At 46.2% G+C, this 125206-nt stretch overlaps 2 protein-coding genes across 2 annotated transcripts in view; one reads left to right on the top strand and one right to left on the bottom strand.

Annotated features, from left to right (window-relative positions):
• ZDHHC13 (zDHHC palmitoyltransferase 13) overlaps positions 1-45739 on the top strand; it is a 265540-nt gene extending 219801 nt beyond the window's left edge. Inside the window, exons 16-17 of the mRNA XM_078684239.1 lie at positions 8597-8694; positions 44068-45739. Coding sequence (XP_078540365.1) covers positions 8597-8694; positions 44068-44206 — 237 coding nt within the window. The 3' untranslated portion in view covers positions 44207-45739. The remainder of the gene's footprint in view (positions 1-8596; positions 8695-44067) is intronic.
• Positions 45740-82241: 36502 nt separating this feature from the next.
• On the bottom strand, positions 82242-122551 carry CSRP3 (cysteine and glycine rich protein 3). Its single transcript, XM_078684238.1, has 6 exons — positions 122532-122551; positions 113581-113723; positions 100744-100909; positions 96954-97080; positions 84602-84695; positions 82242-82609 (listed from the first exon to the last, which is right to left on the bottom strand). The coding sequence occupies exons 2-6, from the start codon at positions 113690-113692 to the stop codon at positions 82533-82535; spliced, it is 576 nt and encodes a 191-aa protein (XP_078540364.1). The 5' UTR covers positions 113693-113723; positions 122532-122551; the 3' UTR covers positions 82242-82532.
• Between the last annotated feature and the right edge of the window lie 2655 nt (positions 122552-125206).

Below are 125206 nucleotides of genomic sequence, written 5' to 3'. Positions count from 1 at the left end.
TGATCGTGACTGAGCCATGTATTTTGTTCCACTTCTGTTATGTAGTAAATCAAGATGATCTGACTGGAATTTAGGGCCACAAGAAGATCCACTAATACCTATTGGATAGCAGTTGGAAGCATCTTAAAAAGCTTACTAATCTGTATCAGTGAGGTGCTACATGAATGGAGAATATAGTCCTGCTTCTCAGCCCTCCTGCTGCTGTCCTTTTCACTTCCGAAATTTTGGGCTTTGTACAGGTCCACTGAAATGTCTTCTAGGATCAAAGTCATATATTTAGCATTCTTGATGGAATGAGAACGAACATGCCAATGCAAATTGGCACCTTGCTGCTTGGCTTTTTCTAACTGACTACTGTTTGAGAAGCCAGGGTGGAGACCAGTTCATCTTTTCAAACTTTTGAAGCTTGCATCCCACTAGCGTCTTCACATAAAATGTTTTGCGTCTTTCGGTGACACCAAGGAATTAATGTTTATTGCGCTATTTTTGTATTCAGGAAGTCCTTCCTCCTGAATAGTTATTGGAAGTCTGGCAGGATATATATATTCAGTGGTGCAGATGCGGTTTGTGAGTTGTATAAGATTCAGTACCTCAGCAGCTTCTATCTCATCTTAGTCATGTTTGAAAATGAAGGTGAAGACTATTTTTATTGGTAAGTGCTAAAGACCTCCATAAACATTCATGCACGTTTTGGTGTCTTTCAGTTAATATGTGGGCTATAGCACAGTAAATTGTATGGCTATCATTAGTTTTCATGTGCCACCCCGTCCCCCAGAAATCCTCCTTGTTGATGAATGCAGCTACATCAGACCTTTGAATGTTTATGAAGTGTTATGGATGCATGTGTTTTCAGAGTGAAGTCCAATAAATAAATTTTGATTGACAGGCTTGTTATTTTTATTTTTTTTTAGAGTTATTGTCCCAATGGTTTCTCACTTCTCCTTCCTTACTTGCTTACTTAAACGGTAAAGCTGAAAACGGGTTCCCAAAGCTGCAATCAAAACTGCCTTCTTGCCTCCCAGGCTACTTGTAAACAATTACTGGCCTTTCTGATAGAGACCCATAACCGCAGGGTCCACACCTTTTGAATATTCCAAAGGTATCCGACTGGATCTGGAATCTTTTTCAGGAGCACTTCTGCGTACCAGTAGGTGTTACCGCATGACTCCACTCTTGTGCTTTTCCGGAAATTACGTGCAGGGCCTAAATACATAATACCCTTGCGCACTGCCTTTAATTCTTTCCACGCCACCAGATGCGGATCCGGAGCTCCCTCTTGTCTCTCTGCTATGTGTGCCTTGTATTTTCAAAACAAAATTCTAAGTGCAACTTAATGTCTCCCCCAAAAACGGCATGTTTTTAGCCTCATCGCAAACAAATGTCTGTGACGTACTCCAATCAGGTGTGCATGTGGTGCCCTAAGTTGAGTCACAACTCTAAAGACTGCACTTTGATGAATCCAAAAGCCATCCACAACCACAAGGCAATACCCTACATCACTTAGCATAAAAAACCCTCTCGATTAGTCCAGTCCAAGTTGTAGGTTCGATCCCCGTCCCTTCCTTCCTCAAGAAGTTGGCGGGGCTGCTCTAGAGGATGGCCTTTATCGAACTTCCACCACCTGATTTTCTCCACCGCAAGGGAAAGCACACAAACCAAGCTTCCTCCCCGTCATAGACGTTTTGCTGTCGATGTCGATCTTCTACCCCTTAGCAACAGTGCGACGGTGAGTCGATCTCCCTCAATGTCGACACCTGTCTGTAAACAGCTGACTTAGAGCAACCCAAAGCCTCCAGAGCACTGTGGAGCGCCAAGTGAGGCCACTCACACCAATCCTAGGGCGGCTCTCATGCTGGTGAAAGCAGCCCTAGAAGTTGCTGCATCCAGTTCCAGTTCCTGCCAAAGAAGAAGTCCAGACCGGAGGTTGTTGTGTTCATATAAAGTACGTTAAAAATAAAAATAAATATATTATTTATATATATATATATAATATTATTTGCACTTTTTAAAATATATAATTTGCACCCACTTCCCTGCCCCCTCCTAGAGTGCCATCCGCCACTGAGTGATTCTAGGACATAAACATTAGCACACCCCATTAAGCTATCCTTCTGTGGCCACACACTCTTTGTGCCCACCTTCTCCTCCCCCACCTTTTCCTGCCCACATAAAATAATTATCTGCTTTGTTATAACCAAACTGTTCTTTTAGGTTATGGTATGGCTTCCTTGCAACCTCTCTTCACTTACCTTACAGTGGCTGGATGAAACTCTGGTCTTTTTGCTATTGTCTGTTGTGAGGAAATGGGGTGTATTGTGTGGTGTGGTTGTATGACTTCACCCTGTAATACACTTATCAACCCCTCTAGGACCAGTACGTTTAGTTTATCAAATCTTCAGCTTAACCCTGGGTAGCTGTGGCTCTGAACAGCAAGGCTTGCGTAAAGGAACAATTGTAAAGCGGGTAATCAGCACCAAAACAATAAAAAAAGAATCCGCAAGATACTCAAGGGATCCGACAACAACTTATAAAAATGGACTCTATTTTTCTGTGTTTGTAGACACCACAACGAAAAAGATCCACGGGAGGGTTCTGAAGATATAGAATTTGCAAAAAAGAATCGAAGCATTTCACTCAAACACAGCAAGCATTGGCAACTTGAACGAATTTGACACTTAGAACAGATTTACCAAAACGCTTGACCAGCGTTGACCAACTTCAGTAAGAAGCCAGTCAGGGGAACCAACCAGGTCCACCAAAACCGTTACCACAAAAGTAGAAGCAATCCTCAGTCAGTTCCAGGCACATGTATCCGTTGCAGGGGTTTCCTTTGGAAGTGGTCTTGGTGCATGGGATTAAGGATGCTCTGGGATGCTATAGATCTGATGCAGTCGACAGGTCTTCCTGGTGCTACTCCATGGTCTACGAAGGTAGTGAGGCGGTCCTGATCAAAGTCTACATCTCTTGTAGTACTCTCAGGACTGGCAGTCCAGTCGCCCTTTGGACCTCTAGTTGCTAGGTATCACAGTCATGGCCAAATCCTTCCCTGGGTTTTACCTATGCTTTTGGGTGACTAAGCTGCACTCTGACGACTCTCCCAGGCTCAACATACTCGGTTCCTGATCTCTGGTGCTGGCAGTGATCTGGAGGTTCTGAGTGACTAACCTACCCCAGCAGGCTTCTCAGCTGTTGTGGCCCTGTGCTGAGAACTGGTCGGCCAAATAACTCATGGAGTCTCTTGACTTTAGCTGGGCTCTGGAGAGGACTTCTGCAGAAGAAAGTGGGCACAGTCCCTCTCATTTGCTCGCCACAAGGTTCAGCACGTGCTGTCCATGCCGTTGCACCCTCTCTTTGCCAGTTACATGGTGCAGCAGGGTCCTACTTTGGTCCTTCTTCCAGTCCAGACAAAATCAGAGTTCTGGGTGCCAGGCGTGCTCTATTTATGTTAAGAAAGGGCCATCGGATTCAACGTGGCCAGTAGCCAATCGGCTGCTAGGTCCCCTCTCTCCTGATGGACTGCTTCTTGGGGAGTGTGACATCTGGCTATCCCTAGATGCACCATTCTGCCCACTCCTAACATGGCAGAATCCCTCTATGTGTCCAGAGCTCCCTAGCCCAACCTAGACGTGCGGCTACCAAGGGGCTTACACACCCCTGAAAAACACGTTTGACAACAGGTTTCTCCTCCCCTTCCTGGGTGCCAGCTAGTCCCAAGTGTTCCCCATTTGGTCGTTATAAGCGCTTGAAGCTCACCATTAGGGTTGTCTGGCTTCATGAAAGAGATGCAATACAGGACCCTATTGTATTCCTTCCTGGGAGTTGTTAGCATGTCTTCTTAAGAGGGCAGATAGCTGTCTCACTCAAGCTCCATGTGCAACTGTTAAGAGCACAGGAGATGGAAGGCAACAAAGTGGCAACTTTTTAAAAGTTGCACACTGTAACTAGTTGCATTTATTTGCACGTGAGAATCAAGTTGGGCTTAACGCAGCGAGTTGTTTGTTACTTTTGACTTAAAACTTTGATCGCACCGTTCAGGAGTAAGCACAGCTGAAGGGTCAGCGACTAGCCCTTTACTCACCAACAGGGCTACCAAGTCTTTTCACAGTGATAACAAAAGTTTCAAGTTTTTACTGTCAGAACACGAAAAATACATGTTCTAGTCATGAAATACCCTGCATCCTGCCTAAGGACTCGGTAGATCTGCTATAGGAGTGACTTAAACGTGTTTGTTTCAAGGGGATAGTTGACTTTGCCATGGCTTTAAATGGCAAAGTTGGGCTAGCAGTTTGAAACTGCTCTTCCAATCTGCAGTGGCGGACCGGGAGATGTGTTTTTTCTTTGCCACACCCAGGATTTGGGGTGACTTTCTAAATTAGAGGCCCTGTGTACCCAGGGTCCCATATACCAGGGACTTACGGGTAAGTTAGCTTATGACAATGGGGTATAGCTAATGCAACATACAGGTTTTGGAGGTTAGGGCACTGGCACTGAGGTTGTTAGCCGGCCTCGGTGCACTCTGAACTGAAAAACGAGCAGCATCACTCCCCGTGGGGGTGACCATACGAAAAGAGGCATTTTCTTTCATCTATTGTCTGCTGATTGCTAATATTTTGAAAGTTGATTCATCTTTCTGCAAGTTAATCATGGGCACCTTAGAGTGGAGGCACCCTTTATCATGAGGGGTATTCCAAGCACAAGTCCCTCTTAAGCTTTGGCATCTATTAGGCACTACAGATGCCTTCTCTGTTTGCACAGCATGTGCTCTGAATAGCTCTGTGGATCTGCCAAGCAGGCTGAGAGTGAGTTGTCTTATGTTGGATGAACAGGCCTATATTACCACACTCTCCTCTCCTCTGGTGTGCTTGACTTTGCTAATATATGGACTGTTCACATGCTTAGCAGTTTGCAAGGGCATGAGTGGAATACATTTATTGCCCCTCTTCTTTATACTCTGTACTGATATCAGGGTTGCTTTTGAGCGTTGCTGATTTTTAGTCATCGTGGTCCCCTTTATTTGATAGTACCTGCTGAATACAATGGAGGAGCTTCTATTCAAAGGACAGTTAAACGGTTTTTGATTAGTTTCCCCTCCAAAAAAAGATGGCTCAGCAAGCATTTAACACATACAGACAGGCTTTTTCTCCTGTGCCAGGTTGTGTCCGGCTATTCTGTATTTGTACCATGAGTACCAGTTACCACTGCGTCAATTTACACCACTCTCTTGCATTAACGGCAATGACCTCCATGTTGCTCGAGAGTGAGCCGAGATGGACTCAGGGTCCCTGCATTCCTGATGGAGTGCCTACTTTTCCTGATGGAGCATCAGGGGAATTTCTTCTCCCCGCTGTTTTCACCTGTTCAGCTCTAAACCTTTGTTCGCAGTCCTTTCCGCTATCCAATCTTACTATCTTTTTTTAGCTGTACCACATAACATGTGAATTTACCATATTTCTGTTTCCATCACTGCCACGTTCCCTAGAATGTTGTTATGTTTACTTAGCTGATGATTCCCATGTTGTATTTTAGTTTGACCTTTGTTTTCTTTTATGTTGTAAATATATATTAGATAATGTTTGCACATCATTCATTTTGGTAGTTCCCCCCCCCCCCCACTGTTCTTGTAGTTTCTCTTGTGGTCCAGTTAACTACACACATCTCATATCTACACTTAGTTTACACGGCACGAAATGAGTCCGTCTTCACTCTTGCCAGCTCGCGGCATCATGACACTCCCAGGAATTTCCACAGCGCTATTTCTATGTTCATGCACTCGCCATTACTGCACACAGCCATTGCGGAACCGGGCGTTTACCACGGCGGTTCTGAGCGCACATAACTAGAAGCGGCAGACTTGTTCACTTTGGTAAGTTGAATTTTTATATCCCTCTTGACACACCACTAACACCGTCATTAGTAGTGATACACTAATGGCATTCATCCCGCACGCAGAGTTCAGCACTCACTTGTATTACACGTGCTGATTCGTTCACTACTTGATAATTAGTTTAGTCTGTTCACGTTAGCACCGTGCACCGTGCCCCGCACTTACTGACTAGCACCAGCGGTAAATATCTGAAAATCCAACATGATCCGCCACGCTTCCTGCACCTAATTTTCCCTCAGAATTATGGTTTTCACCACTGCAGTTCTTCTGGCATGTCCCCGTTTCTTCCGGTCCAGCATGCCTGATCCCCTCTTCAGTTTAAGTTACGTTAGGTCAGCCTTGGACTCCTGATATATTACAGCTATATATGGTCTGTTTTTCTTTAGACATTTGACCCCCTGAAGAAGAGCCAAGTGTGGCTTGAAATGCATCGGGGTGAATCAGCACTGTTATAAAAAGACGAGGTCAATGTTTGGACAATTCATGTCATGAGAAACATGTTTGCGACCAAGAATTACTTTGGAACAACGCATTTATGATTTGAAATGTGGACACTTTGAATACATTGATGACCACAAGAATCCATTAACACGTATGGACTACATTTGTTGATACCCTCATTTACGTTTTATTGGAGTGCTCAAGAGCCCCCACCTTACCTTTGTAAGGTTTTTCTGCTAGTTTACGCCAGCACCTCCCAGACAGAAGGTGAACCTCCTGAGCACCCCGACTGTTTGAACTTACATTACACCATAAAGTTTACCACCATCTACCAGTGAGTGCAGCGCTACTCCACTTGTGTTGATATCCTACAGCAAAGTACCTCAGTGCAGCTTACTCTTGTCTAAGCAACGGGCTGCAAGTAGGAAATGGAAGGATACCCTGTAAAATAGATGGAAGTGAGCAGGTGAGGGAAGGATGGAAAGGGATAGTGAAAAAGAGATGGGGCATAGAAGGAGAGAAGGAACAAGGTGGGTGCAGATGATGCATGTGCAGCAGAAGAAAGTGGGAACAAAGGGAAAAAGTGGGTATTACAGCAGAAGAAAGATCCATTTTACAATATGCTGGTTGTTGTATATAGTCTATCTTCATAGGAGCGCTAAAAGAAACTGACTAGACAGTATAAAAGATGAGACAATGACATGAAACTCTGAGGAGACCTGGGGTTAGAGAGTGAGGTTACAGCCACCATGCATTGGGGTAAGAGAGAAAAGGAAGCATAAGAAACTTTAGAAGGTATAATGGCAACAGTGGCAACTGGGAAATCAGTCCGTTCGCCACCACAATTCTGACAGTTCTAAGAGCGAAGCTCCTTCCAGCAATTAGCTACGGCCACCTTGCCTTCCCCGAGAAAATGGACGCCCTCCTCAATTCAGCCAACTCAAGGCATACAAGTCAGTGCTACACATACCGAGGACAGCAAGAAAAGCAAGGTTGAGACTAAAGCTAGGCCTGGCGAGGCCAGACCTGATCTGCAAGGGGGAGATCATAAAGCGACATCTAAGGATATTAAGGGCACCCGCTAACTCCCTAAAAAATCATCTGAAACCTTTTTTTGAGGGGCCAGGCTCGGCATGGCACACTAGGCTAGAAAACGCAATCAAATTAATGAAGAACGAAGAAGAAAGCATACCGTGGCTGGAGATCCCCCTGAATGCCTGGAAGAGAGCTGTTAACAAACAAGTGCGCAAAATCTCCTTCGACCTCGATCTTAAAACGCTCTGTCAAAGCCCTCATTAAGATCAGTTGAACAATTCCTACACTGCAGGAAGAGCACAACCCTACCTAAGCTAGGCTCTTACCACACAGGCCCATAGTAAAATCTTATTCATGAGGCTGACAACGCTTGGCATTGCGGATTTCAATCCTGCATGGGCCCGAAGAGGGGAATCCAAAACTTGCAGACTGTGCCCCACAGGAGGGAATCCTGGCTGCATCTCTTATGCTGCTGTCCCAACCTCAATAACCAACGCCGGTGACTTTGGCACAGGATTTGCATCAACAAGGGTATAAAGTCGCCAGCAGAGCATCAGCCTTGTGTTTTTCAGCCACTAACACAATGGCTCTAGCGAGATTGGCGAAATGTATCCATCAAATCAGAATAGCTTTAAAGCTGCCTACGAAAACAGCACAACCTATGGGAAATGCATGGTAAACTCTTTGGTCGAATGCTGATGGGACTACTCAACGATTCACGAAAAACTGTGCCCCTCTTGCACGCCCCCAAGAGAGCATTTCTACCAGAGAGACACTTATAGTGCCACAGAGGGCAGTTCAAGAGCTCTGTAATGTTGATCAACTTCAGGGTACAAAACGAAGGCTTCAGGATCATGTACACAAATGCTGGGGAAAGGTTGATTTAGCTGGACTCGGGGAGGGAGGTTAAATTTTACCCAGACATAAGTTTGAAATCACTGTTTTTAGCTTTATATACTGATTGTTTTTACTGTAAAGATTTTAATTAATTATACAGTCAATAAAGTTTACAGTTGCAGTTATAATGTAAGCTTGATGATTTAACGAAACAGCATAATACCAATGTTTAGAAATTGGAATCCTCGATTTTAATGATTTTTTTCTATTAGAACAGGGTTGTTTGCATTCGTAGAATAATACTAGTGAATTCTTATTTTGAAGTAAATGGTATTCTCCATGTTTTGGGTTTTCGTTTGCTAAATACAATATTTAACATCTGTTTCTTTCTTTTAAAAGATTGTTTTTCTGGGTTTAACAACACAAGAAAGAATAAATATACACATACAAAGTAGGCGTGCAAAATTTCCAGTTTCTCTACGAAAAACACCGTTTAAGTAAGTTTCTGCTTGTATGTTGGCCTTATTTGATATCTTTATTTTGTTTAAGTTTAACCTTTTATTCCATGAACACATCCTACAGTATGCCTCGCATTTGCATGAATATAGAATGTTAGCATTCTAGTTGTTTGTTAGAACTATGTACAATCAATTCCCAGACTGCTGCTACTGTTGGAATTTTATGTTCGAGGCATGTGGGCTGCTAAATTCATATCTTAGCATTAGATCGCCGCCTAGTGTTGGGCTCGGATGATTGCACATTGTTGTCCTGGAAGAGTCTTCGAAGTATCCTGAGATAGGTGGCTCCTCCCCTGGACTACAGTGCGCATGGGCATCGGCTCCATCCCCAGATTGTTTTTTTCCGCCATTGGGTTCGGATGTGGTTTCGACGTCTTACTGTCGGAACCAAGTAAAACTATCTTTTACCGGCCAAAAGGCCTCGATTTTCTTGCGTCGGTATTGTCTGCGCTCGGTCTCGAGTCTTCCGTCTCTTGAAGCCGGAATAAGCGGAGTTTTCTTCGCTTTCTAAACTTTGAGGCCTTCTCATCGCGACACGACAGCAAGCCTTTACGGACATGGAGCGGAGCCCGTTCAAGTACTGCCCGCTCTGTGGGTCTAAGTACCCACACATCGATCTACACCCTGTGTGTAACAAGTGCCTTTCACCGGACCACGACGACGGCAAGTGCAAGGCCTGTGCACAGTTCCGCTCCAAGAAAACTCTCAAGCTTCGGCGCGCGGTGCGCTTGGAAGCTAGGCAAGCGGCCCCGGATCCGGAGAACATCTTCGGCGACCCGGAAGAAGAGGTCCAGGGTCACCTTCTACAAATCTCCCCCTCACAGTCGGAGGTCGAGGCGGATCCGGGTGACGACGACGGAGTCGCGGGTCCGGTCCTCGAGTACGTCGAAGAGGTAGGAGACGACGATGAAATTTATGGGGCCGCGGCGGACAGCTCTGCGGACGAGCTCTGCCCCGAAAGTTTCGAGGACGACCGGGACACGGGATCGCCTGTCGGCCTTACCCTGGACCCGTTGCCGCAAGCCACAGCCCCGCCTTCAGGCCCGGCTTCGGACTCACTTGCTGGGCACGATGTTTCGAAACCGAAACTGAAACCGTCGGGGTCGTCAACACCTAAAATGGCCGACCCGAAATCGAAACTGAAACCAAAGGACTCGAGTGATCCTAAGATGGCTGCCGTGCCTGTGAAGAAGTCGGTGCCCGTCACCCCGTCGGCTCCGTCGACCTCCGGTCCGCAGAAGCCGAGGAAGTCGGTCGATTCCGACGCTCCGAAATCGAAGCCGACGCCCGATGGAGGGCCCCCCAAGAAAGATAGTCGGCTCGGATCAACGGCTCCGGCGCCGTCCAAGCCCGCCAAGGTCGGCTCCAAAGAGGCTACGCCCAAGAAGTCGGCGCCCCGGCCTCAAGATTCGGAGGACCCGAAGAAGGTTTCCGCGCCCAAACCGCACAAGGCCCGCGAGGGCGTCGGATCCGAGGGACCGCTCAAAGCATCCTTGTCGGCGACAAAACCAACTGGCAGTGTACCGTCCCCTATTGCGGAGTCACTGCAGAGAATCAGGGAGAAGGCCCTTGCTCCATCGGCTCCGATGCCATCACCGCAGCCGCAAAAGGACGCTCCGGCTAAGCCTTCGGGGAAACTCCTTTTTCTCTTGCCACCTAAGGAGGCGCCGAAAGCGTTTTCGACGAAATCGGCTCCGAAGCAGGTTTCCTCACTGCCAGACCCTCTTCCACGTCGTGTACTCGAATCGGTGGACGATTCAGAGCATTTCATCGATGCTGCCACCGGCAAGCTGACCCTCTATAAACGGAAGATCACTTCGGAGCCGGTGGACCCCTACGTCATCCCGTTGAAGAAGAAGAGGGTGCCCCTTGACGCCGTAGGCCTCACGGAGCCGATTCAGCCTCCTCCAAGACGGAGCCCTACTCCCTCCCCAGAACACTCTGTGGGTGAGGAAGATGATGAGGATGAACAGTACAATTTCCCCATCGATGACCCTGATGTACAACCAGATTCATACGACGACTCTGGTGACCAAAACACCCAGGGGGCGGGCCAAGACCCGCAGACCTTTAATGCACGTGCATCCCCGACTGAGGACTCAGCAGGATTTCATGCACTAATTGAACGGGCGGCGGCCAATCATGATGTGGACATGCATGCCGACCCGGTTGAGGAAGACTTCCTTTTTGACACCTTTGCCATATCTGAGAGGACAGTAAAAACACTTCCTATGCTGAAAGGTGTTCTCAAACATGCTGGAGACATTTTTAAGGAGCCTACGAGGGCTAGAGTGGTCAACCCTCGCATTGAAAAGAAGTACAGGCCTGCTCCTGCGGACCCCGTCTACATCCGGGGACAGTTGCCACTGGACTCTCTTGTGGTTGCCAATGCCAGGAAACGTGCCAACTCCCAGACAACGGGTGAAGCTCCTCCCCCGGACAAGGAGTCCAAAGTGCTTGAGGCAGGAGGCAAAAGAGTGGCTGCACAGGCGGCAAACTTTTGGCGCATCGCAAATACACAGGCGCTCCTGGCGCGTTATGATAGGGCGCACTACGACACCCTAGAACAAATTATACAACACCTGCCCCCACAGTTCCAAGAAGGCACCAAGATGCTTATTGAGGAAGGGAAGCTAATATCAAACGCAGCCATCAAGTGTGCACTTGACGCTGCGGACACAGCTGCTAGGGCTATCAACACTAGCGTTATGCTGAGAAGACAAGCCTGGCTCCGCATCTCAGGGTTCAAGCAGGATATTCAGACGACGATTCTGAATCAGCCGGTCAATCCTGATAGTCTGTTTGGTCCGGATGTTGACACCACCTTAGAGAAGATAAAGAAGGACACGGAAACTGCTAAATCTATGGGGGCTCTGCAGTCCCAACAGTTTCGTGGCGGCAATTTTCGTCGCTCAGGTGCACGTGGAGTCACCAGAGGACAGATGGGTCAACAATCCCAGTTCTCCAAGGGTGGGGCGCAGGCCTCGTTCACTAAGCAGACCAAGGGAGGTTATAGGAACAACAGCAACAGAGGTCGCGGCAGAGGAAACAACAGCTCCCGCACCTCTACTCCGAGCAAACAGTGACTCTCTGTCACTGCCCCCCGACCACCTAACACCTGTCGGGGGGAGACTGCAGCAGTTCCTGCCCGTCTGGAGAAACATCACCACAGACAGGTGGGTGCGACAATTAGTTCAGTATGGTTATTGCCTGGAGTTGAAGTCCACTCCACCCAACATCCCACCAAGGCAAAGGCCTATGTCCGCAGAGCACTTGCACTTATTGCAGCAGGAAGTAGTGGCGATGCTGCAAAAAGGCGCAATCGAGCTCGTGCCGGTGGGGGAGGAAGGCACAGGGGTATATTCCCTGTACTTCCTTATTCCAAAGAAGGACGGTTCTCTCAGGCCCATTCTCGATCTACGTCCCCTCAACCTGTACATACTATCGGAACATTTCCACATGCTTACACTGCAGCAGATTCTTCCCTTGCTAAACCAGGGAGACTTCTTAGCAACCTTAGATCTCAAGGATGCTTATTTCCATATTCCACTACACCCGTCACACAGGAAATACCTCAGGTTCACTATTCAAGGCAGGCACTACCAGTTCAAAGTCCTACCCTTCGGAGTCACAACAGCCCCGAGGGTGTTCACCAAGTGTCTAGCGACAGTGGCGGCGCACCTCAGGAGGCGGAATATCCATGTCTACCCCTACCTAGACGACTGGCTCGTACAAGCCAAGTCGGAGCAACAGTGCGCCGCAGACATGTCGACTACAATTCGCCTGCTTCACGATCTGGGTTTCTCCCTGAACTACCCAAAATCGCATCTCCAGCCGGCACATGTCCGGCAGTTCCTGGGTGCTACGATCAACACCCTGACAGCCATGGTTCAGCCAAACCAAGTCAGAATCGACAGCATTCAGTCGCTGATCCAACGATTCAGACCACAACACTCCCTGCCAGCGAGAGTGTTCATGCAGTTGATAGGCATGATGGCCTCCTGCATCTTCATAGTCCCTCACGCACGGTTGCATATGCGCCCGCTCCAGGAGTGCTTAGCGAATCAGTGGACACAGGCTCGTGGGCAATTGACAGACCTAGTGTTGGTTACCAGTCGGGCATACGACTCTCTGCATTGGTGGACTCCACACAACCTTTGCAAGGGCCGACTGTTCCAAGAGCCTGTGCCGCAGATTATCCTGACAACGGACGCATCTCTCCAGGGATGGGGAGCTCATGTGCTCACTTACACAGTGCAGGGACTATGGACGACGCAGCAACAGAAGATGCACATCAACTATCTGGAACTGATGGCAATCTTCATGGCGCTCAAGTCCTTCATTGTACATCTGAGCAACAAGGTCGTGCTAGTCCGGACGGACAACATGACCGCGATGTACTACATTCAAAAGCAGGGAGGCACCCACTCGCCACAGCTGTCTCATCTGGCTCAGAGCATGTGGAAGTGGGCCATTCAGAGGAACATCTTCCTCATGGCAGAACACCTCCCGGGCAAGGACAATCAGATGGCGGATCTGCTCAGCAGATACAGCCATCAGATGCACGAGTGGGAGATACACCCTTCTGTTCTCCACCCGTTCTTCCAAAAGTGGGGTCATCCGGAGATAGACCTGTTCGCAACAAAGGAGAACGCAAAATGCCGACTCTTTGCCGCCAGGTTCCCTCACCCACAGTCGCAGGGGAATGCGATATGGATGAACTGGTCAGGCAAATTTGCATACGCTTTTCCGCCAGCCCCTCTAATACCGCTGGTCGCAAGAAAGCTAAGGCAGCACTCCATGACTCTCGTCCTGGTTGCTCCAACGTGGGCGCGCCAAGCTTGGTACACCACGTTCCTCGAACTCTCGGTGGTGCCGCATCAAAGACTGCGCCTCACACCCAGTCTTTTGACGCAGAACCATGGAGACATTCAGCATCCAGATCCACGACAGCTCAACCTGGCGATCTGGCTCCTGAAGTCCTAGAGTTTGGATACCTTAACCTACCTCCAGAATGCATGAGTATCATCAAGGAGGCGAGGAAACCTACTACTAGAGCATGCTATGCTGCTAAGTGGAAGCGTTTTGTCATCTACTGTACGTCCAATGACATCAACCCGCTAGATGCATCTATTCCCAACATCATCTGTTATCTGTTACATCTCTACAAGTGCAATCTGGCGTACACTTCCATTAGGATACATCTCTCGGCCATAGCGGCTTATCTTCAGAACAGGCAGCACCTCTCTGTCTTCAGGGTGCCCGCCATTAAAGCCTTCCTTGAAGGTCTGAAGAGAGTCATTCCCCCAAGAACTCCACCAGCTCCGGTGTGGAACCTCAACGTCGTTCTCACCAGACTGATGGGGCCACCATTTGAGCCACTGCACTCGTGTGAGCTCCAATTCCTTACGTGGAAAGTGGCCTTTCTGATAGCTATTACGTCTCTGAGGCGTGTCAGTGAGCTGCAAGCGCTCACCATACAAGAGCCGTTCATTCAAATTCACCCAAATAGGGTGGTGCTACGCACTAACCCTAAATTCCTTCCTAAGGTGGTGTCACAGTTTCATCTTAATCAAACTATTGACTTGCCAGCATTCTTTCAAAACCCGCAAACGGTGGCGGAAAGAATGCTCCATACCTTAGATGTACGGAGGGCGTTGATGTACTACATAGACAGAACACAACCCTTTAGAAAGACAAAACAACTCTTTGTTGCCTTCGCACCACAACACAAAGGCAACCCAATTTCTAAAGCAGGGATAGCCAGGTGGATTGTTAAGTGCATCCAGATATGTTATCAGAAAGCCAAGCGCACTTTAACAATACCCCCCAGAGCGCACTCCACACGCAAACTGGGGGCATCCATGGCTTTCCTAGGGAACATTCCTTTAGAGGATATTTGCAGAGCAGCCACGTGGGTCACACCACATACCTTCACAAAACACTACTGTGTTGATGTGCATTCCAAGCAGCAAGCAGCTGTAGGACAGGCTGTTCTCAAGACACTTTTTCAGGTTTCTGCAGCTGGCACAGGCAACCGCCGCTGATGGAGGGACTGCTATGTATTCTATGCTAAGATATGAATTTAGCAGCCCACATGCCTCGAACTGAATATGCTACTTACCAGTATGCATCTGTTCTTGGCATGTAGGGCTGCTAACATTCATATCGCCCGCCCTCCTCCCCGGTGCCTGTCGCAGCTGCAGACATACTATTGTATTTATTCATTAGCATGGACATCCTTTACACTTTCACTCCATCTCCTGCCACAATGGCGAAAAACAATCTGGGGATGGAGCCGATGCCCATGCGCACTGTAGTCCAGGGGAGGAGCCACCTATCTCAGGATACTTCGAAGACTCTTCCAGGACAACAATGTGCAATCATCCGAGCCCAACACTAGGCGGCGATCTAATGCTAAGATATGAATGTTAGCAGCCCTACATGCCAAGAACAGATGCATACTGGTAAGTAGCATATTCATTTTACTCGGCCCAAACTACTTTTTTCCTCGCATATCTGAAGAAAATATTTTTGTGAACATATCTAAAATATGTTTTGCTTCTGGAGCATTTGCAATATGAGAAAATCAGGAAAGAAAACTTTCAAACATGGTTATTCAAATCCCTGCCCAAGATCCGCGTTTTTCACCAGTTAATATCACCTTAGACCTCCTACAAATCCTAAACTTAACATTGCGCCATCAAGGAACAGTTTTTATTTTGACTAAAATCTGTTGTACCCCTTTTTCTATGCTGCTTTTTATGAACCTCACAACGAGGCATTCACTACCATGCATTTCTATACTGCCTTATCACCAATCCAAATAAATCTCACAAGTAAGCCGCTAGCAAACTTGCATGTACGTAGTGACATGAAAAACACAACAGCTGGCTGAATGTTCTGTGAGTTTTATACCAAGTATTTAGGATCTGATTCATATTCAAATGTTTTCCAAGGAAGAGGGCACATGTAGTTATTAATTGGGGTGGAGTAAGGCCCTCTGCCACGCCTCAGGCACTGTAAACGTCGCACGGTCAGTAACTACCCCACAGTGCCCTCCCTTTTGAATAATATCTCCTAAATGTCAATTCAGTCTTACTTGTCATCTTGTCTCTTCACTAATTTGATATAACAAAAGGTGCATATTTCTTTAGGTTTCCTTATCTAGCATCAGCCAACGATATTATTTCCAGTGCAGGCCTTTCTTTACACAGAACTAAATTAAGTACCTGAGTAAATAACTCCCTGATAATGTTGCTTCTCAAGAAAAAATGGACCAATTTATCATATTAATCTGATTCCATGTTCCACTAATTAAAAACTAGATTATTTCTTCTACCAAGGCAGTTTCCCTTCCTATCATTCAGTGAAAACTGCTTCACCAAGCACTTCCATAGTGGCTGCTCAAAAACAGAAGCACATCAGACTTTTATATCTTGACTTTTTCAAAACAAAAAAGGTTCTCTAGCCACCCCTTCCAAAGGAATGTCTTGGGTACTCCTCAGAAAGATTTGAAGAGACATTAAAACCAAGCATTGGCAAAGCCAACAGGTCTCAGCAATCCAAGAGCTATAGATATTATCAACGTTAATGTCTTTTAGCTATGTGTTATGGAGTGGTTGTAGGTGGAGTGGGATTGTGTGTGTTGGAGTGAAATCTTTTGTTGTGGAATTGCGTGTCACGGAATTGTATGGTGTTAAGTAGAGTTATGTGTGGTGGAATTCTATGGTATGGTGCACATTGGAATTATAGGGCTAGTAATTATGTTGTATTGAGTGTAATGGTATTATGTGGAGTATGATTGTGTGTTGTTATGGACTGTAATTTTGTGGAGTTGTATTGTGTGGCGTGGAGTGGCATGTTGTGGAGGGAATTATGAGGTGTGGTGTTGAATTTTGTAGAAAGCACTTTCTGTAAGACTCAACGCTTCATAAAATTGTGATTACAAGACTGTAAGGCCTAATATCTGTTGTTTTAAAAGGACAAAAAGATTCAAGTAAATATTCAGACAGTTTGGATCTTGGAACATTTATATGCCTATCATGGAGCGTATGCAAAAATGGCCACACCACAAATGTCCAACGTTTACCCAATTGACGGCAGAAACTTTGCCTTTACCGTTGACCGCTCCGCCAATGGTTAAAAGACAAATCATGAGTAGTTCTGCCACGGGAATCACGGTTATCAACATTCACTAATTTTTGGTGCATGCAGCTGGGGTGCTTCCTAAAGAAATTGCTTTGAGAGAAATGAGACTTTGGAAGGAGGAGGTTTGCTTGTTGACACGCAATTTGATGGAGCGTTGAGGTTCCACACCCCTACTACTAGTGGTATGGATTGTTCGTCTGTACACCTGGGGAGTATAGCTGTTTCTACAAATCGCACTGATACTTCTTTATCCAACGAACCTCCTGTTGAAAAGAAGAAAGGGGCACTGTGAGAAGGAAGGACGGAAGGATTAACTCTAACCATTCTGACGAAATATGTATCCGGTTTGAGACAATAGTAAAAATACACCTTAAGCCCTTACAAGAGCGCCTTGACAGTATAGAAGTAAGTTTCGACAAACTGTCTCAGCCTAAAGGCACTAGCACCGCTATTGCTGTATTTGCTACTACTGCTCCCGCTCCAGCTTCTCTCAAGTTTCCAGTAATACAAGTAATGTAACTCTCTGATAGAGACTTCCAGCTGCAAATTCCTTACCTTTGAATTCCCCTGGTGTCAGGCTGGATCAAGAAATTTTGCATGAGCAGTACCCCTTGTGCATGCCGTCTGATGGCTCCATTCACCTCCGCGTGACATCGTTGACTTGGGTTATGATGTCACTTATGTAGCTGCCACCCAGGGACACGGATGTCAGTTCTTTTTTTCAGCACCCGTTAAGCACCGATCCGGGAAGAGCTAAACTGCTGTCTCTTTTTGACAGGGTTTTTTAACTTTTTGTCGACTAATCTTTTTCTAGTGTTTCTTCTAGAAAGATAGGGTTCAAACCGTGTGGTGCCTGTCACCGCGCCATGTTGGTAACCGACCCCCACCTCGTCTGCCTATGGTGTCTCGAGCGGAACCACGGCGCAAAGTTGTGCTTGGACTGTCAGGCCATGGCTCTGAAGGCCTTGCAGGAGCAAGCATTGAAGCTCCTTGCAGCCCGGCAGTCGACACCACCCACTGAGACTCCGTGGAGATTCCAGTTCCGATTGAAGAAGAGGAGGTCACGGGACTGCCCCCGGAGCCCCAAGTCCTCGTCCTCCCCCTCAAGGTATTTGAGACATTTGGGGAAGATGCACAACAAAAAGAAGTCTAAGAGGATGTGATCTTCGCCTCAACTGTCTGTCGATGAACAAGGTAAGGAGCACTGACGCTCTAGGCACGGTTCTGCGGCTACGCGCCTCCCTCCATTGCTAATGCCAGAGCAACCCCACTGAAATATTAGAATGCTGTGTATTAAAATTAACAGACCCCTCTGGCGAGCCTTCGGCCCCCACGGGTCGGTAGGGGCCCCATGAGACCTTTGACGCCGTGAGGGTCTCATGAATCTGGGACTATGCTGGTCGTGCCTATGAAACCTTCCCCGGCGTTGGACCCAAAGTTTGTGCCTTAGGCAGCTCCAGCACCCACTGGCTGTGCCAGCCCCATCCTTACTGCCGATGGCTCGGAGTCAGGACGACGTCGCTCAACGCCGGTAGAACCTAGAGGTTCTATGTTGTTGCCGGTTCATTTTTAGTACATTTCAGACTCAGGGCAGGAATGGGAGGGGTCTGTGGACCCTTTGGAACACCAGGATGGGTCTTTAGAACAGATGGACTGGTTTTAGTAACTTGGGGAGGCCAGTGGATTGGACACATCCCCACATACTGGCATGTTCTCTCCGCCAACTGTGACTTGGAGGAGGGGGCTTCTTATACCATGGTTGTAAGGATGGCAGCTGAGGTCGTTGGACTGGAGTTGCCCTCTTTGCAGGTCAGAACTAGTCTTCTGACAGAAGTGCTTCAGCCTAGGGCTTCCAACTCTGAACCCTTATGGCCCTTTAATGAGGCATTAACTGTTGTGTTCCTAGGCTTGTGGTCTGAGCCTAGCACAGGGACGTCTGTGAACAGGACCGTTGTGTCACCATCACCCTGCTCTCGGCGACCCAAAGTTCCTCAGCCAATACGCCACCCCTAAGACGGGGCCGGACTGGCTACCGGGCGTTTTGGCATGCTGCCAAGCTGGGGGCTGATGTCACTGCAGTGGGGGCTTATTTCGTTGATGGAGACCTGCGTGTGCTTAGAAATAAACAAAGCAAAACGAATTTCGTTCAGCACACTCGGGTCCCCATCAACAAAATCAGCCCCCAGCTCGGCAGGATGCCAAAACGTCCAGTAGCCAGTCCGGTCCTGCCCTTAGAGCTTGGTGGTGCAGGCTTCCACTTCCCATAGCACATTCCTTTCTGCCCCCAGGACAGGGAATCTAAGAGGCTGGAAACACTTAGGAAGAAGATGTTTTCTTCCACCAGTCTGGCATTGATGTTGGTGAATACTGCATGCCTATTGGGCCGTTGCTCCCACTCTCTTAGGGAGACGGTTGCACACGTGCTGCCACAGGTCACGGAGGAGGCCCAGGATGTACTCTCCCAGTCAGTGAAGGACGGCAGAGATGCTACAAAATTTACCATTGGTTATGGCCTTGACACGACTGACTCGCTAGGCAGATGGGTTTCGTCGGCAGTGGCCTTACAGCGCCACTCCGGGCTAAGAACATCTGGCTTCTCGGCCGATGTCCAGGCTAATTTGATGGATAGGCATTTTTCTGGATCTCGTCTCTACAGAGACAAAGCAGACCAGGCCTTGGAGCGCTTCAAGTACTCGTGCTACAGCCAGATCTTTGGGTCTCTCAGTAACACCCTGTGGCCAGTCTAGCTTTTGCCTCTTTTGTGGCAATGGTAGGGTTTTCAGCTGTGTCAACCGTATCCTAGCCACCATCCTGCGCAGACTTCCCAAGTTGTGCGAGGACGTGGGCACAGTTTATTCTGACCTTGGAAGAGAAGCCAGAAGTTGTCTGACTCTCATTCCTCAGCAGCCACAGCCTCCAAGCACTCCTAGTCTTACTTTGCAAGACCATGATACTCCAGTAGGAGAGAGAATTCATCATCAACTCCTCCGCTTGAGGTCCATAACATTGACCAACTGCGTCTTAAAGATAATTCAGGAGGACTGTGCCCTGCCTTGCCTTTCTGTCTGCCAAGCCAGGTCTTCCCTAGACTGGAAACACGCATCCTGGGACCGGTTTCAAGGTTTGCTTTGTTCACCCTAAGTTGGCAGGATATGCCCAGGCGTGGGTCCCTGCTCACTTTGCCACTGGATTCAAGTTAGCCTGGCGGATGAGGGGTGTTACCCCCAAACCGGTCCCAGGATGCTTGTTTCCGGTCAAGGGTAGACCTGTCTTGGCAGTTCTGGCTGGACTGTTTCCATGAGTAACTGGGTCAAGACTGATTTGCTTAAGGCTGGGTCTGAACTAGGGTGTTGAAGTTAGCTAAAGAACAATGATGGAATCAACCCAGATCTAATAGTGACGGGGGGGGGGTCTAAAAAGTTTCAGTGCTCAGTCCTTCATCTCATTGGGTTTGCTACGGACTTCTAAAGTATATCTCAATTTGTCCACAGCCCACCCTCAGGATGGTATGGCTTGGGTATCTAAGGAATCTGCACCTAGATGTCTCTATCAGATGAATAATTTACCTACCTTTGTTAATTCTTAATCTGGTAGAGACAATATCTAGCTGCAGATTCCTTACAGACCCACCCTTGCTGCTTGCCCCCCTGCTCTGCGACCTTTTGGTTAGGGAAATTGTTTCCTTTTTCAGGGCCCTAGTTATGACACACAATCAAGTCAGTCACTTCTTGGTTCTGCCCTTTTGGCGTGGAAAAGTGAAAAATGCTGGCGTCCACGCACCTAGGTGGCACCTATATAGCTGACCGACGACGTCCTGCTAAGCCAAATGGAACCACACGATGGCGCAAGCAAGCGTTACTGTTCACACAAAAGTTTCTGGATCCAGCCGGTCATTAAATGGGAGCAGTGGAAGAATAGTATTAATTAGTCCATGCTCTTGGGGAGGGCTAAACAGAGGAAGCGGCATGACGCATGCATGCCATGGACAAATGGGGAGAAAGAATTGGAGAGTGGCGAATGGGCCGGCAAATGGGACGTCTGGGTGCGGGCTGAAGCCCACAAAGTATATACAACATGTCGCTTCGAGACAGTGCATGCACTACCTAGAGCTGAGACCTAAAACTTAAAATCCAGCTGTTGTGAAGCCCTATCAGACTTACCTGTCTCACCACCTTGGACAAAAAAGTTTCCAGCACTGTTGACCGTTACCTCCCCTCTTAAGTCAACTGGTACTTTTTCAGCAAAGGTATGGTCTACAACCACTAGCACCTCCATTGCTGTATCTTCGACTACTCCTCCTGCTCCAGCAACCCCTTCAAGTTGCCTGTAATACTAGTAATGTTATTAACAATGTAACTTCTAATGTGTTTGCTGGTCCCCAAGTAAGGGGTAAGGGGAAACTCATTTCTGCAGCTCCGGTAGGTCAGCTGTTGTCTTCCTCTGTATGCACTTCTACCTTAACTTCCCCTCCTCCACTAAAGGTAACCATGTTTAATCAAAATCTGATTCTATCGCCCATGAGGAGCATGTTTTTTCTGCTCAGTTGGAACAACTGAATACGCCTTCCATGCGTTCTAGAGAGCGGGAGTCTGTACTGAACTAGCCCTCCCACGGTTTATCCTTATGTTTTCATTCTGGCTAATCTCCCAAGACTCATATTGGTATAGGCCAAGTCAACTGACTCATAAGGCTTTACATTGGCTAATTAAGCATATGGGATTTAATCCATTTCTGTCAGCCGAGATACTAATGGCCAGAAGGGTTGATTGATCGGGTAATCTCAAAGTATTATCCGGCCACTTTATAGTTGTGAACTTTAGAGATCCCAATATTCTTTTTGCTCGGCCCAATTTCTCCTTTTCTGGGCTTTCTCAGATACTTACCTTTCCCTGGGGTTAATTCTCCAAACCACCTCCATGTAGGCTGCCTTATGCTTCTGGCTCAGTTTTTGCCCCTGCCTCTAGACCAAACTGGGCATATCACAACCCCAGTATCTCCGGAGTACCTCTTACTAATAGATTTGCGCCCTTGGCCCATATGTATGGCAGTTATTGACTTATTGTTGTACTTGGTGCCAAATCTATGTATAGCAGGGATGGTCAGCTCTTTAGGAGAATAAAGGATGTTAATAACGAGGTCATTTATTGCATGTTCTCTGTGAAGGTTGTACAAAATCGTTCCCAAGAAAATATACTTCCTACCAGATTTGGAGTTGCCTCAGTTGACCAGAGACCATTACGTTTAGGGGATATTTAACAGAGTTCAGTTACAGATCCTGGAACATTGCAAGAATTTACAGCAAATTGGTCTTGAAAGACTGGTTGTCCTTGGTTGCACAGTTTGACTTTATTATTTTGCAAGAAACAAACCTGTGCTATTACTCTGTTGGATCACAAATACCCTATCCCTGCTATTCCCCCTCCTTCGGGACAACCAAAGGGAGTTTTATCGATATGGGTAAAAATAAGAGTTAAGACCAAAATCGTCTCTATGGATTTTAGCCGTTTCGAGGTCCTGGTGATAAAGTTGCCTGGTTCTCATCTTTTTAAAGTTATTTATTATTAATGTTTACAATAATGATTTTTATAGTTCTGTTAACAGGAATTTTCAGTCAAATTCAAATTCAAAAAGTCTTTATTTTGATATTTTTCAATCATAAAAGACAATACATAAAACATTTTAAAAAGGAAAAGAAAAAAAAAAGGAAAAATTTAACAATTCTAAAGAAAAAAGAAGGGAAGATGCATCATTTGTAACTAGAAGAATCCACAGTTCATCCCTTAGTAATTGATATTGGCCAGCTAGTAATCCTAAAATCCATACATTACAATCAATAAATAAGTTACAGTAAAAAGTTAAAAACATCAATGGTTATAAGATTTAATCAGAAATGAAAGGAATTCATACCAAGGAACATTAATCGCTAGATGCGTTATAACAATTAAAAAAAAAAATGTTTTTGTTTTGAGCAAAATTACTGTAGGCTCATTGTGCGGGCCCGAATTATCCACATCCAATGGAGAAATTTTGCTATGGCTATCACTACTGCTTGGGAATTGTCAGAACATAAAATCCTTACTGCCTCAGTACCCGTTTTAAGTCCTAGCTGAAGACAAATAGGTTTTAACCAGGATCTCCTGGGAACCTTGTACTCAGGACAGGCAAAGAGGACATGCCCAATACCTTCTCGTTGTTCCAGGCAAAAGGGACAGGCAGATCCCTGACCCCCTCGCCATTTAGTGGTAAAGGCATTTAAAGGCAATGTCCCCACCCTAAACTGATGGTACCTCTTCCTATCCCCTGGGATGGTAATCCAGTCCCAGTATGCCTCAAAGGCCGGAGAGTGCTTGGAAACTAGAAAATCTGCCGTAAGTGACGGACGGTACAACGGACAAATCTCGTTGATTCAAGCATACTCCAGTACAAATCTTGGAAAGTTTTTTTTGGTGGGAAAGGATTGCCTGCAGGGTCATCCCACAACGGTGATAACCCCATGGCCTTGTAGATGGCCTTAACCTCCCTCATCCATATTATTTTTCGGGCTTTGTCAAGGTCTCTTACCTCGATGAAGGCCCGCGCATACTGGGAGAGTTCTGGCGAATTTTGTCGCCGCAGGGAGAAGGAGTCTCGCCCCCCCTTTTTGTCATTGTGTCCGGACCATGCTTTGTCTTCCCGTCATCTAAGGCTTATCGCCCTTCATTTCTCTGAAGCTGTGACCCGAGTCCGTTCACTTCGGTGATGCTTCCTCGATCTCAGAGGAATGACGTCGTCTGTTTTCCAAAGGTTTTCCTAATTTTGTATCCTGGCCCCCCATCCGTTACTCTGGCCCTCTGGAGTTGTGTCATCAGGCATATCGGAACTTTCAAGAGGTACCTCAGCTCCCTCCCTGAGCTCTCTCCGGATCTTCGACAAACCTTCCAAACTTTGATGTCCCGGAACCTGACTGCCTAGCAAGTCTATTGATTTACTGGATTCCCACCTATGTCGATGCGGCTATTCTCTTGCATATTACCTGAAATCACACAGTGGTCCCGCTCTTTAGGGCTTTTTGAATACCCACACTTGCTGTTACTAGGACCGCTTCCCAGGACCTTGTGTCAGACGACATTCATTGTGTCTGTATGTCCTACTCCAAGTGCGCCCTGATGAAGGAAGCCTGTATTGGCACTTGTCCGAAACGCGCGTCGGCGCTTTTCTGTGTGTGGTGATTTGTATGTGAATGTTGGTGTATGTATCTGATGGTACAAAAGGTGTGTTTGAGTGGATAAATGAATGTACTTTGTGCCTTCTTGAATTATTTTTGTGTGTCCTAGTTTTTATACTGCAACTTTGTATATGATTACGAAATGTTTTTCAGATGTTACTACACTGTCTAAATGAAATTATTTTTCTATGAAAACGATTTATACGTATATATTTATAAAAATAAATTAAAAAAGTCGTTTGAACAAATTTATTCCTGTTGTGGTTGTGTGGGCTAGTTGAATGTGAAAATAGAAATGTGTCTTTCCTGGTACTTAGGGAACACCCCTCCCATGTTTTTCTCTCTAGTAGTCTCGCCCTGGCGGGTTGTTCCCCCTCCTTGTCATTTACTTTAGATTCAGGGCCCCTCTTCTGTTTTTCAATAGAGTTCTGGTGTGACCCATAATCTCCTCCAGTAGGCGACCGATCTATATCTGGCCATATCGTCGAGGCTGTGAGACCCTAAATCATAATGGAGAGGGATTAGTGGAGTGGAGGCCGGTAGGCCTGTGATATTACGAATAAATTTATTTTTTGCCCCCGTCAATTTTCTCAAATTGCTAAATCCCCAGAGTTCTGCCCCATAGAGAACTGATGCTCCTACTTTGGCGTTGTATATCTTTAGAACCGGGGTAATTGGCCTAGTATGAGATAAGTGAAATTCCTTGGCAAGAGCTCCTGTCAGTTGTGCATGCTTTGTGAGAAGCTGGTTGGTATGCTGCTTCCAGTCTAGTTTGGATGATAGGGTTATGCCCAGGTAATTGAATACCTGGGTCTGCTTCAATTGAACCCCATCCATAGCCATCTTCCCTCTGACAATTTTGCTTTTATGCAGGATCATGAACTTAGTCTTTGATGTATTGATGACAAGACCATGGTCCCTACAGAAAACCTCAAAGACACCAACAGCTTTTTGGAGTCCCTGCTGTGTTCTTGAGATCAATAGCGTATCGTCAGCAAACATCAGCAGGGGGATCGGCTTGCCATCCAGTTTAGGAGCATCAGTTGGTTGCCGCTCAACATAGCCGATCACCCTGTTGATGTATAGCGAAAAGAGGGTAGGTGCGAGTACGCACCCTTGGCGTACCCCCCTATCAATAGGGAATTTATCTGTTACGCTTCCCTGCTGGTTCCAGCGTACCCGGGCATAGTTATTTTCGTGCAGTCTAATCAGGAGTGACAAGATGTCAAGTGGTATGCCCTGCTCTTGAAGGGCTGCCCACAACTTGGTGCGAGGCACCAAGTCAAACGCTGATTTAAGATCAACAAAGACTGCAAAAAGCATGCCCCCCCCAGTAACACTACACACCAATATATTAAGACAAATCAAAAAACTTGATCAATGGTACTGGTATGGCTACGAAAACCTGCCTGTAGTGGCGACAGAATGTCCTTTTCCTCTATCCAGCCCTGAATACGGTGCAGTAAAAGCCTTGCGACTACCTTTTGTATACAGGCAATCAGACTAATTGGCCTGTAATTTCCTGGGTCCGTACATTCCCCCTTTTTAAAGATGGGAATGATCTCGGCTCCCTTCCAGGAGTCGGGTATTGGCGAACCCAATGCAATTCCGTTAGCAACCAAAGAGATATAGGTAGCCCAAAGATCCTTGTCATGCATCAAAAGGTCTGCTGGGACGGAGTCCATACCTGGTGCCCTAGCTTTAGGGATTCTATCCAAAATTTTGATAACATCCACTTTAGTAAAGGATAGATGATTGGTACCCTCTTTTATTTTTACTTTTAAGGGAACCTCACTCTCTACTCCCGCTGTGTCAAGAGGAGTAAACTGGGACGCAAAGTAAGCGACCCAAGCATTTGGTGAGACATGGTTAGTAGGATCGCCCCTTTTAACCCCCCCTGCCCCATTTGACCATATCCCAGAAGGAGCACGTAGATCTTTCTTTACTGGCACTCAGGAGCTCCTTCCAATATTCATTGTCCCAATCTCTCTTAGCTTTAAGTTGTACTTTTTTATACATGACTCGGGCAGTCTTGATCTTAGCTATCTCTTTGGTCTTTACTGCATCAGATAGGGCCCTATATGCAACCCTACAGGATTTTCCATACCATTGATCCTCCTTCCTAGCCGGCCTACTCCTGTTTTTTTTCTTCACTTTTTTGACAAAAAAGGATCCTAATTGAGTAAAGAGGGAATCATGGATCCGACTAGTATTTAGCATCATCGCCTCATCAGTGGTGTTATTCCTTAATTCTTCTATGGCCTGAGCTGTTAGGTCCCTCATGGCAGCTAAACCCTCTTCGTTTGTAACACAGTTTGCCCATCTGATCCGTCTCAGGTTATTTGAGAGGGCTATTTCCACACAGTCGCCAGGGCCCTCACATTTTATTAAATCAAATAACCTAAAGGTAAGGACTAGTGGGTTGTGATCGCTCTCTACCTGTTTTTCTATCCGCATATCCACCATAGTAGACCAATTTTCTTTGTTCGTTAGGATATAATCGATACGACTATGTGATATGCCATTATTAAAGGTAGAGGCGCCCTGCTTATCAGAGGCCATTCTTCCATTCGTGGCCCGTAAACCGTGCTCTACGTTGAGGACTTTAAGCTGTAATGCTGCCTCTGACCATTTCTTAATAGGTGTTATTGCCAGCTGAGGGATGTTCCAAATGAAATCCTCATCCATTGTGAGATCCACGTCATAATTATCTAGCGGTTCAAAACAGCAGTTGAAATCTCCTGAGACAATAATGTTATTATTATCTGTTGAACAATATTGCTCGAGGAGACTATCTAACTGATCAACTGCTTCTGTTGGTTTACCACCAGGAAGTCCCCTTGAATAAACATTAAAAATAAGTAAGTCCTTATGGTTTAAACATTTAAGTTTAACTAACAAAATATCAGGGCTGTTTGTATTCAGCTGAGTAACAGAATATCTGCTGTCCTGCTTAACGCATGTCAGCAACCCACCCTTAGATCTTCCCCTTAAACTTGGGATGGCAGAAGTATAAAAATTTAAATATCCTTGCTTATATTCCGGATCTACCTGCCATGTTTCTTGAAGGAGTATTATATCTTTGTTATCCATAAAGGCTTGCCAATCCAAAGATGTTATCCTACTCCTCAGCCCAGCCACATTCCATGACACCAATGTGGATAAGGCTGGTGACCCATCCCGTCAGCTCTGGAAACAGGGATATTGCCACCCCTAGATTGATAGGGTATTGCTAAGCCCCCATCTAAACTAGTGACCAGTGCCTCCTGTGTAAAAACGTTATTATTTTGGGCAATATTTGTTATCATACAGACATTAGGTAGTTTTAAACCCTTAATCCCTTCTGAGTCCTCTACGATATTACATATGCCCTCTTTGATGGTCCGGGGCAGACAAATGTCACTAGTGTGAGTGGAACCAAGAACTAGAATATCTTCCTTTGCACTGGCCTGAAATAATTTGTTACATACAGTGTTTGAATCCCCCTTGAGTCAGTCACAGTCATTTAGGCCTGACAAAATACCAAACCTATTTCCTAAACTAATCCCCCATTCGTTATTTTGTGCACCTACTCCCCACCTATTCCACAGGGTATCCCACCCAAACCCTGGAGTCTTGGGGTATTTTACATTTTGCCGCTCACCGTAGAAAAAGTTTAAGGTAAGAGGAACAATAGTGCCATTCCTACGTTGGGGGGGAAGAATATTTGACAGAACATTAGGGAGAACAGCCGAATGGGAAAAGTTCACCACCACACAATCCCCTTTAAACTTTTTCGGTCTGCTCCCTATCCAGGTTGTTCTTCTGGCCGACGTAATCTCCCCTGCTAAATTTTCAGTCTTTATTTTGTAATGTTGACAAACTTATGTCTAATTTCAATTCTGCTCAGTTTGAAAGTAATATTTTTATTTGTGTTCTTTTAATGCTAAACTTAGTTTTAGAACATCTGACACTAGCTCCTTACTTCATCATAATATGTGTTCTGTGACCGGCTCTCCTGATACAAGAGGTTTTGTGTTGGCTCATTATCTCTTGGTTCGTGATTTTTTAATCATACATGAATCGGTTTATGAGACTGTCTCCACATTTCATGGTAGAGGTTACGAATCCGTTAGTGATTTTTCTTTTTTTCTTTTTTTTAGATTTTATATAACTTGTGGTTTAACACTGTATTTACTTGAATGTGATATGCTGCGTTTAGCCTTTAGTGATCACAACGCATTGATAGTTTAACTGTTTCTCCCAATGGACATCATTAGAGGCCCAGAGAATTCAGTCACACAGCCAGTGCTACAGCCTAATGGTCTTGGGCATTTTTGGCATTTGTCAGATCCTTGAAAAAATTTGGATGATTTAGTTAATTTTAATCTGGATATTTTCTGGTTTGCTTGGCTGAGATTCCTGTGGGGAAAATATATGCAACCATTTTAGGGTATTAAGTAACATAATAAATAACCGGTTGCCAAATATCAGAACTGACTGTTAACCTACTTGTTGATTCAACATATCCTGTTTCCATGCAAACAGAGACCTAAGACTAGCTCTGTCAGCTATTCTCAGAATTTCTAGTGCAGTCGCCTTGGTTCAGGCATGTTACAAAGAGGTATTGGGGATGAGGAAGTGTGAAATCCAACAGGCGAATTGGGACAGCTTGTCCAATGCAGCTTGGCTTAAGAATCCATGTGAATTCTGGAGAGCAGTCAGTGAATTCCGAATGCACAAGTCAACACTTCCTTTATTGAGCAGCCAAATTAGAGGTGACTAGTGGTTGACTAACTTTAATAATATTTACTGCAGAACGTTTGACAATATTGATCCTTATGACTTATAATTTTCAGATAAGATCACTGGCTGAAGTACACTGTACTCCTCTAAAGCCCCTGATGAAATACAAACTGATATCTAGGCACCTCTACTAACTAATGTTTTTGTTAATTTAGACCTAAACGCTCTTCCTCCTTCATTGTCCAGTTCCATTATAGTTCCCTTTTTTTTTTTTTTTAAAGGAAGTCGCTCTGATCCTAAGTGCTATAGACCCATGTCCCTGATTGATTCCACCATCCATGAAAATATTGGGAAGAGTCATTTTCATCAGGTTAAGGGACTGATGTTATAACAGGGTTTTATCGCTCTGTCAATACGGGTTTAGGTAAAGTCTAGGAACTATAGCGCAGTGCTCAAACATTCATTTCTTCCTAGGGAAATTAAATATGTCACAATAATCGCCACTATACACTGCCTTTATAGACTTATCCTCCACCTTTGATAAGGTTAATTGTAATAAGCTATGGGCTATTATGTTGGAGATGGGGATCGACACCATGATTGTTCACTTTTTGCCCCACCTCCATCGAACTTTGACTGCTAGAGTAAGGTTTGTTCCAAATGGTGAATTATCAGAACCCAATAATCTACATCATGGAGTCAGGCAAGGTTTTGTTTTAGCACCACTTTTATTTGTTTTATATATTATTAAATGTAATACCTTTTTAAGCACGTCTACACAAGATGTCCCTTATGTTAATTCTGACCTTATACCTGTACTGTTGTACGGCGATGATGTGCCTGGTACAACTTTTTCCGAGTTTGTTTGACTTTGTTTGTCTACAAACTTTACTAATTTGCATGCTATGGCATGTGACCCCAAGCATTACTCTACATGACCTTTAGTTATAAGAATACTAAATACAAACAAGCTATAGGTTCTTTATTTAACATTTGCAAATCAGTAGAAGGGAAGCTGATAGCTTCACTTTTAGAAATATACTCTTAGCAATGTGTACCTCTTGCTAGCTAAGGATGTGGAATTTGGGGTTATGGAGAATTTTGTGCATTGCAGGTCGAGGAGAATCGCTTTCTTAAGCGTATCCTTTCTCTTCCTCTTTCAACGCCCCATTATTTCTGTCACAAAGAGTTGGCTCTATTGTATCTTGAGGATTCCATTAAGGTGGGCCCTCTTTTGTTTTGGTTCTTCATATGGAATAATCCTAGGGCCTCTTTCACTCAAAAAATAATCAATAATTGTATTCAGTGTGTCCGGGGTTTGGATATCCCTTGTCTTAATTACGTTAAATAAAATGTTACTATTTTAGGTAAATCTGTCTTATTTGAAAATCCTTTATCCATATGTAAGGCTGATGAGAGTTCTGTGAAGCGTTTGTTTTTGGAAAGACGCTGCACTTTTATTCCCTTCCAAAAACGAATCCTGGAACAGAACCTTACTTAATGTATATCACCAATAATTGGGAAAGACCCTCCTGTTAAAATTTGGAGCTGGCACTATATGTTTTATGGGTTTTTTTCTGCTGGACTATTATGGGAACTTTGCAGAGAAGAAGTGTGAATCTTCGTTGCATTTTATGATATTTTGCAAAATGTATGAATATTTTAGAGTTAGTTATCTATTATCTCTTTTTAAAACTCTCAATTACAATTGTTACCTAGCTCTGATGTAGTTTTGGAGTGGGTAGTTTCTCTAAGCCAACTCTGTCATATCGTATGATAATTTTGTATTGTTTTTATTGTTTGCCATGTGGGATTTTATATACAATATGTTTAACTTTTATGGTGGTCTATGACATTCGAATAAAGAGAGAATTTAATTGAATTGACATCTTCTGTTTCTATTTGTTGTTGGAGAGGGCAACTAAACATAATTCAACCTCCCCATGCATCAGTGGAGCAACAGTGCTACTTTTATGACTAGAAAACTGCCACAGAACACAACAAAGCAAATCCGAGTTATGCATTTTGTGTGATTGAAGGGCCCAAAGTTGATGCAAAGGCCGGCTAGAGTGTAAGCAGTGGTGCTCTGCATGCAGAATAAGTATGTGGCCCACGAGTCTGCACCAGCATGCTTAACAGGCCACCCCAAACCAGTTCACTTATGGTGGCAGTTGCTCAATGAAGCTCTAGAACTCCCGTCTTTATGGCTCAGCGCAATCGGACAAATGTGGTTGGAGAATAGATAGCCTAAGCTGCAAGGTCAGGACCGTGGCGGCCATCTCTGTCCAGATTACCAGCACAATGACCGTCCTGGGCTGTTGTGACCATCAAATTTACTATGACATCTCACCACTCTTTAATCTCATACATGAAGACAGCAGAGTAGAGGACAAGGCTGTAGTCCAGGAATGAACAAAAGCATCAGCCACTATTGTTGTCGTGGCCAGAGGCATCCTCAATGCAGACTTCCACAAGCTGGCAGTAACTGTAGTGCTATGGTGACAGGGATGACTGCTCTACGGCTTTCAGTGCAGAGGTTCAATTAAATATCTACTGTTATGCTCTTTTGTCGGCAGACCATATTTTACATGCACAAAGATGACACCTTACAAGATATGAGTATCAATAATAGGAACCTTTCAATATAGACATTCTGCTTTGATTCCTTTTTGTGGCTACAGACACTCCTAAGTGTTTGGAGTAGGAGGGTTCACATACTACAAAGACCGTATCATCCCTCTAGACAAGGAAGCTACAACCAAGGATAGTTGTCCTCCAGAGGTCAGCGACATAGCTACAGCAAGACATAAGGGGAAGAAAGGAGTGAACCAACAACGTTCTGTGGACAGACAAAAAAAGAGCCCGACTCTTCCAGGCTGCTACCCCTACTATGTGGATTCCATCTGGTTGGGGGAAGAATTACCCTTTTGGCCCCTGCTTGGGAATCCATACCTACAGACCGCTTGCTGCTTCTGTTGGTGCATACTGCTACATGCTTCAATTTTTAAGAAACCACCCTGTCATCTACCCAGAAAAGACCATAATTCACACCCATGGGAGCTACAGCAGGAAATTCTACTCCTCTTATTAAAAGGTACAAAAAGTTGTCCCAAAGGAATTGGGGATTTTACTCCAGGTTCATCCTACTCAAGATGAAGTTGGGACAATGGAGGTCAATATTGTACCTTAGGGAATTGAACAAATTCCTCTTAAAGTAATTCTTCCAGATGGCAACCATCAAAAAAGTCCTTCTGATGCTCCAGGAAGGGGAATACCATATCTACCTAGTCATTCAGGATACATACTTAGACATCCCAATACATCTAAATCACAGGCAATATCTCGGCTTTTGAGTTGTGAGGCAGCACTATCAATTTAAGGTGCTTCCCTATGCACTCAGTTCTGTACCTCATATCTTTAGAAAGTGCCTGGCACCAGTGTCTTCCTTCCTGAGATGCCAGTGCCACCAAGTTTAACTGTACTTGGATGATTGACTCATCAAAGCTCCGTCAAGGGAAGATGAAAAAGGCTACATCCACCAGCATAAGTCAATTTCACAGAATTGGTCTGTCGCTGAACGCAGATAAATCTTAAGTCAAACTAGTAACATGGCTGCAGTTAAGGGGGAGTCTGAATACATTCCTAGGAAGAGCCTATCACTCACTGGTAACGACACAAAACCTGCAGGCTATGAAGAACTGTAATCTTCAATCTCAGGGGTCTCACTAATACAAAGAACTTGGCACAGAAGCTGAAATATGAAAAGACCTCTTTATTAAACTTAATTAAGTGAGACTACGTCACACAGGAGCCTTCGGAACTGAAGGAGGCAGTCTAAAGAGTACAGAACACAGAGGCCTTTTATATGCTTATGGTTACAAACTCAGCACAAAAGTAAGGGGCAGTCCTAGCTTTTGCAAGCATGCAAAATGCCTAATATGGACATACAAGATCTGCAAAATATTAGCCAATAGGAAAACATTCAGAACAACGCATCATGTAACCAGAACGTCCCCCTTAAGTGCGTTTCTACCCAACCCATAAGTCAATTAATTCCAGCACCTATAGGTCAATCAGTAATGGCAGGACAGGTCTGCATGCAGTTAGGCCAGCTGGTGTCTGAAATTGCTTTTCAAAACAAGGACAGAGGGAGTTTTCAATACATTGCAGTCCAAAGGGCAGAGACACTTCATGAATCGAGCAGCCTGTGTAAAGGCAACACAAATTGACGACAAATGTAAGATGGAGTCAAAATTAAAGAACCCCAGCCATGGCAAAAATCTTTTGTTCCAAACATTTCTTTTGAAGCCGAATGTCATCCTGCATAGGCCTTATACCAGAGCTTTCCAAACTCTGTGGCGCGACACGGTACTGTGTCGCCTCCCAAGTGTGGGTGTGTCGCTCAACGATGAGGTCGCTGGCAGATTAGGATGAACGCCCTCTTGGAGTTTGCATTCAGTGGCGCAGTACGTGGAGGAAGGAGAGGTGTTAGGTGAGCGTGGCCTCATTTCCCTTTGCGACGCGCTTTGAACTTCGTATCTGCAGTCCACCGAGCCTTCTCTGCTGTTCCCTTCCCAGGCGCTTGGCAAGGCGAATTTCGAATTTTAAAAACTGTTGGCATTAAATTGTATCCTGGCCTGAACTAATATGGCCCCAATGTCGGAGGTGCAGTTTGTTTTCCTCTTGATTTATGCGCCTTTTAATGGCAGGCGTCTGAGCTGAAGGTAACCCCAAAGCTGTTTTTTCCCAATATTTGCTAGGCTTTGTCTTGGTGCCAGCAAGACAACTCAGAAGGTTGATGGCCCGCTGCAGAAATCTGCATGGACCGGTAAATCACAGGTTCAAATGATAGCAGGGCCGACTTAGCTCATCATCCTTTGAGGCACATTTAATACGAGTACCAATAAGATAAGTAATCATAATGGCTAGTATTCATGGCAATACAAAAGAGTACAACTGAGGGAACGAGTGACACATAGAACGGGTTATTAATGGTATTACTTATTAAATGTAAACACTAAACTGCCTCAAAACCACATTTCTGTACTTTAAAAGGGCCAGTGCGACCGGATCAATGGATCTGACTCCGAGCAAGAAAGGAGGTTTTCATTTCTGATAAACACGATCACAAACAAGGAATGCAGCCCCTTAAAGGAGGGTGACTCGTGTAAAAGTGAAGCAATTGGGAAATAGGATGCCAGCATGGGGCCCCAGAATGTGACACTGGGATTGTATAACCCAGTACAGGCACCTGTTCTGCTGAGTGTCCACTGGTGCAAGCAGTGCACCTTTGTTTGTATACTTAGCGAAATTGGGTTTTCTTCTGAAGCAGTTGCACAAACCGCACACAACAGCATCTCAAGCCTCTAAGACTCCGGCACAGACAAAAGGCCTGCAATGTATTAAAATAGATCTCCTGGTTGAGAGGTTATCAACATTCCCACATGTTTACCCATATTTATTTATGCTCATGTTATCGGTATTTATCAGACGCGTCTCTAGATGTAAATTGTAGGAGGGGGTTGCACATTAGAGCCACATATAAATCTGCAAAGGTAAATATATGTATAGGCTTCAAATGTTCACATCTTATTTTGCATGTATGTGTGCATATATACCTATAGCAAAAAATGTATTATTTTGGGTGAGTGACTAGCAACATCAAGGAATAATCATAACTCTTGTGAGGGCGAACCCTCTAAGTCAAAACATGAACCTGCCTCAATGGCGCAGAGCAGACAGGCTTAATTTAGGGCAGTGTACTTAAGCAGTACCAAAACAAGAATAAAGTCAAAATGCAACACAATAAAAATCCCAAAGAGAATGAGAAAAGTAGGGTAAAAAATTAATAAACAACATCACAACATGACAAAAGAGCAATTTGGAAAAGCAAAGTGAAAGAAGGAAATTTTGAAATTTGCACCCGCCCTTTTTGTGCCGTAAATTACTGGGGCATATGTCAATGTGTGCATCATTATTTTTTGATTCAGGCACAAACCTAACCTTGCTTACACCCAGTTTTGCTAGTCACTGTCTTTGTTAAAACAGATTCACAATTGCTTTATTAACCTTCCCGCTTTCTCAAATGTGCTTGAAAATGCACCATTTGCCCACTATTTTTGTCAAAATGTTCGCAAGCCCCCCGTAGGTGATTCGGGCGTCGCTCGCTCGCATTGCCGTGTCACAAGATGGAGATTGTCTAAAAGGTGTGTCACCAACATAAAAAGTTTGGAAAGCTGTGCCTTATACCCTTCTGCATGATTCAGAAAAGGGGGTGGTGATGAACAGAGTGCCTGAATTAAGCAGACCACTCTTACCCAGTCCAAAGATCAGGGCTTGATCCATCACCGTTTTTTAGCTCACTGCACCATCCCAGCTCAGAACTTGGCTATATGCAAATTAGTCTGTTCCTGTCCCAGTGCATGATGGGAACAGGGCAAACCAAACTACCAAGCCAATTCTTATACTGGGAAGGAAACAAGCTTCCGGGGACCGGTTTCTGCCATTTCAGGCGTCGTCGGCCCGGCTTGCTTGAATCCTGATGGTGCAATGAGCAAGGGACTCACATCTGAGTATACCCTTCCACGCTTATGGTGGACAAAATGATTCAGAAAAGGGGGTGGTGATGAACAGAGTGCCTGAATTAAGCAGACCACAAGATGAGACCAGTACTTCAGGAGCAACAATGGCAACAAATCACTGGTTTGTTGGTTGACATAGTGTAGGTGACAAGAAGGCATGAACAGGTGCTGCTATGGTGGAGGGTTCCACCAAACCTCAGAGCAACTTTCCTTATCAACCCTCAGTAGAGAGGACAGCGATAACCGGTGCATTGATGGGTGGTTGGGTAGTCCCCATGTAGGAGCTAAACACCAGAAGCCTTGGCTTGCTTCAAGAGAAGATGCTCCACATCAAAATCCTGAATCTGCGGGCCAGTAAGACTGGCCCTACTGTTTTTCCTCCTGAGGTTTTCTGAGCAGGCTGTTGTTAACAGGACAAACTCAGCCTTGATTTATTACATTGCAAAGCAATAAGAAACATGTTTTCTCTACAAAGAAGCATGAATGCAGTAGGACTGCACCATCTCCAACTAAGTAGAGGTTGCAGTCTAACATCTTCCAGGGTGTAAGAACGACAAAACAGATTCACTTAGTTTCTCTCTCTGACAGACATAAATGGAAGCTCCACCAAGGTCAAATGGATTGGTTTGCTGTATCTCAGAACAAGAACTATGCCAGAAGATACTGGCAAACAGAAACCAAGAGCAGTGCTTTTTAGATGAGACAGTTGTACATCTCTGCATATGCCTTTCCTATATTTACCCTAACTCCAAGGGTACTGATGAAGGTGAAGACTGATCAATGTTTCCTGATTCTTTTTGCCCCAACATGGCCCCACCCAGTACTGTTACAGTGATGGCCCAAAATTCATTGCAGGCTCCTCTGAAGATATATTGCACCATGATATAAGGTCTTGCAGCCTGACAGCTTGGTTCCTGATCACCTACAGTTTGGCCCCTTTGGACATTCCATCTAATTACCGAACCATTCTGATGCAGGCAGGTGCACAGTCAATCTCAGAGACCTACAAAGGCCAAGTGGAAGCATTTCAACATAAAATAAAGACAGAGGCCTCAACTCAGTCTCCATACAGCTCTATGAAATCCTTCCATACCTACTGAACTTATCGAAGTGTAGCCTTAATTACTCATCAGTAAGAGGCAATGTCTGTATTCAGAAGGGAAGGCTATTTATCATCATTGAACTCAAAAATGATTGTGAAAAGGGTTATGAAAGAGATATATATGTCTTTCCCTCCAATATGCCACCTTCCAATGCTACGGGAGTGGGAGACAGCATTAAGTCAATTCATGACTCATTCCTTTGCACCTAACTTTAAAGCTCATTGTAGGAAGGTAGATCCCTGACTATGGTTGCCCCCAACTTTTTGCCTGGTGTTTTGCTGGTTTTCTGACTTAGTTGACCTGGGGCCCTGCTATTCAGGACCCCAGGCCTACTGCTCTCTCTGTAAAATGAATTCCATGTACCTTAGGTACATATCTAATTGGATACTGAGTCACCTTATCAGTCCCTGTACAGTGTACCTTAGGTACCCAGGGCATAGGTGTACCCAGGGCCTACCAGGGGCTGCAGCATGTATTATGCCACCCCTGGCTGGCCATCCAAATCTGACACAACTGGCTGCACGACAGCTGGGGCAAGGTGGTGTAATCACCCTTTGCTTTAGATATAGTATACCTATATCTAACCCTAAAATGGACACACAGATCTCCTATCAGTCACTCCTATGGCAGGCCTTAACAATCCTGAAGGCAGAGTGCTTGGAATCGTGTGAGATGGTGCTCTGGCATGAGCTGAGCCTGTCTGCGGCTTTCGGGATCCATCCCTTAGCCGTTTCCATGATATCGCATACCATATACTCTTAAGTGCATTATAATCCTCGCGGTTATATGCCAACTCTGGTATCGCTTTATCAAAACATGTCGAGTAAGGTGTCATACGAATTGGAATACTAACCCCTCGCCAATTCTGGCGACGGGGTTAGCATTCACCCCCCTTCTAGAGGGACACGACATGTATGTAACCTCTAACCCCGGTTAAAGTCAAACAGAGCCTCAGCTCCACAAAATGGATGCTGCCACCGAGACACAAGTCTGCCCTCCCGCTGCTGGGAGTCCTCCCAGAGCAGGAGATAAGGACAAAGGGTTTCCTGTCAGGGGCGGTGCCAGCACCGTCCCAGACAGGATTTTGTGTATCCTAGGTAGGCAGGGCTTCAGAGGAAGGTGACTGCAAGTGGCACCCCGGTGCTCACTGTGCATAGGCCGGCTGAAACCAGTTCCAGGGGCACTCCAGCCCCTGGCCTGGGGAAAGCCCGCCAAAGGAGAGGGGTGTAACCACCCCCCTCCTGGTCCCACCCATAGGGCAGGACTTAGTTGCGTGCCAGCCCCCTTTTCCCAGATAAAGGTAGGAGCAGGCCCCCTTCCAAATTAGATCATCTTTGGAATCAAGACACAACTTTCTACGAAAGGACATCAAGATTTCTTCTTCAAGATTCTCCCTTGTGGCTAAGGAGTAGTCACCCTGCATCCGCAGGCACCATCTTAAGAACACTACGGTCTGCTGCAAGTCCTTCCTCCGGAATCCGACTGCCCAGCTCGACGAGAACCGGCTTCCCTGGCACCTCTGACCTCTACCCACCTCTACAGCCAAGCTGCGAACCGTGGGTGCGACGAGACCTCGAGGGACCGGCCATCTTCAAGACTGCACGACTTCTTTCCAGCACGACCGCCGAGGGATCCTCTGGTGAGTGCTTTGGGGACCGAGAAGCCCCGACCCTGAGCAGCTCCAGCACCGAAGTCCAGCCTCCCAGCATCTCCACGATCTGCGTGGGGCCCTTCTGCTTTTTGCTGCTCACCGCGTTGTTTGGCTACTAGCCCGCTGGCTTGTGGCCTTCCTGACGACGCCCGACGACATCACTGCTGCTGGTCTGGTTGCTCCAGACTGGCCCTTGCTCCCTTCCAAAAGAGGAGCACCCCGGACCCTCCTGGTCCACTCCAGACGCCATTTTAGGTCCACCGCGTGGGCTTGAATTTGCCAAGACTTGTTGCCCCAATCTTGGGTCCAGCGACGTCGAGAGCATCATCCATCGTGGGACAGCTCGTACCTCCATCCTGGTCGCCGACAACGCCTCCTGGTCCGTGAGACTACAGAGCCCAGCAGCGCCCACTCACCTGACTGCGGTGACTTCGCCCGGTGCCATCCTGGTGCCACTTAATCACTGGCTAGTGATTCAAGAACTTGGTCCCCTCTGCTTTCAGGTTTCTTCTTCCCTGATCCAGGCTTGGATCTCTTCGAACTTTTCTGCACTGGCCGCCTGCCAGCAACTTCTTCTTCAGGCTCCTGGTTCGTCAACGAGGAATCCCGACGTCTTTTCAGACCTATGCAGCCGCAGCCCCTGGGCTAGGTAACGTCGGCATTCGGTGCCCCAGCATAGCCTCACTATCCAAGGGTCCAGATCCACTGTCGTTTTCGACCTACCTAGTCGGGTTCGCCCGAGAACAGTAACTTTGTGAGTTCTAGCTTCCATAGGCTTTTTCCCGCCTTACGCGTGAGAGTTCCCACTCTGCACGTGGTGTCCCTAGGCCTCCTGCTCCTAACCTGAGTGTTCAGTATTGTAGGCCTAGCGTTTCTAAAGCCTCTGAGAATTGTTACTTACCTGCTAGTAATTCGCATTCCACTTTTAGAGTATATGGTTTTTCGTGCCCCTCGGGCATTTGTGTAAATTGTGCGACTTAAAGTATTTTTATAAGAGTTTTGTTGTGTGCTTAGCTCCCTGTCTCATAAAGAGCCAGGGTAGTCTTGTTATAAATAAATACACTGTTTATTTTCATAACAACTTGTGTGGTGTCCTTTCACTGGGTGTTCAAGGGGTAATGTGATGGTAAAACAGCTGGCTTAACACGCCCTCTAGAGTCTTAGCCTTAGACTGCTCGTATCCATGCTACTAGGATAGCTGGTCTATAAGGTTGACTTACAACCAATCATCAATAAGGGTTGTTTGGACTGATATATAGTGATCACTAGAACAGTGAGCACTGCACATCAGGCCAACTTCTCACACTCATTGAAAGTTCTTTTACTGGAAAACAACACTTTTGTTTGCCCTCACGTCAGCAAGAATAGTTGGGTAGTATCAAGCACTTACATTAAAGAGCTCTTTCTTTCACTTCCGAAAGTCATCCTTAAAACCAATAAATGCATGACTAAAAAGAGGAGTGAGAAGCTATGAAAGAGCAACCCTCAGCCTCCCAGATTACCACAAGTAACTACACAAAGTAGGGTTAACCTTTCCTATCATGGTGTCCTCATACTTACAAGATCAGTTGCAGGGTCCTAGCATATTTCAAGACAGTGAAGGATCCGAACCCGGGTAAATTAGTGCGATCCTGGCATCTCTTGGATATTTTAGTAGGATCCTCACTCACAGGTACCACCTGTGACATGCTTCATTATTGGATCCTCGCCCACTACACCTAGTGTGAGTGGGTTCCACACAGTTGTACGCGGAGCCCGTTCGCTAAGAATGAGGGATTTAGAATGTGAATTAAAATTGCCTACCAGAACCTAACTCCTAATTACTATTGAGGTCCTTTGACAGAGATAAAAACAGATGTTTTCTTGGTACAATGACCCATAACATCCATGTTTCACCCTTTTGTATGCCACCAAGGATCTTTCGGCATTCTTCAGGACCAAAAACGATATTGATTCCCTACGATTCGGTGTTGGTATTTCCAACTCTGGGCTAATTAAATGGAACAAACAACATGAATCATGCACGCAACATACAGACAAGAATGGACCTTTTCCTCTTTATGGTTTCTAGATTGGAAAAAGAAAACACGGTTATGCACCTGTTAGGGGGAGTATCTAACAAATACACCAAAGCACACCACTCTTAAGTTACTCTGATCCTTTGTACGTAATCCACAGCCCAGCCAATCAAAAGGTTTCCTTTGAAGAAGTTCACCACAAATGATGAGTCAGGTCACTGTTGGTGTTTTGATTCATTCCATTACAGACAAAAAACAGCAGCCAACTTGAGTTGAGTTCAACAAACGTATTGAGGCTTGAGTTCAACAAACGTATTGAGAGTTCTTTCAATATCCTATATTTCGTATAAAAGAAATCTGTACTAAAACTTCCAGCATAATTAGAGTCAAATTCTGTATATCCAGAAATATGTATGAATGGTAAATCCAGATAGCTGCCGCTATGTACTTCTGGAGTAGTTGTTCGTGTCTTAAATCACGTGTTATACATTTTATGATAATTTCAGATGAGTTCCGTTTTTAATGAGTAAGGACCTTGATAAGTCCACTCTTTACGGTGCGGCATTCATAGTAAAGCTCTTCGTCAGGAACGAGTGTTTGACTTTACTGTGGAGACAGGAGTCTATTAAAGAAAGAAAGCCAAAATGTACAGCATCCCAGAATTCAGTTTATTACATCTGTAGTTGTCGTGGTAGGAGTCTACCATTGGTAGGAAGATACAATTTCAAGCATAACATTATATACAAAAATTCACTGCAGGAGTGGTATTTCTCTTTGGGATAAAGGAGGTGCTGCTGAATGCAATGGATAGTTAAAGGACATGTCCGTTTTACCATTATTCTTAGGCAAAGTTCATACCACCAAATATTTTTACTTGGGAATACCATGCATTTTCATTTTCAACCTAAGTAAAATAGTTTTATTCATGTAAATATCTTGTATGCCAGTATATTAGTTGCCCATAGTTTCTGCTCCAGGAAATCTGCCACTTGTGCCAGTTTTTAAAAGATTTTTTTGCCTTTCTTGGAATGCGTTTTAGGGAGATTATAGACTGCATAAAACAACACTCCCTATTTTTAAAGAGCATCAGTCAAACGAGTATAGTTGTTGAAAGTACAAAAAAAGTGTTTCATTTTTACTGTTGGACTTGACCCTCTTTGTAGGGTCACCCCTAAACTTTTTCACTCCTCCTATTTTGCTTAATTTGTTTTTGTTGCCTTGGGACTATGTGCACATCACCACTACTAACCAGTGCTAAAGTACTTGTGATCACTCCCGAAAACATGGTAACGTTGGCTTACACCTGACTGGCATATTTAAGTTACTCATAAGTCCCTATTAAACCATATACCCAGGGCCTGTAAATTAAATGCTGGTATTGGACCTACAGCACTTATTGTGCCACCCACTTATGTAGCTCCTTAATACACCTCCCAGGTCTGCCATTGCAGCCTGAATGCAGTTATAAAATGTCAATTCGACTTGCCAAAATAAACCCTTTGCCAAGCATCAAATTCAAACTCCTCTTTTATTATACATACGTCACCTCTAAGGTACGCCCTAGGTAGCCCATATGGCAGGGTACATGTCCAGGTGCTGAAAATCTTCTAAATTTGTTTTATACTACTGGGAGGCCTACCTCTTCCATAGGATAACATTGGATTGCCTTATTACATTCAATAATATAATTAATTAGTGAAAACGTGTGATTAGGAGCAGACAACATTTCTTTTTCGATGTTTGAGATATTGTGTAATTTAAAATCCTCTTTAATGGTAAAGTCGGATTTTGCGTGACCATTTTAAACATGCAGTTTCTTACCCTAACTATTTGGTGCCTGCAGCCGGTTCCTGGGTCACATAACTGGGTGTAGTTGACGGTTGGACTTTGCGTATTCTTCCCAGGCACCACATAAACAAGGGATTGGGTGTGCCTGGACAGGCCATCACTGGCAAAATGTGGGTACAGAGCTGGGCACAGCCTCACTTGCAAATCAATAGGCTGTACCCTGCCTTCACACACAGGTCCTGCCATCAATGCACTGTTCATGCAGCCGACTAGTGGCCAGGGAAGGGGAGGCAGAAAACCTTCATTGGAGTATTCTAGAAACGTTTCCTATTTCAAAGAAGTCACCAGGTATGAAAATAGGACCCTCAGACCCACTTTTCAGTTCACTTTCTGCAGAAGGACTCTGAGGACTGCCTGCTGCTGTGCCGTTGTGAGGGGTGATAAAGGTGCCCAGATATTCAAAATCCAATACTTGGGACTATGAAAATTTGGCTAAAAGCTGCTCTGAGACTAGGACAGATCTGCTTGCCTATCTTCCCAAGGCCTGATTTCGTGTCAGCTCCTGATATGTTCTTCTCAGCAACAAATTCTGTTCAGCGGTCATTCGTGTCAGCTCCTGATATGTTTTTCTCAGCAACAAATTCTGTTCAGCGGTCATTCGCAAAAAGTGTACCCGCCCTCAAGGAGCCCTCGTCGGCTACAGCCTACTGCCTCATCCCGCTGGAGATTTACAACCTCCCAAAAAAAGACTACTTTTGAACGTGAGAATTTTCACTGCAACTTTGTCCGAGGTCTCCCCGACGATGACGCCTCCTCCTTGGACACTTGCTGCAGCCTTGCCTCGCTGAACCTGTACCTTCTCCGAACATTTTTTTTTCAAATTTCTACTTAGTCCGAAGGTAAGCACCGACTGGGCCCAGTCCTCTTTTTCTATTGATCTGCCTTTCTGCCATGTTTTTTGACTTTGCCCTGGACGTGCGCGACTAGATATCCGTGGTTGATGCTTTGCTCTTTTAGGTCCTTACACTTTAAAAAACCAAAACTCCTGTTCTATTGATTAGAGTTTAGTTGTTTTGATGTCAAACAGTTTATTAAAATGTACTCTATTTTTCTAAATCGTTGTGGGATTTTTCTTGTGATGTATTTTTACTTTATTACTGTTTCTGTGCTGTATAAATACTTTACACGTTCCCTCTAAGGCAAACCTTAGTGCCTTTGTACCAAGCCATCAGAGGGTTCAGCACAGGTTAATTTAGTGAGTTTTGTGGGTCACTCTGACAGGGATTGTGGCTGATGCTTGAGCAAGTTAACATCCCACTCTACCAACAACCCAATTTCTCACAATTACCTAATTTATCTTGTCAGAAAAGGTATTTAGTGAATTCTTAAGGTGCGAAAAAGAAGTATCTTATCAACCAAAGATGCAGACAGTGGTATGTACTGTGTTTGTCTAGCCTTGGCTTGCATATGCAATCAATAACAGTCCCCAATTTTGTGAGGGCGGTTTACTATCCTTACATACCTAGATTTTACTGTTCCGATTAGCCTGTAATGCCTGTGACATAAGCGTGCAGAAATAAAATTGTCCGTTACTAAGTGAATGTTTGACAAAATGTATGGCTGTTTTACTGGATCATTAATCTGGATTAGGATGAACTGTTGTTGGAGGTGATACTATAAATTCGCTATAGAGGGCTAAGGTAGGTGAAGTAACCTCAGATTATAGGACAAACTTTATTCTTGAATGTTTTAAACTTGTAACTTTTATGTGTCAGCACTGGAGACCCAAATTACGTTACTTTTTTTTTCTCTGGTATGAATTATATTTCCTAGCATTTCAACATTGGAAATTTCATAGATACGCATCTGAATCTATGAAAGATACCAAAGTTGGACATCTGTAGTTACAGGTAAGGAACTTTTTTTTATTTTCATGAACCAAGGTTACAAATATAGTTGTTTAATTTAAATCAAGGCTTTTTGATATACATTCTTACCAGTCTGCTGACACGTGTGAAGAGGTGTTTGCAGAGAGGCTGTCATAATAGGCTTTGTATGCTCATTGTTCTGCACATAAATAGGTATGCTGTAGGATTGATTGCTTTATTAATATTTTACATTTTATTTTCAGCCAGGGTTGCTTGCAGAACATTGCAGATTTTTTCCAGTGTCGATGCTTCGGATTGCTGAAGCCCAATGTGGTGGATTGGACTAAGCAATACACCATGATTATTGATCCATCACAACATTCACATTTCCAGACTGTGTGACTTGATTCTAGTACTTGGAACAAGGTGGCATGAAGGAACAGTTTTGCCAATGGAATGGGTCTCGAGAATAGTTTTGAAAACGCTCTACAGAACTGATTGTTCTATTTTACTGTTATTTGGGAATAAGAAATTGGGATCCTCATCCCACATAAACTGTATTGAAAAATATCATCTTTGTTTTCTAGTTGTTGACCCCATTAATACAAGTCATGGATTCAAGGGATCTTTTTATTAATAGTTGTCCACTTTTAGTTGGATGTCTAAGAAAATTGCATATAACTATTTAGTCATTGTAACTATTGTTATTCAAACTTTATTTATTAATCATTTTTATAAATCAGGTCCTTTGTTAACCCACCCATCAATTTGCTGACTTTTTTTTTAGTTAAAGAAAGAAGGTGTCGCCTATATTCTGAACTGTAGACCTTGGCGAATTGCCACTAGCTAACTTTTTATGCACAGGTGAATCGGGTTTAAATTGCCACCATCCAAAAAACGATCATTTATAAAGATGATCACCTGAACCCTATTATTTATTCTTTTTTATTGAGAAAACAGATGACTTGTGGTAATAGTCGTTCTTTGTACAGGAACAGCAACAGATACATTTATTGTATTTTAAGAGTAAGAAACTCACCACATGCGTAAGCAGTGTACAACAGTGCTATAGAAACTGTTTTCTAAGAGCCGTGCTCATGTAGTGGAATTAGTTCATAGTGTATCATACCTTTTTGTACATTGAAAAAACAGCCACTAGAAAAAAGAAACACAAAAGTGATATCTCTGTTCACAATTTAGGATTAGAATAAAAAAGTTCAGCACATCTTTGCTTTTCAGACTACATGTGAAAGTAAGAGTTTTTTGTTCAGAAGCAATAATTGGGGCTCTTGTCCGCAGCATGCTAGCTTGCAAAGCTGTCTGGTAGTCCAATGTCATGAGTGACTTTTAGCCAGTCTTAATTTATCAGCACTTAGCACGGTGAAACATGTGACCTAATGCGTTTTGAAGAAAAAGTGAAACTGCAAGCTCCAAGCCTACTCAGTGCTAAACTAGGATTGGCTGACCGCCCCGTAAATGTATTGGACCAGTGGGCAGGGATTGTTATGGCTTCATTATCCATGTGCCAAGATGCCAGCCATTTAACTGAATCTGTTTATACAGACCTTACAGCAAATTGGTCCCGTGCGACTCCTTAAACGAGTTCTAGTTTTTTGGCCAACAACGCTTTTGATTCTGGGACATGTCATTTTTATTTTGTTTACGTTAAAGGTAGAACATTAAGTGTTGTAGGCTTCAAAGCCATCTCTGATGTAAGGCTTCACACATGGGAAGCAGCCACTTGGCAGCTAGGTACAAGTTACCTGAACATTATGAAGCGTTAAAGTGTGTTTTATAAAGTTGGAATTGATCATAGAGAAATCATTTATTTTTGTAACATTTTGTATTGTACTTTGTGGCTTGTAATTGTTGTCTCAAAGTTGGTGTTGGTATTTGTTGAGTAAAATCAGCATAGTCCAATAAATATTCATAGTATCTTCTTTCTCACATTTCTATGTCCTACGAAAAGTAATCTTCGTTGATTATCAAAACCATGTGAATAACTGTCCTGAAAATGGGGTGATGCAGTGAAGCATGGAAATACTTGAAGATTTTTAAACCTATTCTTAGAGACCATTTTTTATTTGGCAGACACAGGTTTGACGGTCAGGGCGACAGAGTAATTTACTCTTTCGTCTTGACTGTACCTCCACCTACTAAATTATAAAAAGACAGCTATGCCGGCGTTCTTTTTTTAAAACATTGCCAACAACCACCATCATGGGGGTTCTTGTCAATGCTTTTTGCAGTTTGATGTACAGTTCTGTCAAGTATAACTGAGCCATAAGTCAAACTTATTAATTTTCAAAAAGAAAATCTTTACACTTGATTTTCGTTTTAAAAAATTAAAAAAGACCATGTATACCTCACCATGGGACTCCTCACCCATAATGTGGGTAGTATTTAGCAGTTTTTTCTCCCCTATTCTGCTAGCGTTTTCCTGGCAGTGAAAACAAACCTGTAATTCCACCCATTAAAATTAGGTAGCCGGAATTAGCAGACAATCTCCAGCAGGCCGTTGGAGGGGTTTAGTCACAGCAGTGTGTTTAAACCAGTGGTCCGTCCGCTTCTAAATTGGGCAAATGGACCATTGTCTTGGTTGGTAGTATGGATACTCCCAAAAACTTAAAACGACAAGCACAAAAAGTGTTAACTAAGCTCAGTAAGAACTCAGATTTAATATTCCAGCCTGCTGATAAAGGGGGTGCACTCATGGTTCTAGATCGCATATACTATGAACAAAAAGTCACTACACATGTGATGGACCAGGATACGTATCTGCGACTTGCCGATGATCCCACTTCAGATTTCGTGAGGATACTCTCCACCATATGGAACCTGTCTCTGGAACGGGGTTGGATCACCGAATGGACTCAGAGATTTTTGCTAGCAGAGCACCCCAAACAACCACTCCTGTATATATGTTGCCTAAAGTACATAAAAATCGTGAAGACCCACCCTTTAGACCGATTGTGGCAGGATGTGGTTCGGTGCACGAACCCTTACTTGGATTATTTTTTTCAAACTCATGGTACAATCCTGGAGGGCCTACATACAAGACACCACTGATTTCTTGAATCAATTAAATCTGGTACAATTATCTGACACAACAACACATTGGTTGTGTACCATTGATGTTACAGCTCTTTATATCTCTATCCCACAGCAAGAGAATTAGAGGCAGTAGAATGGATGTTACTCCACCATGACATCAGAGCCCACATTGTTTTTCTCATGGAACTCTTACATTTCAGTTTGTTCTACTGCCACTTTACTTGGAAGGATGACTTTTTTTCTCCAATGCTCAGGGACTTCCATGGGCTTTTCTAGGGCCCCTTCGTATGCCAATATCTTTATGGCTTTGTTTGAATAACGACATATTTTTGAAAACCTCTTGGTCTGATCACTTGATGATGTACCACCGATATATTGATGATATATTTTTGATTTGAAGAAGCAACAAATCCACGCTGGAACAGATTTATCACTACGTTGAACACACTCACAATCTATGTATTCAATTTACTCACTTCATTAGCAACTCAAAAATTGATTTTCTAGACATCCACATTGAATTAACTACCAGTGGCTTATCCAACGGTGTTTCTAAAAAACCCATTTACAGAAATATGTGTTGCATGTTAGTACTTTTCACCCTCGCCCTCTAAAACAGCATTTACCTTTTTAGCATTTTGTGAATCAAGCGCATTACATCGGATCAGCAGACCTGTTTGACCCCCATAAAAATATTTTGCACTAAATGTTCTCAACCTGGTTATCCTGAACATGTACTTGATCCAGCCACACACCGATGAACACCATTAACATGAAAGTTTATTACAACCTGTTACTACGGTTTCCAGAAACGAAGAGGTGTGTGTTATGAAATTTTCCATGAAATCACATGAGATTAAATGTCTTGTAAACAGATGTTGGGAGTTGTTACAAACGGAACCTGATTTTAGACATTTGTTTTTGGAAAAACACGTATTTGCTTACTCAGGTTCTCGCCATCTCAAAGAGCTGCTTTTGGCTCCCAGCTTTGAGTAATAACAGGAATTTAAAGCATGAGCAAATGCTATAACTGTACCCATTGATGGAATGTCATTACAGGCAAGACTGCCTCATCCTCGCGCAGGCAAACCCATAAAACTGGGACACACATCCGATTGTAACTTTGAGAAACTTGTCTACTGCTTCAAATATCCTTGAGGTCTGGTTTATGTAGGGAAAACCGAGAGAAAGATCATAATCAGAATAACAGATCACAAAAGCTTGATCTGGACCCTGAACCGGAATTCGCATTTGGTAGTGCACTGGTAAGAACCTTAAATAACATTTCACAATTGTGATTTACAGTTCTAGAACACATCATTATTAACCTGAACATCAACGTAGTCATCTCCTTAGCACAAAAACAAAACATTTTGCATGAGGTCTCTGGATAACGTGGTACCTAATGGGCTGAATGATAATATTGAAATGTTATGGGGTTTTTTATATCTGAATGACAAGTCCTTGACTCGAGTCAAATGCTTGTGTCTGAAATGTTTTTGTATATCAAAACAGATACCACTATAAAACTGTGCAATCGCTATTCTCACAATAAGAACACATTTGAAGCATTTAAAAAATACGTGACTGAATTCACACCCAGATATTACACGCATCCCCTAGTCACCGCTTGCAATCATTAATACCCGAAAGATGAGCAAATTTAAAAAACAGACTTTAAAAAGAGACATCAAAAACAGTCTTGAAGGTTAGAGAATCTGTAGAGGGAGCTGTCCGCTTTTATCAAGGATTTAGCTTGGTATGGGAAATGATGGGTCCTGTTGAGGTTTAAAGAATTGTCTCTAATTTCAAATAGTTCTGCCCTTTAGCTCATGGCTACTCCTCGGCTCTAAAACTCTTGTTGCTTTCGACCTCATAGTGGGAGAATATGATTCAATGGAGGATTTTGTTAGGATTCAGATCTTTCCCTTTTTGTGAAACCTTAGGTATACAGCCGTACAAATTATACAAAGTAAAACAAGAATTAAAAGGACAAAGTAACGTGGTTGTTAGGGCCAAAATGAACAAGGTTGACATGCCATCATGCTTGTGTGAGTGACTAGATTTTCTCCGAAATTATGACATATGGGAGCCAATCTATGGAAATAAGTGAATAGTTTGAAATGTGAGTTTTGGGCTGTCCTCATTTTTTTTTCTCAGCAAATCTTGCCCATTTCTACCTTATTGTACTAGGAGATTAAAGAATATGAGCAATTCAAACCATTGCAATTAGTAGGCCCTCCTGGCCAGGTTACAAATAAAATTAGTTAACGAGTTTTATTTTCTTATGGTTTTTTCCGAAGTCCAGATGGCTACTGCAACTATTACAAATGTTGGCATTATCGTGTTGTGTGGATGCAAATGGAAAAACTGGGCCTGACATGTTTTTCCAGAACTGTTCCTCGAGGAAGCTGACCAAGTAGTGTTGCCATGGGGAGATCACATAGGTAAAAGCAACGCTATATTGTGTGTTTTCCCAGAATTGGGCTTTCAGGCACAAATATGCCAAACAAGTCCACTCAACGCTGATGCATCCCATCCAATATGGTATCATGAATGCAGTTTTTTGAGCTGAAAGAATGGGTGGGTTTATGCAATTATTTTAAAAGCGAAGTAACAGAGCCGATCCCCATCCAAGGCTGAGGGGTCTGAAATCTGTGCTGAAGCCGATAGCGTAACCCTTTATTGCACAAAAGCCCACCATGTCTAAGACAGACTTTGCCCATAGATCACATACTCTCAGCAGCTTCTGACTCAGAAAATACACCCCACGAACCCAGTAAACCTTGAGGAAAGACCCAGAAAAGGTATCACCTCCTAGAGGCTGATCAGCTATGGAACGTGACTACGGTCATAGAAAACTACAGCCTTGAATACAGGACCACTAGAATCAAATGAATGTTATGTAATTATGTGTTTGTGGCATGTGTAGATGCACATGCTAGGCATACTCCTTCCATCTAGTATTTGGCTCGGACTTGAGCTACTTCTTTTTCTTCGAGGAAGACAGCGAGTCATGAGGCATAGGGACCCCACCAATTACTGGTAATATGATTGGGCATCAGCTCGATTGTTCTTCTTCCACATCTGATGCAGCCATGTTTGAACAGAGCTCAGAGTTGACGCGCCTCAATGCTCGTCGTCACTCTCATTCAAACTTCTCCAACCCTTAGGAAAAAATAAGCAGTTGTCTGTGGAACTCCAAAAAACAATTGAGGAAGGCTAGAGGCAGTAGTGATAGAATCACCCCCTGTACGTTGTAGATAACCAAAGAGATTCTATCAATGTAAAAAAGTGAATAATTTTATTTATTTTATGTTTTGTGTATTGAGGTGGAAACTCTGTGTTTAAGAGTACAGGTGTGCTCTCTTCGTGGGTTGTCGAAGGAGAGCACTATGTGCTTTTAAAATACCCTTCACACACTATGAATCCCATAGTGTCATGCTTCATCATAGGGGTCTTCCCGTCCCTCTACGGGGCGGGGCGTGCTACGACCTACGAACTACGCGGGAGCACTGAAATGGTGACGATAGGCTATGTGTGGTGTGGTGGTAGGGGTGAATAGTGAAGGTGGGGACCTACTGAAGTGTAGTGATAATACTAAAAAAGTTAAAAATTCCCTGGCTAGTAGAAAAAACAATGTATTCACTTCTCTGGCTGGGAACAGTAAAAAGGGGTTAGAAAGGAGTAGAACAGAATATGTTAACTACTTGGTCGACATGACATGTTTCATAAGCAGACCCCTTCTGCTTATTCATCAGGACCTATGGTAGTCCCTACCAATAATACTCAATTCTAGGTACAATGTTGTAAGCCTAAAGTCCTATTCATGGAGGCAAAAATAAGCCGCCAGGAAATGCTTCTGGGCTTGAGTGGGCCCCTAGAGAAGCTTTTGAAAAAAGTTGACCTAATCCGGTCCACTCGTTGCAAATGGTGTTTGCCCCATGAGTCTGCGTCTTAGGGTTTCAAATCGCCGGTTTAGTGACCGCTAGCGAGAAATCGCATTAATGCTACCCTAGCGCAGCTCCGTGGGTTCCCTGTGGAACTTCAGCGTCATCAGGACTTTTGTCGGGCCCAGCGACTAGTTTCTTCTCAACGCCCCCATAGGCCGCGTCTCCTTGAGGCATTCAACCTCCATCTTTGAGCCTCAAGGATGTGGTCATTGTAATTGATAGGACCCCTTTCCAGTACTGCCCATGGTGTAGAGCGAAGTACCCCATAACAGACCACCTCTAGCTTCCAACCTCTGTCTGTCCCCTGAGCACCACAAGGCCTCCTGTGTGGCCTGTCTCGCCTTTCACTCCAAGAAGACTCAGAAGCACCGACACCAAGGGTTTTTCGCTCAATGTTACATGGGAAGGTGATGATACCTCCAACGCTGACAAAGAAACCGGCCTCGAAGCACACCTCAGCGCTGAAAACTCCATCGGCGTTGACAGCGCATTGGTACCTGTAGGCTGAAACCATGTAAAATATTGAAGAGGCTGATGCCCAAAGCTCCGTCCTCTTAGGCTCCAATGACCGAGAGCAGACTATTTTACAGCACCTGCAGCAGGTACTGGTTGCCAAGCTATAGCAGATCCTAATCTATTGCAGACCACCAGGATCTTCGTGCAGCCTCCTCCCAAGGCTAGGAACACTGTTCCGCACAAGGGGAAGCTGACTTTTAAGGAGGCTCTTCCTTGGAGCCTGAGCCACCAGCCAAGGCTAGGAAGCATCAGGATCGGGCCCCAGCCCCCTGCATACTGGACCTGTTCTTCACCTCCCTGTCCCCTCCACCACCACCTCCATCCTCTCCTCCATCTTCTCCTTCTCTGCTGGGTTACTCCTCACCACACTCACCTTGGTCCTCCCCCATATTAGTCATTAGTCATAGTGGGAGAGGTAACTACTTCTAACTACTATATCTCTTAGACCCTATGAGGCCCATCTGAAATAGACTTCTAGCTGCAGATTCCTTACCTTTGAATTCCACAGGCGTGAGGCTGGATCCAGAAACTTTTGCTGAGCAATACCCCTTGTGCGCGCGTCGTCGTGTGGCTCCATTAAGCTCTGAGACGTCGGTAGCATCGGTTATGACGTTGCAGTGCCTACATAGGTGTCACCCAGACGCACGAATGTCAGTTCTTTTCTTTCCGCTCCAGTTAAGCGCCGATCCGGGAAGAGCTACCCCTCTGCCGCTTTTTGACTGGCTTTTTTCTCGACTTCATGTGCGAGGGATGTCTGATAGGAAGACAGGTTTTATACCATGCGGGATTTGTTCCCGCATGATGTCGGTTACCAATCCCCACCATGTATGTCTGTGGTTTCTTGTGATTGTATTGTCGGGCGATGTCTTTGAAGAACTTGAGGGAGTGGGCGATGAAGTTGCTCACGGCCTGGCAGTCAACACTGTTAAGCGAGACTCTGAGGAGGTCACAGTCCAATTCGAAGAAGAGGAGGTCGCGGGACCGCTCACGGAACCCTAAGTCCTCTCCCTCCCATTCAGGGTCGTCTGGACACTCAGGGAAGAGGCACAAAAAGAAGTCAAAGCGGACTACGACTGCACCTTTCACTGGTATTCGTCATCGAAGGAGGTAAGGAGCACCGACGCTCTAGGCACGGTTCTGCAGAGCCGGAGCCCGAGTCGATTTCGCGCCTCCCTCTCTTTCCGGGAGCTGGAGCGACTCCCGCTCAAATTAAAGAATTGTATGATACCATGCGCCACGTATTTGAACCGAACGACCATGTTAGTGAGCCCCAGGCCCGGCGGGTCGGATGTGGCTCCATCAGGTTCGACGCCAACGGATTTGGCCACAGCACCGGTGGGGCCTCAGGGATCCGAGCCAGGATCCGTGTCGATGCCGGTCATACCAACACGACCTCCCCTGCCATCGAACCCGTAGTCCGTGCCTGTCGATGAAGCAAGCCCCATCCTCATCCCCGACGACATGGAGCCGGAACGGCATCCAGCAATGCTGATTCCGATGTCGACATAACTCAGGGGTGCTATGTTGTCGCCAGAGCACTTTGTGGACAGGCTGGCTCAGGAGAGGAATGGGAGGCGTCTGGAGACCCACTTGAAAACCGGGATGTCTCTAAGTAGACTATGGACTGGTATGGGGAAGGCAGTTGTCTGGATACTTCACCAGACACTGGCATGCTCTCTCCTCCTACAGTGGCTACAGAGGAATGGTTGTCCAATGCCATGGTGGTTAAGAGTGCAGCTGTGGTCCTTGGCCTGGAGTTGCCCTAAGTGCAGATCAGGACTAATATGACTGAAGTGCTTCAACCTGGGGCTTCCACCTCTGAACCCATATTGCCCTTTAATGAGGCACTTACGTTCATTCTTCTAGGACCATGGTCCAAGCCTAGCACAGGGGCTCCTGTGAATAGGATGATTGCACGCCGCTGTGAGAAGTTGGCCTGATATATGATGCTCACTAGTTCTAGTGATCACCTTGTATCGGTCCAAACAACCCTTATGGTGATTGGTTGTAAGTCAACCTTATAGACCAGCTATCCTAATGGTAGCCTGGACAAAGCAGTCTTAGGCTAAACTCTTTTGGCATGTGAAGCCAGCTGTTTTACCACAATATAACCCCTTGAATACCAGATGAAAGGACACCACACAGGTTGTTATGAAAATAAACAGTATATTTATTAATAACAAACACCTCTGAACTCTTTGAGGTCAGAGGGCTAAGCACATGACAATCTCTTAGGAAAAATACGATAAGTTGCACAAAATTACAATGGTGCCCTAGGGACACGACAAACCATATACTAAGTAAGTGGAATGTGAAAGTCGATAGAAGGAATGGAGCTGTCCAGAGGCTGTAAGATCGCTGGGACTACGCTATCCTAACTTTAGGTAAGTAATAGGAGGCCCACGGAACGCGTGTGCAGAGTGTGAACTCACACGCGAGATGCGTAACAACGTCTATGGACAGTACAGTTCAAGAAAAAGGTAAGTACGGACAATCCTGACTAGTTAGGACTAAAACGACTGTGGAACTGGACACTAGGAGAGTCAATCTACCCTTGAGCACCGAAATGCTCTTGTTACCTCACCCACGGTCTGCGGGTGCATAGGTGCAAAGTTGTGTCGGGTTCTGGCGTTGAAGTCTATGGAGCCTGGAAGAAAAGATGCTGCAGGCGACCAGGAGGAAGATGTCCGTTGGGAACCAAGGGTGGATCCGGGATGCTGAAGACCTGAAAGCAGAGGGGACAATGTTCACAGTCACTAGCCAGTGACTGGAGTGGAACCAGGAAGGTACCAGATGTCGTCGTCGCGATCAAGTGAAGAGTGGACGCTTGACTCTGCAGCTACGTGGACCAGGAGGTGTCTTCGACGACCAGGATGGAGGCACGAGCTGTCCCACGCAGGCTCTCGCTGTCGGCGGTGTCGGATCAACAGGCCTTGGCAAAGGCAACCCACGCGGTGAGTGGAAATGGCGTCTGGTGCGGACTAGGAGAGTCCGGGGTGCCCCTCTTTTGGAAGGGAGCAAGGGCCAGTCTGGAGCAACCAGACCAGCAGTGAAGATTTCAAGGTTCGTCGTCTAGGAGGCCACTAGCCAGCCGGCAAGTGACCAGACAACGCGTCGAGCAGCAAACAAGCAGAAGGGCCCCACGCGGATCTCGTGGAAGCTGGAGGGCTGATCTTTGGTGCAGGAGCTGCTCGTGGCTGGGGCTTCTCAATCCCCAAAGCACTTGGTCGAGGTTACCTCGGGAGTCGTGCTGGAAGCGAAGTGCAGTTTCTTTCAAGATGGCCGGTCCCACTTGTCTCGTCGCACCCACGGGTCTCAGCTTTGCTGCAGATGTGAGTTGAGGTCGGAGAGGTCTGGGAATCCGGGTATCGTCGGGCTCTGAAGTCTGGATCCTCGAGGGAAGACGACAAAGTGAAGCCGCTGGACGCTTGATGGTGCCTGCAGTTGCAGGGTGGACACTCCTTGTCCACAAGGGAGATTTCTTCAGTCTTCTGTGGAGCAGAACGTCGAAGTCCAGAGTTTCTTCTTGTAGAGTAGTTCAGGATTAATCTAATTTGGAGTGGGACCAGCTCCTATCTTTATCCTGCTAAAGGGGGCTGTACTACGACTAGGTCCCTCCTATGGGTGGGACCAGGAAGGGGGGTGGTTACACCCCCTATCCTTTGTCCGATTTCACGCCAGAGCTGGGGCAGGGATGCCCCAGCAACTGGTTTGAACCGGTGTATGCACAGGACACCTTGTGTGCCCAGGGCATGTCTCATTCCTTTCAGGCCTGTCTTACCCAATACACAAAATCCTGTCTGGGGTGGTGCTAGCACCTCCCAAGGCAGGAAACCCTTTGTCCAAGCCTCCCTCGCTGGAAGGACTCCCAGCAGCAGGAGGTCAGACTCGTGTCTGTGGTGGCAGCATCCATTTTGTGATGCCAAGGCTCGAGTTAACTTTAACCGGGGTTCACAGTTACATACATGTCGTGTCCCTCTAGAAGGGTGGAATGCTACCCCCGTCGCCAGAATTGGCGAGGGGGTTGTATTCCGATTCGTATGACACCTTACTCGACATGTTTTGATAATGTTATACCAGAGTTCGCATTCAACCGCGAGGATTATAATGCACTTAAGAGTATATGGTATAGCGTTATCATGGAACAGCTATTAGGGTGGCTAAGCACGCAATGGCGACGGACGCTCTTGGGAAGAGCTCCGTGATCAGATCCCCTTCCCTGAGCCGATTCTCCGGTAAATTCCATCGTGGCCGCCTGACTCTGAGAGCGGACCTCCCCGGAGCCCATTGTGACCCTTTGGCAGACTTTTGATTTTGGACGTCGACGGAGCCGACCCCGACCTGTCCTACAGCCCTCCTGCGGGACGGGGCGCCCCTTGACCGGCGGAGCAGCCAGGAGAGACCGCGGCTTGGGCCTGGCGTAAAGGCCCCAACGGTGCGTCCTCACTGCGCTGCCTGGGACCCACGGGCTGCCCACCGCCCCACCAGGTACACGCACCAGTAGCCCGAGGGACGCCCCGCGTGGGCACAGGACACCAGTGACGGGCCCGGACGGAGAGGAGATCGGACGTCCCACAGCACAGCCTCCGCACGCCTGCTGCCCCGGAAAGAGGTGAGACACAACCGGGCCTCCCCCCCCCTTGACACACTCGAAGCGGCCGGGGGGCAGGAATCGACCCAGGAGCAGTGCGGGCGGAGTCGGGAGCCCCGACGGACTGAGGCCATCCCCCGGGAAGCTACACTGCAGCCGGTACCACCCGGTGAGCCCACTGGGCCCCAACAGACTCAGAGGGGTCGGCGAGGAGCGGCCGCCCCCGAGCCCGCTGCTGCAGACCTGACCCCGGGCCCGGGAGTCACACCACTGACGGGGCCCGACCGGCCGCCCCCCCCCTGCACCGGGGATACACAGAGAGGCATCCAACGCCGGGCCCACCTGCAGGCCCCCTCCCACGGGGGCGGAGGCGATCCAGGAGTCGGCGGGGCACACGTGGCGGGAGGGCCCGGCCCAGATAGTACTGCTCTGACCCCCCGGGCTCACGCACCGCGCAAGCTTCCTCGGCCTCTGCCACACCCGGGCCGGAGAGGCGGCACCACGGGATGGTGGGGTGAGGCCCCGCCTGACGACCTCCCCCCCCCCCGGGCGCAACACTGACAGACTCCATTGTGGAGATAACTGCTGAGCACCAGGCCCCCCATACAGAAGAGGAGTGACTACAGGGGCGCCACCGGAGTAGCACAGGCGGCGACTTTGCCAATCGGACATCCCCTGCACATGTCCGGGGGAGTGCGGACCCGCACCGGGACTGGTGGGGCCCTGCCGAAGGGGAAGACAGGCAAAACACTGCACAAAATGGCCGCCGAACAACTGGCCGTGAGACTGGATAGCGTGCTGGCAGCTGTGGAGCGAATGGAGCAGTCACTCCAGCAGACCAGAACCTCCCTGGAGTCGAAAATAGATGTCGCTGTGGATCTAACCCTCCTGCGAGACGACCACAGGAAATTATCCGACCGGACCAAGACCCTGGAGGGTGCAGTGAAGGAGATTGAGCCCAAGGTCACCCAGACGGACAGGCAAGTGCAGGATCTCCTGAACAGGGTGGAGTTCCTGGAGGACAGGGCTAAGGATGCGGAAGGGAGAGCGAGACGCAACAACGTCAGGCTCGTGGGGGTCCCTGAAAAATGGGAGGGGAGCCACCCAGCACAACATGTGGAACACTGGCTCCGGACCCTGCTGCCCGAAGGATCGCTGTCGCCTCACTTCGTCGTGGAACGAGCACACCGAGTACCGACGAGGCCCCATACCTCCGGCGCTAACCCGAGACCGCTGCTCTTCAGGATACTGAACTACAGAGACAGGGACACAGTGCTGCGGGAGGCAAGACGGCTGGGCGAAATACGCATAGAAAATGCGACGGTCATGTTCTTTCCTGACTATACCATCCAGGTGCAGCGCCAGAGACACAACTTCATGGAAGTGAAGCGGAGACTACGCACCGCAGGCCTCAAGTACTCTCTGCTCTTCCCTGCAAAACTGAGAGTGGTGGCGGGAGATAACACTTACTTCTTCGGAACCCCAGAGGAGGCCAGTGAGTGGCTGGACGGGGGCACGGACACAGCGCCCAAACACTCTCGTGCAGGAGGGACAAGGTCCAGGCCACGCGGGCCGCGGCGCAGCCGCAGACACAGAAATCAACAGTCCCAACGGTCAGGGGAGGGGTCGAGACACTCTCCCCCGCAGGACCAGATGCTCCAAGAACAACACGATGCACTCCGGAGGGCTTCCCAGCTGAGCAACCCGCCCTCCCAGGAGGCGCTCCTAGAGGAAGGTCAGCAGACGGCACCCAGCGATGAAGATGAGGCCGTATATGGGATCCCGAACTCACAGATCTCAGTAGACCTGCCTATTGTCACACCGCAAACCTCTGACCTGATTCACTGATTCTGCTGGGGAAGGTTGCAAGGAGTTTGACATGGTGAGGGGAGACGGGCAGAGGCCAAATGGACGATGAAGCGCAGCTGATGCCCGCCTCTGCTGGGGATGTCTTCCTCCCCCCCCCCCTGCCTGCCGATTGAACAATGGACATCTGGAACAGTGAGTAATGCCCCTGCGGCACTGGTAGCCGACTGGGAGGGTAATGACGGGGTTGTCTTTCAGCATGCACCTGACCTAGGTCACCTCTATGTGCGGGCCCGGGCGGGAGGGGACTCCACCTAACGGGGGCCCAGGGACCCCATAGTGTAACACTCTGCCCTCCGCCTGCGGAGGGTCACACTGGAGAGGCCCACCATGAGCAAAGCAACTTCAAGCAACGGAGGGCGGGCAGTGGCCACCGGCACTTTGTATCGTGAGGCTCGGGGATGGGGCCTGATTCCACTGCCTAATTGTACGCCTTCACAGCCGAGACTGTGCTTAGTGCACGTTGCCCCTTAGATTAGTAAGAACATTCCTCTCACTTGAGAGCATGGACGGTGGCCCGTTTGGCCACTGCCCTTTTGGCATTTTAGTGGGGTTCGCCCGCTGTTGGTTACTGTTATTTTCTGTTTTTCCCCACCCTAATGTCTTCCTGAACATTACAGAGTGTACTGGGGGGGGGTGGATACGGGAGAGCTGGGAGAACTGTTGCGAGAGCGCTTAGTGGGGCTGCTGTTAATGGAGAAGTTGGGGAGGTGTATATACTGCCAGAATGACTGCGATAAAGTTGTGTACCTGGAACATCAGAGGCATGCACACACCTGCGCGTAGGTACCAAATCTACTCCTACCTGAAAAGGCAACAGGTGCAGGTTGCACTCCTACAAGAAACGCACCTGTGCGGGGCGGAGGTGACTGAGCTGCGGCGGAGATGGAGGGGACAAATATATGCCACTGAGTACTCCTCATTTGCCCGCGGGGCGCTGTTGTGGGTCAGGCCGGGCACTCCCTTCACAATGTCAGAGGTTCACACAGATCCGGAGGGGAGGTACGTCCTGGTGAGGGGCCGCATGGACGGGCAAGCAATAGTTCTGGCATCCATTTACGCTCCAAACACGGACCAGGGTAACTTCCTGACACGCATCTCAGAGGAACTGGCACCCTGGCATGGCGTCCCGTGGATACTGGGGGGTGACTACAACATGGTACTGGACCCGGTGATGGACCGATCGGTCCCGCCCAGGCCAGACGCAACATCCCTGGGAGCCACGAGGGCACTCACACAATGGGCGACAGTGGGACCTGAAAGATGCATGGCGCGCGCACAATCCCGATGCTAGGGTATACTCTTATTTCTCAGGGGCGCAGGCGTTGCACGTCCGCCTGGACAGATACATGGTGTCAACAGAAATGCTGCCGCACATTACTGAATCCCAGTACCTGGGCCGGACACACTCGGACCACAACCCACACACCCTACACGTGGCTTGGGAACGCTCGCACCCACCCATCCCTACATGGCGACTACAACCTGCTTTGCTATTAGACGCTCCCTTTCGAGACTCCCTGCAGGCCAGCGTAGCACAATACTTCGCTGACAATTCGGACACAGCGTCCTCCCCGAGGGTGGAGTGGGACGCCTTCAAGGTGGTGATACGGGGACACTGCCTGGGCACTCAGGGAAGCATGCGGAAGCAACTGGAGGCCGACCTGCGCAGGGTAGAAGCAGACTTACTCCGCTGGGAGCAGGAGGCGGTGGGTGGCGCGGGAGACCGGCTGAGGGAGGCCCGAGCGGAACATGAAGAATTGCTGGAAAGACTGCGGCATGTCAACTTCGCGGCCCACTCGGCGCAAGTGCATCAATACGGTGACAAACCCGGGAGACTGCTGGCCTGGCTGGTCGGGCAGGAGAACCGCACGGAGCCAGTGTCTGCTATCAGTACGGCTGAGGGGGAGATGGTATACACCCAAAGCAAGATACATCAAGCGTTTGTGGGGCACTACCAGACCCTGTACAAATCACAACTGAGGGTCTCCACGGCCCGCATTATAGAATACCTTGCGGACGTCCCACTGCCATCCCTCACAGATGCCCAACAGGGCGATCTCGGGGCACCATTCACCCCGGAGGAAATGCGTGAAGCCATTTTCGCGCTGTCTAATGGCAAGTCCCCTGGACCGGATGGCCTACCCGCCGAATTCTTTAAGGTATGTTCGGACGTGCTGATCCCGGAACTGCTCAAACTATACAATAACGCAATTGAGGAATTGGCGCTCCCTGACTCGCTCAATGAGGCGAACCTGGTCTCACTGCTGAAGCCAGGCAGGGATGGCACGTGCATGGGGTCCTACAGGCCGTTAGCCATGCTGAACACCGACTATAAAATCTTCACCTCCCTCCTGGCCCGGCGCTTGGCCTTAGAGGTCCAGACCCTGGTGCATGCGGATCAGAATGGCTTCGTGCCGGCGAGGAGCACTTCTCGCAACATACGACGCCTCTTCCGGGTACAGGAAGCGGCCACGACGCACTGGCCAAGATCGGGGTGCCTGGTCCTAGACCTGGAGAAGGCTTTTGACTCTGTGGAGTGGCCATACCTGGGGGCGGTGTTAGAGAGATTCGGATTGGGGGATGCCTACGAAGACATGGTCGGGCTACTCTACCGAAGGCCCAGTGTCCGTGTGCGGACGGGCGGGCTGCTATCGGAGAGGGTTAGGGTACGCAGAGGCACCCGACAGGGCTGCCCCCTATCGCCCCTCCTTTTTTCCCTGGCCATCGAACCCCTGGCGGCTCTACTGCGGGACGGAGGAGCGGAGTGGGGGATCCCGCTAGCAGATGGAATGCACACGGTCTCGCTTTATGCGGACGACCTGCTGCTCTATGTGCGAGACCTTACCGCGGTGCCCGCCGTGTTGTCGGACATATTCCAGACCTTCGAGGAGGTGTCGGGCCTCAAGGTCAACTGGACCAAGTCCGGTGTATACTCGTTCAGCCAGGCCTTGGGGGAGTGTGATGTGCACCTTGGGGGAGCTCGGCTCGCATGGTACCCGACCACATTTAAATACCTCGGGCTCCACATCTATAGAAACCCGCAGACCATACTAGAGGGCAATCTGGTGCGCGCTATCTCCTCGTTGCGGGCCCAGGTGGCCTTCTGGAAGACTCTGCCACTGAACGTGCCCAGCCGGATTGCGTTATCCAAAATGATAGCGCTCCCCAGGCTACTATACCACTTTGCAAACATCCCACTATATGTCCCCACGCGAATATTCCGCGACCTAGAATCGATGCTTCGCGACTTGATCTGGAACACAGGACGCCCACGCGTGGCTCTGGCTAAGCTATACTCCCTGACCGCGGAGGGAGGGCTGGCAGTTCCCAATATGGAGCTCTACTACCTGGCCGCACAGCTCCAATGGGTGACGTTCTGGCTTAGTGACACACACCTAGATGACACGGCCACTGCAGACTACCAATGGACTCACCCACAGGTGTGCGCCCTGTTTCACCCACTGACCAAGGGACCCCGCCCTCTACCTCTGCACGTGGCTGTGGCCCGCAAATGCTTTGTCCGTAGCCAGAAACTGACGCAAAACGTCAGGCCGTATGCACCTGCCCTCCCCCTGGTGGGCACCCCCCGGAGAAGTGGGATGGTGACGCCACGTCACCTGGAACATTGGACTGCAGCCGGAGTAGAGACCATTGGCGACCTGTATGCAGATGGGGCCCTGCTTCCATTCGCGGGATTGTCAGAAGGCACGGGCCTGCCAGCTGGACAATTCTTGCTCCACGCATCGGTGCTGCGGGCATATACTGACTCCTGGGGGGACATCCAGGAAGAGCCGCCGATGCATTATCTAATACAATACCTACACGTCATGGGCAGGGGCTCACACATTACACACTGGCTGGCGCAGGCACTCCTCATTCACACACAACAACCCACGCAGCGGATCAGGGATAAATGGGCAGCCCACCGTGGGAGGGACTGGACAGATAAGGAGTGGAACCTGGCTCTAGCCGGCCCTGTGAACATACCCCGCAATTCCCGCTTCTGAATCATCCAGTTGTATATATTACACCAGGCGTACTTAACACCAGATAGAATAAATAAATACTTTGCGATCGACACTGCCGCTTGTCCCAGATGCGACCTACTGGGCGCGGACATCTTACATATTCTATGGTACTGCCCGCCTCTGGCTACGTACTGGGGGGAGGTGACGTCGCTCCTGACCCACGGCACGGGCCCGGGGTTGCCTAACACGTGGGAGGCATGCATTCTTGGGTTGTATCGAAGGACTAAACTGAATAAAACACAAGCCCGGTTCTGGGATCTGGGCCTCATCACAGCCAAGCGGCTGCTCACTAGGCACTGGAAGCGGCGAGAACCACCCACCCCAGCACACTGGTTCGCGTCCTTCACTAACTGGGCTAGAGCAGAGGGTACGGCGCTGCACCGGGAGGAGATAGCAGGTTTGAGGCAGTTCCCGATCGCGCAGCTCTGGGACGACATCCTGGGGTCCCTACAGGGAGAAGGAGCAGTCAGAGGGCTCACGTAGAGAAAGCGGTGCTAGGCGGGCGCCGCGGGGGCGACAGCTCAATAGACGGCACCACACATCGCGCCGTCCCCCCCCTTCCCCCCCCCGACCTGGCCGCCGACCCCCTGGGCGCACAGACCACGGATGCGGTTAGACACCCATACGAGGGCTCTTCAGCAGGTGCCGATTCACGATTTACCCCCAGCTCCAAGCCACTGACGACGCTCCCGCAAGTACACTCCACCCTCCCCCCCACCCTTTCCCCCTTTTATGTTTACATGTTTCTAATATCGGACTCCTGATTCCCAGCTGTGGCCGTAACACCCTTCCACGTCACGATGGAAAGACGCCACTAACCGCGCCCTCGACATTGAGTCCAGGCGCGGGCGACGTTAGATACAACAGCAGCTAGGCTGCTCCACTTGTCTGCCACACACACTGCTAGCCAGACCGACGACTGGCGAGGTACCACGGCCCACAGGTGCTGCCCCTCAACTAGCCTGCGATCATCAACGCATGCGCACCACTGACCACCCAACACCCTGACACATTATCAGAGTACATTGTACCATCTAGAGGGGTCTCCTTTTGGCACCGTACATGCAGAACTGACACGACACGGAGCAGCCACGTAAAGGACATCGAGACACGCCGATGCGAACTGTTCTGATTTGTTTGTAGAATTCATGGTTACATTATAGTAAAATTGTAAAATGAGACGTCACTTATGGAACTGTTTATTTGCTACACAAATGTACTGTAACCGTAATGCCTGAAGTCTAGCATGCCTGAGACAAATAGGGCGCCACAGGGCACCCTCCCCTGCTAACCATCACCCTTGAGATCTACTGCGTTTTTTGCAGCCGGCCCGCGGGGTTGTAGGCTTTGCTATATGTACTGCACTTTTTGAACACTAATAAACGTCTTACTAAAAAAAAAAAAAAAAAATCATGGAACAGCTATTAGGACTTGGTTCCGCAAGCTGCAGACGGGCTCAGCTCATGCCAGAGCACCATCTCACATAATTCCAAGCACTCTGCCTTCAGGATTGATAAGGCCTGCCATAGGAGTGACTGATAGGAGTATATGTGTCCATTTTGGGGTTAGATATAGGTATACTATATCTATAGCAAAGGGCGATTACACCACCTTGCCCCAGCTGTCTTAACAGCCAGTTGTGTTAGTTTTGGGTGGTCAGCCAGGGGTGGCATAATACATGCTGCAGCCCCTGGTAGGCCCTGGGTACACCTATGCCCTGGGTACCTAAGGTACACTGTACAGGGACTGATAAGGTGACCCAGTATCCAATTAGAGATGTACCTAAGGTACATGGAGACCATTTTAACAGAGAGAGCAGGAAGCCTGGGGTCCTGAATAGCAGGATCCCAGGCCAACTAAGTCAAAAACCAGCAAAACACTAGGCAAAAAGTTGGGGGTAACCATAGTCGGATATCCACCTTCCTACATAACCCCCCCCCCCCCCCCCCCCCAACGAAAGGAGATAAGGCTATCCTTGACCAGGTAAGCCTATATTGCCTAAGTGGCCATATAAGGAAGTACCAGCACTGGCATGGTTACCCCCTATCTCATGGTCCACTAAGCAATCCCTCACCCTAAGGGTATCTGAGGGTTCCACCATAGGGAATCTCTACCTGTGGTGTGTTTTGGCAAAGTAAAAGGCTGGTGCTGAGATGGAGTACTGAAGTGAGGCTCCACTAATGTTCGGCTCAGCTTCCTCCAATCATCATCCACCATATAGGCCTTTCTTTCCACAACTGAGTTGTGTTGAGCTCTCAGGGTCAACCTCTGGCTACCTAAAGCTGGAGGCTGGGTCCCTCTGTTTGGCTTACTGGAGGGACAGGTCAGGTCTGGGGCCCTTAGGTCCCAAGTTTGGCTGTGCTCAACAGAGTCCATCTGGGGAAGGTCCCTAACTAAGTTTAAGGGGGATTCCTCAGGAGTTTCTAACTTTTTCACCTTGCTAGGGCTGCTAGCTTTGGTGTCCCTAATCTGCTGATGGGGTTGTTCTATTGGACAGGGGGCCCTTTGGGGCTCACTGGCCTCCTTGGCCTCTGTAGCCCTGGGCTGACAAAGGCAGGGTAGAGAGGGGCAGGTTACCTGTTCCAGACTGGGTCCCACCTTGAAAGGGTCCACTGACATCAGGGGCTCTGCCAGGCTAGGCCTGACTACCTCTGGGGCAGTTTCTTCACACGGGGTAAGATCAGTTCCCTGAGGAGGCTGATCCTTTCCTAGTGTCTGGTGGGAGGGAGATTTCTCTTCCTCCTCAATGCTCTCTGTTTGTGTGGAGTGATCCATAGTTTCAGGCTTCACAACACATGAATCAGTTTGAGTTTGGGCTGTGGCCATCACAGCCCCACCAACCTTTTCAGGAAGGGACTCAGTTTGGGTATGGGCTGTTACCATCACAGCCCTGCTAACCTTTTCAGGGAAGGAATCTGTTTGAGATGGGGCTGAGACTGGCACAGCCCTCCTTACCTGTTCAGGAAGATTTACCATTTTGGAATGGGTGTCTTGCTCTACCTCAGCTTAGGCTGAGATCTCTAAATCATTCCCCAGTAGGCAATCTACAGGCAAGTTTGATGACACTGCCACTCTCTTGGGGCCAGTGACACCTCCCCAGTTGAGATTTACCACTGCCATGGGATGATTTTTCTGCACTCCATCAATGTTTGTCACCTGGTATGTGGCACCAGGTATAAGTTGCCTTGAGGGGACTAGACTCTCAGTCACCATGGTGATGCTAGCCCCTGTGTCTCTATAGGCCTCAACTTTCAGACCATTGATGAGGGGCTCCTGTCTGTACTTGCCCAAAGTGTTGGGACAAGCAGTGAAGTTGGCAAACCCCATGCCATTTTCACAGACAAGAGTATCTAAGTTAGGGGACCTGGTTAGGCCAGAGTCCCCAGGAACTCCCAAAGTAAAACCACCCAAATTCTTGGGGGCACGCCCACCACCTGGGGGATTACTACTAGTAGTAACAGGAGGCTTGGGAGTATTACTTGGAGGTATGTTTTCCTTATTGTTGGCCTTTGGGCAACTGCTGTCAGTTTTCCAATGGCCTACCTGTTTGCAGGCATGGCAATAAGGTTTCTTCTGGGTAGAGGAAGTGTCTTGGGACCCACCCCCATTCTTGGAGTTTTGGGGCCCTAGGGAAGTCTTCTCTGTAGTTTTATCCCCACCTTTCTCTTGAGGCTTGGTAGTCTCTTTCTTTTGGTCACCACCCTGATTCTTAGGCCTAATCCTGGTTCTGACCCATTTGTCTGCCCTCTTACCCAATTCTTGTGGAGAGGTCAGATCAGAGTCCGCCAGGTGCTGGTGCAAAAGCTGGTTTTGACAGTTATTTAAGATTTGCTCTCTCATTATGAGATTGTACAATCCTGTGTAATCAGTAACTTTACTTCACAATAACCAGCCCTCCAGAGCCTTAGTAGCACAATCTACAAAATCAGTCCAATCCTGAGCCTGAGTTTTCTGGGTGTCTCTGAACATTAACCTGTACTGTTCAGTGGTTAAGCCAAACCCATCAATCAGAGCAGTTTTCAGGACTTGGTAATCATTAGCATCCTCATCTCTAACAGTGAGGAGCTTATCTATACCTTTGCCTTCAAAGGAGAGCCACAATATAGCTGCCCACTGACTCTGGGGTACCTGCTGTACTTTGCAGGCCCTCTCCAGAGCAGTTATCCACTTGTGGATATCATCTCCTGTCTTATAGGAGGACACTATTTTACTCAGGTGTCTATTATCAAAACTCCTGTCTGTATCCCTAGGGATATTGCTGCCACCAGTGGGGACTACCCCACTCAACTGTTGCTCTCTGGCAAAGGTAAGTTTCTCTTTGGCAAGGGCAAGTTCTTCCCTTTAAATCCTTAGATTCACTTCCCTCATCTTGGCTTCATGCTCTCTTCTCTGAGGGGATGTCATCCCTCTCTGAGAAGATGCCTGAGAGACATGGGTGTGAATAGATCTGTTAGAGCCTCTAGAGTGGGATCTAACTCGTCTATTCCCAAGGTTAGGCCTGCTTGAGGATGGTCTTGGGGCTCCCCCAGTTCCACCTTCATGTAGGCTTAAGTTGGCCCTGGTGAGTCTACTGACTACTACTGGTCCTTTGTCTGCCTCATCCCCAGAGGACTCTTACTCTTCCTCCTCAGCTACATTCTCTGTCTCAGGGAGGTTGTCATCTGGATCCCCAGGTGTACCTTCTAAGGGGGGGCATGCTCCCATCTGGATTAGAGGGGCCTGGGTTAGAAGCCCTTCTAGCATCCTATGTCTCTGAGACCTAACAGAAAAGGAGTGGTAGGGTTAGAACCCTGTTTCAATTTCCTGGAGGTACACAATTGTCTCATCTCCTGGAAACTGAGAGCTGCATATCTGGAAAGGACCTGCGGAGGGTTACTAACCACTAGGGGAGTCTCTGAAGTCTCTCCATGGGTAGACATGCTTTCTAGTGAGGTGTAAGTGATGCACCTACCTACACTATGGGTTTTCCTTCTGATCCCTTGCTAAGAGTTGTAGTCGGGGTGTGCTAGGCCCTTTCTACTACAACAGCTGGGTCAGTAGAACTCAGAGTATTTCTAAGCTTGTTATATGTACCTATGGTACCTTATGTGATCTTTCAAATGATATTTCAAGATTATATGTTATGTTAAGTTATGTTATGTTAAGTGGTGTTTGTAAAGCGCTCTGACGCCGAAGCTTCCTGGCGCTGCTAGACAGGTGAAAGAGAAACAGAAATACACAGATCCTAACGTGAGGATGGGAAAAGATGGGTCTTTAAAAGTTTCCTGAAGGAGAGAAGAGAGAAGGAGGATTTGATGGATAAGGGGAGGGAATTCCAGAGAGTGGGGGCTAAGTGGGAGAAACGGCGGCCACCGAATTTCTTGGTTTTATTTTTTGGGGTGATTAGTAGGTCATTACGGGCAGAACGGAGATTACGTGTGGGGCGGTAGGGTCGGATGAGGGAGTTGAGAAACCCAGGACTGGGACAGTGGAGACATTTGAAAGTGAGGCAGGCCACCTTGAAGGCGACCCTTTGATTCATCGGGAGCCAATGAAGGCTATGAAGCAGAGGTTTAGCGGATTGCCAACGAGGTAGTCCGTGGATCAGGCGAGCTGCCTGGTTTTGGACGACCTGGAGGCGGTTTAACAGATAAAGTGGGAGGCCATGATAAATAGAGTTAGAAAAATCAAGACGTGACAGCACCAGTGAAGTAATAGATTGGGTGAGTGCCGCAGGGGGGAGGAGGTGACGAACTTTGCGAATCCTCCGAAGCTGGAACATGCATGATGAAATGACCGCTCCAACTTGGGCTTTGAGGGTAAGTTCGGCGTCAATAATTACGCCCAGACTTTTTATTGTTTTAGCTGGGGTGGGGGGGGAACCAAGCTCCAACGGCCAGAACTGGGGGCCCCAATGAATATGGCTGAGACCGGGAAGAAGAAGCTCAGTTTTTCCTGGGTTGAGTTTTAATTGGTTCTGATCCATCCAGAGTTGTATGTGAGTCATTACAGCGTGGAACGTATTGATAACCAGTGGGGAGTTGAGTGAAAAAACGAGCTGCAAATCATCAGCATAATTGAAGGTTGTGATGTCCCATTTGAGGAGGGATTGGATCAGTGGCCGGAGGTACAAATTAAATAGAAGCGGGGAGAGAGAGGAGCCCTGGGGGGCTCCGCAGAGCGTGCCAGGTTTTTTTGCCGTAAAAGGACCCAAGCGAACTGCCTGTGTTCTTCCAGTAAGGAAGGATCTAACCCAATCGAGGGCCAGGCCTCGGATGCCGGCCTGTTCAACACGGTGGAGAAGGATGTTATGATCCACCGTGTCGAACGCGGCGGACAGATCCAAAAGGACGAGGGCTTGAGGGTTCCCGATATCAGCGTTGTACCTAAGCGTATCGAGAACTGCTAAAATGACCGCCTCGTCGAATGGGCGGGTCGGAAGCCCGCCTGGTTAGGCTCGAGGTACTGGGAGGATTCGACAAAGTTTGATAAACTGCGGGTGACATGAGCCTCCAGGATTTTAGAGAAGTAGGGAAGGAGAGAGATGGGACGGTAGTTTGATGGCTCAATAGGGTCTGCATCAGGCTTCTTAAGAAGGGGCACCAAGATGGCCTCCTTAAAAGAGGTGGGGACACTGCCACTGGTGAGTGAGCTATTGAGCAGGTGTAGAATGTTGTCTGGTAGATTGAGGCAGATACTACGCAGGACAGAGGGAGGGCAGCAGTCATTGGGGGAGCCTGATTTCACACGGGTGGCAAGTTCCACTAAGGAAGTCGTGTCTATAACAGGAAAAGTAGTGAAAGTCAGCGTATTATCAAGGGAGGGATCGGAAGGGGGGAGATGAACGGGGGAAGGGATGGAGTTTTTAATTTTGATGACTTTTTCCAGGAAAAAGGAGTTCAAAGTATCACAAGTGACCTGGGTAGGAGTCTGAGCTGGGAGTGATCTATCATCAGTAGTTAGCTCGTTTAGAACTCTAAACACTTCCTTGGATTTATTAGTGGCTGACGCAATCCTGCTGGAGAAGTGTTCCATTTTTGCTGACCTAATAGCGGATTTGTAATTATTACGGGTGATCAGGTAGACCTGTCTGGCTGAGTCAGAGTAATCGTGCCTCCAAATACGTTCTGATTGACGTGTTTTTAATTTCAAAGTCTTGAGATCGTGGGAGAACCACCTGTGAGCGTACCGGTGTCTAGTACGAGGGAAAGAAACCAGGGGGGCAAACTGGTCGCTGGCCGACTCCAGCCAGGAACCGATTTCTTGTTCCAGGTGATCGATATTGCTGGACGGAAGAGAGTCGGGCGGGATTCGGCGAGGGCAGAAAGAAAGCCCTGGTCGACGTAGGTATTCCATTTCCGTGATTGTCCCCCAGCCATTAGAGGAGTGGTAGTTTGGCCGCTAACTGTAATGGTAGTATCCACCAAGTAGTGGTCAGACCAAGTGCAAGGGAGAGTGACTGGCGAAGACAGGGCCAGATTACAGGACCAAATCTGGTCTAAAATATGGCCCTTAATGTGGGTGGGGTGAGAGATATGCTGGGTGAGGTTCAGATTCTCAAGAGTCTCGAATAGCTCGATGGCGTGAGGGCCAGCATTGGGGTTGTTAAACCAATAATTATATGTGGTAACAATAACAGCAAGCTCAAATCCCAACCGCTGCACACCAATGTGAGAAGTTGGCCTGATATATGATGCTCACTAGTTCTAGTGATCACCTTGTATCAGTCCAAACAACCCTTATGGTGATTGGTTGTAAGTCAACCTTATAGACCAGCTATCCTAATGGTAGCATGGACAAAGCAGTCTTAGGCTAAACTCTTTTGGCATGTGAATCCAGCTGTTTTACCACAATATAACCCCTTGAATACCAGATGAAAGGACACCACACAGGTTGTTATGAAAATAAACAGTATATTTATTAATAACAAACACCTCTGAACTCTTTATGAGTTCAGAGGGCTAAGCACATGACAATCTCTTAGGAAAAACACGATAAGTTGCACAAAATTACAATGGTGCCCTAGCGGCACGGCAAACCATATACTAAGTAAGAGGAATGTGAAAGTCGATAGAAGGAATGGAGCTGTCCAGAGGCTGTAAGATCGCTGGGACTACGCTATCCTAACTTTAGGTAAGTAATAGGAGGCCCACGGAACGCGTGTGCAGAGTGTGAACTCACACGCGAGATAAGTAACAACGTCTATGGACAGTACAGTTCAAGAAAAAGGTAAGTACGGACAATCCTGACTAGTTAGGACTAAAACGACTGTGGAACTGGACACTAGGAGAGTCAATCTACTCTTGAGCACCGAAATGCTCTCGTTACCTCACCCACGGGCTGCGGGTGCATAGGTGCAAAGTCGTGTCGGGTTCCGGCGTTGAAGTCTATGGAGCCTGGAAGAAAAGATGCTGCAGGCGACCAGCAGGAAGATGTCCGTTGGGATCCAAGGGTGGATCCGGGATACTGAAGACCTGAAAGCAAAGGGGACAATGTTCACAGTCACTAGCCAGTGACTGGAGTGGAACCAGGAAGGTACCAGATGTCGTCGTCGCGATCAAGTGAAGAGTGGACGCTTGACTCTGCAGTATGTGGACCAGGAGGTGTCTTCGACGACCAGGATGGAGGCACGAGCTGTCCCACGCATTGCTCTCGCTGTCGGCGGTGTCGGATCCGGGATTGGAGTCAACAGGCCTTGGCAAAGGCAACCCACACGGTGAGTGGAAAAGGCGTCTGGTGCGGACTAGGAGAGTCCGGGGTGCCCCTCTTTTGGAATGGAGCAAGGACCAGTCTGAAAAACCAGACCAGCAGTGAAGATTTCAAGGTTCGTCGTCTAGGAGGCCACTAGCCAGCGGGCAAGTGACCAGACAACGCGCCGAGCAGCAAACAAGCAGAAAGGCCCCACGCAGATCTCGTGAAAGCTGGAGGGCTGATCTTCGGTGCAGGAGATGCTCGGGGCTGGGGCTTCTCAATCCCCAAAGCCCTTGGTCGAGTTTACCTTGGGAGTCGTGCTGGAAGCGAAGTGCAGTTTCTTTCAAGATGGCCGGTCCCACGTGTCTCGTCGCACCCACGGGTCTCAGCTATGCTGCAGATGTGAGTTGAGGTCGGAGAGGTCTGGGAATCCGGGTCTCGTCGGGCTCTGAAGTCTGGATCCTCGAGGGAAGACAACAGTGAAGCCGCTGGACGCTTGATGGTGCCTGCAGTTGCAGGGTGGACACTCCTTGTCCACAAGGGAGATTTCTTCAGTCTTCTGTGGAGCAGAACGTCGAAGTCCAGAGTTTCTTCTTGTAGAGTAGTTCAGGATTAATCTAATTTGGAATGGGACCAGCTCCTACCTTTATCCTGCTAAAGGGGGCTGTACTACGACTAGGTCCCTCCTATGGGTGGGACCAGGAAGGGGGTGGTTACACCCCCTATCCTTTGTCCGGTTTCGCGCCAGAGCTGGGGCAGGGATGCCCCAGCAACTGGTTTGAACCGGTGTATGCACTAGACACCTTGTGTGCCCCGGGCATGTCTCATTCCTTTCAGGCCTGTCCTACACAATACACAAAATCCTGTCTGGGGTGGTGCTAGCACCTCCCAAGGCAGGAAACCCTTTGTCCAAGCCTCCCTCGCTGGAAGGACTCCCAGCAGCAGGAGGTCAGACTCGTGTCTGTGGTGGCAGCATCCATTTTGTGATGCCAAGGCTCGAGTTAACTTTAACCGGGGTTCACAGTTACATACATGTCGTGTCCCTCTAGAAGGGTGGATGCTACCCCCGTCGCCAGAATTGGCGAGGGGGTAGTATTCCAATTCGTATGACACCTTACTCGACATGTTTTGATAATGTTATACCAGAGTTAGCATTCAACCGCAAGGATTAAAATGCACTTAAGAGTATATGGTATAGCGTTATCATGGAACAGCTATTAGGACTTGGTTCCGCAAGCTGCAGACGGGCTCAGCTCATGCCAGAGCACCATCTCACATAATTCCAAGCACTCTGCCTTCAGGATTGATAAGGCCTGCCATAGGAGTGACTGATAGGAGTGTATGTGTCCATTTTGGGGTTAGATATAGGTATACTATATCTATAGCAAAGGGTGATTACACCACCTTGCCCCAGCTGTCTTAACAGCCAGTTGTGTCAATTTTGGATGGTCAGCCAGGGGTGGCATAATACATGCTGCAGCCCCTGGTAGGCCCTGGGTACACCTATGCCCTGGGTACCTAAGGTACACTGTACAGGGACTGATAAGGTGACCCAGTATCCAATTAGATATGTACCTAAGGTACATGGAGTCCATTTTAACAGAGAGAGCAGGAAGCCTGGGGTCCTGAATAGCAGGATCCCAGGCCAACTAAGTCAAAAACCAGCAAAACACTAGGCAAAAAGTTGGGGGTAACCATAGTCAGATATCCACCTTCCTACAGCCGCCAGCCCACACCACCCCAGAAAGTTTAGTAGTGCAGTCCTCTACTTCCCAGGCCGCATTCCTTTCCGTCCCTCCGGATAGGGAATCCAAGAGATTGGATTCATTTAGGAAGATGTTTTCTTCCTCCAGTCTGGCATTGCGGTCGGTGAATACTGCATGCTTATTGGGCCGTTTCTCCCACTCTCTATCGGTTGCGCAGGTGCTGCCACAAGTCTCGGAGGAGGCCCGGGCTGTGTTCTCCCAAGCTGTCAAGGACGGGAGAGATGCAGCTAAATTCGCCATACGGTGTGGTTTGGACACGACCGATTCGCTGGGCAGATCAATTTAAACAACGGTGACCTTTAGGCGTCACGCCTGGCTTCGTACAAATGGCTTCTCGGGTGATGTCCAGGCCGATTTGATGGACATGCTCTTTGATGGAACCTGGGGGAAGAGGCAGATTTGGCCCTGGTCAGGTTCAAGGGCTCTCAAGCTAAGGACCAGATCCTTGGCCCTCTCCTCCACTCCTCATGGCCAATCTTCCTTTTGCAGCATCGGAAGGGGTTTCCAGCTGTGTCAGCCCTATCCCAGCCACCGTCCTGCACCGACTGCCCAAGCGGTGCGTGGACATGGACACGGTACATTCCGTCTTCAGAATAGAGGCCAGAAGTAGTCTGCCACACTGCCCCCAGCAGCTGCAGCCTCCAAGCACTCCTAGGCTGATTCTGCACGAGCACACTATTCCAGTGGGTGGGAGACCTATAACAATGGACAAGTGGGTCTTGTAGATCGTCCAGGACGGCTTTTCTCTTTCTTTCCTCCTCCTATTCTGCCGACTCAGGAACGGCGGGCAAAGGATCATTTGAACCTGCTCCAAGAGGAAGATACAGCTCTTTTGGCCAAAGGGGCTATAAAAAGGGTCCCAGCTTCAGAAGTAGACAGTGGCTGTTATTCCCGCTACTTTCTAATTCCTAAGAAGAACAAGGGGCTGCAGCCCATTTTAGATCTTCAGGCCGTCAATCTCTTCCTCAAGAAGTAGACATTCAAAATGCTCACTTTGGCTCAGGTCTTGTCTGCCCTAGACCAATGAGACTGGATGGTTGCGTTGGACCTGCAGGATGCATATTTTCACATTCCAATCCTGCCGGGCCACAGGCGTTACCTGCGGTTCAAGGTAGGCTACAAGCACTTTCAGTTTATTGTGCTCCCCTTCAGTCTTACCAGTGCACCTCTCGGGTGTTCACCAAGGTGATGGTGGTGGTTGCAGCTCATCTGCACAGGTTAGGGTGTTCAGTCTTCCCCTACCTAGATGACTGGCTGTTGAAGGTGTCCTTGCCCTAGGCAGTCATCTCCCACCTTCAGACTACGGCAGACCTCCTGCATTCGCTGGGGTTCTCTATAAACTTGCTGAAGTCACACCCGACTCCTTCTCAGATGCTCGCTTTTATCTGAGCTGTTCTGGACACAGTGCAGTTTCGTGCTTATCCTCCCGAGCAGCGAGTCCAGGATATTCCGGTTATGATTCTGATGTTTCAGCCTCTATCCTGGATTTCGAGGAAACTGACTCTGAGGTTGCTGGGTTTCATGGCCTCCAAGACACGCCAGGTGACGTATGCAGGCTCTGCAGTAGGACTTGAAGTTCCAATGGGCAGAGCATCGGGGAAATCTCACTGACGTGGTTCAGATCTCGGAAGGAACTGCGAAAGATCTACAGTGGTGGTTAACGAACCGCGATTGGGTCAACACCAGACTTCTTCCCCTTCCCCAACCAGATTTCACAGTTGTGACGGATGCGTCTCTTCAGTGTTAGGGCGGCCACATGGGAGAGGCGGAGATCAGGGGTCATTGGTCTCCAGCGGAGACAGGGCTCCGTATAAACTTGTTGGAGCTCCGAGCGATTCAGTTGGCATTGAAAGTATTTCTTCCCTCTGTCAAGGGTAAGTTGATGCAGGTGTTCACGGACAACATCACCGCTGTGTGTTGTACTACAATAAGCAAGGCGGGGTGTGGTCGTGGACCCTTTGTCGAGAGGCCCTGTGTCTCCGGGCATGGCTGGAACAGCAGGGCATAATCCTGGTGGGTCAACACCTAACAGGTTCTCTGAACACCAGGGCGGATGATCTCAGCCGTCGATGCCTTCAGGATCACAAATGGCGTGTCCAGACAGAGGTGGTGTAAGTTCTCTTTCAACAGTGACGAGAACCTGGGTTAGATTTGTTCGCCTACGAAGAGAACGCGCAATGTCAGCTGTACTGCGCAGCAGCTATCGTTGGCAACGCCTTTCATCGCGAGTGGAGCTCAGGCCTGTTGTACGCCTTTCCGCCCATACCACTCTTACCCAGGGTTCTGAAAGAAGATCATGGGCGACCGGGCCCAAGTCATCCTGGTGGCGCCGGACTGGGCAAGGAGAGTGTGGTATCCAGAGCTTCTAGGCATGAGTGTCGATCCTTCGATCAGACTGCTCCTCTGGGAGGATCTTCTGTCGCAGCAGGAAGGGTTCTCCACCCGAGCCTGTCAACTCTGCGCCTTCATGCGTGGAGATTGGGTGGCAGCTGTTGATGGCCTTTGAACTTCCTCCCGAAGTCTGTAATGTTATTCTAGCGGCCAGGCGGCCCTCCACTAAGTTGGTATATGCCTGCCCTGGGTGGAAATTTGTATTATACTGTACAAATTGACCCACTTTCTGCTCCTTTTTCTACTGTCCTTTTGTTCATTCTAACCCTTGCGCAGCAGGGCTCTTCTTTGGGAACTTTCAGGGTTACCTTTCTGCTATGTCTGCTTTTTTGCAGCTGCCAGATCGGCCATCTCTCTTTAAATCTCCTATTGTTAGTAGATTTCTGAATGGGTTGGTTAATTTATTTTCACCTACACCCTTTGTTATGCCCGATGGGATCTTAATTTGGTCCTCACTTATCTGATGCGCGCTCCTTTCGTGCCTTGGCACAATTGCCCCCTCTGGCTGTTGACCATCAAAACAGCCTTCTTAGTAGCGATTACATCAGCTTGGAGGGTGAGTGAATTGCAGGCGTTATCCCACTCGCCCCCTTATCTCATGTAATTTCCAGACAAGGTGGTGCTTCGCACCAGGGCATCATTCTTACCAAAGGTTGACCCCATTCCATCTGGTTCAGTCCATTACTTTGCCCACCTTCTTTGCTCCCCCACATCCCTCTAAGCAGGAGGAGCGTCTCCACCGAATGGATCCAAAAAGAGCGTTGTCGTTCTGCCTTCTCCGCACAAAAGAGTTCCGGGTGGATGACCACCTCTTTGTGGGGTATGTGGGAGCAAAGAAGGGAATGGCAGTGCAGAAAAGAACCATCTCTCGCTGGGTTGTTCTCTGCATTAAAATCTGTTATGCCTTGGCGAAGAAGCAGCCCCCTGGGGATTAAGGGCCCATTCCACCAGGGGACAGGCTGCGACGGCGGCCTTGGCACGGGGTGTCCTATTTCAAGACATCTGTCAGGCAACAACGTGGGCTTCATTGCACACATTTGCAAAACATTATTGCCTTGATGGTCAAGTGCGCAGGGAGGGGCACTTTGCCCGCTCAGTCCTGCCTCATTCTGCAGCACACATAGAAAGGGCACAACTCCATTAATGATTGTTTATTTGCAGGGAGCGGTCTCCCAAATAATGACGATTTGCTACTTCTGTGTGTGCTGCGTTCTGCAGCATACACAGAAGTAACAAATCACCACTATTGATTGTTTATGTGCAGGAAAAGACACCTTCCTGCACATAAACAATCAGTCCCTGCATTGCAGGCACCCTCGCACTGAGGTGGAAGGGTGCCTGTGTTGGTGCTAGCCAGCTAATTTTAGTGCCAGAGCTAGGGAAAACACAGGTGTGCGCCTTATTGTTGTAAATAAGGCTCATCCCTGCATTTTGAAAATGTACAAATGCCCCATAGAGACAGATTGCTAGTGTTGTGGGACTCTGCCTCCTCCATTTCTGTTAACTCATGCTAACCAACGGTGGGGCTGATTTACATCCCCCTTGCACCGCAGGTGCATCACTTTTTCACCACATTAAAAGTGAAGCACTAGCGGCACAAGGGGCTTGTAAATAAGCCACCATGTGTTTGGACTGTGTTTACAACTTGAAAATACATTCTGATGGAAGCAGAGCAATGTGCCTGCACCCTGGACACACTCTAATTGGGGAGCCCCGCGTAATCTGTCAGTGCAAGATCAATTCCAGGTTTTCAATATAAACCCCTTCTAGATGATGGTGGGGGGGAGGCGGTAATAGATGCGAAAGGGCACTGCTGTGGTTGGGACAGTTGATAGCTAAACGAGATAAAGCGGAAGGGCAGAGCAGCCCCCTCCATAGCTGGATGGGCAAAGTGCATGGACTACTGCATGTGTCTGAAGTGCTTGATGGAAGTCTACAAAAATCATCACTAGATCTGGAAGAACTGGGCAGACTATCGAGGTTTATATATTGAACCCTCTCCGGTTAGGCCATGGTCCATGAACAACGAGGTACGCTCCTTCGTGGCTAGGCCATGCTTAGTTTTGGAAGCAGATATCTAAATGTTTAACTAGGAATGTCAGCCCCAACTTGTTTATGTCACTTATGTTTCAAATTGTATCTGCATGACCAACAATGTGAAACTGAATTCACGGCTTGATTGCAATAGCTTAATTGCATCATATTACATACATGTGCCTGACGTAGTTTGTTTGTGAAAAATTCCAATAAAAATGTTAAAGATAAAAAAGATAACCAATCAGTGTGTACATGATATGATGCAGACTCCTATGCATGACAGCTCTGTTGCTTATGAATGTGACAGGCCAGAACTGGGGTTGGGATTTCCTGTTCTGTTTAAGAAGGATATCCAAACATCCCTTTTTTCAATAATTTCTTGTTTTAAATACAAGGTAATCCAAAATCCTTGGTCCTACATACATTAAGAATGCTGCTGTGGACTGGATCTATCATTAAAAGGGAAGTCAATAAGCATATAAAGTTCAAAATAAGATTTTTTTTTTTTTTTTTTAAAGACTTATTAAGCGCGCTGTGGAGAGTGCTAGCAGGGAAAGACTGGCTATTGATTAAAGAGCCAAGTTTTTATATGCTTCCTGAATGTCAGCAAGGAAGTAATTGCCTTTATTTGGGGTGGAAAGCTATTCCAAAGCTTAATCGTGGAGACGAGGAAAGACCCGTCACCCCATGAAACTTTTTTTGTTCGCGGTACCTTCAGAAGGCTCGCTGTAGATGAGCGTAAGGTTCTTGTAGGGGTATAGGGACACAGTGATTGTTTTAAGAATGCTGGTCCAGAGGCAAGCAATGCTTTATAAGCAATACATAGTGCTTTAAATTTCGCTCTATTTCTTACGGGAAGCCAGTGTAACTGCCGAATGACGTTTGAAATAAGTTTAAATTTAGGAGTCCCTGTGAGCAGTCGGCTGCAGCATTTTGCACCAGCTGTAACTTGTTTAGTATTCTTTCCTGAGCATTTAGGAAAAGCCTGTGACAGTAGTCAACACGAGACATGACCAGTGAGCTGATTATTCTTTCTAATGATATAGAAAGAAGATGAAAAAACCGCATTCGTATGGTGCAGAAATGACAGTTTAGTGTCAAGTCACATCCAGATTTTGTACCTTAACAACTGGAGATGGTGGTGATCCCTAATCTGCTGGCCACCAAATGGGGGACCAGGCTGGGAGAAGATTACCGAAAATCATCACCTCCGTCTTATCGGAGTTTAATTTAAGGCAATTCTCTGTCATCCATGCACTAATAGCAAGCATTCCCTTTTGGAAATTATGGGCCATTTTCTCTCCGTTGTTATTAACTGCCAACACTAGTTAGGTGTCATCTGCATATGATGTTAAACCCAGGTAATGAGATTTAATCACTGATCACTGTCAATTGATAGACCTATAATCTCTCTTTGAAATTGCACATACCTGCATTTCAAGTGATGTTAAAGGAGAGTGTCCTGGGAATCTTAAAATTAAATCTGTTCACATATTGCTGACTATAGGAGGCTACTTCTAACAACTTCGAAGCCTCTGCCATCTCCTTGAGGTTGTTTGTAAATGGAGGTGCTCATACAATATAAAGTAAACCTTGATGTTCACGCGAAAGCAACGTCTATCTTTTAGTGTTCTTCTGCACAGGAAGTGACATCACTGTTTTCCCACCTACGGAACCTTGCACTCCTCCCTTCTCCCAGGACCTATTTAATTGTGGCAGCAATGTGGACATGCGGGCTACGTGTGCAGCGGGGCATGCAGCTGGTGCGCCAAGGACAAGCTTGTCTCTGCCCGGACCACACCCAGGGCCTTGAACCCTGGTCTTTCCCTACCCACTGATACCCTCGGGGCTCCTCCATGCTCTTAAACTAGCCCTCTGCACTTCTGCCACATTGCCCCACACATCACAGAAGGAGCGTTTACATGCCCCTCCTGCAAACTTTCGTTCACTCTCCCATACACTACAACCACCACTCCCACACCAACAGCACCCAGCTAGATCACTACATGCACCAACACCATGACTCCCATCAAGTACAACCCAATGGCAAGTACCCTACAATAGACCAGCTAGTACTCGCTTACTCTCAAATGAACCAGCTACCTGCTCACACAGACCAACAATCACCAAGACAACATGCCTCACTCGCATGTAAGCTTCTCAACACCTGCTTGCTCACCAAACATGCCACAGAGTAATGGTACCAACTGCACCAATATAATCCAAACCTGCTCTTTCTCACTGAAACATGGCTAAATCCAACTTCCGCACCAGACATCATTACAGCCGTCCCCATATGCTACAAGAACGTTGGGCAAGACCGTCAGCACAAGCCTGGAGGTGGAGTTACCATCATATTTAAAGATACCATCAGCTGCACCACCTACACAGTCACCCTCACAAGCTACTTTTAATACCTTACATTCAAGATACACATCACAGCCAACTTCTCTCTGAATGTTTTAGAAACCTCAGAAACTTTGGCTTTAACAAGCACGTTATTGGATCCACCAACACCATTGGACACCTATTGGACCCAATGTTCTCCTCAATCAGCAAAACCACAGTCAATACCACAGTCAACAAGCCACAACTATGACCTGGACAGACCACGCCCTAATCAGTTTTAGCATATCCATCCCGCTTTATCACTGACCTACAATCTCCAGACCTGCCTGTCACAGTAGGAAAAGCATCTCTGAGGAGGAGTGAGCTTCTGCCATATCCGAGCACCAGCGACATGCTGAAAGCCATCAAATCCCTCAACAGCTAGATCACCTCATGCACCGACACCCTGGCCCCCATCAAGAGCAACCCTATGGCAAGAACCCTACAACAGGCCAGCTGGTACACAGAGGAACTCAGGCTGTTGAAACACCACTGCAAGCAACTGGAGCACAAATTGAGACCAAGTCTAGATACCACAGACAAAACATCTTTAAAACAGTCCTAAGATGCTACCATCGGTAGCTACGGAACATCAATCACCCAGCTCTTGTAGATCGCATCAACGCCAGCTCTAACATGAGCAAAAAAATCTTCGCCATCCTCAAAGATTTTACTGTGCCTCCTGCAATATTACCACCTTCACAAGATCTTTGCAACAAGCTTACCGGGCACCTGCATGATTTTGGCATCCAAGCTCTTCCAAGCTCTTTGCTGGATCTGCGCCTTCCTAACGGATCGAACACAAGCTGTCGGCCTGGTACCTTACTCCTTGGAAGCCTGCACATCGATTTGTGGAGTGCCTCAAGGCTCATCGCGCAGCCCCATCCTCTTCAACACATACATGATCCCTCTGGCCAATGTCATCCATGTCATCCACGTACACAATTTTAACATCCCCTCCCATGCAGATGACAACTCATACTCTCCCATTCGAACAAGAGCCCAACACAAGAAACAAGCTCACACATGCATGACTGAAGTCTCTAACTGGATGAACACCAACTGGCTCAAGCTTAACACCAACAAGACAGAAGTAGTGAGCTTCATTAAGAACGCCTTACCTTTGGACTCTAATTGGTGGCCAGCTTATCTCAGACCACACACACCCAGGACCCACACCCATAAATCACACCAGAAACTTTGGAATAATCATCGACAGCAATGTAGACATGACAGCACAAGTCAACTTCATCACTGCATCCTGTATCCACACCCATAAGATGCTGAGGAAGATCAACAAATGGCTCCCAACCAACACTAAAAAAAACTGTCACTCACGTCCTGGTTACCAGCAAGTTGGACTATGGGAACACCCTCTACTCCGGCCCTCCAAGCAGCGCATTAGAACACTGCAAACCTTCCAGAACTTGGCAGTCAGGCTCATCTTGAATCTCCTACACATAATTCACATCACTCCACCCACACCTCAAGGAACTACACTGGCTCCATATACACCAATGCACTCAATTCAAACTCCTCACAGGTACATTTACGGCACTACACAATTCAGGCCCCACCTACCTGGACAGCTGCATCTCCTTAAACCAACCACCCAGACAACTCGGCTCCGCAGGACTCCTACTAGCACACATCTTTTGTAGATGTTACACAACATTCTATCCTTGCTCTCCAGACCTTGAGACAAGTGGTGGTTCAAGTTCTCGTCCTTTCCTGTTTGGACTATGGGAACTCCTTTGGGGTCTCCTAAAGGAGTTATCCGGAAATTGCAGGTTGTGCAAAATATGCCCGCACATGCATTGCTTGGAATTCCCAGATCAGTCAGTCAGGCAGGGACTGAGAGATCTTCATTGGCTTTCCATTGCGCAAAGAGTGAAATCTAAATCACTGTGGATTGCTCACAGTATTTTACAAGGTTGTTGCACGCTTATCCTATGCCAATTTGTCACCCTCCTCTACCTCAACAGATCACTTTGATATCCAAATCTTCATCTGCCTCCCATCCCAGTCATCAAAAGAGCTAGAAAGGGTTGTCGATCCATCAGATTTAATGTAACAAAGCTTTGGAACTCTCTTCCTTTGTCCATTCGAGCTACAGAAAATTAGCTATGCTGTGGAAAAGTGATCAAAATGTGGCATTTCAAATTAATTGGTTTTTTAAGTTGTCCTCCCTGTCCTGCTATCGTCCTACCTGTAATCCAGCACTGGTATGCCTCTGGGTCACCGTGTGCTTTACAAATTGTATAAATGGAAACGAAATCCCACACGTACAAAAAAACAGATCAACAGGACAGTAGTTTTCGTACATCATTGCTCCTAAAGCCTGGAACAACCTCCCACTCCACATCAGAGTCTTCTCTCTTCTCGAATTCTGATTTTCAATTAACCAACGTTAGGCACACACATCTGCTCAGCGCCAGGATACCATCGCAGGTGATAGTGCCCTTCACAAATACACATAACTTAACATTTTTATTATTATTATTTACAAACAACAAATGCAAATGGGCGCACTTTCAGAAGGTGACATACTACAGCGGTCAAATGAGAGATGCGCACAGCGGTGAGTTTATAAAGTATTCCAAACTGCCTTTCTGAAGAGTTGTAAAAAGAATACATTGAAATGTACTTTTGCTATAATACACCGTTGAAAATATATTCCAATAATATGTACGCTTTGAAATGTTGCTGTAGCACCTGTTACCAAAAGAAACAACCGCTTTATAGCAAGGCTCCCCTGAATGCCCTTTTCTTCCAGCTATTTATAATATGCAAAACCCATAGGATATCCCTTACTGAGTAACCAGGTATGAAATTTAGAAGAAAATTAATATTACATTTAAGGTTGTTTTTATAACCTCTAATCCCCTTCCTTGCCCTGCTGCATTAATTGCAATGTATTCCAGATTTAGAGGAAGGGAGTCCTGGAGTAATGTCTGTGCCCCTGGCATATTCACCTTCGGTTGAACTTGTAACTTGTTTTCCTGTTGCCCCACTTGTATGATACAGTAGGTTCACTCTTTTTTTGGGATGATTTATCATTACATGGGCATTCTTAAAGAGCGTAGCATTAACTCACAATGATTCTCTTGTCGCTACTGTAAGTAGCTTATCCTCTGAGATAAAGACACCACTACTATAGATCCACGGAGTATCTTAAGGCTAAAAATCCAGGTTTTTATTTTATTTTTTTTACTAAATTTGAACAGAGTGAGACCAGCTCGTTTTTCCAAGGGCAAGCTGGTTCTAAACACAGTGAATATATATATTGGTTGAGTGAAATGTGGGCTAAAAATCATTACAACATTACTCTGGCTACATCTTTTAGAGCAGAGGAGTGCTAATGCTGGAACAATTAGCACTCCACAACCTCTACTCCACTTTTTGCATGTTAAATAAAGTCCTAATTGTAGCTAAAAATGTGCTGCCTTCTGTTTTCTGCAGAGCTTAAGATTCCTTCTGTTCCACTTGTGTGAGGCCACCGAATCCAATGCCTTTGGGTCCGAAGTTCTTAGCGTAGCAAACTGCAAATCGAAAACAGGACATTAATGTTAAATTATGTTCTTGCAACATATTCCGTAGCAGCGATAAAGAGGGTGAGAACTACTAGATGAAATAAAAAATATTTATATATATATATATATATATATATATATATATATATATATACACATACACACACTATGTAGAGGTACAAAGTGGAAGAATAAAATATGTATACGTGGTGTACTGATGCCTTTAACAGATTGAAACTGCGAAACAAACAAAGGAGGTTTGAGTAACTAGAAATTGAAAATGATTCTCAGGACTGCTCTTGGGAACTGTTCCCCAGCGTGTTCCTAGAATAATTTGTGATTTTAAATACACTGTACCTTTATATTCCACATAGGAGTAAAATAATATGTTTTCTTCGAGAATTTGAGATTCTGGCCGAAAAAGTTTATAGTGTTGCAGTAGAAGTAAATTGTAAACTTAGGTCCATCTTTACAAGAAAATGACGTAGTGCAGAGCTGCAAGCCAGCTTCCTGCAATGAGCTATGTCATTAGGGAAGTGCAGGGTTGTGTCGTATTTACAACAATGCACCATATTTGGTGCTTTGCTCTGTGCTGGTGCATAATTGACTGTTTAGCGCCATTGCAGGCACCCTTGCACCATGATGCAAGAGTGCTTGTGTTGCAGGTATGTTTGATGTTGTGCAGGAAGGGACACTTTCCTGCAAAAACACAATCCTTGATTGCATTTTCCTCCTTCTATGTGTGCTGCAGAATGCAGCACATATAGAAAGAGCAAAAAACGAGGAGAAATATTGTATTTCTTCTCGTTACGCAACTTTAGTGCCTCCCCCGTGGAGGCGTTAGAATCTGACAAGTTCCCAGTTTACTTAAACTTGTAAAACTGGCAATGCATGAGAATCCATGGGTGTTGCGTGGAACCACCCACAGTAACACCCATGCTATGCTCTATTCAAACAGAGTAATGCGTGAAAGGGGACCATATTTACAATACCAGGCCATGAAAACCACACAGGGTGGCTCAACGTGGCCTTGTAAATATGGCCTGGCACACTGCGCCACCGGAGCTTCAAAAAAAGTGACTCACCGGTGGCACTAGGGGCTTGCAAATATACCCCTATGATTGCTCCTTTACTGCAATTTTGAATAGAAGTTCATACACCTAGAAGTTTATGAATGTGTTTGCCAGGAGTTAACTAAGTCTGTGCTCAGGCTTGAGATGAAAGAATGTTTTTTAAAGCATCCATACCACTGCAACCAACTACTAATAGTCACGAAGGTTGATACATTTAGGCTCAGGGAAGCTTGCGAGAATTAGATATGACACAGATGGGCAAGTTCTCTATTGGAGAGTGGACTGAGGTCTGTGAATATTGCTGCGGCATGTAATAAAGATTTCAGATGAGAGGTTGTCATTTTCTTTTTCTTTGCGGGACTCAAGCCAGGTCAGGCGGGGCAGGGCTGGGCTTGTCGACGTCAGAGGGAGCAGGAGTGGTTTGCACTCCCTCCCTACATGCGCATGAGCCAGCCAATCAGTCATGCGCACTTGCCATGTTCTCCACTGGGCTGTGCTGCACAGCCCAGTGGAGAACATGCCCAGCCTCCCAGGTAATGCCTGAACGGCCAAACACGGCTCTCAGACCAATCACAACTCTGCTCCTACAGCGTCATGATTGGTTGGGAGAGTCAGGGAGCCTGGGTGCCTCCGGTGGCAGAGAGCAAGGATGGAGGAGAGACGTGCGGCGATGGCGGCTGATGAAGGTGTTTATTTTTTATTTTTTTTCATGCCTACCCCCCAACCCCGTGGTTATTAAAAGAGCAAAGCATGAGCACAAAATACAGGTTATGTAAATTTATGTCCCAGGCTCCTTTGTCTATTTGACAATAGTAAAGTGAGGAGAGCCAACAGGGAGTCCCAGCAGCAGATACTAAAACACAAAACTAATTCTACTAGTTTTTTTGCATCTCATTAAACTTGAAGATAGCTTTTAGTTGGCTCTGACCTTTACAATATATCTCGCCGTCCTTCTCAGTCACTGTTGTCGAATCCAGACTTTTCCCACAAAATGCGCATCTGAAGCATGTTTTATGCCATGGCTGCAAAAGAAGAACAAACTGTAAACGCGAGTGTAAAGTGAACACAAGATTATTGATATATAAAGCTCCAGGTTCATCATCCCTACAGACAGACAGGGATGGCCTGATATTTGTAAGGCGCTCTTTGTTTTTGTTAAATCTATGCTGGCAGCAATTGCTAGGCCCAATGGTTTCCAAGAGAAGTGGACAATAGTCTAGAAGTGGCACACATATCATTTGCACAAGCGAAAGATGCTTTTGATGTCAACAGGGACACACTAAATCAACACCCGCATATCTTCATGCTCAGAGTGGCTTCAACCAGTTAGATGTCCCCCTTTTGGCGGTAATGGCACTGAAATTTGATATTTCCTATAACATCGAGATCGCTTTTGGAGTAAACCATAATTACAAGTGAAATTTGACTTTATGTACATATTAGTTTAGTTAAATTAAACCATTACAAAGTTCCATTAAAACAGAAACACAGCACAAATTAAAAAGGCAAACGAAGCCGGATCTTATAACGGAAGCTAAAGCATGTTAGTTGCATTTCGTGACTACAAAACAGTTATTTTATTTATTTTATTTTATTTAGAGTTTTGTATAGCGCGAACAAGACCCGTGGGTATCAGAGCGCTTAACATCGAGGAAGGTTACACATTTACAGTACAGTATCGATATACGACAAACAAATATGAGATAACGGAGACTATGGCTATAAAGGGTGTCTAACTATATATATTCCAAACACATGTGCAATTAGCAATAAGAGGTGATAAAGGCCTAGCTTATATCACGAACCTTATCAATCGATAAGGTGAGGTAGAGGTTATATAGTTTATATAGTTTGGCAAATACAGCCGAGGCTTGTGTGTGGCGTCAGTCTCCTGTCAGAGATAGTATTCATGAGGAGGCCACCCTTCAGTTGATGTAAAAGTTTATACCAGCGATCCGTCGGCTTCCCTATGCAAGGTATTTACTCATCATTAGGCTTTTCATTTCCCGTTTGAATAGTACAATATTTTGAATCTTCCTAATGCTTGGGGGGAGTGAATTCCAGACTCTGGGGGCAGCTCCAGAGAATGCTCGGTCATAAGTCTTTTTCTTTCGGAAGAAGGCTGGTCTCAACAGCAGCTCCTTGGAGCTTCTCCCTGGTCTGTTTCCTCCCGATAGCTTAATTTTCTTGGCTAGATATCCTGGCGTGTTATAGTGCACCGCTTTGTGAGTAATACATGCTATCTTCATTTGAACTCTGGCCTCATAAGGTAGCCAGTTTAGTGCTTTCAGGTGGGGAGATATATGATCAAATTTCCTAGATCCAGTGATGAGTCTTGCCGCAGCGTTGAGACAGGCTTTTAGTGGTGCTGTGGAAGTTTTAGGTAGGCCAGTTAAGGTAGAGCAACCATATTCGATCCTGGATATCACTAGGGATTGTATAGCCAATTTTAGATCTGCCTCTGAGATGAATGGTTTTAGTTTTCTTAAGTAGCTCAGATGGAAGCGGGCACTTTTCGCCATTGAATTAATGTGGGCTTTCATGTCGAGATTCTCATCTAATGTGATTCCTAGTGATTTGGCTGAGTTGACTAGGGTTGGTGTGCAGTTTAGCGCAGTCACCAATTTGGTCCATTCCTTTATTTCAGGGTGGCTCCTTGGAGGTGAAATTAGCAAGAATTCGGTTTTCTGGGCATTTAATTTCAGATGATTCAAAGTTAACCATTGCAAAGCCATCCTTAGTGTCTCATTGATTAGATCTATGTCATCAAGGGAGGCGATCTTTAAGTATATTTGCGTGTCGTCTGCATACATTTGGCAGGATATCTTTGATTTCCGAAGAATGTCTGTGAGGGGTTCGACATACAGGTTGAATAGATCTGGGGATAGTGTTGAGCCTTGCGGGACCCCAATTGCATTAGGACAGGGGGGTGAGATTGCTTGGTTAACCAGGAATCGTTGAGATCTGTTTCTTAGGAAAGAGTTGAACCATCTCAGGACGTTTCCGGATAATCCCATCCTGTCCTGTAGCCTGATCAGTAGTGCTTCGTGATTTACCATGTCAAACGCAGATGACAGGTCTAGGAGAATCAATAGGCATGCTTGATTTTGGTCTAGGGCTTGTAGCGCGTCATCAACAATATGCAGGATCGCTGTTTCTGTGCTGTGCCCTGCTCTGAATCCCGATTGGCATTCGTCAAGTAGGGAGAACTTGGTGATGTGTTGCTTCAATTGGCTCTGCACGCATTTCTCAATTAGTTTGGCCAGTAAAGGGATGTTGGTTACTGGTCTATAGTTATTCGGATCTGATGCATTCACTGTCGGTTTTTTGATTATTGGAACTACTTGTCCTGTTTTTAGGCAATCAGGGAGGATCCCTTGTGTAAGTGAAGCATTTATTATTTTGGTCCAGATTGGAACCACAATGTGGCTTATTTCTCTTACACATTTTGCAGGTAGAGGGTCATGATAGTGGTTATTCGGTCTGATTTCGGACAGCGTTTTGGCGATCTTGTCCTGGTCATATAGTTCAAATGTGTCCCAGTTAGCTTTATTTTTTGTCTCACTTTTTGTCTCCCTCTCTGTTATCATGCAGGCCTCGCTCGTCGGCCGAGGTTGGGTCGGGAGGATAGCTGCGGCCTTTGCGAGCTTTACCTCTAGCGCTTTGGTCTTCTCCGAGAAAAATGTGGAGAATTCCTCGCAGCTTAAGGGAGTTTTTGAATTTTCTTGAGTGGATTTTGCTTGTTTATCTGATTGCTGCTTTAGGATCTCGAAGAGTTTTCTTGGTCTGTTTTTGGCATTGTCAAGTTCTGCTCTTATAAATTCTTTTTTGGAATTGATTACCTTTTTGTTATATTCCTTTCTGATTTTTCTGAGGGCTTTCAGCTCTGGTGAGGAAGGGTGTTGTCTCCATTTTCTTTCGGCTGTTCTCAGTTTGCGCCTGTCCTCATTCAGAGACCCACTGAACCAAGGATTCTTTGGCTTATCTGTGGTCCTTTTCAATTTTAGTGGCATGGTTTCATTGACGATATTTCCAATTGAGGTTAAGTAGTGATCAGTCAGCTCGCTTACATTCTGCATGTCGTTGGGTGGCTTTAGGCCTCTCTCGCAGCTTTCAGCCAATAGCTCAATGTTCGCTTCTTTTATATCTCGGATCAGTTTTTTGGACTTGGGGGGTTGCACAGTCCTACCCTTTTTCACTGTGGGGATCACGAATGTTATGGCGTGATGGTCAGACCAATCACATGGGTCTATAGCGCGGATTGATGTCTCTTTGTTTCTTGAAATAATCCAATCTAAGGTCGCTCCTTGCGCGTGAGTAGGTTGGGTGCATGCTTGTGTGAGGTTTAGTTCGGCGAGGAACTCTTTAAGCGAATTAACCAGTTTGTCATTGCCGTCGTCCCAGTGTAAATTAAAGTCTCCCAGGAATATGTTGTTGACTTCTGGATTGGAGTTGGCCGTTATGATCTCTATTAGTTGCTCTGAGAACATGGCGTTATCTCCTGGTGGATGGTAAAATGCATGCAAGTTGCATTTTTGATTGCTTGATGATTTTATATTCAGACCCAGGTATTCACATGATTCTAAGGGGTCGGCTTGTATCAGGTTGACCTCTATCTCTGATCGGTGAATGCAGGCTATACCTCCTCCTATTTTCCTTAGCCTATCTAATCTCACAATGTTATAGTGAGGTGGTACTAGTAGATCAATGGCAGGAGCGGATGATTCCTTTAGCCATGTTTCCGTAAGGATTGCCAGGTCGATTTCCTTACTGATGATGAGGGCTGCTATGTCTGATGCATGTTTAGTTGCTGAACGACAGTTGAGTAGAAGGCAATTCAAGGGTTTATCCGAGTTAAGGAGGTTCCCAGTTTCGGATTCAGTTGCTGTTAACTGGATATGTTGTAGATTGAGGTGGATTGCTTTCCTGTCATTCTTTCTGGATGTTCTATTAGAATCAATTGGTACTGTTTTGATTCTCTCCTCCCTCTCCCGGGCTGGTTGTTCATAGGTTCGGAGTAAGGCCAAGGTTTCTTCGTTTGACGAGGGGTTTATCCTGTCTGGTCTATTGAGCCTATTTTTTTTGAGACAAGGCCATCTCGTCATTCCTTTTTTGTGCGGAGAGTACTAGATTCTGGATATGCGAGACCTTGGAGTGCGTGCTTACCGTCATCTCCCATATCTTTTCGATTGCATGAGAGATTTTCATCGCGCCTTGTGCCAGGTTGCCTACTATTTTCTGGAGCTCCTTAATTTCTTTCTGCTTTCGGGGTGATTTCTTAGTGTGGATAGACCTGCCAGTTCGGGTTGTGCATTTTGTTCTTCTCCGTAATTGGTCTGTTCTCATTCTCACAGTTCCATCCTTTGTATCTTCGGTTGGGTTGTTGTTTCCGATTCTATTTGAGGTGTCATGTGAGTTATCTATGTTGTGTGGTCCAAGTAGTAAATTTGTGGGTGGGGATCTATCCAACTCTGATATCAGATTTGAGCGAGGTATCGGGTCATGTAGTGACTCGCTAGGAGCTGAGGTATCCTCATCAAGCAGATTTGCACCGACCGGTGGCGGCATCAGCTCTTCTCTTTGGAGTTCCTGCTCTTCATTTGCCCGATTGGAAGACCTCTCTGTTCTTTCTGTCTTATTCTCTGGGGTTGCCTTCACACTTTCAGTTATATCTCCAAAGCTGGAAGTTTGAGTGTTGTGGCCCCCGGGTCGGTTGACGTCTCTAGTTGTAGTATCACTGTTGTCACACGTGACTTCATGTGGGGTCATGGGTAGTTGGTGTCTTGGTTTCTCCAGAGTTTCTTTTACTATTAGGAAAATCTTTTCAAATTCCTCAAGGTCCCTATTGGCAGCTTGTATCAGCACTATTCCCGTTTTGTATAAAGTGATGCATAATTCAGCATTGCAGCTTCTTGATTGAGAAGTCATTATTTTTGTGCCATGAGGGATGTTTTTCATACTTTTTATGAACAGCATTTCTGTGAAGGCATTGCGCCATTTCGCTGTTTTAATTGTGTGGAAAATCAAGTCATTCGTTATGGTGCCTTTAACTATATCAAAGTATGGGTCGGCGAACAGTATGTCCGGGTTTTTTCTCAATGTGTTATGTTTAAACTTTTTGGCAGCATTTTTGGATAGAGTAGAAGGATACTTTATACTCTGTGCTTTAGGGCCAGTCGTCCCTCGGTATCTTTCATCCATTTTCACTTCCTGTTGTCAGTCTTATGATGATTTGATCTGAGTTGATCCCTTGCCAGTGTACAGTGGTAGTCACAGTATTAGAAAATATATCAGGTACCAATATTTCGTGGTGAGTGTTGTTTCCTCTGCTATACTCCAATTATACCTTTATAGTTCCATTACCATGTCATAGGTATTAAGTTAACTATCCCTTAATGAGTTAAGAGAAGTCTGGGGTGGAGCTAGCCATTACAAGATGTCCGCCGTTTCTGTTTCTGTTGATGTTCTGTGGAGGAGTGCACTTTCTAACTTTCCACTTCTGTAGTTAGTTCCCTTTTGCTTTGGTATGTACACAGTCCCCTTTCAGTGTCTATGCCCCTGCGTTGATGTTTTTTGATGGTGATGTGTACACAGTCCCCTTTCAGTGACTATGCCCCTGTGTTGATGTTCTTTGCTGGTGATGTGGCGATTAGACCATTTCCTTCCCCTTCTCTTTCTCTGCTTGTGATCTGGGATTGCTCCTCTCACATTCCGTATGGTCAAACCCCCTCCGCCGTTCTCTCTTTCTAGTAATTGTAGGCATTGCCGAGGAGATCGTGTGAGTGAGGAGTGTCTTCAGCGGCCGCCATTTTAGAGTCAGGCGTGCCGCTTTCTCCGTCTGCTCTCAGTTCCCCGAGTTGTTTCTCCTTAGTGTGTATTAAAAGGGGGTGCCGCGCGGTGGGGCAAGGGTGCTCGTACCTTGTCCGTCGTTCGCCGAGGTTGTTCCGCTCCTTCTCATTGCCGTGACCGGATCTTGTCCGCAGTCGTCGGAGGTGCAGTCTCATACACCTCGTATTTCCCTGCACAGGAGGTGTGATCGCGGAAGCCTCTTATTTCTAGCACCGAACAGCCCAGGTGACATCGGGTGGCTCTCAATGCTGTCGCCGTGGATCCGCCCTCCTTCCGAGTGTCCCAGCTGTAAGGCTTGTCCTCCGAGGTCCGTCGTCCGTAGAGTCCGGTAAGCAGGGTCTGCCTGGTTGTTTACTGACCAGGTATGTTGTCTCCCGTGATTTTCTCTTTGAGCCTTCTGATTGTAATCTACTCTGTTCCTGCAGTGATGCCTTTGGTCATTTTGGGTCGCACTCAGGGTAAATCAGGGATTTATTCCATTTAGGATATCCCTAACCCCAGAGTTCTTCCCTAGAGCTCTTGTCCAGCGGCCATCTTGGGGACTCAGTTGACATTAAAAAAATTAAAACACTTGATGCGAATCCCCATTGACAAACCTAACATCGCAGTAAAGTTACTACATAGATCTTATCCATGTAGCAAGTTACTTAGATATTTTTTTCCTCCTGTAACAAAATCACAAGCCTTAGTAAAAATTGAGGAGTGCCTCCTTTAAGAACATTTCTATTCCTTTCCAACAGGTAACGACTCCTGGTTTAATAAACATAGGCCATAACCAGATTCCCTTAAGATGTAACAGGGTAGGAAAAAAGTGGATCAGAGTTTGCATGTTATAGCCACAAATTCTGCATCATGTGTCGCCCCTGCATTGTAACGTTGGAATGAATTACACTATATCTATCAATCTACATTTTACTTAGATAAATCCCTATTGCAAGGGCAACACACCATAAAGTCTGCTACTCTGTTTCTGATGTACATATAACTGAAGAACATATTTGGCATGTTTACCTTTAGCAAACTCCAGTTTATCTTCTCTGAAAGACAGCTCCTTAACTCTCCGATTAATTGTTATTTTTGTAAATGATAAATGGTAACATTAGAGTGCCTTATAGGTCTAATTCTAAGGGGGTACAGGAATTTTTTAACAGCCTTGCCCAGAATCAAATCTCGCTTTGTATATGCTGTTCACCTCGGTCCAGATTAAAGATTTTAAACTACTTTGCCTTGCCGACTTAATTCTAACTCATTAGGGACTTTTTTGGCTTAAAAGACAAAACGCCCTGTGTTTGCACATTTGAAGTATATTGTGGAGATGAAATAAGGTGTGATATGCCTTACATTGAACTAAAATCCTACTAGGCCGTATATTTAAAGGAAAAATTACTTTTAGAATCAACTATGTCCAGTCCACCTGAAAATTGAAAATAATGTTGAAGTTTTTAACTCTCTTGCCAACGGACATTTTAAAAATCATCGAATTTGATGTAGCATTTTTGACAGAGTGCCCCCTTTGGCCTCAAGCCATACCCCAAGATACTTAAACTCTGGTACTTGATCAGTGGTTTCGCCATCAAAGCACCAACTACGCCAAAGACCATCATGATGGTTTTGTTGAGTCTTAAAGATAGTCAATTTCCACTAGAATAGACATTTAATACTCTGATGGTCCATGAAGACTGAATCCAGTTCTCTTGAGTAGTACGGTATCTTTTGGATACTGCAGACAAACTGGCATTTGGCCCCCTATTTAGTTGCCATACCATCTGCTTCATAGTAGGTTGCGCCCATGTCTACAACATATTGATAGATTAACAGTGATGCCAGGACACATCCTTGTTTCTTTCAGTCAAGAATGTGTCTTCTGTGTTCAATGGATGAGGGACGGGGCAGGACTAAATGAAGGCTAAACGAGGAATAGTAAAAACACATATCTTACAATGTTCATTGTCCAGGAGTCTTTCAGAAGGCTGTGCGCAAATTAAGCTGACAGAGGGGGAAATGTGTGTGCGCCTGAGACAAACCTACCCCACCATTATGAAGAAAGACACACAATTTGTAAAAAAAAAAAAGTGGAAAGGGGAAAAAGGCTTTAAAAATATTAATTATTTTCTGGAGAACAGTTTAACTTTTGTCTTTACATTTTTAGGAACCAAACACATAGATCTGTTTTTCATCTTGATCTCATGTCATACTGTGAGTCATCAGAGTTTAATTTGAGCTGGTGGGGGCCACCAGTGTTTATTTCTCTGCTGCCTAGTGCAAGAGAGTGAAAAAAACAGCCCGGAATTACAGAGGAAGACAAAGACGGCAAAACCGGAACCTTCAAGGAGTAAGATGGAGGGACAGGCATAACTGCAGGTAGATTACAGAGGCAGGAGTTGGGTTAAGACTATCAGCCTTGGTATTGGGGCGTCAACAGTTAATTGTATCAGAGCTTCAGGTACTGGCACGCTTTCTTTTGCAAATTAAGCGCTGGAGTCAATGTTCCAGGTGCATTCTGTGAATCCTGTACATTAACTGTTCATCTGCTACCTACCTCTGGCTTACCTTACAACCGTTGACACCCACTGCAAATTTGTATAATCTGTAATATATTAAGTGTGTGTGTGTTTGTGTGTGTACCGCCACCGTTTGTTGTCACCACCACCAAGAACCATAATCCACCACTGGACACATCGGGCTCACGCTGAGCTCTGAGACTACCTTCTGCAATTTTACAGATGTGATCCTTCTGAGAAGAACATGTGGAGTTCCATGGGGCATTGCCTTGATAAGCCTAGATAGGATCCTCGTCACTGGACCTGTAGGGCAGCTCTGGGATCACACATGACAGTGGGTCAGGTGTAATCCTACAGTGGTTGTATGAGCCATGGGCTTTTGCTAAATTACTCCAGACAATGTGTGCCACTGGATCAGCAGGACATGCCATTATCTGTAGAACAATGTCAGTAATACAGCTTGTACATTTCTTGGTGGTCATTAATCCAGAGGTTCAGCATCTCCCCCATCAACTCTAGTACAATGTCAGTAACACAGCCTGTTCATCTCTTGGGGGTAATTGATACTGGGTTCTTTTGAGGATCTTCTTGGTTGCTCTATCGATTAAGAGCCTGGCACAGCCTTTAATAGTAGCTTTAAGCAAGCATTGGCACAGCTAATAGGTCTCCCCACTGTGACGTACTACCTTTTCCTAGATTTTTAGCCAGGCTGCACAGCTTCCTCGATGCTGTGCAGTAAGGCACAGCTCATGCATTTGCCTTTCAAATGGCACGCCAACTTTTTTCTTCTGTTTTAGTCATTAGTCCGAGTCAGATCAGTCATCAAAAATAAAGTGCATAAAAGTGTTTTTAAAAAAGAAATGACAGCAGACAGGTAGTGGAAGCAACGGAGGTTCTGAAGCAACGCAAGGGAGTCGGTGGGGGCATGGAAACAACACAGGGGACATAAAAGCAATATAGGGAGATCAGTGGGACAAAGTATCAACAAGGGAAGGGCAGGAGATGCAGAAGCAACACAGGGAGAGCAGGAGGACACAGAAGCTTGGCGGGGTGGTGGATGCAACACAGGGAAGCACAGAGGCGAGCGCTACAGAGAGGAGTGTTGCATAGCTGCCAACCTGTCAGTCAGTCAATCAGTCAGTCAGTCAATAACACTTTATATCAGCAGGTTACAGCCATAAAAGTACAAAATACAATATAAAATTAATATATCAACTTCATCGTAAAAATGACCGTTAAGGAATTGCAAGGTTAAAAAAAGAATTTTAAGCAAACATGGAGAAATACTGAAAAGTTTTGAGATTTCAAATATCAAGTGCTTTCCCCACTCCAAACGACGGAACAGCAGCAAACACCCAGGCGAAAATGGTGCATAGAGACATATGTTAACATTGCACTTTCGGGCATCATTAGCAACATTTTAATCAACAGTTTCTTTTAAAAATAACCTGTGTTAAAAAAAATATATATATGTATTACACTAAGAAACCTAAAAAGAATTGAAAGGTACGAAGGACATTATAAATCTGATTGAATGAACTTGTCCAAGTTAAAGAGCGTCAAAGTTCTCCACTCGGCCTAACACATGCTGCCTACGTTTACACCACATTGCAAATAAAAACTTGGCGATTGTGACAACGAAAACTGGGCAGGTATCATATTTAAATATCGTATAGGCCACAATATGGCTTCTTATGCCCAGATTTCTACAAAGTTGGAGTTTACATTTAGCCCTAGCCATCCTATATGCAGGACAAAAAAGATCACATGGATCTCTGTTTCTTCTATAGTTTTGCAACCGGGACATAACTTTTTTTCCTCCGCCCACCTATTTGTGAACACATAGAGCGGGAGCGTCCCGTGCCTACATTGAAGAAACAATTTCTTGGCTGCTAAGGGTTGAATGAAGTCAAGACCAGGTTCCAAGCTATAGCACTGTTTAACATCCAGCAACCTAGAGGCTAGACAGGAGGAATCTATAGACTGGATTAGGCGCTCCATTCTATATCCTGGCCAGAGTTAGGAATTGTTTGCTCGGCAAGCCAGTTTGGGTTCCAACCATAGATCATTTCTCCCTATGTTACGAAGTGAGTCCCGGATGAAAATCAGCAAGGGGATCTTCCCCGCCCCCCTGATTGACATGACTGATTTCAACTCTTCTTTAAAGTTTTCCAGCTCTGGCGTACTCCAGAGCCGTCGTCCGTACTGGAGTGGGCGAAGAGCAATCAAATCAGCTATTGGGACGACTCCCAAGTCGAGACTTAATGGGGTTAATGGGGAGCTTTGGGAGAGACCCAAAAATTGCCGTAGGAAGTTGTTTTCCATCACTGTCAAGGATCTACTAGAGCAATGACCCCAGAGTTCCGCTCCGTACACTGTGGCCCCCCTTACTTGGACCGTGTAAATTTCTACCGGAGGGCCAATGACTTTTACAGCGCAACTTCTATGGACGTTTAGAATGCCCCCACTAGCTTGGGTCAGTTTTAGATTTGCCTTAGTGGTCTGTGGCCCCCATTCCATTTTTTCATTTATAGTGTGCCCCAGGTAGTCAAATACTGGGACCCTCTCTAAGGGCTTAGAATCCAAGTTAGGATGGGGACAATTAATGGAGTCAGCGTGGAAGACCATGTATTTTGTTTTATTTATATTAACCTCCGAATTTCTTTTCTTGCAAAACAAGCTAAATGCTGCTAGGACACGCTGCATCCCCATAGGTGTTTTAGAGAGGAGCAGCGTGTCATCCGCAAACATCAGTGCGGGGATTTTGTGGTTAGCAAGTTTTGGGGAGTCTATGTCCCTTGCAGCTAACAAATCCTCGATTAAACCGTTGAGAAAGAGGGAGAAGAGTGTAGGTGCAAGTACACAGCCTTGTCTCACCCCCTTCTCAACCTGGAAAGGCGCTGTTTGTTTACCGCCTTTTCCATATCTTACCCTGGCAAAGGTGCCATCATGGAGTCGTTTAAGCTGTTGGCAGAGATAAATCGGTACTCCCATCTCAAGGAGTAGGATCCATAACTGAGCTCGATCTACCATATCGAACACGGATTTGAGGTCCACGAACGTAAGGTAGAGGGAACCGCCTTCCAATATTATGGTTTTCCAATGGATCAGCTGAAGTCTAAACAGCTGATCAATTGTTGAGATTTGTGATCTAAAACCTGCCTGTAACGGAGTTAAAATATTGTGGTTATCCATCCAAGTCTGCAGTCTTCCCAGTAGAACACGGCAAAAATCTTTTGGGTTACGTGTATTAGGCTAATAGGCTTATAATTACCCGGCTCCAGTGGAGATCCCTGTCACACGGTGGCAGGGGAAATGAGCTGAAAACCACTGTAAATAGTTCTAGCTCGTTTTCAGCGGCTTTGAACTGCTGACGTCCGTTTAGCCTCAGCAAGCATTTTTTGGTGTGGGGTTCAAAAGTGCCCCTAGGTACTTATCGGCCCTAGGCGCTGCCCCTTCAAAGCCCCGTCCCCTCCTCACACTGTGAGATTGTTCTTCAAGTTGGCAGGTATGGAGTTGAGAGATGCAAATGAGGACAAGCAGCAGCAGGGGGGGAGAATTACAAGAGGGAGACAGTTTGAAAACACATGCACTATCTGAGGGCTTACACAAAAAGGAAAAATGTAGTTACCAAACATAGAGCACAGACATCAGGCACAAAGAAAAACACACCACACACCACACCCTCCACCCCTCTCCATGGAATGAACAAGCACAAGGTTGAGAAACTGGAACATGAATAAGAAAGAATTAGGCAAATGGGCATGACGATGAAAGCCGACCAATGGTAAGCACTGGGTGGGCTCCAAGCCCCTCTATGTTCATGGTAAGCAACAATATGCCTCGCAAAAGGACAACCCATGCGCTTTCTAATAGGCTTGGCCTAAAAGAGTTAATATTATCAAAGTAGAATGGAAAACAGCCACTCACCAATCCACCGCCCATGACTTTCTCTGCAGCATAAACGGATTTACCACACCGGCGGCATTTGTCCGTCCCCGCAGACTTCTGTGCAAACTTACTGGTGTTTTTGGGAGAGGCTCGAGCAGGCTGAGCTCTGTTGGAAACATAGATGTCACTCTGTCAGCTTTCTGAGAATCATACACCAGAGCCCAGAACTACTTTGCCATGTTTCCCAAATTTGTCACACAATTCTAATTTAAAAAAGCAATAAAAAAGTTAAATGACTGCCACTGAAAATATCCTTTTGTCACCTCTTTGGGATTGTAGATGGGATTAAGAAAGAGAATGCGTGCCCTTACCGTGAGCACGTATTAATTTCAAAAGAGAAAGGTCAAGGCACCCTAGACCTGCACCGGTTTTTTGAAAAGTTCTAGGTAATGTAAACAGAGTGGTGGTAGTGCGCGAGCTGGGAACCTGACCTCCCTGGCTCCCTTAATATTTTGGAAAACCAAAATTAATGCCACAAACAAAGGTGCTCAGCACATAGCAGTATATTTAGAGTATCAAGAAGATAATGTAATACAATCTATTGGAGTGCAATCTAATATCAGTCACAATCACAATAAATACGCTCCCAAAGCCCAATAAATTTGCTGAAAACTTCGTTTTATCACAATTGTTAAAAACATGATACATGATCATAACCGACGCCGGGCGTTTCGACTTCATGAGTCTTCTTCAAGGCTTTATTTATACTCCTGTATTCTTACTTTCCAACGAGTCTTGCTCAAAAAACGCCCAATGGTTTAATTTGCGTATTCCTATCTTTCTGGTGCAATCGTGTCTGCCACGGAGCACAGGTGAATATTCTTCAAAGCGACGCAGTTTAACCTCAATATATTCCACAGTAATATCTCACGTCTCAATTATTTATCGATGAAACAGAGCGTACGGTCCAATGTCCGAATTCATGAAGTTTCAGGCAAGAAACTTAATTCAGACATTGTATTTATTGTGATTGTGATTGATATTAGATTGCACTCCAATAGATTGTATTACATTATCTTCTTGATACTCTAAATATACTGGTATGTGCTGAGCACTTTGTTTGACGTATTCATTTCAATTAAAGTTGTACTTGTGCCATCTCTTTTAGTTGTGGATGCAGTAACCGCTCCCCCCCACCACATTTGTTACCATTTTGTAAATATGACTGAGGGTGTTAGAGAAGTTATTTAAACTTGTCTGTCTTATAACGGTCAGAGGCATTCAACTGAACCATATTATTGTGAGAAAATCCTTTCAAGACCTTTATCTCATGCTCCCTTCTGTTAACCAAGAGGTTCTAGTCAGGAGCTGGTAAATGGGTGATGAAGTGTAGGGGTGCTTTGTGAGCTCCCGGGCTGGTAGGTTGAGTGCCCTATGGTCTTTAGTATAAGTTGACAATGTGTGACTTCGATGTCCAACATGGCAACCTCCGATCGTGGCGTCTTCTCCAGGAATATCCAGTCCGATATTAAGTGACCAATGCATAGGGATGATGAGCCTTCCCCCAGACATCCGGGAACTTCTGCACCACCAGCCCTGTGTGCCATCATCTGGAAGCTTTAGATATGTGCTCTCTGGTGCCACGTGGCTGTGACTGTTGCTTATATACTCAACCGTGTGCTTTTGTTCTTCCTCCCTACTGTGGCAAGCTCTTATTACCTGAAGAAGGGTTATTTGTCTGCACCTGAATGTTCATTTAGGTTCATCTGGATGTCTGTGTTCGTAGGTTAACTCAGTGGTTGAAGCTGCCCTTAGTCCATGTGCTTTTGCATGGGTGAAGACACTGGAATGAGTCACTATCAAACCTCCCTTAGTGGCAGTTTATATATTTTCCCACATTCCCAGAAACAGTAGTGAGAGATCACCTACTTTTTCCTCTACATTTTGAAGACCGAGGTCTTTGATACATGCCATCTAGTTTTGGAGAGGGAGGGGGGCTGATCTGCCATTCCTGGTATTCTTCAGAATGTCCATTAGGACTTAAGTCAATTATTTTCCAGATGTGCAGCAATAAGGAGATGGTTTGATTTGTGGCCCTACAAACATCCAGACAGGCATTGCATGCATGTAACAGAAGCTGAAGTTGACACCCCCAGGCCTAGATGATTTCATGTATTTGCTTAGAATATTCACTCTCAGAGGTCCTGAAACAGTCTTTGTAATTTGAAAGTTCAAGACAAAATGACAGCTGTGTAGAGCCGCCACAGTTCCATGTTGGCAAGATTTGGCTCATCCTCAGCTTGGCTGTTTGAGCGTAAAGTTCACCGCTGGGGAGTCTGTGTCAATCAAGCAGGGACGAATAACCCGACTAACCGTCCTATTCCATGTCATCATTCCACGTCATCATCACTGGCGTGACGAAACTTGAGGGGGCCCCTCTGCAAGGTACCTGGAGGGCCCCCCTCCCGACCCATTACGGAGCTCTCCGGGCAGAGTACTGTGCTGAGGGCAACCCCATGGAACTTGGGCCCCACCCGCACTGCGGGACTTGTGGAGGCCTGTGTTACACCACTGGTCACCATCTACCAAAGATACCCAAGACTCTGGTTCTAGCTCCCACTTACTTTAGGGTGCACAGGGGTGATTTGTTGTACATAGAAGGCCCTGATGGGCTTCTTCACTCAGAACCCCTTGATGTTGGGGATTCCGCCAATCCCCGAATGTCAGAAACATTATGATAATTTGTGTAGACCTCCTGTCTTGTAGCTTTCTAGAGAGACGTACAATGTAGGGATGTCCGTTTCTAATTTTACCATTTGGTATGTTCCATGCCTTTTGTACGCTCTTCCAGTGGGCAGTTGGAGGTGTCATACATGCAAGCAGCCTCTGCTCCATCCCACCACAGCTGCTCTCTTATTGGACATTCAGTTATTTTACAAACAATGAAATAAAAAGATTAAACATTGTCTCCTTTCCTGCCCTGAGGAGCAGCATCCAGAGTCCCTGGACCAGCACTCTATCTACTTCTAACTACCTCAAACTACAGAACAGGCAACTGAGGGGCTTGGGGCAGGAAGGTGCAGGTCCAAGGTCACTAAGTGCAGTGAGGAGAGAGTGGGTGGAAGCAGAAGCAAACCATTCCACACATTGGCCTTTGTGATGGAGAGCAAGGTCTCTGTAGAAAACCTAATGAACAACAAAAAGTGATGGGCGGGATCTTTGAATCAGTCTTAGCCAATCAGACTTACTCTGGGCTGCATTCCCGGAGATTGCCTTTTTGCACACTGTCCTCCTACAGACAAGGGCACACCATGTGCAAATCGCTTTTGACCCACATCTAAATGGTCAGTCCAGCCCACACCTCTAAGGCACAACCCTTCCTATTGGAACACTAAAACACAATATGTTAAGAAGCCAGTTGCAGCCTGAGTCCAATAATTCATTGAGCCCCCACCTCTGGGCACATATGACCCACTTCCACCCATTTGGTTCTTCTCAGTTTGGACTACAGCATGGAGAGAGGCCAACACGGTTCTGGGGTTGGGATTTATTTGGGTCTCTCTGCTTTGTGGGAGAATATCACCTGAGCGTCTCCACTGCGAAAGAAATGTTTTCGGCTTGGACCATACGATCCACACCAATACAATGTCAACACTCATTAACAACAGTTTCCTCCATTACTCACAACTTGAGGTATCTGCAGCAAATGTTACTACAGTTGAGTGAAGGGTTCTGGTAGGAGGAAACCCAAAAATCAGGAACATTCTCACGCTACTTACTTTTAAGAAGGAAGAAGTGAGCCCAGGAGTAAATGTAGACCATAACTTACTCATGTGTGATGCCGAGGCGCTCCCCCGTGTCCGTATTCAGGCAGCCGGCTCCTTGTCCATAGCCGTACCCCTTGGGCCCATACTTCCGCCCATAGCAGGACTTGCAGTAGATTTCCGACTCGTGAGCTGCCACTGTAGTGCTGTCCAGAGCTTTTCTGCAGACCACTAGAGAAGGAAACATCTGAAACTTAGGGTTCTGCGTCTACATGTGCATCATAGTATTCTACTATGTCAATTACATCCCATTGTCAAAAGGAAGCAATCTATGGTTAAAGCAACACCACTGAAGAGCCAAAAACTAGGTGGTCTTTATAGAAATGCGTGCGCCTGATCATTGATCCAAGTTCCTATGGCAGTGGGATATAGGAAGACAAATTACCATAGATGGAATCCCCAAAATAACCAAAAAACACACCTTCTCTGGAGTAATCACACAAAGGACTTCATCTCTATTCACGCCGTTAACAACTCCACATTTAATGACTTGTATCTCTAACTACTTCACACCTCTGACAGCAATATTAAAGATGCTAGTAGAATGTCGCTGTGTACGTTCGTAGTTGTTCGTTTCGCCTGTAAAAGGGCAAATCTGCACGCGAGACCAAGCATTTACAAAGAATATGGTGCCATTAGCCCATGTTATGCCCATTTGTCCTGTCTAGCTCTCATTACACAGTAAAACAAGCAATGGCAAAGCCAGTATGTTTGGCCTATGAGAACTATTGCCTTTGGTGATGTTTTTTAGCCATGCTGCACAGCATGGCTAAAAAAAACAATATGTGCTAGGAAGAACTGGGAGAGCAAGCTGACGATGGGATGGAGGTTTGGCAGGTGGGGATAGGCTCACAAGCTAATGATGGCAGTGGGTGGCAGTGGCTGGGACTACCACAAGACTGTCAGCAGGGTGGGCGGTCCTGCTGGAAAAGCAAGCAACATACAAGGGTGAGTGGGGAATGCAGGAGCACACATATAATGGAGGGTGGGTGTGCAGGGCTGGAGAAGGACATGTACAATTAATGGCGGGTGGGTCAGGAGAAACAACCGACAACAGAGGGCAGGCAGGGGTGGGGAAAGAAGAACAATGGATTGTAGATAGGAGGGGGAGCAAACAGACATGGGGGTGGTGGAGCGGCAAGACTGGCAACTGAAGGAGCGTGAGAAAGAGGAACAAGGGGGGAGGATGTCACAAGGGAGACAACTAACAAACACATGCAGTCTTGTAGAGTGCTTAACCAAAAAGTTAAAAGAAGTGCCTGTAAAGGTGGTAGTTAGAGGACGCAAGTTAGGGGTCACTCCTGGAAAATGTATTTACCCTTGCACCACTCTTTCAAATTTTATGATTCTTGGAGATCTAAATATCCATTTTGATAAGGCCGGAGACAAGCTTGCCTCTGAATTGTTATTAGGCCTAGCAACCCACCAGCTTCAACTGGAAAATCTCCATCCCACCACATGTTGGGGCATCTTCTGGACCCTATCTTTTCCAACATCCCAGACCTCAGGATACCTACTCCCATTCCCATTCCGATACCGTGGTCAGACCACTTTCTCATACCACTTAGTTGGCGGTTCCCTACCATCCATCGCCCCAGACCAGCACCCAGTAGACCCACACGCCCTTGGGCTAAACTCGACCCGGAAAAATGGAAGGATATCTTGGTGCTCTCGCCTCCATTGTGCGATTCGAACCCGGTAGCAGTAGATATTGAGTTTTCAACGTGTATTGGAAAGGCATTGGACAAAGCATTGCCGAAAAAATCCACAACCCCGAGGCAAAATTACCTCGTTCTGGTTTACCACGGAAGTACGACTGCTAAAAAAACTTTGCAAAAAAACCGAAAGGGCATGGAGGAAGAACTTCGATCTCCTCAAGAAGCTGGAATATAAGCGCATGATCCTTAAGTATAAAAAGGCCCTTAAAACTGCACAGTCCACTTTCTTTGATGAAAGAATCAGGTTATCTAATAATTCGTCGAGGGAAACCTTTCAAATATCAAAAACTCTTTTAAAAATTCCTAACCCACCCTCTCCCGTAGAGTCATCGGTCAGCCGTTGCAATGAACTAGCTGAGTTTTTTGATTTTAAGATCAAAAAAATTCTTAACTCTCTTTCCCCGCACACTACTGACACCATTGACTCTCAAGACCCGCCTATATCAGCATTTCAGACACCGGAGCTTAAACTGGACCGGTTTGCTCCAATAACAATAGACACACTGTCCTCTGTTTTACAATCAATTAAAAGCGGATCTCCACTTGACCCTGCACCACTGAACATTCTAAAATTAGTGACCCCTACCATCCTTCCCTATATGGCGAAATTGATCAACATCTCGCTATGCCATGGCATTGTACCTCCGAGTTGGAAAAAGGCAATTATCAAAGCATTGATTAAAAAACCCAACTTGGACCCCTTTGAATTGAATGATTATCTGCCAATTTCCTTGTTGCCTAGCATCAGCAAAGTTGCTGAAAAATTCATTAATCACCAGCTGTCCAACTACCTTGAAGTTAACGGTCTACTCAAACCTTCACAGACGGGATTCTGGCCGGGCCAGAGCACGGAGACCGCAATAATTGCGGTAGTAGAAGAGGCCAGAAAGATCAGAGACTCAGGAGGATCAGTGGCAGTGATCCTCAGTGGCAGTGATCTGAGTGCGGCCTTCGATACCGTTAACCATTCTACCCTGGTCCACAGACTTGAGGGTCTGGGCATTTCAGGATCTGCTCTGTCCTGGCTGGAATCCCTTTTGAACGGCTGGTCTTTTCAGGTGGCAGACGGTAATTTCACTTCTAAAATAACACCTATAAACTGTGGCGTTCCTCAGGGTTCGTCCTTGAGTCCAACTCTTTTTAATGTGTACATGTCCCCCCTTGAGAAGATTGTCATCCCATTTGGTATTAAATTATTAACTTACGCGGATGACACTCAGCTGGTTGTATCCTTAAGTCAGCAGGACCATTCCGCTACCAACCTCTATTCTTGCCTTGGGGACATAACCAAATGGATGGATAGGTCCCATCTGAAACTAAATAGCGACAAGACGGAGGTCTTGATCCTGGGCAATTAATTACATTTTCGCCCAGAGACTCTATGGCCTCCCTGCATGGGTCCACCCCCAACCCCAAAGTGTGAAATTAAAAGTCTGGAGATTTGGCTGGATGAATGCCTTACCTTTACCACCCAAGCCGGAAAAACCGCTGGTACTTGCTACGGCATTCTACACACCACCCGAAAACTCCTACCTTTACTTCCCACCCAGTCCCAAAAGTTGCTGATTCAGGGCATTGTATTGTCCGGTTTGGACTACGGCAATGCCCTGTATCTTGGGGCCCCTAATAAGGTGATGGGAAAGCTCCAGGTTGTGCAAAACGCTGCTGCCCGACTTCTCACGGGCACGAACAGCCGGTGCTCAGCCAAACCAGCCCTCAAGTCACTTCACTGGCTGCCCATTCAAGAAAGGGTGCATTTTAAGGCCCTTTGTACCACTCATAAAATCGTGCATGGGAAAGCACCTCCCATTTTAAAGGATCTTGTCGTTCCCTACAAAACCAATAGAACCCTGCGTTCCACACACCTGCATCTGACGTCTATACCTAGGATCCAGAGGCCGTCTCTTTTCATATAATGCCTCCAAATTGTGGAACGTACTGCCATTACACATACGGGCCCAGCCCAATTTGCTTTCATTTCGCAAACTTCTTAAGACATGGCTGTTTCCTTAACTATCCTCTTTCATCCTCTCCTGCTCTATCATTAGCGCTGGGACGCTCACGGGCAGCCATGCACTCTACAAATCTGTAAAATGGAGAAAAAAAAAATGGTCCCGGGGAGAATAAACACAAGAAGAGGACGGAAAGCCTATGAAAGGTGACGAATAAGAAGCATGCAAATGAGACGGACGATGAAGCCAACCAATGGTAAGCAGTGGCCGGGATCTAAGCCCACTGTTAGCTAACAATATATCTTGCGACAGACAGTGCATGTGCTGTCTTAGGCGAGAGTTAAAAGTTGCTAGATGTGAATGTTTGAATCAACGTGAAACACAGGTTACCGCTCTGGGTGCATTAATTTCGTTTTCTTCTAGCTTGTTTGTGCCATTATAGACCATAAACAACCATATATTCAATTGTATCTTGGGCGACACTCCTAAATGAACAGTCAACCCAAAGTGCTAGGCAAAATGTCTTCTGGATGTCAACGTAGGGCCTCCAGTAATGCTGCCTTGATGGGTCTTACGGGGTGAGATGCAGCCCGAGTCCCAGGTTTAGGACTAAGCAGACCAAAAAAATAGACTTACTTCAATAATAAAAAAATAATTGATTGAATTGCCTGAATCAGTTTGCACAACTGGTAATTACTATAGTAGGATTCAATGGTAATAATAATAACAATAGCAATAATAAAAATAATCTTCAAGTCTTCAAGCATTGCTGCTGCAGCAGAAGGTGTTAGGGCGCGTTGCATAGAAAAATACTGATGATAATAAAAATAAAAACAGACTATTAATAATAAAAGTAATGACAGTCATTATTATTATTACAGTTATGTTCTGTACGTTTACTGTGAAAGAGGGTGAAACTCTCGAGGTCACGTTGTATGTTGCATTATGTTGTCTAGTCTTACCCTCTGTTGCATTATTCTCTTATGACGTGGCGTTTGCCCCAATGGCAATACCTTGTGCCTGTTGATTTGGACGTAAAAAAACATTTTGGGGGTGGAGTAAACAAACTAAAAAAATTTAACAAAGTGATCCTATTCTCAGAGCCGGCATCAAGCGTCTAACAATGTCACAACTGTAGATACAACTTTCTATTCCTGGTCGTGATTCATGCTATAGCCATGTGTTGCAACAGAAGAAACAGAGCCCTTGAAGTGGTATTTATTAAATCTCTCCAAGGCCTGGCATGGCCTGGCATCGCCAGCCCACTGGCCCCGCAGTAGGAAGTGTCAGATTCTGAGTGCCAGGTCCAGCCAAGTGTCTGCTGCAGCTGCTGCTCCCACCATCATTTAAAAATAACATAATTAACACCACAAGGCCCGTGCAGTCTATCCTCTCTCCCTGCCCTCGCTGCAAAAGCAGGTATCAAATGTAATTCTAATTTAAAAACTGAATCCTCTTATGACTGAATCATAACTTCATACTCTTGAGCAACGTTCAAAATACTTAGGGGCTCATTTACAAGCCGCTGAATCACTTTTCTTGACGCACCGGTGGCGCAGAGTGTAGACCCATAGCTACGAGGCCACGTAAAGCCACTTTGCGTCCCTTTTCATAGCCTCGTAGATATGAAGCTGCTGCCTTGCCTTATTCTGCATCAAAGAGGCATTCCATGGGCGTTGCGTGGGTTTTCTCACATTCCCAGATTTAGAAGGACTTCTTAACCTGGGAATGTGTCAAAAGCATAGAGGCGTAACGAGGGTAGGTGTGGCGCAGCAGCCAGGGCAGCTGACTCCGGAATGCAGGGCTCACGGTTAAATCCTCAGGGCTGGCGGCAGCTCAGCTCAGTCCCATGTGACTCTGGGAAATAGCTCACTTGTTATGTAATGTTATGTTATATGTGCTTATATAGCGCGCAGCTGCCCCAGCTAAGGGGCGTCCCGGCGATTTAATGAACAGGAGATGCAACTACCGCAGCAGTGGACTTGCGGCTATAACATAACAGAGCAGTTTAACAGAAGAGGTAGGTTTTGATAGCCTTTCTGAACAGCAAGAGATCCTGTAGGCCCCGAATCTGGAGTGGCAGGGCGTTCCATAGTTTCGCTGCAAGATAGCGGAAGGAGCGTCCTCCCTTCCGCAAGCGATTTATTCGAGGAACCACAACTAGGTGCTGATCTTCTGAGCGTAAAGCTCGCCTAGGGATATAGGGGGTCAGAAGGGGACAGAGCATGGGGGGAGATGCAAAGTGCAAGATCTTAAATGCAAGACAGAGGGTCTTGAATTGAATCCTCTTGTCCACGGGCAGCCAGTGAAGTTTGGTCAAGGTGCTAGAAACTGACTGGGAGCGGGGGAGCCCTGTTAAGGCTCCAGCCGCCGCGTTTTAGACTCGTTGCAGTCTTCCTACCTATGCCTGGTTAGCTCCCAAAAGTAGGGAGCTCGCATAGTCAAGTCGAGATAGAATGGAGGACTGAACTATGAGCTGGCGAGTAGGAGGATCAAAAAATGTTAGGATCGGCTTCAGGTTCTGAAGGATCCCAAAACAAGTGGCGGCAACCTTTTTAGTGTGGGTGATAAAATTAAGCGAGTAGTCTAGCCAGACTCCAAGGTTTTTTACCTCACTCTTAGGTTCGGGAGGGATTCCAAGCATGTCAGGCCACCATTTCTCTCCCCAGGCTGAGACATCCTTTCCTACAAGTAAGACCTCAGTCTTGTTGGCATTAAGCACTAGGTAATTAAATGTCGTCTAGTTGTTAACTGCGGACAAGCCAAGTTTAAACTTGGATGCGTTCAGCCCTGAGTCTTCACTCAGCACTACCACTAACTGAGTGTCGTCCGCGTATGAGACTATAGAAAGCTCCCACCGTTTGGCAACCTCAGTCAGTGGCTGGACGTTGAGATTAAATAACGTCGGACTGAGTGCAGATCCTTGGGGTACTCCCTGCTCAATTGCACGTTCCATTGATAGAAACGGTGGGGTAGCCACACGGAAGGACCTACCGGTCAGGAATGCCCTGACCCATTCTAGTGCTTGTCCAGAGATTCCTACTGCCTCCAGTCGATGTAACAGTACCTCGTGTGAGACAGTGTCAAAGGCAGCGCTGAGATCAAGAAGAATCAGCGCTGCCGTCTGACCGGAATCCATGATGTTCCGAAGATGTTCTGTTACACCTAGAAGTGCCGTTTCGGTGCTATGTCCCGCACGAAATCCATGCTGGGAGGCGTCGAGGATGGTATTAGCACAGAGGAATTTCGTTAAGATGCTGTTCACGTGGGATTCTGCCACCTTGGCAGGCCAAGGGAGCAGTGATATTGGCCTAAAATTTTCCGGTTTTGTGGGGTCTAACGTGGGTTTTTTTATTATGGGGGATACACAAGCCTGCTTCCATCTAGTGGGTATGATGGCAGATCTAAAGGAAGAGTTGATAATTTCACGGAGGGGACTGAGTATGAGTGCGGAGGCTTCTTTAAAATGGGCAGGTTTTAGTGGGTCTGCACTTAACCTCCCCGACAGCGCCCAGCGCCTTGAGACTCTTCGGGGCGACTAGTTCGCGCTTTACCAATACCGGATTTAGAAATAACTTTATATTTCCTCCTTTTTTCCACTTTCTATGTGTGATGCTGGGAGAAAAACGCCTCCACTGAATTGGAACATGGCAGCCAGTTGTGCACCTGTGCAGTGGAAGAGGACAGAAATGCGCCGTATCTCATAGATACAGCCAGGGCATTAAGTGGGATGAAAAAACTGTGGGATCTCTCAAGGGGGCATGGCCAATGTAATTACGGGCGTGGCTTAAAATATGTAAGCTAAAAGTTTGTGCTTAGCATAGTGTGCCGCCCGACTGGTATTTTGTAGTTTCTGTCCTAGCATCTAGATATATAATACAACAAGTAACATCATACTTACAAGAAGTCAGGACTATTGGCTTTGTCAGTGGTTGTTAGTTGCATAAGATAAATAAGCAGCAACTATGGCTTGTATATAATATTGAAAAAGCTTCCACCTAAAGCCCTGGTGACACCAGACAATGTTGTTGCTCCTTAGTTCCAAAAAGAGAAGAGAAATCCAGAGAGAAAATTACTCTCTTTAAAGGATTTCTCTTTCCCTATAACGCTCGAAAAAAATGGACCTCCTGTGCCAGGGCACAAAACAGAGCCCGATAGAGACCCGTTTCGAGGCCCCCTTTAGAAAACTGTCGGTGCTCAGACTCGGTGAGACCCGGCCCACTTAAAGCCCTGGATACAGCGCATTCCTGCTCTTTTCTTTTGACGCAGGGCAGCGCAGGAACTTGCTGCGCTGCGCTGCCCTGCTTCAAAAATTAGTAAATTAGGCCACCAGGTTGAGAGCCACAAATTGCGTTTTATCCTATTGTTGTCGCCCGCAGGCTTATAGACAATAAATAAAGGACTTTTGCCCACAGAATGGATATCTGAAATGTACCTAATCAAGGTTTCCGTGCATAAACCAACAGAGTCACGTAGAAGAGTGTGCCTCCCTCATGGATTCTTCCAAATCAGCGAGCCAGGTTCAGTTGCATCAAAAAGGAAGTTTGTGCATAGCACAGGTAAAGCACACGCATGTGAATACAGCAGAGGAGCAACTTTGTGGGTTTCTGCAAAACTTGTGCACATTTTCCCACCTTGGAAGCACAGGGGAAAGTATTCCTGCAAACTGCAGGAGTAAATGTGTTTCCAAGGCAGGAGCAAACCTAACATTTCTTAATTTTGTGACAGGCACTAGGTAGCTGAGTGATGCTATCTGCCAGTTGTGCGTGAGTGACCCTGCCTTGGGTGAATAACTCATAAGGCATACTTCATCACTGTCTGTCCAGGGGCAGAGATATGATAGTAGACTTAGGGGCAAGCATGCTTTCTGAAGGGGGCTTTCTCCATCACTCACGTGTCGTTTGTATAAGTCTTGCTCATTAACTTAGCATCAGTAATCAAGAGATAAACCATATGGAAGGCCGTCTTCCGGACAGTCACTTGTCATCATCGCAGTGACACAAGATGTTGATGTGAGGACACAAGTCCTGTGTGACTTGTCGTGTTACAATAACTGAACAGTGTTGACATGTAGACTCTGGGGTGGCAGAATGGGCTAAAGAACGGTGATGGATTAAACCCAGTTCTGTTGACTGGGTGTGAGTGTTTGATTGGTTCAGATGCTCCGTTCACCACCACCCCCTTTTGTACCGACATGTAGACTTATGCACAGGGACAGCACCCATTTGAGCTTTCGGGGCAATACGTAACACCCATCCACCTCCCCTAGAAGAGCTATCCTGGTTTGTTGCAACTACGGAGAGGAAGGCGGTACTAGTTGTTGCCTGGCAGCGCAAACAATTATCTTGAAAATCTGAGAGTGCATGTTGGGACATGGACAAAGGTTGGCAATTGTGACAGGCGGCTCCACACAAGGCGGGAGATGTTGCTATGATACGGGTTTTGTGGGTTTGGCGTATGAACCATCAACACCATTGACAAGTCTTCTGACCCAGCAAGGCCACTCATGACTGAGCAGCCAGAAGCTTGGTCTAGTTCTGGTACAGCTGCCAAGGAATGATAAGGTTGTTCATGGGCTTGAAGGCAGTAGGCCTCCTATGGACAGACTCTACTGTGTGGTTTTCCAACAAAAACGCTGCAAGATAAATGGGGGCCGGGGACACTGATCCCCGAACATAGACTGAGATGTACCCACGAGAGGAGGGCATAAGACAGGACACCTGCAATGGAGCAGGATTCAAGTTGGAACCAGATCTAGCCATTGAGACAGAAGAAGACACATGGAAGTCCCAGCGTTAAGACGTAACAAAAATACAGACACCCGGGGACTTATGACCAACAGATCATGCATGCATCTGAAGGATTTTATCAATCTGATTAAATGTAGCTTGATCAATAATGTGGTGTTGTCATTACCAAGCCTGCCTAATCTTGATTCCACCTCGTACCTCTTTCTCCCCCAACCTACAGTTCCTCTTTCTCTTTTGCTCACTCTTGTAGGTTACTTTTTTATCCCTGATTTTTTCCTTTTTCACTGCTTTCCTATTCTTTCTCGCTTTTCTGCCTTCCTCTCCCTTGCTCTGTGTCAAAACAGGTGCGTGCCGACGCGCATCGCCTGCAAACACCGCCATAAATTAAGCACTGGCGGCTCCATTGCTCCAACTACCTCTGCCAGGCTGCAGCATCATCTTTCGTCTAAAGACCCTGCTGCTGTTTGAGTTTCTGGATAGCTGCATGCATGCAGAGATGGGATGGCAGGCGGTGTCTTGGCGCCTCGCCCTGTGTGTGCCTCTCGAGGGACTACATTCACTCGGAGTCTGGGAGAGATGCTGGGTGTGAGAACAGACACCATTGTGTGCTCACGAGAACAGTCGTGGATGTGTGTAAACAGTACATAAAAGTGCATTGATTAGTCCTGTGTCTGCTGGTGACACCATTGGATATACAGATGCTGGCCACTGACAATAGCTCAGTTATGAACACTGCACAACAGGAGGTTAGTGTGTGACTGCACAGACTTACAGTATTGTATTGTAGCATTCCTATAACCCAGCATGCCCCATCGAAGAGTACTGAAGCGGGAATTTGAAGCCCTAAGTAATTACGAGGTTACACAGGCCTGGGGCGGGCCAAACTCTGGGGCATATTAGCAAGAACCTTGTTAAAATTATCGCTGTTTTAGCGGCAGGAAACTGCCGCTAAAACAGCGATAATGGGCTTGCTAATATGTGTTATAGAATTCCAATACAAGCCCAGGTTAGATGTGCAGGACATTTTCAGGCCAGTTTCCTGCCGCTAAGACAGCGATAATTTTAACAAGGTTCTTGCTAATATGCCGCTCTGGTCTCTGTATGGACTGACAACGGGGCATATTAACAAGGTCCAGCGATAATTATCGCTGGCCCCACGTAACGGTAGAAATATTATCGCTGAAAATGATCGCAATGATAACGCTATATTAACAATACATAGCGCTATGGCGATAATATTTCAGCGATAGCTGTGTTTACCATGGAACATTGCTGGTTTTCCAGCGATGCCCCATGGAAAACAGCGATAACATTGCTGATACGACCCTGTGGTCGTATCAGCATAATCCACCTACCATTATTAGTATGCCTCAGTCTGGAATTTAACAGAAGTTAAATTCCAGCGTTAAGGCCGATGTAGCACGATTTTTTTTATCGCTGCACCTCCTTGTTAATATCGCAAAGCTGCCTTCTCGATATTTTCATGTGTTGTTTTCAGCCACGCCTTCTTTGCATCTCATTAGCGATGCGAGGCGAGGCTGTGAAAAAACGGACTCTACATCAAAGAAACACGTCTTAGCGTGTCCTTGATGATATTGCGATATAATTATCGTCGCTTATCACCCGAAAACGGACGCTGAAGCGGCGATAATTATATCGCCAGCACTTGCTAATATGCCCCAACATTTCTTAACATGGGCTAAGAAGGCATTGTTTACTATTGATGTCTGTTAATCCATGTATCTGTTTAACAATGCATCCATTTCTCCTTTCATTAAAGTATTTAACTAAATATCTAGCAATCTTATCAATTCATCCATGCATCTATTTATTGGAATCTGTTGGTCCATTGTATCAAGATATCTATACATCTGTGTATGTATATATCCACCTACCTATTAGTCAATGTACCTATGTACCATGTATCTATTTACCAATGTTCTTATTCAGCCATTTTCCAACCTGCAGGTCAATTTTTCCATGCTTAGATTTATCATTGCATCCATGTATTCATCTATCCATGCAGCCATCATTCTGTTCATCAATAAATCTGTCCATTTATCTATCCATGCATTTTTTTCTAAGTGCTACCATTCATGTGCCTATTAACTAATTCATCTACATATTAATGTATTCATTTATTCCTATATCTCGGTGCCTATTACTCTGTGCATCTATAATTGGGGTCTGATGCAGAGGGGCTGTCCCTGTCGTTGCAGCTCTGGACTGTCGGTCAAATAAAGGGCCGGTGCAGAAGGCCTCAATGTTGTCCAATCCTCATAAATATACTGACGCCCCCTGGAGCTCCCCGACTCCATGGGTGTCCAGTACCTGGAAGTCATAGTTTGCGAGTTGGTGCTATGGGGTAAAACGTATAAAAAAGCGTATTCACAACACCCCGATTAGGTCATAGGTCAGCGACGTGGATGGAGCGGGGAATTACAAAATATCTTAAATAAATGCATATTAAGTAAGGATTTAAGGGAAGACTTACCAATTGACAGATAAGTGTGTCCAGAGCATAGACAGAATAGATGCACCATAAGTGCCTGGCAGTACCTCCAGTTACTTAGCACTTAAGCATGAGCGATCGGGAGGATGCAGACAATTGCGAAGTGCGAGTTCACTACTACTGAAACCACAATCCTTCCATAAAAAAAGAACGGGTTGCAGAGCATTCTCAGGGATCGCACCGAAGATTTGGAACTCCCTACCTCCAGTGGTTCATGGAATCTCTTCCTTTACCTCCTTCAAAAAAGAAGTAAAAATGCTTCTAATGAACAAATTCACATCCTAAGACTTTAATACTATGTTGACTACCAGTCACCTATACTATCCATATACTACTGTCTACCTCTTTTGTATTGAATAGCGAATTTCAGAATGTATGTATACTGCCTCAACCACCTAATGCTTAATAACTTTATATTGTGAAGCGCTCTGATCCCCTCATGGATCATTCTCTGATGACTACCAGTCACCTATGCTACCCATATACTACTATCTACCTCTTTTGCACTTAATGGCGAATACCGAATGTATGTATACTGCCTCAACCACCTAATGTTTAATAACTGTATTGTGAAGCGCTCTGATGCCCTCATGGATCATTCTCTGATGACTACTAGTCACCTATGCTACCCATATACTACTATCTACCTGTTTTGTACTGAATGGAGAATACCGAATGTATGTACTCTACCTCAACCATCTAATGTTTAATAACTGTATATTGTAAAGCGCGCTGATACCCTCGAGGGCCTTGTTCGCGCTATATAAAACTTAATATATTAATAAATGAGGGTGCCCCCCCCACTTCTAGAACTGACAGATGTAGAAAGTTTTGTGCTCCTCATTGGTAGGGTTAAAGGTCCAAGATGAGGAATGGTTTCTAGATGCTGTAAGAAAACATCTGGGCTTACTGCAGATGAAGCAGGGCTTGTGGAAGCTTCTCCCATTGCACTGAATCTCTTCTGCGTGGTACACCGTCTTGTCACACGCGCCGCACTTGCTTCCACCTCCCCAGTTCGGCATCTTTGAGGTTTTCTGAAAAGGGCTGTGTGACCTAGGAGAGAAATTAGAACATGTGGTCAAGATCACATCTTCAAATAGTCCTGTCTACCCATAAGCCAAGCTCAGACCCAGTCTCGCAGTCATTCTCCACTAAAGGGGGATAGAGCCTTTCACAGCCTTAGGCACTGTAGGGGGTGGAGCTTAACCCACACTGCCAGCCAATCAGACCTGCAAACATACTCCAGTGCGTGCAGAGGTTGAAACCTCTATAATCCGAGTAAAGTAAAGTAAAGTCCACATTTGTAAAGCGCACAATCACCCGTAAGGGTCTCTAGGCGCTGGGGGGCCGTCGGGGAGATTAAGCGAGCTATTGCCCAGAGTCACATGGTGCTGGGCTAACCTGCCGCCGGAGCCGGGGATCGAACCGTGATCCCCAGATTCCAGCGTCAGTCGCCCTGGCCGCGGCGCCACACCTCTCCCTAGTAGAAGAATGTTGTACAAAAATTAAAGCAGGGAGATGTATTTGTGGCCACCTGTGAGTCATGGGAATTGTGGTCCTGGTGTACGAAAGAGTTCGCAAACTCTGCGATTCCTAAAATCATTAAGGGGCATATTAACAACAACTTGCGATAAACACCGCAAAGCTCGCTTAGCGCTATTACACATATCGCCGGCTATCGCTGGATTTCAACACCGAGATAGCGCATAATTATCAAGGCTTATCTCCGAGGTGATATGAAATCCAGCAATAGCAGCGAAAAGCGCCAGTATCGCCTGAAAACAAGAGTTAAACTGTAGGAGATAAGGAGATCCTTGCTGAAACACCACAGTGACCTTAACCCTACAATCTACCTCCCATTAAGTAGATGGCTTAGTCGACTTTTAAGCAGGTTTTAAAATCCTGCGATAAGGGGGCTTAGAGCTATTAATCTTGTCGCTAAGCGGGTGTGCTGCAGGCTTGTTAATCAAGCGAAGCCTTGTTTGCGACTATTTCCATGTAGTTTTGCTCCGGAACACCTACTTTGCATGTCATTACCGATGACATGCAGGGCGATAAGAAAACAGGAGCAAACTAAGGGAAACTAGCGCTAACAAGGCTTAGCTCGAGCTTGCTGATGGTGCAGTGTGAATATCGCCGCTTTTCTGGCTTTTAACGCCAGGAAAGCGGTGATATGGGCCTGGATGATATGCCCCTTAGTTTGTGAATGCATAAGTGCTCTGTGCAATGTACTAAACCTATTTTGCGAATCAGAAAAGCTTTTCCAGCTCACACAATCACTCACCAAAAATTTTTTTTCAACCCATTTTGAATCACAACTAGGAGGGGGAATGCCCGCTTAATTGCAACTCACAATGGTGTGTATCACTGGTTTCTGATCGCAGTTACATTTACAAATCATTGATCGGTTACCAGCTCCCCAAAAGATGTGGTACCTAATCCGCTGAAGAAAGGAGCCACCTGGGACCCCTACTCCTGTGTGAATCGTGTAGGGTGTCCACAGGTGGAGAAGGCAGTGATACAGAGGACTGCCTGCTCGACCTCGTTAAATTCCCAAAAATGAGACATGTTTTAAAGAAGCATCTCTGGTTCTTTTATGGGACAAGACTACTTAAAAAACACAATCATTAAAAAAATTTAATTCTGTTTGAGAATGCAAACACTGGGATGGGAGTTTACTGTTCCTTGCAGGCCACCATCCCTGTGTTTCTAGTTAATCCCAGTGGGTTGAAAATATCACCCTACCTAATTAAAATTCATTAGAAAGGTCGTTCTTTGACACCAGTGATTGGAGATTTTCTGATGCAATCTGATAGGGTATAAGTCATATCACTAAATCAAAGATAGTTTGCACAAATGCAGTGCATAGTTTGCAACCACTTTTGAGACCTCTCCCTCTGCATAGTGGGTTCCGGGATTCTAATCCCGGCATCAGCGCGTGACAGAAATTGGTGTGATTCTGGGCAAATCACATACTCTCCTTATGCCTAAAATTTTAAGGAATATCGGGCATATTACCAAGAAGTGCGTTAGTAAACGCACAACGCACATCCCCATATCGCCGGCTATCGCCGGATTTCATCGCCGTTTTAGCGCGCAATTATCAATGCGCATCACGTAGGCGAATTGAAATCCGGCGATAGTCAGCGATATGGCACATCAGCGCATGAAAACAAACGTTGTTTTCATGCGCTAATGTGTGCCTTGATAATATGGGGGGTGAATTCAGCGTTATGATCCACTCCCCCATGTTATCAATGCCCTAACACCTGGTCAGAGCAGGCGTTGGGAGACCTGCGATAAACGAGTTTATCGCAGGTCTCCCTCTCCCAACGCCTGCCTAGGTAATAGGGTGTTCCCACCTCCAACCACATTTTACATGTGGTTGGACATGGGAACGCCCACTTTGCATGTCATTAGCGATGTTAATCGCCGACATGCAAAGTGGACTTGCGCCAGGCTTTAAAATGCCCTTGTTAATAGGGCTCTAGCAGTATCGCCGCTTTCTCTGCACAATTCGCCGAAAAAGCGGCGATACTTGCCCTTGGTAATATGCTCCATCATATATAAATCAGTTGTAAAGACATGAAATGATGTGTAGCTAGTGTGAAAATAAAATATCAACAGGTGAGTAAGTCTAGATTTTCTATACCTAACTCCACATATACGTACCTATATGAAACACATATCTACAAGCTACAAAGATGTGGTGTTAGGAATAGTAAATCTAGACTTCCCTATATGAATTGATCTTTCGATATTCTGTCCTCCATATTCTTGTACCACAATATTGTTGGTGTCAATCATCAGTGGAACAATCATGTAATTCTACTTGACTTGTACAATTTCATATCGTCTCAGAACCCCTCAATAAATGTACAGCGCTCTTTTATCCTCCAATGTACTGGTGCGCCATATAGAATACCAATGTACATTAGAGTGCTATCAGCAATATTGGTAATACGTTTGTGCCTTTAGCCGTTTTCTTTGAGCAAACAAAACATACAAATTAAGAATTTGTGTTATTTTTCCCAAAATACAGATGTTGCAAGTTAAAAACGAAAAATAGAAATATACAGATGATTTTTTCCCCAAACATAAGTGACAATATAAGAGCCTGAGGCAGGAATGAAGGTTATGTAATCCCTCTCTGAGTTGGAGGCTTCTTCTAGGCTCTATTCTGGGAGCAGTGGAATCTTACTCTGTCACAGGCACATTCTGTTTCAGACGGGATATCAAGCTCCCCTAATCTCTCAGCTTAGCCACCCCACTCTTGGGACTCTTTGGGAACACTGGTCAGCTTCCATTAATAGATGCACTTTCAGTCTCAGCCAACCAGAGCTCAGCTGTGTCAACGCTGGGATGTGACAACTGCCTGTAGTAGTGACTAAGAAAAGGTGGATCTTATCCCTGACTGAGGGTTTCACAGTCACCATAATGTTACCGAAAGTGCAAATAATGTATTTATGTAGTTATTTTATGGAGCTCTGAGTGTTACCTTACGGTTACTTCAGGGAGCTATAGTTAATTATTGACAAAGTCATGAGTAAGCAGGATCCGGGAAAATTCATTTGCAACTCCCGTCGTAAAGGGGGGATCAGTAAGAGGAAAGTTTAAAAAAGTTTTTAAGAGTTTCGTTTTAAGGAGTTTGGTGGTAAATGAGGAAATAGTTGGCCAATATTTGTTCTCTCTTTGAAATTCAACAGGAAACGGAAATAGAAATAATTGCTCAGTAGTGCAGAGCGAAATGCCTCCGAAATCTACCCAAAGCACTGCTTTGGTGCTTGCCATTCCAGGGCACCAAGTGGCATTTATGAGCCTAGCCACTTTAAACACAGACACACTATGATTGTTGTGTTATTGGCCGGGTCACTGCAATTATGCGATTTTGGAGTCGCTTTATTTTCCGCATAATTATGGATTCGCTGCAGCTGCCACATAATCCATCATCCGCAGCACAATCTGCAAATTTTAACAAAAACATTTTGCTTCCGTGTCAAATGGATCAAAAGTTAAGGTGGCACCGCATGTTGCCCCGCAGTAGAGCCTTCCTCAGAAAGGTTGACTGGTCGACTTTCTCTTGTTTATTGCTGTATTTAGTGTCAGACTGGTACTAATGAGGTAGGGGAAACCTTGGCCCAGATGGTGTTAACCTGTAAAAATGACAGCAATTTCTGGCCTCATAATTTAGTAAATCCTGCAGCACAATGTGGTTCTCTCCTGCCGCATAATTCCAGTGTCTTTGGTTATTGGCTTTTGCACATTGCATAATCTGTCAACAGGCAGGAGTGAGGGCGGGAGAGGGAAACAGAGAGAGGGAAACAGAGAGAGAGAGACAGGGAGAGAGATTGTTTCCAGCTGGTGGCTGTTGCTGGGATTTGTTTTCGGAGATGCTATGTCCAGCTGCCTAAAATGTCAGCCAACAAAGTTCTTTCTGAGAGGGCGGGACCTTTTGGATCCAGGCAGCAGTGTCCAGTGTAATGCTGATGACTCTTGCTTTAGGATTGTGATGGGCAGCTCCTACTACACAGTGTCATCAGGGCCTTGCGAGGATTTCTCATGGTATTGATAGTAAGATGCTTCCCCGGTCGCCTCACCTTAGAGGCCACGTCTGCTGCTTCTTAGACGCACCTTGATGCTTACTCTAGAGGTCAGCAGCTCTCTCTAGCCTTTCTCCAGGATTGTTCCTGAGAGTGATGTCCAAGAAAACACATTGTAAGCTGCATGTGCCCAGAACTGCTGCACACATCTTTCCGTTCTGCACAAATACATATGTTTCCAGATTTCCTAACACTGAACCCTTCTCCCTTTTCCAAAGAGTACAGGATGGCTCAGATTATACCCACAATGGTATGAGTACATAGAGCACTGCGGCATATTACCAAGGGCCTTATCGCCGCTTTAGCGGGGATTTTTCCCACTAAAGCGGCGATAATTTTATCGCCCTATTACCTAGCTGTCGCTAACACCAGTTAGCGACAGCTAGTAGGAGATAGCGAGCTTCTGGGGGCCCACTTTGCAGGTCATTTGCGATATATATCGCTAACATGCAAAGTGGGCGTGTCAAGATGTTAGCGACTGGAAACAGTCGCTAACTCCTATTACCAACTTTTGGAAATAATCGCGCTAAGCGCGATTATCTCCAAAAGCTAACACCTGCCCAGAGCGGTTCTTAGCCATGTTATTCAATGGTAGGTGGATAACATGGCTAAGAGCATTTGCTCGGTAATGCATTAATATTGCTGACTTTTCAGCGTTATTCATGCATTTCGGCCGATTTTTATCGCTTAGGAGATAAACCTTGATAATAGCAAGGCTCCTAAGCGATAAAAATAGGCGAAGCACGGCGATATAAATATAGCCGCTAACCAAGCTTAGTGATATTTTTCGCTTATGCTTGGTAATATGCCCCAGTGTTTTTAAAAAATACACTTCAAGAACACCATGGTATTTTGACTAATTTGAGTAATCTATTCAACCTAGAATGCAGTTTTCATTGTCTAGATTTATTTTAGGATGTTGCTGAGACATCTTTCCCACTAGATGCATAATGGCTCAGATGCACAGTGTGATCTGCAGCTCACAGGGTCAAATATCGCAAAGGGTGACCCAGGCTTGCAGCCATCCCAGGTTGAGAAAGTGAGTACCACTGGATTGAGCACCAGTAATACCTGGCATTGAAGGTGCTAGCAAACTGCTGACGTGCCCTATAAACTGTTCTAACCCTATTGATCTAAGACCTACTACATCTCATGTAGTCTTCAGAAAAAACTGAAAACTTTCCACTTCTGTGCATAATGTGTACATGTTAAAATCCTTTCCCAATAAAGCAGCAGTAGACCCTCGGGTGACTATGGCCTATACGAGACATCTTATATATCATATCATAAGTTCTCAGTCAGTCAGTCAAAAAGCTTTATTATCGGTTAAAAACCTTAAAAGCACAAATATACACAATTTGGAATAAAAGAATGCCATTAGACAACAGTATGATACATTCAAAATAGCGGACAATAGTCCTAAAATAGTATAAAATACAATATTAAAAACATGACAAAATCCTATACAGATTAAAATAGAGCAATAAATGGGCAAGTAAATCAGTCCCTGGGCGTGTAGTTTGTAGGTACCTTCTGGATTGCAGTAGTTACGCTAGTGCATATCATAAGATCTATCATTCATCATTAACAATCAATAATCCTATATATCATATCAAACTCAAAATATTTTTTGCGACTGGATGAGTACACTGTCCATCTGCGAGGAATACTCTGAAAAACCTGGGAGGGGGGCGATGGTCGGGCAGAGGTGTAAAGAGAAACACTGCCAGTGGGACTCCCTTGTGATGCTTCTGGCCTTAACACAGTGGTTGGTTATGTTTACAGCGCTAAGCACTGCTGCGCAGCCTGTTTCCAGGCGCACTCCACAATGGCTCTTAGGGGAACAGGGAGAGCCAAAATTTGCCCGGAATCACACTATTTTGGGACAGTGGGGACTCTGCCATTATATCCCAGGTCCTAATTTCAAAAGTTTGCTGATAGCTACACATCCTGTAGTGGGGAGAGGTTGTAAATCTGGGGTCTCCAGACTGGGTACGGGGGGTGCATCCATGCAGGGCTTTCAGGACATTCACATTAAATGCAATTACATACAATTAATCTAAATATAACTCATTAATGATGGGACGAAGCATCGGAGTTGCTTAAACAACCTCTTACCTAATGTATGTCTCCCCCCCCACACCCCCCACCTCTGAAGTCCACCGATTGACTGGTGTGTCTAAGTCAGTTCCAACCATCAGACACCATCAGCAAAGTAAACAAATTATCTTCCCAGAAACATATTTTTTGTGTTTCAGTAACAAACATTGTGGTGCTTATAATGTGACTACGACATCATTTATATAAACATTTTGGGAAAAAGGCAATTAGCAGTTGTGATAGCACAGCAATACACAAATAAAATAATTGAAAACAACCCAAATTGCACGTGGTGCTCGAGGTGTGTGAGTGAAAACCAAGGTAGCGACGCAGGTGACAATGTGATCAGCGTGGGCGGCGCAAAATGACTGGTGCATAAATATACAGTGAACAAAGTGGTTCACGAACTGAACATTGAACCGAAGTAGAAACAAACTCCTCAAGTTAACTGGAACCACATTGTGCTAATTATTCACTGCATATTTATGCACCAGTTATTTTGCGCCGCCCACGCTGATCACATTGTCACCTGCGTCGCTACCTTGGTTTTCACTCACACACCTCGAGCACCACGTGCAATTTGGGTTGTTTTCAATTATTTTATTTGTGTATTGCTGTGCTATCACAACTGCTAATTGCCTTTTTTTGCCTTTTTCCCAAAATGTTTATATAAATGATGCCATGAGCACATGCTATAATCAAACAGAGTCTCCTTGCCTCCTTGTGGATAATATTGTACTCATATCCTCACTAATTGCCTTTGAATAATACCAGTTGCGATACCATATGTTCTTATTACATTATACCCCAATCCCAACACGGTTGACGGGTTTTTGCTCCTGTTGTTTATACAATATAATGTGACTACAACATGTTTTTAAAAAAACATAGCACGACCATTTTCTAGCCACAACCAAATAATTCTATAGGAAACAGGTTAATTAACTATGCACGCCCGATAGCAGATAAGTGACTGCGCACACCTCCGCGGTAATGGTCTATTCAAAGTGCTCTAATAACATCATGCTTACTCAAAGTAACCCGTTTCTATCTCCTCTTCTAAAATTCAATTTACATTTTACTTAGCCTGTAAAAGGACCTGCAAATGTCTTGACTAAGGGAACGGAGACAAAAACAACAAAACAAAAAAATGGATCTTTTTTTGTTAAATTTTCAGTTGAGTAAATTACTAAATTGCCTGACATTCTACAACAAATGAAGATATCGCTCAATTGTATTTTCAATAGAGCTCTAATCTCGTTTCTACTATTTGTCGAATAAGTACATATTTTTCTCCAATAGTAATACTATCTGTTAAATGAGATAACGGCCAATTCTGTCCCGTATATTACATTTGCTTCACGTAATGTTAGTGATACCCTGTTTCCCGCTCTCTTATTGTTGACTGGAGCGGTGGTAGAGTGTAGAAGGGGTAAGGGAGTGATACACAAGGAGGATACAAAATTGTTTGCAGAGGATCACACAAAATTAAATCCGAACGGAATCGGCCTACCTCCTTGCTGACTAGCCCTCAGTTACGCTCCTAGGGCGTATCTCTCCTGCAGCTGCATCATCAGGCTGGTACCCTGGGCACCTTGGGAAGCAAAATCAGTCTACCGCCTACCCACAAACACCTGACAAAAAAAATCGGCGCATCCCTAACCTACCCCAGCACACGACGACTGCAGAGGGCAGCAAAGGTGACGTGCCGCCTTAGAACAGTGCCTCTGTCCCCGGTGCCACTGCACCTGCTGCGTTATTGAGAGCTACGCCTCTGACTCATCACAACCAAGTTTAATTTACAACCAGTCTACACGTGTTGAAGGAGTAGACACCAGTTAAAGACCTATCTGTTTGCTTAAAATCTCGGTACTAGCGCCTAGTAGAAAGAAGCACCGAGAAGCCCGTTCTGGGTCGCCATGCGCTCAATACATCCTTTTGATATTGAATTTAATTCAAGATTACGTCCGTCCAGAACCCCCCACTTGAGGAACAGATTTACAATTAAAATCCCCCCAATATTGTTATCAAACGAACTAAGGTAAAAAATATACTGGCCCAACAACCCACCCTTCACAGCCTCAGGACACAGAGGGGGCCCCCACCGCATCATAAGTAACAGCCTTTCCAACCATCAGTCACCCACCCTCGCAGTACTCACCGGGCCGGCTGAAGTCTGAGATGCCGGGATGGGCAGGGGGAGAGCCTTTAAATCCCTCCCAGCCCCCTCCACGGGGGGAGGAGGAGGCTGGCAGGAGAGAGGGTGGGTGTCACCGCAATCTGAAGAGGCTGTGAATAACTTCTGATAACATTCCTAATAACGGATGCTGAGGTCTGTGGGTAACAATGCACAGCCGGGATGGCACACAGACACCCCCCAGGCCCCCGCCTGACACTGCACAGATGCGTGCCCACCAGAGAGTGAATGATGCGGGCGTTCCACTGACTGCAGACCTTAAAATAGAGGGGTGTCTGTTCTAGAGTCACAAGGGCGCCCTTTACAAGCAGCCTTGTGAAAGCGGGGCGAGTCACACTCCACGTTTTCACGTCTTTGTAATGTTTCATGGCCCTGGGACGCGGCTGGCGCTGACCCCGCCCTCCAGCGCCCCGTGGAACCACACGCGCCCCAACTTCTCGCTGCGTGAATCACGCCTCCATCATTGGTACCTTTAGAAGCTGACCCCTCGCCCGGAACATTCCATGCTCCTGCAGGCTCTTGTTGGCAACAATCACAGCAATCCCTCACAAGTCACTTTCACCCGGATTCATTTTCTACAGTGGATTTTGAGAGCGCCTCTCCCCACCAAGGAGGCCTCATGGCGCTAGGGAGGATTAACTGCCCGATGAGGACCCGAAGCTAACAAATGCTGCTGACGCTGGTGAAAGAGACTATTACATGCTGCATCGGAAAGAGAAATTAGCGCCAAGGGGCATCACATCATCTGATGAGGGGCAGAATTCCAGAGGCTGCGCCCAGCACTGGAAAACACCTAGTGGCAGATATGTCTTTAATATATCATTTTGTAAACGTTTATGACACAGCAGGCTCATCAATTCAACAGGCTATTACTCTGTGTGGCATTACTCCAAAGAACGTTAATTTTACAAAATTCTGTTACTCTGCATCAAGGGAGCCTCTCACGGGTGGTACACAGATTGTACAATATTCACTTACTTTCATCAAGGGAGCCTCTCACGGGTGGTACACAGATTGTACAATATTCACTTACTTTCATCAAGGGAGCCTCTCACGGGTGGTACACAGATTGTACAATATTCACTTACTTTCATCAAGGGAGCCTCTCACGGTGGTACACAGATTGTACAATATTCACTTACTTTCATCAAGGGAGCTCAGTGCCGGTCCTAGGCCTTCTGAGGCCCCGGGCGAAAAGGAAAATGTGAGGCCCCTCTAATTGCATATTGTGTTGCAAGAAGTGACATCACAGAAAGTGACTTCGCAGGACTTTTGATCTTAGTTATTTGGCATCACTGAAGCAAACTAAATGTGGAAATATAGTAATTTCAGCTTCATTTTTCCACAAAAGCATAAATAAATATGGATAAATACAGATAAAATTGGCAACAAATAAATGTGGATAAATACAGACAGAAATGCCAAAAAAATAAATACCATAAAACCGGGAGCCCTATTCATAATGTACCACATCATACTGTAGAAAAACACATCTCACACCAAAACCCCCCAAACTAAAGCTCCTAGGCTCACTAGGTTACTATGTTATTGGGTTTATTCAGTGATTTGCCATGAATATATTTTCACAACAAATTAATTGGGGAGAATGTATGGCAAATCACCAACATACTCAAGCACCATGTGGCACACACTCATCTTTTTCCTCACGCACCAAAAGCTACAAGCAAAGAGGTGTATTTATGACATTAGTGGCCTTGAGACACCTGCTTAGTATTCATCATGTTCCACAGTCAACTCGTACTCTACTTCATCTGCAAAGGATGCACCATTCGAAACATCCAGTTGGTATATCATGCTAATAAATCTATACATCATGAGCCTGCACTCTTTATGTCTAGGACACTGGGCATGTCCCCGAATCCCCCCTCCCCTCAAACTGGTTTCCTGCATTCCATCACCTCTTGCCTAGGTACGAGAAGCCAGAGACATTGACCCCTGGTCCCTGCCCCCTCCACGCGCTCACTCTGTGCAAGAAAAAGAGCAAAGAGGAGCATATGGCAGCCTAAAAATGCCATTTATTTATGCAATTTTATTTAGCACGGACTTTACCCGAAGGTGTCAGAGCGCTTCACAAAAGGACCAATAGTGATACACGAGGAACAAAATACGAAATACAAAATACAAAAACAAACCATAACTTACATGGAGCAAAGTGACACTAGTGAGCAACCAGAATACGAGGTAGCAATCGGTGCATTACAGGAGAAAAAAGTGATATGGGTGCAGGTTACATGCCCAGCCCGGCTGTGCTGTGCCTCGCCAGCGACGATGGCATCTGGGAGAAAGGCTGTCTTTATGACACACACGCTACGAGCCATGCGACTTTCTTATTCATTTTGAAATGAATTAGATAATGGGTACAGGATGATGAATAAATAATCGGCGAATCCGGCGATGAGTGAATGCCTGGATGGATGCACGAAGAAACGCAGCAAGGATTTCAGGGCTTAATGTAGAAACTTATAGGACCTACACTGCATGCAGTAGTACCTCTTAAACTGCATCTTTACAATATGCAGCACTGCCGCCTATACTGTCTTTACTATATACACCACTGTCTTCTGAGATTTGACAGCGGTTGTGAGCGTAGCCCTCAAAGCTAACACGAGCAAAACAAA

Source organism: Lissotriton helveticus, chromosome 3_2, assembly GCF_964261635.1.
Source record: "Lissotriton helveticus chromosome 3_2, aLisHel1.1, whole genome shotgun sequence".
NCBI classification, from domain to species: domain Eukaryota; kingdom Metazoa; phylum Chordata; class Amphibia; order Caudata; family Salamandridae; genus Lissotriton; species Lissotriton helveticus.
Note: the sequence above shows the minus strand (reverse complement) of the source record. Positions and strands in the feature narration are given on the sequence as shown.

Excerpts from the sequence above, each read along its gene's own strand:
- CSRP3 (XM_078684238.1), bottom strand. The coding sequence starts at position 113,692 with ATGCCGAACTGGGGAGGTGGAAGCAAGTGCGGCGCGTGTGACAAGACG. Across the intron at positions 84,696-96,953 it reads AAGTCATGGGCGGTGGATTG|CCATGGCATAAAACATGCTT; the intron begins GTGAGTGGCTGT and ends CTTCTTTTGCAG. Across the intron at positions 82,610-84,601 it reads CGGCGAGATATATTGTAAAG|TTTGCTACGCTAAGAACTTC; the intron begins GTCAGAGCCAAC and ends TTCGATTTGCAG.